General features: G+C 48.7%; 1 protein-coding gene across 1 annotated transcript; it reads right to left on the bottom strand.

The window, feature by feature from the left end:
• Positions 1–60773: 60773 nt before the first annotated feature.
• CTCFL (CCCTC-binding factor like) lies at positions 60774–128912 on the bottom strand. Its single transcript, XM_029613763.1, is given in 12 exon segments — positions 60774–61125; positions 69049–69154; positions 70040–70222; positions 75175–75252; positions 75254–75336; positions 89263–89412; positions 90170–90290; positions 100951–101084; positions 106569–106739; positions 116172–116388; positions 118886–119465; positions 128790–128912. Coding segments are annotated over 12 exon segments (2022 nt in total). The 5' UTR covers positions 128855–128912; the 3' UTR covers positions 60774–60991.
• Between the last annotated feature and the right edge of the window lie 15267 nt (positions 128913–144179).

Genomic DNA, 144179 nt, shown 5'->3' with positions numbered 1-144179 from the left:
ATAATCTAGGAACGGAAACCTATATAATAATTCATGCCCAGGAAAGGCCTCCTCAGAAGTAGCACCTTGACATATCTGCTGCCACTGTTTACCCGAGGGAGCTAATCCGGGACATGTAAGGAAGGAGGAAAAGCAAAGGGCTTTGGACGGGACACGAAGTGCGCTGCAAAAGAAGGAAAAATCAATCCTCCGTGGCAGTGAAACATCTGCTGCCTCGGAAGCCAGGCCTGCGATTAACCCCGGTGCCTAGTGACGGGCGAAGGAGAGGCGAAGATAAGAAGACAATGGGAAGGTTAAGGAGCCGACCACGCGGAAGGACATCTGAGTCAGGGGCAGACAAGGAAGAACGGGCCCGCAGGCCTGTCAGAAGCACGGAGAAACAATTACAAAGTATTCCACCCGTTCCCCGCAGACAGATACTGATACCAGAAGCAGATCAAAGCAAGAATAGGCCAGAAACCTACAAACGGGCAAGCCTTGTGACTTTGTGAATGAGGCAGCTCTGCCCATCCACAGATCCAAACGTTAGACTCGCCGGTCAGGTGCAGGCCAGCCGGAGCCTTCAAAGATAAGGAAGACATTTCCAGGCCTCAGACCAAGAGCAAGCGACATTAAGGAAGGAAAGGCAGGGCCAACACCAAAATACTTAAATTGCAAGGCGGTAAAGTGAAGGTCATCAAGTGTGTGTGTGTGTGTGTCTCTTCTTTTTCCAAATCAACAGTACTGCCGCAGCTCTCCAGGCACTGGGATCATTATACGGAGTTAACTTTACGTGGACTAACGTGGTTTTAGTGGGCTCGTGGTAGCCGTCTGCCGTGGACTGTTTTCAAAATTCATCTCCTAGAAAACAAATATTTATTTGTCCAAATAAAAGCAATAATTAAAAAAACAAACAAACCCCAAAGCTCATAGAAACCCAATGGCTAAATGCCGTTAGCTTTCTTTAATGTGTGGCAGGCCACTGTCCAGGATGCAATCACGCATGAATCATGCACTCCAGGGTGGTCTGTGAAAAGCTGGCTCAGTGTGAGGACACCTCAAGGGCTATGTGAGCGCCGCTGGTATGGTTTGGTGAACAAAACGCACAGTACACTGGATAGTCTTCACCCTTTTTGCTTTGCAGTAGTCTAAGAGCCCTGTTAAGGACCTCACGTGTAGGGCTGATAAGATCAGAAAATGAAAAAGAATCCGACAACCCTTATACTAAGATCAATTTATCGGAGGCGTGTACTTCCAGGAGACTCCCGATGAAGTGGACTCTTGTCCTTAAAAGTACAAATCTTAATAATTTGGCTAGTAAATAAGGTGAGAGGAGCCCCTGTCATTTTTGCTAGTAATGTGGCTAACCCCTTCTGAAGTTTTCATCTGAAAATCAAAGGGCACTCAGGTGGGGGTCAGGATGCATCACCCGAGTGACTTTTGATTTTCAGATGAAAACTTCCCGAGGTTGCAGAAAGCATCTGGCATCTCTGCGGACTGATGACACCTTTTAACGGAGCAACAAAAGCAGATTGTGGCGCATGAGCTTTCAACTGCATTTCGTTTCGTTTTGCTTCGTTTTGGTTTTTTTCCCCCTTTCGTTTCTACCTTTTAGTCTGTGTTAAACGCAAAAAAACAAAACAAATTTGAGGGTTTTTTAAAATTTCGTTTCTGAAATGCAACAAAACAAAATGTCATTGGTGTTGTCTGTGTCGTTTTAAAGGACAGCTCGTTGTTACCTTCAAGGCCATGGCGATCCCTTCTTTAGAACGCCACAGCAAACCCTGTCAGACAGCAAAATGCTTCCACGGCCCCTCGGGGGACCTTCAGCGTGCTCTGCCACCTCTCACAAGGCAGCTTTTCCTCTGGAGAGGAACGAACGAGGAAGAGCCCCATGGGGACTGTTAAAATAAATATAGTTAAAAGTATGTTCCTTCCCAGAGTCCGTGGAAGGAGCTGGTTCTCCTGGGTATAACCATCTTACCAAGAACACAGGCATTTGTAATTTTTTTTTTTTTTTTTTGCTATGATGCTTAAAAAAGAGCATAACAAGTGAGCAGAGTAAGTTTCGTGAAGGACATTTTTATAGACTGCTTTGGATCTGTGGTACCAGCTTGTTCCACTGCAGTTAGACTATGTTTGCTCAGTGCTTGAAAAAAAATGCGGAATTTAAATTTGGGATCACATTAAATTTAAATTAAACTGCACCTGGAACCCATCTTTAAAACTTTGCCCCCTGTTTGTTTTTCATTCTGCGTCCTGTCCGTCTTGAGCAGATTGTAAGCTCCAAAATTATTTATTTATTTACATAGGGACTTCTCCATTTTCTGTCTCTTTTCAGGACTGCGCTGTGCAATTCGCAGTAAGAATAATTAGTGATCATAATGCCTGAGCCCAGGATGATTTCACATGGTAAGTACGCCTCATTCTGGATTTGACCTAATTCTGATAAGGGGTCAGAAGTTTCTGTAGGACAAGAAATCCTCAAGATTTGCAAAACTCCCTTTCAGATCAAACTTTCCCACTGAGAAGGTATTCCTGAGATCAAGCGGAGTGAGAGAAGTCTGGACAGGGTGTATGACTGCACCGTCCTCCTGGGACCAGTCTGCTTGGGTTCACTTCTCAGATGAGGTCGTCTTCTTCCCAGGCTGGGGATGCCGCAGAGGCAGTACTGCCAGCCCTTGGGAGGAGGGGGACATAAGAATTGCCACCCTGGATCAGGCCGAGGGTGCATCAAGCCAGGCATCCTGTGGCCAATCCAGGCGGTCCCAGTCATTCTGCAACAGTGACACCTGGTGGCCGGGTTTAGGACCTGGGATTGCAGCCACTGAGGACTGTTATTGCAGTGACCAGGCTAAGTGATGAGCTGGGAGGGATGCTAATGACTGCCCCTGGTGCAGGATCCCTGCAGCCCAAAGAAGCAGCAGGAAGCTATTGCTCCCCCCCCCCCCCCCCCGACACACACATACTCCATAAAACCCCCAAACAATTACATTGTCCTCCTAAGGAAAGCCATGGACTGGGCATGATCTGCTTTTCTAGAATAGCAAGTCCCTTCCGGACCATCTAGAAGTATCTCATTAGAAAAGTGCAACAAGGCAAGACTACGGCAGGAAGAGGAAATGTTTTCCCTTGGAAGCAATCTTTTTTTTTTTTTTTTGTCATTTCATGAAGTGGATTTAGTTCAGCAAAAGCAAAATAAATCAGAGATCAGCCAAGTGGCTCACGTAGTAAGTGCTGCATACTGAGACGTAGAAGGTCCCTGGGGTTTGGTGCCACGATGGGGGGGGTCGGCTGGAGCTGCTGTGCATGCAGGGTTCACAGCCCCTGGCGGGGGGGGGGGGGGGGGGGGCGTGGTCATTGCTTCAGGGCCCATAATTCCAGCATTTTAGAAGGAGCCCTGCTGTACAGCCCCAGGAAGGGAAGACCCTCAGTTGTTGTAGAATGGAGATCCAGGTGAAAAAAAAAACCCAAATCACCGTCCGACTAAAGAAGGCAGGCATCCTGGATCACAGCCCGAGTGCCGCAGTCGGTGTCATAGGAGCAGAGCTACCCCAATCAAGGAGCCACTTTTCAGGTATCTCGGTTGGCACCCCCTGATTGACAATTAGCAGACAGCGAGTTTTGCTTGTTAAAGGAGGCTCTTCCTCGTGTGCTCAGCACGTCGCACTCACCTTTCACAACGGCCCTCGTGCGGTCTGCCTTTCCAAAGACCCTTTCATTGCATTCAAAATGTGCTTCCTGCTATTGAGTCAACAGGAACCAAAACATCAACAAACAGAAACCCAATATAAAGCACGCTTTTATTATTTGAATGTTGAATGTTGGGAGTTCATGCATAACACACAAAACTGTCTGTTTGATTTTGTATGACTCTGGGCTTTGTTTCCATAGGGATTATCTTTAACTCATGGCAAGGGTTTTGTTTAGGATACTGGATTCACTTTACTCGGCATCGTATGTATTGGTCCAGTGCCGTTCCTTGCAGCCATATCAGTCCTGGAAAATTTAGTGAGCTGTGTTATCTTTTAAGAGGGAGACTAACCTAAAAAAAAAAAGATGTGGCAGGTGCGTGACCCTTCTTCAGGTTCTGGAGCTCCACGAGCAGCAGGGACTTTACAGCCAGGGGCATTTAAAACGAACACCCCCGAATGAAACGAATTTGCCTTATTTGTCACATTTTCGCATTCATTTTAAACGAATGCACATCCCTAAATTGTGCTGCGCTGTGTCAGCATTGTTACTCAGAATAAACTAGGATGTTACTAAATTTCAAACCAGGAGACAGTGGTTCTTTTCCTCCCTGTAAATAGCACAATGTGCGTCCTCATCAAGCTTCTGTGGAAAATGGCATTTGTACCTCCTCCACGCGGAGAGCTTGGAAGGGGAGAGTGCATCTTGGCCTTGAGTCCTTTTCTGTTTAGCAAGAGAGAGAGGAAAGACATGTAAGTTTGAGGTTCTCGAGGCGTTTTCAACTTTTAAGTGGGAAGGGTGTGAATTTCCCTCAGAAATAATGAGGTCCATATTCAGACAGTCTGGATGGCAAAGTTAGGCAGATAAACGTATCCGGATAACGTTGGAGGTATATTCAGCCACACCATTGAATATAGCCGGCTATCTTAAAAGTCAGCCAGCTCTTTGACCCGATCAGGCTTAGCCGGATAATAAGTTATCCGGCTCACCCTGAATATCACAGTTAGCTGCTTAACCTAACTGGTTAACTCCTCCCAGTTATACCCCTGTAACGCCCCTAACAGCTGGCTAAATTCTAGCCGGCCATCTTATTAGGCAGCTAAGTGCCCAAACAGGCAGCTTATTAGGCAGCTAAGTGCCCAAATAGGCAGCTTATTAGGCAGATAAGTGCCCAAATATTAATTTAGCTGGTTAACTTCTGAGTTAATTGGTTAAATGCTCTTGAATATGGACCTCAATATTTTTCTTAGGCTTGAGACGGAAATGTTTTGGGACCACCTCAGTAAATGTGAGTTTCTGTCTTATAAGCTTCTTTTGCGTAATTCTGGTATGCCCTCTCCCCAACCAGTTTGCCGGATTTCCTTGTAAAATGTTCGTTTTGATGAGCCAGACAATATTCCCGCTCTCCTCACAAACATCAACGGGATCTGTATACTTGGCCGAAGGAGACGTGAGACTTTTGGCGCATCAGATGTACAGGAAACCTTCAGAAAAGAGGGCCCCGGTGGAGACCCAACCCCTTTAGGGAAGTAGGAGGAGGATGGGGGATGAAGGAGAAGGTTGCGAGACCTGTGTCCTACAGCCTTTTGAAGTCAAAATGATCAGACACTTTGGAACTGGCAAAAAAAAAAAAGGACCCAACAGAGACCTATCACATTATGTACCATAAAATTATACTACTTGTCACCTTCTGATCAGCCATCAAAACCCTCTTCCCCTTCACCCTAGCACTGGAATGCCTTTTATGACTCTCTTATGGCAGCCACACTACTCTATAATTCCTGGTAAAATGTCATCCTTTCCTCATTTGAATTATGACCTGAAGAAGAGAGCATTAGAAATGTACAGTAAGTCCAAAAAAAGGGATCACCATATATATATTTTATTTGTTAACCTTTTAATCCTGTACATTCAAGTGGACTAACACGGTAATTCAAACGACCCTAGCCTGACGCCATTCACTATATTCGGTTTGTAGGGAGAACGTAATTGAATAAAAGGGCCACTCGTTGCTTACGCAGATGAGACTTTTTTTTTTTACGTTCCCTTTGGTCTGAGTGGTGCTCTCCAGTTTCTTCCATCAGAGTCAAGATGGTGCATGGCACAGTGGTGAGCCGCCACAGCTCAGCTACCCGAAAGGGATTCGTTTTATTTGTGCTCAAATCATTTGTTTGTTCTCTCACCCTCCAATAACAGATGGGATAACCAGGCCCGAATTATGTAAACCCTACAAGGCAAGGTTTTAGAGAGAGAGCACACCTCCCAGAACGCCTACATTCATCAGATCAGCGTGTAAAATGAAAGACAGAGAGGGGTGTGATCACATACACGAGTGAGGCCTTTTTATTGTGACTTATATTCCCGGTGCACTGACGTTGCTGAAGAGAAGATAACTCTCTAAAGCTGGTTGCAGATGTAGTAAGTTATTCCATTGAAAGTCTCTGCCTGCATCTTCTCGGTGGGACCTTTACACATAGGTACCTGACTGGGGTCCCCAAAGCAGGGACTCCGCTTGTAATACTGCAAGTAGATCGTGGACTGGATTGCAGCAGCCGAGTTTCTGTTTTCAAAGCTGTGAAGTGTTAATAATGTGAGAGGATGGGTTGGGGAGAAGGGGGGTCTGGGTGTCCTTCCAGCCTTCGTTTCTGTTAAAGTTTGATTGTTTTAGATGTGTGAAGAATTTACAGAGGCTGGCCCGATGGAGGTGGCCAAGTCAAACAAACAGCACAGCTGGCACTGGCAGCTCTTGTGTACCTGCAATGCTGTGAGCCCAGCAGACCCACGCTTCCTCCTAAGGCTTTGATCGTTTTAAGTTTCAGTGTCTTAACTGATCAGACGGGATGGGGCAATCGGTGGTTATCAGCTGTCATCTCCTATGTTACTGTGCCACTTCCTGCTATCCTGATCACAGTCATGACCTGATCTGGAGAACGTTACTCCCCAAAAAAAGAACTAAACATTCTTTGGCAAAAAAAAACAAAACAGACAAACCCAAAACACCTTTTAATTAAATTCCTCCATGAGATGGATCCAGCAAAGTGCATTCCCCCCCTTCAGCTGGAGCCCCATTGACAGCAGGATGCCAACCACTGGGGTTTACTCGCTGAGATGGGGAAATCAAACCTTATAGAACATAGCAGAATAAAAACAAAGCAAGCGAATAAACAGCGCAGTGTCTCACTGTAACCAGATTTCCGAGTTGTGTACCCGGACACCCCATGTGTAGGGGCGAAGCGAGCAGTGAGGATGTGGTGAGGAACTGCTGGTGTCTAGGGCTGCAGGCCCTGGCAGGTGCAGAAGCCGCTGTAGTTTATCTGTCATTCCAGAAACTGAGCTGGTCACTCCGGGTGAAGGAGAGAGTTTTTCACGTGCTCCTATCGCAAACGAGCCACATAAATGCCCTGAGAAAGTTGACATGAAGTCGAGCAACTTTCTTGTCCTTGGTGTTTCAGATACTGATTTGTTTTTTTTAACCTCTGACCAAGGTGCATGCATTAGAGCAGCCGTCTGGTGGCCTGTGGTTGTGCCAAGCATGCAAAAAAAATAGCAGGCTTTGGAAAATGAGCTGGTTAGTGCATCTGGTATCAGGCATTGTAAAGGGGTTTTATCTTGAGAAAGCAAACAGATTTGCTTTCAGTTGTACTATAGCTCCAGGATTGAAAGGTGCGTAACATTAGCCGTGATGCAGTCTGAAGTACAGCTTGGAGTGACCAGGAAGCTGGCAGGTTTGGATTCCAGTTTGGGATGCCAGAATTTGACAGATACAAGAAGAGATCTGCCCTAGATCATCCCCCCAACTAATCTCCTTCTGGAAATAGCAGGGCTGTGCATTGCAAAGCATTAGAACTGCTCAAATGTTTGCAAGAATGTAGGGAAAGAATAATCACCCTTTTTTTTTTTTTAGACCAAAACAGGGTCATTGTTGAAAAAAAACAGCTGGAATCTAGGCCTGGCTTACGGGCAAGGGCGGTTTTATGCATGCACAGGGCCCAGGGCAGATGGGAATTCATCATACTGTAGCACACAGTGTCCCACAGACTTGGGGCTTGGTAATTACTCGTCAGGGTCTCCGCACAGATGCTAAGGTTCGGTCTGGGGCCTTGTGAGTTTCCAAGCCTGACCACCCAGAATAGCCGTTTTGATAATTGAAATAGGTCTTGGAATGGGTATGCTGGGTGCCTAGATGACTTTTGGGATCCCGGCATATTCATTCTGGCTTCCTGGATCTTCGTTCTTAAACCAGGATTCCAGTGTGCCCCTTCCATGGGCCAGAATTCTCCTTTCTATCCCAGAGTTAGTATTTAGGATGCCGAAATGCTATGACCAGCTACGGTACCTGAAGATTGGAGGGTGGCCAATGTAAAGCTGATTTTTAAAAAGGGTTCCAGGGGTGATCCAGGAAACTGTAGACTGGTGAGCTTGATGCCAGTGCCGGGCAAAATGTTAGAAAATATTACAGAGAACAAAATTTCAGAACATATACCCAGTCATAGTTTAATGGGAGAAAGCCAGCATGGATTTAGCCAAGGGAAGTCTTGCCTTGCTACATTTTTTTAAAGGCGTAAATAAACGTGTGGATAAAGGTGAGCCAGCTGATAAGGTGTATCTGGATTTCCAGAAAGCATTTGACAAAGTCCCTCATGAGAGACTTCTTAGGAAATTAAAAAGTAAAAAAAAATGTAGCAGATTGGTGAGGCAAGACTTCCCTTGGCTAAATCCATGCTGGCTTTAGCCAACAGGAGTTGTGGATTGGGATCTGGTTAAAAGGCAGAAAACAGAGAGAAGGGATAAATGGTACATTTTCCCAATGGAGAAAGGTGGAGGGTCCCAGGGATTTGTTCTGGGGCCGCTGCTTTTTAATATATTCATAAACGACCTGGAAATGGGAACAAGTGAGGTGATCAAATTTCCGATGACACAAACTTATTCAAAGTTGTTAAATCACAAGAGGATTGTGAGAAATTGCATGAGGACATTGCAAAGCTGGGAGACTGGGCTTGCAAATGGCAAATGAAATTTAATGTGGACAAGTGCAAAGTGATGCACTTAGGGAAGAGTAACCCAAATTATAGCTCCAAAATGCAAGGTTCCACATTAGTAGTGACCACTCAGGAAAAGGATCTAGATGTCATCGTTGATAATACATTGAAATCTTCTGCTCAGTGTGCAGCAGCAGCAGCCAAGAAAGCAAATAGAATGCTGGGGATTATTAGGAAAGGAAGGGAGAATAAAACAGAGAATATCATAATTCATCTGTATCACTCCATGGTGCAACGTCATCTTGAGTATTGTGTGCAGTTCTGGTCTCCACATCTCAAGAAAGATATAGCAGAACTAGAAAAAGTACAGAGAAGGGCGACCAAGATGATAAAGGGGATGGAACGATTCTCCTATGAAGAAAGGTTAAAGAGGTTAGGACTCTTCAGCTTGGAGAAGCGACGGCTGAGGGGAGATATGATAGAGGTCTATAAAATAATGAGTGGAGTGGAACAGGTAAACGCAAATCAGTTTACTTTTCCAAAATACAGAAAGAGTAGAAGGCAAATAGGAGAAAATATTTGTTTACTCGATGCATAATTAAGCTTTGGAATTCTTTGCCAGGGGATGTGATGAAGGCTGTTAGTGTAGCTGGGTTTAAAAAAGGTTTGGATGAGTTCTATGAGGAAAAGTCCATAAACCATTATTAGGGTGGAGTTGGGGAAATCCACTGCTTATCCCTGGGCATAAGCTACATGGAATTGATTAATCTATTGGGGTACTTGCCAGGTTCTTGTGATCTGGATTGGCCACTGTTGGAAACAGGATGCTGGGCTTGATGGACCCCTGGTCTGACCCAGTATGGCAAGTCTTATGTTTTTAACAGAATCTTGAATGCTTGGAGCAGATGCTCTGACTCGATTTGATTTCCTGTTTTGCGGGTCTGGCCCCCCTGCCCGTACCCCCCTCACCAGAAGGAGTCTGTCCCTCTGAAATAGAGAGATGTGACAACCAGTTTTGGGTGGGTTATAGCTTACAGTTTACACTTACATAGATTTGATACTTAGGGCAAAAGTGTTGATTGTTATTTAATATGATATTTTTAAACCATAAAAGGAGCTAACATTTCTTCATTCTTGAATCATGTTTAGGTGTGAGATCTCTCAAAGCTTGATGAGCAAGCAATTCTTTTGAGGTCCGTGTTTTTACACTGACAACAAATGCTAGAGCTTCCCAAAGCGGGTCCTTTCCCCGCATGGACACACACCGAGGTGACTTTCAGAGCTGTAGTGAAGGCTTTCAGCAGTTCTGTGGTAGTTCTGCTAGTTTGCTAGGTATGTAAGTATATCGGACGATCCCTTCACCTGATGATCAGGCAAGAGAGTGACAGGACAGAAGAACATAAGAAGTTGCCATACTGGGTCAGATCGAGGGTCCATCAAGCCCAGCGTCCTGTTCCCAACAGTGGCCAATCCATGTTACAAGTACCTGGCAGGATCCCAAATATTAGACAGAACACATGCTACTAATTCTGGTAACAAGCAGAGGCTATTTCTTATTGATTAATAGCAGTTTATGGACTTCTCCTCCAGGAACTTATCCAAAACTTTTTTACACCCAGCTACACTAACTTCCCTAATCACGTCCTCTGGTAACAAATTCCAGAGCTTAATTGTACGTTGAGTGAAAAAGAATGTTCTCCGATTTGTTTTAAATGTGCTACTTGCTAACTTCATGGAGTGCCCCCTAGTCCTTCTATTATCTGAAAGAGTAAATAACTGATTCAGGCTTACTCATTCTAGTCCCTCTCATGATTTATAGACCTTTATCATATCCCCGCTCAGCCATCTCTTCTCCAAGCTGAACAGTCAAATGGGATTCTAAAGCTTGGGCTGAATCCATAACACGGACATTGACAGAGCCCTTGTGAATTGTTTATTGACAACTATCTTTTAATATACTGATACACATTTTTTTTTTTTTTTAATATACCGACATTCGATCTCAATTGAGATATCACACCGGTTTACATTCAGGTACTGTAGGTATTTCTCTATCCCCAGAGGGCTTACAATCTAAGTTTTTGTACCTGAGGCAATGGAGGGTAAAGTGACTTGCCCAAGGTCACAAGGAATGACAGTGGGACTTGAACCCTGGTCTCCTGGTTCATAGTCCACTGCTCTAACCACTAGGCTATTCCTCCTCCCTAACCACATGTGCCTTTAGAGTATAGGATGCAAAGACTGAAGATAGAAGAGGTCCCTCCATCAGTTGCAGGAATACTCTGCTGCATAATTGAACCAGCCTCAGCACATTGATCACGCTAGATGGTATGTGTTCCACAGTCCAAGGCCTCCCTACCAATAGATGGGAGCGGCCGCATCGCATGGGAGTCACCCCTTCTGAAGCCTCAGACTCCACCCATCCAGTAAGCAGAGGGCGTGGCTTGTATTTTGGGGCTGAGAGTGGTGGCGGTGCTCCGGCGGTGTGCCTTGGCCACTCTTCCTCCAGCTGCACTGCCAGCAGATGGCGCACTAACAGCAGCCTGCTGATTCACAAGGGAGAGGCCATCAGGCCCATCACTGCAGCGGGAGATGTTGAGGGGGCTCACCCTCACTTTGGACTTCCTCTTCCCCCTAATAGGGCATCCAAAAGGGAAAGTAAGTGGCAGAACCGGGAACAACAGCAAGGCACAGCCTAGCAGGTATCACGGAGTGCGCCTGTCTTGGATGCATCAAGTAATTTAACCTCACGCTGCATGGACCATAGCTTTGTACATGGAAAAACTCGGTTCTTTTGTGGCGGCGTGGATGAACATCTGTATGCAAAGCTGCACAGGCTTGATTTGCATACAACAGGTATTTGAAAAACAACCCTCATAACAATCTTCCTTTCAGAGAAGGCTTGGTATTACAGTGTGTCCAGCACAGCTTCTTTCTTGCCCACTAATGGTCACTAAAAATGACCCTAGTTCCAGTTCCTTATGTATACAATGACACCACTTTTCAGATTTGCTTTGTTTGCAGGAGTCGAAACTGAAATCTAGAGTCACTCACCGAGTCTGAAAAATAAGATAAAGCGTCTACTGTTGCACACGATTTCTCATTTGCTTGCAAATAAGCAGAGTAATTTGCATTCTGACGTTGCTGAGTAAAATTTGTCCTTTCAGGAGCTCACCATTGCCAAATGAGGGAGGTTTTGCTGTTTTAAGTTTGGGCACCTGCCTATAAACCTCTTTATACAATCCTCAGCTCCCTCCAGTGATACAAACTTTAAAATCTGACACCACCCTCCCCTCCCCCCAGCTCATGGCTGGTGCAAGGGTATTGGGTGCCCCAGGCGAACCTTATGTCTTGCACAACGCCCCCTGCCCCATTCCACACACACAGTTAAGAGTTCTGCATTTATATTTTACATGAAAAAAATATCAAAGTACAGTATTCTGAGGTAAAAATATCCCTTACATGATATTCACATGCACTGCTGTGATGCCAACCAGAAATCCCTGCAAAAAAGACCCTTGGAACGTATCTGGTATTAGGCCTATTGTGATGTGTGTTGGGTGTGGGCTTCACCCTCCGAAAGCCCTAAAACACTAATACGCTTCCTATTAGGAGAATGCCTCACCTCAGTCACACACGCAGAACATAAAGAGACCCTCACCAAATACAGAATAGAGCAACCATAAAGTAGAAATACAAGTGTGCAGACAAAAACTGAACTGGAAACCGCAAGAAGCCAGACACAATGAAAAAACAGAACCATCACCATTCCTCAAACATCAAATAATAAAATCAAGAAATACAATAAATACATAATCTTAATACTAAAAATATACTAATAACATTATTTAAAATAAAGCCGATAAATAAAAGATCAAATAATTAAAAACTCATATACAAGTTTTTTTAAATGTCCCAAACACCAATAAAATATTTCAAAACTGCAGACATCAATTAACACCTGAGAAATAAAACTAAAAAGGATTTTAAAAATTCATGCTCTCCATACCTGGGAACTTTTGATTTCCAATGACCCTGAGATTGTCGTGGATTAGTGGGAGTGGGATGCCCAAACTTTCTCTTCTCTTTTTTATACACACACACACACACACAAGCTCATTCATGCATGTATGCTCCCTCTCAGACAAACCTGCAGGCGTCTCCAGCTCTTCTTTGGTTGGGATCTACCAGCAGCGTCAGGCCTTCACTTCATTTCAGCTGCTGGCAGATTGGAATCCACCTGCAGCCCCATTCTCTCTCTCTCTCATACACACCCACATACATAACCCAGGCAGGCGCCCATTCTATCTCTCACTCACACACACACACACATACACCAGACAAGCTCCCATTTATGCCCACACACCCCAGGTAGACTCCAATTCACATCCACCCAAATCCCAGTCAGGCTCCCATTCACATCCACCCAAATCCCAGTCAGGCTCTTATTCTCACACACACACTCACACCCATCCCAGGCAGGCTCCTAGTCACACACACACCCATCCCAGGCAGGCTCCCATTCACACACATACACACACACACACTCATCCCAGGCAGGCTGCCATTCACACACACACACACACTCATCACAGGCAGCCTCCCATTCACACACACACACACATGCACATATATACAACCCAGGCAGACTCTCATTCATACACACATATCCATCACAGGCAGCATCCCATTCACTCACACACACACACACACACACACACACATCACAGGCAGGCTCCCATTCACACACACACACACATACACTCATCACAGGCAGCCTCCCATTCACTCACACACACACATACACATATATACCACCCAGGCAGACTCTCATTCATGCACACACATTCATCACAGGCAGCCTCCCATTCACTCACACACACACACACACTCATCACAGGCAGGCTCCCATTCACACACACACACACACACACTCATCACAGGCAGCCTCCCATTCACTCACACACACACATATTTAGACCAGGCAGTCAGGGTCAAAGGGTCATTCCTCCTCCGCTGCTGCTGCCAGCCTGTACCTTCTTTGTGAAGGGCAGCCGTTCTGCAGCTCCTCTTCATGTGCTGGCCCCGAGGTAATTCCACACTCGCGGTGCTAGCACTTCCTGTATTCTCATCTCATGCATCGCCAGCACATGAGGAGGAGTTGCCGGACGGGCTTCGTCTTCTGCTGTGGCCTTCTGCTTCTTCTGCTGCCGGGGGGATCGGGTCCACTGGCAACACCACACGTCTCCTGCTTCTTCTGTCACCAGTGGGATTGAGTCCACCGATGGCACCACGGGCCACCTGCTTCTTCTGTCGGTGGGATGAAGTCCAATGGCGGCACCGTGGGCCTCCTGCTTCTTCCGCCACTGGTAGGATCAGGTCTACCGGCAGTAACACAAGCCTGTCCTGCTCCCGATGCCGCCCCACTGGGTGTGCCACCCTGTGCAATTGCACGGTTTGCACACTCAATGGTGCTGGGCCTGCCTGGCCATCGGAGAGAAAACATAGGCACTCAAAAACTGTTCCATAATAAAAAGATGGTGAATGCTATTACGCCATTATGTGAACGAAGTGGCTTCTGGGTATCTCCAGACTCGAAGAATAGAAGTAGCGGCAAGCAAGAAGACCTTGTTGATCCACAGTTTTTGCTTTGCATTGCCGGAGAAAGAAGCAGGAAATATTCCAAACAGTGCAAGTTGTGGCTGAAATGGAATTTGGAGATCCAACAGTCTGCCAGAATCAGGAAAATACTCGCTTCCAGAAGGAATTAATAAGAACATAGTGCCACAAAGCGTGTCCCAAATGCACCACCTCCTTGGTGCACTTAAGGCACAAGTCTGAGTTGGTATATTTCGCCAAATATCCTTGATACTGTGAAAAATAAAACCCGTGGAGAACTTTGTATCGCGTTTCCCACTTTTGGACATTACTTATAAGTTGAGGAATGAATGAGAAACTGGCAGTAAAAGAAGTAAGAGGGAAATGAATTTGCAATTCCTGTTGCCATTCAGACCAACAGTGAACCAAAGTCCAAACTTTATAGATCTTTTCTAAAAACTTGTAAAAAAAAAAAAAAGAAATGGAACGTCTGTCCACATCAAACCAGTCCAGGCTGTTAATATCTGGTATATGTAAAGTGTATATATAATGTCTTGCTTGTAGGTAACTAAAATAGTGTTTAGATTGTAGCCCAGATTTCTTGCCCAAGACAGGAACGGACTTAAGATATCCACATTCACCAACCAACTGAGAAATGAGAAACAACCCCTTGCTTTTCCAATAAAGAAAACAACCTCCTTCCAGATCAGGGAGAAATCCTCCAATCCCCCGAACTGGCAAAAAGGGAGAGAACTGGGGATTCCATAAGAACAAGCTATACTGGGTCAGACCAAGGGTCCATCAAGCTCAGCATCCTGTTTCCAACAGTGGCCAATCCAGGCCATAAGAACCTGGCAAGTACCCAAAAACTAAGTCTATCCCATGCTACTGATGCAATTAATAGCAGTGGCTATTCCCTAAGTAAACTTGTTTAATAGCAGTTAATGGACTTCTCCTCCAAGAACTTATCCAAACCTTTTTTGAACCCAGCTACACTAACTGCACTAACCACATCCTCTGGCAACAAATTCCAGAGTTTAATTGTGCGTTGAGTGAAAAAGAACTTTCTCCAATTAGTTTTAAATGTGCCACATGCTAACTTCATGGAGTGCCCCCTAGTCTATTATCTGAAAGAGTAAATAACTTTCACATCTACCTGTTCTAGACCTCTCATGATTTTAAACATCTCTATCATATCCCCCCTCAGCCGTCTCTTCTCCAAGCTGAAAAGTCCTAACCTCTTTAGTCTTTCCTCATAGGGGAGTTGTTCTGTCCCCTTTATCATTTTGGTTGCCCTTCTCTGTACCTTCTCCATCGCAACTATATCTTTTTTGAGATGCGGCGACCAGAATTGTACACAGTATTCAAGGTGGGGTCTCACCATGGAGCGATACAGAGGCATTATGACATTTTCCATTTTATTCACCATTCCCTTCCTAATAATTCCTAACATTCTGTTTGCTTTTTTGACTGCCGCAGCACACTGAGCCGATGATTTCAATGTGTTATCCACTATGACACCTAGATCTCTTTCTTGGGTGGTAGCACCTAATATGGAACCCAACATTGTGTAACTATAGCATGGGTTATTTTTCCCTATGTGCATCACCTTGCACTTATCCACATTAAATTTCATCTGCCATTTGTATGCCCAATTTTCCAGTCTCTGTTAGGGAGTTAGCAAACAGATAGGGATATTTGTGGGTGGATCCTTGGGCCGGTGGCAGATGACCACGCCCCCGGGGGAAGATCCCGAGAGGGACCACCGGTCAGTCTCAGAGTTTGGAGACAGACACACACTAGATCTTTTATTAAACCATATAAGGAACCACCAGAGGTGGCAGTAGTGAGCTGGAAGTGCCCGTCAGGGCCGTAGTCCCTCAGGTACTGGAACAACGATCCCTGGATGGCTGAGCTGTTGAGAAACTGAATATAGTGAGTAGGCAGGGTATGCAGAGTTCAGGTAAGGAACCCTGATAGAACACTCTCACAATGGTGTCAAGGAAGCCCAGGAGCTGGAATGTATAGGCCCTCGAGGAGCGAGTACCTGGTTCCAGGGAAAGCTCAGAGAGCGATGGTAACTCACAGATGTAGTAGGCAGTGCTGACTTCCAGGCAGAAGTGAATACAGAGCAAGTCTGGGAACGAGGGCCCTTGAGGAGCGAGTACCGGTTCCAGACTGTCACCTGAAAAACAAAGGAGAGAGCAAGGTCCCTGAGGAGCAGGTACCCCTGGTCAATCTGAGGAGGCAGAGTAGCTTGGAATCCGAAGCGAGTCCGTTCCATTCCTTGCTAACTTGATGTTTGCGTCATCGCCGGTACTAACATCGGGGCCACGCCGCGCCCCTAGGATTCCAAGAAACATGACGGGTTGCAGCGTCTAGCCGGTCCGGGGACACCGGAGGACTTCAGCAGAGGGACGCCGCGGCAGCCAATCCTCCCGCAGTTGAAGAGGGAGTCACCAAAGAGGTAAGGAGGGCGGAAAGAGAGCGTCGGGAACCGACGGACACAACAGTCTCGCAAGGTCTTCCCGCAATTTATCACAGTCTGCTTGTGATTTAACTACTCTGAACAATTTTGTGTCATCTGCAAATTTGATTATCTCACTCGTCGTATTTCTTTCCAGATCATTTATAAATATATTAAAAAGTAAGGGTCCCAATACAGATCCCTGAGGCACTCCACTGTCCACTCCCTTCCACTGAGAAAATTGTCCATTTAATCAGTTTGCAATCCACCTTACCTGCGCAGCCACAAGGTGAAAGAGCCGCGCCCAGCTCCGGGGAGTATTGTGGCTCGCGGGTCAGGACACTGAGAACGGGCCTCAGAAGGCTCATGGGAATAAACAAACCTCAGTTCATCACGCGAGTTTACCCCTCCACCCACCCAGCCCCTCACTCCACCTGGTTTATCTAGGGGGTGCTTCTTGTCATCACAGGCCCTAGCAGACCCCAGGGAGCTCATCATCGGGCAAAGAAGGGCCAAACTCATGTACTAGTGACACAAATATGCAAAAAAAGCACAATTCCCACAGAATAATCAGGCCCGTTAAGTTCGAGTACCTGAAATTATTAACAATAATAATTGCAGCAATCAACAGTCAGTTTAGAGCTAGAAGCTCGCCCCTTGGCTGTGCAGTATAAAACCTGTGGTTATGATTAAGAGGTATTGCTTGGGCGTTACAGAGCTGGGGCAGGTGGGGGCCTTTGGGCAAGGAACGATCTATTGAGAACCTGAAGGAGGTCCTCATTAAAGGACGCTTAACGCCGTCTCAAAAGGGACAATGAATGAGTCTCTCCTTTCCCTGGGAAGGGTTATTTTGATGAGCGCTTTGACCTGCAGGTGCCTTGTGGGAATTCTGGACAAGGAAATGAACATTAAGTAAAGTTCAATTCTAAAAAAAACTCCCCAAAAAAAAACAAACAAAACCCCCCCCCCCCCATTCAAAAAAAGACCCCCCAAATGCTTTACAATCGCAGCCACCTCGAGTGGATGCCCGGGCCACTCCTGAAGTCCGTGCCGGGCCGCCTGTAACCTAGCACAGCTGTCTGGCACCGGCGGCCTGTGCCTTATTGCCTCTCAGACACTGGGTAGTTTCTTTTTGAGCTGTAGCACGCTAAGCTGCAGGGAAACATCATGGCCTTTGCTTTTAGCCTTGGTAAGACCGCCATGCTGATTTGTATTTCCAAGTTCTCCAGACACAAGTGGAGCTGAAGGCCTGTAGTGTGGTGGCCATGGAGAGAGGGGCAGATCACATCAGCAGAAAGACAGGGGGGGGGGGGGGGGGTTTACAGAGCCGTGGTTTCACTCTCCGGATTGTCTGAGCCATTCCTGATGGCACACCGAGCTGAATTTCTTCACTACAAATTATAACCAGGCTGGTAGTGGACAACCCTCTCCCCTCATGATCCTCTCTCCATCCCCCACCCACCATCCTCTCTCCTCCTGTTCTCTCTCAACCCCATCCTTTCTCTCACCACCCTCTCTGTTAATATTTGGTTTTGTCACTTCCACCTGTGCAAAGCTCTCCCTTCCACTTCCAGCACATGATCATCTCTATCTTTCCTGCTCCTACTCCCTGCCTCCAGTGCAGTTCTCGCTCTTCCACGGCCCCCTCTGCTCCTCTTCTAGAAGATTTCCCAAGCTGAGTGAATTCAGCAGGAGCTGCATCCTACACACTGCATCCTTTTGTCACACAGCAATTCTAAACTGAGTGAATTCAGCAGGCACTGCATCCTACACTGCATCCTTTTGTCACACAGCAATTCTAAACTGAGTGAATTCAGCAGGAGCTGCATCCTACATACTGCATGCTTTTGTCACACAGCAATTCTAAACTAAGTGAATTCAGCAGGAGCTGCATCCTACACTGCATCCTTTTCTCACACAGCAATTCTAAACTGAGTGAATTCAGCAGGAGCTGCATCCTGCACAATGCATTCTTTTGTCACACAGCAATTTTAAGCCGAGTGATTTCAGCAGGCGTTGCATCCTACACACTGCATCCTTTTGTCACACAGCAATTCTAAATTGAGTGAATTCAGCAGGAGCTGCATCCTGCACAATGCATTCTTTTGTCACACAGCAATTCTAAGCCGAGTGATTTCAGCAGGAGTTGCATCCTACACACTGCATCCTTTTGTCACACAGCAATTCTAAACTGAGTGAATTCAGCAGGCTCTGCATCCTACACTGCATCCTTTTGTCACACAGCAATTCTAAACTGAGTGAATTCAGCAGGAACTGCATCCTACACTGCATCCTTTTGTCACACAGCAATTCTAAGCCGAGTGATTTCAGCAGGAGCTGCATCCTACACACTGCATCCTTTTGTCACACAGCAATTCTAAACTGAGTGATTTCAGCAGGAGCTGCATCCTGCACAATGCATTCTTTTGTCACACAGCAATTCTAAGCCGAGTGATTTCAGCAGGAGCTGCATCCTACGCACTGCATCTTTTTGTCACACAGCAATTCTAAGCTGAGTGATTTCAGCAGGAGCTGCATCCTGCACAATGCATTCTTTTGTCACCTAGCAATTCTAAGCCGAGTGATTTCAGCAGGAGCTGCATCCTGCACAATGCATTCTGTCACACAGCAATTCTAAGCCGAGTGATTTCAGCAGGAGCTGCATCCTACACACTGCATCCTTTTGTCACACAGCAATTCTAAGCCGAGTGATTTCAGCAGGAGCTGCATCCTGCACACTGCATTCTTTTGTCACACAACAATTCTATGCTCCCCCTTTTTATTTCCATACGGAGCATGTTTACACATTCTCTCTGATATTGTGCTCAACTGTTTGCATCCAAGAAAGATTATTTGTGGTTCTGCCTTCATCTGGTGGAAATGAAGAGCTGTCGTGGTCCTTCTGTTTCACCCTGCAGACTGCAGCAGGAGAACCCCCTCTCAGTCGCTCACTGTGACCACGAAAGCCTGAAGGGAAACAGCTTGCGTGGGTGCTGAGCTCTGCAAAGATAAAAGTGGAAGGGCTTGTTTCTAGCAGTAATGAGAAGAGAAAGTGAGAGGGAGCCTTGTTTCTATGCCACCCTCTTAGGGCATGTTAATAGCTTGGCTTTTTTAGTCTGCCTTTCCAAATGCCGCCTGTGGTGTCTTACAATATTTTGGAAATTCAAGTCCCTTCTCAAAAGAGCTTGCAATAAATCTAAGAAGGTATCTGAGGAGATAAAATGACTGTCCCAAGGTGCATTAATAGGGCAAGTGGGATTTGAAGGCTGGTTTCACTGGTTCTCGGTTAATTGCTCTATCCACTAGACAAATCCTATTAACTAATGAGCTTTCAAGACCTTGCAGCCCAGGCTTCTTCAGATGGATTCTGCACTAATCATTTCAATTGAATGCTTACTCCAATGGTAACTGAAAGAGGGATAAACACACTTTAGCCTCTCAGTCAGGATGACCTGGGCGGGAATAGGCAGCTCGAGCCTCCTATGAACTGTGAACAGGTCTGGTTTTCAGGGTAGCCAAGATATATAATATAATAAGCTGGCTCTTAGTCCAAAGGTGAACACATATATCTCATGTAGAGTCATTAAAAAATACTCTGAAAGCCAGGCCTGCATGTTTCCCTCAAGCTTTCTTTCCCCTCTGTTAGGGAACGCTAGGAGAGCGATCCCATCTTAAGGAGATTGTGTGCCCTTAGGCCTCGGCACGACCCCAGAAGACTCCAGAGTAGCACCGAGGTAGGCGATGCGTGTCCAAGCATGGGTGAAGACTGAAGGTCAAACCCTTTACCGGACCTGCATGCTTCTGGAAGGCCAACAACGCATTATTGGTTATTGAATGGTCCTCCGACCATTCCCAGCCCTTTCGGACCTGGCTCTGGGTAATGACAAGAAGCAGCAGGCCGGACAGAGGACGAGGGCAGATGAAGGCCTTGAAACGTAGAAGGCTCAAGACGTAGATGAGAAGACTCTGGATGTGGATGAGGAACTTGGAAGGTTCAGACACTGGCACTGTCTCTCAGGGCGCCCTACACAGCCCATGACAGGGCGGACCCAATGGGGTGGTCACAGACCACCCTGTCCCACCCACTGCGTGCCCCATACAACCCGTGAAGGCTGGTCACAGACCACGCGGAGAGCGGGACAAGCGCAGGAAGGGAACCCAGCCACAACGAGAAATGAAGAGAAAAGGAACCGACGAGACGGATTTACCCAACAGGATGTCATCTGGAGGAATCGAGGAGCTGGAAGGACAAGAGACTTGTAGGAATTCTGAGCACTTGAGAGACTCAGACGAGGACTCAAAACTCAGGACTCGGAACAAGCGAAGGAGGAGCGGAACCTCGGAACAATAGGAAGTAGAACATCAGGAAACCTGGACTAGGAACCTCAGAACATGAAGACATGGAACATCAGGAACCACGAAGCCTCAGGAAACAAGACAGGACATGGAGCTCCAAAAAAGAACGAAGACCTGACTGAGCGCTGGAAGACGAACCTCCAGGGATGAAGAACTCCGATGCAAGGCAAGGCAGGAATGCTGGAGAAGCCCTTTTATAGGGCTAGCAGGAAGACGCCCAGGAAGACGTCATCAGGTAGGGCCCAGGGCATATCTGGCCGCGGGCCCTTTAAATGCTGTGAAGAGGCGCGGCCATGTGCCTAGAGGCAGGCTGAAGCAGGAGGAGACTGTTTGCGGAGTCTGTGCCGCGAGGGATCATTCAGAGGTGGCCTCAGGCCGCAGGACAGGCCTCAGACAGGCGCTAGCGGCTTACTGCCACTGAAGACGGCCGCAGGAAGACTCTCGGCTGTCCTGCCGCTGAAGAGCAGCTGACTCACGGCTCCCTGCCGCAAGTGATGGCCCCCGAGGGCAATGGTCCGGGCCGCGATTGCGCGGCGGCAGTGACGGCCTCCTGGCCGCTTGGGAAGAATGTGGGCGGCACAAGCAGGGCCGCGAAGGGGACGTCAGCGGCACTCGGCCGCGCGGGCAAGGCCTCAAAGGACGGCTCTATGCCGCGGAAGTCGGCGGCCTCAGCCGCGTAGGAGAAGGCAGCGCAGAAAGGTAAGAGGCCTGCTCGCGGGGGAAACTCCGCGGGCAGGAATCACAACACCCTCTCTAGCTGGATGGTTCAAAGGTTCGAATGTTCCATCGTGAAACCATGCTCCCATCCCAACCTCAACTACTTTCACCTCATCTTCAAATGATGAGCAACCAGGAAACCTTTCAACAAAATGGTCCCTGAGCTTCAATGAGACAGGAAAGCAAGAGGACTCTAAAATACTACTCAAAATCAACAGAGAATGCAGGAATTTTTACAAAGTGGCACGTTCATCCTGCAAGCAATTGATGTAGATTTGGCTAGGTCAAACGTCTATTGTGAGTTCTCTCCACTAAATCTTCATATTCTCCAAAACAATGCTTGTGCATCTTTATAGCAGTGACGTACTTATTATTTAGTGTGATGTGGCTGCTGTGGACTATGAGTTGCAATGCTTTTCAGGCCCTGTGTGGGCAAGGCAAGGGAGCCTCTTGGATGTCTCTCTCGAGGTGGAACCAATAGAAGGTGTGCCGAACCAGTTTAACTCTAAATGTTCATGAGACTAGGGGTCCAATACAGAAGAAGGGGAGGGGTCTATTACTTGACAGTATCATTTTGAAGTCTGATCAGATTGCATTCACATTGCCCAATATTATAAAAGGGAGCCTTGTTCACGAGAACAAGAATTTTGCTCTACCTAAAACATGTTGATATGAAACAAGATTTAGTTAACATTCATTGATGGCATTCCCAAAGTCATCCTGTCCTACAGCCAGGTAGCAGGATCCTCCCACCACACACACACACAGATTATGCATGAATGGTTCCCGTTGCTTATTGACTGGAGGTGCTAGGTCGGTGTGCATCAGGACATGTCACAATGGCAGAACCAGAAGAGTAGGCTACTTGACTAGGTACTTGACTAATGCTTCAGGAGACAACGCTGAGTGCAGAATGCCTATGGTGCTCTGTGTGAACTTAGAGAAGTCATTTTGGGGGCTATTTAGTATTTACAAATGGATTTCCCCATTTTGTGCCTATAGAAAAATGCTTAGTTGATCACTGTAGCTTGTCCTGAATGCCTTGGCATTGGGCAAGGAAGAAATGTTAGGAAACATATTAAAAATAGGGCCCAGTTTGTTTCTCTGTGCTTCCAGGACCAAATTACAAAGAAGATGCTTGGCGTAATCTGTCTTTACTGGCTAACAAGACCAATCATTTATTATTCATGGTGCTAGTGTGGCCTGCACATCGACATGATTATGTATGTTATATTGTTCATCCCCTAGGCCTTCTGTGTTAGGCGATTCATACATTTTAATAAATGTAAATGTAACAGTATACTACATGAAATGTGCTCTGAATCCACTATTTGCACAGCCGTACTTGGGAACTTTTCATGTTGAATCGCCCTGAGATTTTCATTGATTGGTGGAGGGGGTGGGAGGGAAGGGCAGTCCAGGCAGTATGTACCCAAACTTTCTCCTCTTTCACACAATGTAACACACTCACATGTTCACTCACTCTCCCTCATACACATACATGCTCATTCTTTCACACACACACACACACACACACACGTCCAAGGCTGGATTTAAGATTATGGCATCCATAGGCAGTGAAATAAGGTTAGAGGCTTTTACTCCCTGAAATAAAAAAAATACAGCAGGGGGAATCCCAGTTTATGGTAGCCTTCAGAATTTGATGCCTTAAGCACATGCCTTTGTTACCTAGGCCTAAATACCGTCCTGCACCTTCCACTCATACTCTCTTTCTTTCTCTCTCTCTCTCTCTCTCTCTCACACACACATATTCACTCACACTCTTACACACACACATATGTTCACTTACACTCTCTCACACACACATATTCACTCACACATTCACTCACACTCTCTTACACACACACATGTTCACTCACACTCTATCTCACACACAAACACACAAATCCACTCACACTCTCTCACACCACACCCACACATGTTCACTCATGCTTTCCTTCTGCCCTGAACCCACCAGCTACAGCAGCTTTCTCTTCCTCCTCCTTTTTCAGCCACACGGGCCAATGCTGCCTCTTCACTTTCTTCCGGCAGTGCGGGCCGACAGGACTCTTCTTCCTTTTCTTCCTGCCCGCCCACATGGCTGATGCTCCTTCTCCTTTCTACCTGCATGGGCCCAGATGGTTTCCTTTTCTGGGGCCCACACAGGCCCTTCATTGCCATGCCCGGAGATTTGTGGGGTTGGCCCAGGCACTCGAGGTATTGTTCTGTTCTGCTTTATAGGCTTCAAATGAGAGAATGTCCTTAATATACACAGACAATGAGCAATTGCAAGACCATAAACTCTTACGAATCTTTAAACGTCCAGCCTGCGGCACAGAAATTCCTTTGCTGTACAGCACCAAAGTGTTCATTGAGTTTTGCTAGTAATTCAGAGTTTGCACTTTTATCCCAAAGGGCTGAAAAAAATCTGTTGGGGAGGAATGAGGCGGGATACTCACGTTTGCAAAATAATATTCATTTGCATAAATTTAGCAATGAATTCCAAATGCCATTCAAATAATATGAAAAATGCTGGGAGCCTCCCCCAGGTAAGAAATGCAAAGAATGGAGGGGCTTTCTTTCCTAAAGAAGTTGGCCTGATTGGTGCAGTTAACCTTTTTTGGAGGCCGATGGCCTGAGGAGAGCTCAGATATGTCCAACTAGCTGACCGAAACCAACTGCCTTTTTTAGACCTTGTAGGCCACCGTACTCAGCCTCTCTTTCATCTCGTTTCTGCTGCTGCTTCTATTTCGGGCTTGCAGTTAGGCCACAACTGGCCAATTATCCACATTATTCGATCTACCCCAAGCCCTATGGTAGTTGGACTCAAAGTCTCATTGTTGTGCATCTTTTCTGTGCACCTTGACTGGATTGTAAGCTCCAAAGAATACAGCGTCTCCATTATGTATCTCTGTACAGTGTTGCATGTGTCTGCTATGCACTATACAAATGATTAATAATAATAATAATAATCATTCGGTTTCTGTGTATAACACAGGGTTCATATTTTAATTACACCATTATATGCACTATGTTACAAACATGGTTCCTAGCCATTCCCGGGAACTTCTGATTTCCATTCTGTCTGAGATTGTGGTGACGAAACGAGGTTAAAGAGAATGCACACAAACATTCTCCTCCCTCGCACATGCTCACTGACACTGTCACTCCACTCAATCTCCTACACATACACTCTCTCTCTCTCTAGCACACTCACAAGCTCACTCGTCCACGCACACTCACTTCTCTCTCTCCGACGCACACATTCTAATATGCAGATATGCTCACTCATGCAAACTCACACACATGCTCTCACTCTTGTCTCCCACACATACTCTCACATGCTCGCTCTCACAAACTCACACTCTCACACACACACACACGCTCACTCTCACTCATTCGCATCCTCATTTTCTTGTCATCATCTCTCAGTCGTCAGCAGCTTCTTCCGCCGAGCAGAGCTCTTCCTTTTCGTTCTGGCCAACACTGCTGCAGCTTTTTGGGTCAGACCATGGGATGACTCCACCTGTTCCCTCTTCTGCCACCTTGCCAGACAGAGAGGGTCTGCGCCTTCTTCTTCCATGGCCCGAGTAGGCCTCTTTAACTGCAGCCCAGAGTTTTCCAGTGTTTGCAATTCGCTTAGAATTCTGGAGTCTTCGGGTCAAACCCAGAGAGTTCCCAGCTATATTTTTAGCACTAAAAAAAAGCGTTTTTTTTTTCTTTTGCTTGACACGGACAGTTTAAAACTCTATGGGTGAAAAATGACTGTACCTATATATATCTATCTATTTTCTTTTTTTACCTAGGCTAAATGTGGCTGTGCAGCAGCTCATTAATAAAAGCAGGAGCCGGTGGAAGTATCACACAGTTTCCATTTGAATTGCTTTCTGTTTTGGTGGAGGGTGGATGATTGAGGCAGGGATTCTGACTCCCCTTTCTCTGCACCTGAACTTCCAGTCCAGTAGAACTTAGCCCGGTGTCAACTCACTGCCATTTATGATGTGGGTGTGTGTGTGGGGGGGAGGAGCAGGGTCTGAACCTGAAAATCTATTCAAGAACAATCAACAAATGACTCCCTACCATAAGCATGCAGATCCCAACTCAGCCCTTTACATCCAAACTGGACCTTATTGCAGTGTAATATCGCAGTCAGGCTAAATGATCTTTAGTAACCATTTGGCAGTGGGGTAAACTGAGCCACAAAGAGAGAGATTGAGAGAGTGATTTAGTCAGGCGTCAGGGCAGGACAAACTTTCCTGCATGCCCCTTCCAGGCACTGCTAGACCCCTGACTGTGCTTACACCCATAAAAGGGTTCTTGCATCCCCCCCTGAAAAGTCTCCTCCGTTTTAGATTTCGCTGCATTTCTGGATATCGTGTCTGGTACTAAATCCGCTTTCCCTGCGGGTGGGCAATTCCTTGCAATTCTTCTGCTGCTGCTACTGCTGCTGCTGTGATCTTGCCTCTCTTTTCTGGAATGAAAGATGTGGACGTCCAGGGGTTAAAGAAGACAGTGATACTGCAAAAAAAAAAAAAAAAAAAAAAAAAAGCACACCCTGTGCTTCGCTCTTGCAAAGTCATAGTTTCAATTAACATTTTCTGTCGAGGATGCTGACACAGGCTGATGAATTGTAACTTAATTGCAAGAGAGATCGCACAGCATAACACGGGCACTCAGAGATTGATTTCTGCTGCAATTAAATAATACTTCATCATGGTGTCAGCGTTTAAGGGATATTGGTGGTGAGAACAAAAAATTACTTTAATGAAATAACTCTGAAAAAAAAAGAGTGTGTGGGGGGGGGGGGGGGAGGGGGGGCTAGGCTCTTCAGTTGGCTTCACTGATTCAGGGCAGATTGATCCTGTCCTGGTTTTATCCCACGGCATGCTGGGACTTGTAGTTCTGGAATTCCTATTGATGTCTGTAAAAAAAAAAAGGAAACACAAGAAGTGGCCACTCTCAGAGGGCCCACGGTGGCCTGTGCCTCTCAGGATTTTCCCGTGGTAACAGAAAGCCCCTGCGGGAGGAGGGGGCGGGGCCAGTACAGGGAGTCTGGAGCGCACGTGAGCGCTGGCAGGCCCCGCGCTGAATTTCCTTTCCGGAAGTTGGTGCAGTTTGGCGGCTGCAGGCAGGAGAATGGCGGCTGCAGGCCCAGAGCGGTGGCAGGGTGGTGACGGCAGCGCTCTGGCACCTGTGAAACTTTGGCCCCTTGACTAGGCCTAGATCTGAGCTTGCCCTGGCAGACCTCAAACACTAGAGCCAACTCCTTATTGACGACTTATCCCAGGGATAAGCCGTGGCTTCCCCCCCAGTCTAACTGGTTTACATAACAGTTTTTGTGCTTTTCTTCCAGGAACCTGTCCAAACCCTTTTTAAACCCAGCTACACTATCTGCCTTTAACTACATCCGCTGTCAGTGAATTACACAGCGCACTTGTGCTTTGAGGGAAAAACCTAAGAACATAAGAAGTTGCCATACTGGGTCAGACCGAGGGTCCATCAAGCCCAGCATCCTGTTTCCAACAGTGGCCAATCCAGGCCATAAGAACCTGGCAAGTACCCAAACACTAAGCAGATCCAAAGCTATTGATGCCGGCAACAAGCAGTAGCCATACCCTCAGAAACTTTGACTATTAGCAGTCTATGGACTTCTCCTCCAGGAATTTATCCAAACTTTTTTTAAACCCAGCTACGCTAACTGCCTTAACCACATCCTCTGGCAACAAATTCCAGAGCTTAATTGTGTGTTGAGTGAATTGTGTGTTGAGTGAATAGTATTCACTCAACACACAATTAAGCTCTGGAATTTGTTGCCAGAATACTTTCTTCAGTTTTAATTCTGCTAGCTGTTAGTTTTATGGAGTGTCCCTTAGTAACATTGAGAAGATAAATAAAAATTCTCTATTTATCTGTTCCATCCCACGCATGATTTTATAGACCTCTATAATCCAAGCTGAAGAGGACTATGTATTCTTTACAGGAACAGCGGTATATAAAAATTAAAAATAAATAAAATAAATAAATATGCGTTTGGCCTTTCCTCATAGGGGAGCTTTTCTATCCCCTTTATCATTTTTGTTGCCCTTCTCTTACTTTTTCTATGTCTGCTGTGTCTTTTTCAGAATATAAGACGTTGCCATACTGGGTCAGACCGAGGGTCCATCAAGCCCAGCATCCTGTCTCCAACAGGACCCGGCGAGTACCCAAACACTAAGCAGATCCCAGAACTGCACAGGACACTCAAGGTGCGGTCTCGCCTCGGATTGATACAGAGGCGCTCTGGGAGCACTTTTCAAACAGCTCTTGAGCAGGTCAGATAAGGCTAATTCCAGCTGGTTGTTTTTAGGGAAATATTCGCCTAACTCGATCCGGTCAACATTTGACTGGGTAGGTCTGCTGCGGCTAAACCTTTAGCTGGTTATTGCTAAAAATCAGGCACTTACCGGCTACATCATCTTAAAAAAAAAAAGCAGCTCCCCTTCTCTCCTTCCCAACCCCCACCCTCCCACCACCCTTAAATATATATGTTAAAAATGTCCCCTTGCTTCTCACCCTCCCTTCTGTAAAAGTGAAAAACCGCAGTGGTGACCCCCCCCCCCCTTTTCCTCCCGCCCTCCCTCTGTCCTGTTAAAAGTGGTGGCATCTCCCTCCAAATAAGAGCAATGACGTGGAGGGATTGCCCTCCCCCCCCACCCACCCACACATCCAGAAAAGGAGGAATCCCGTCTGCGGCCACTTTTGACAGGACAGAGGTGGGGGGGGGGGGAGCAGAAGGGGGCACCACCGCTGCCATTTTTCACTGTTAAATTAAGGGAGCTGCCGCCAGGCAAGGACATTTTAAAAACATATATTTAAGAGAGGAGGGAGGAACGGAGGATGGGAAATCCAGGGACTATTTTTAAAAAATATTATAAAGAAATGAAGGGAAGCAACAGCTCAGGCTGTGTGGGGCATATATATATATATAATAGGGGCATATATATAATATATATACAAAGCCAGAGGGAGAGTGACTGGATGCATTTAGGGCTGGTATTACAGTGACTAAATTTGTCCATCCAAGTTGGCGGCTAGTATTGAAAATCTGCACTAGCCATCAAACTTTCTGGCCCCAGGCCTAGGCAGAATTTCCCCAGATAAACTGAGCCATCTGGTGAAATCTAATAATTTTCATGGGCTTTGATGTAGATGGTTAAGTTCTCAGTCTTGTGCACCATGCCTTCCCGAATAACTTCTAATATTCAGGTTTGCTATTTTTCATCAGCACCATACACTGAGCCAAGGATTTCAGCATACTCTCCACAGTGACACCATGATCCTGTTCCTGAGTTGGGAACCCAGCATGGTGCATCTGTAGCTTAGGATTGTTTTCCCCCTATGTGCATCACTTTGTACTTGTCCACATTAAATTTCATCTGCCATTTATGTGCCCAGTCTGGCTAAGTCTTTCTGCGGCTCCTCACCGCCTGCTTGTGTTCTGAAATACTTTGAATACTGTTGAGTCTTCTGCAAATTGAATCACTCCACTCATTGCTCACTTTTCCACATACCTAATTTACGCTTCTATTTATCTCTTTCCATTGGGAATACTAACCACTCAGTCCTACTTTTAGTTTAGTTACCGATCCACAATAAGACCTTGCCTCTTATCTCATGACTTTTTGTTTCCTGAGGACTCTCTCATGAGAGACCTTTATCAAATGCCTTCTGAAAATCCAAATACACAGTGTCGATCAGCTCACCTTTGTCCATATGCTTATTCATACCTCCAAAGAATTCTAATAAATTAGTAAAAAACAACATTCCTTTGCTATATCTATGCTGGCTATTCCCCATAAACCATGTTTGTCCGTATATTTAGTAATTTTGTTCTTAGCAACACTTTCCACTATTTTACCTGGCATTGATATCAGGCTCACCAGTTACTTGGGTCACTCCTGGAGCACTTTTTGAAAATTGGTGCTACATTGGCTACCCTCCAGTCCTCAGGTACAGAAGCAGATTGGGCTGATGAATTACAGATTACCAGTGGCAGATCTGCAATTTTGTATATGTACCATCAGGTCCCAGTGATTTGTTGCTATTTAGTTTCTCAATTTCCTCTAGTATCTCTTCAAATTGATTGTTTTAGTTGGTCTTTATCTGCCATTAGTTTCAGGCATGTCCTGAAAGTGCAGATCCTGCAACTTCAGAGCATGCCTTAAGGGACGATACAGTAAGGACGCGTAAGAAACAGTGCCGGGCGCCCGCTCGTTTGCCTCGCGCATATTTTGGTTCACATACCGCTCGATTCAGTATTCAAATTAGACACAAATCCAAGCGGCGTCCAAAGCGCGTCAATGAAGCGGTAGGCGTTAGCAATCCATTTTACTGTATAGAGCGGTATGCAGCGCCTATACAGTATCCAGGGTGCGCTGGTATCTGTCATTTCAAATGTCATTCCATCAGGTAAGTGGATGGTTCTTTTCTACAGATCCCACTGCCTTGAGCGCCCGGCCGGATGTCCAAGCCGCGACCTTGGATGTCCGGCCGGGCGCTCAAGGCAGCGGTGCCTCCGATCATGGACGCCCGGATACAGGCGAGAAGGTCCATGAACGGACGCCGCGACCTCGGACGTCCAAGGTCGCGGCATCCGTTCATGGACCTTCCCACCTGTAGGCCCCGCTGCCTTGAGCGCCCGGCCAGACGTCGAAGTTTCCCAGTACATACATGGATATGCCACACTGTGGATTCTCTGGTGTACAGTTTGACTGGCAGCACATAAAAATTATTTAACAGTACATACACGGATCTGCAACACTGTATTCTCAAGTTTGTATTCTCAACTCAGCTATGCGTTCTTATTTCAGCGTCTACTACAGCCTTATTCTAGACGCAGGAGGAAGGCTCTGTATAGGCGTCTGTAGAGACGTCCGTATAGGCGTCCGTAGAGACGTCCATGTCTCCGCTGGACCCCGGAGCCTCAGGACGCCTAGCAGATGCCCATCTCTCCGGTGTCCGTAAAGGCGTCCATGTCCGGAGCCTCAGAGACGTACAGTTTAACCCTAGCCTGGCGCGGCTCCCATCTAACGCCAGGGACAGGGTAGGCGGTAAATATTCAGGTTAAAGACGCGGTAAATAAGCTGGTTAAAAGGGCGATAATTTGGGCGCACGTTATTGTATCGGAGGGAATAGCTAATCTGATTATTAACATATCATATACATGCGGTGGGCGGAAACGGATACGCATCCTTTTCGGCAAGCGGTAAGGACGCGTAAAAGCTGATACTGAATCGCGGGTACGCCTTACGCGTCCGAAACGTGCGTCCAAGGCGGGTTAAAAACCAGGTAACCGCGGCCACGCTTTACTGTATTGGCCCCTTAGTTTGCAGGAGGGCTGCTTTTCACAGGGATGTGAGCTGAAAATATCGCTGATCCAGTTATACAAATATGAGGTGCCTGAACAAAATTTACAAAAAATGTTTATTCAAAAAAAATGTTATTCAACGTTTTTTAAAATATATAGCAAAATTTTAATACATCTAATATACACCCTCAAACAAAATAAAATAAAAACGCACATGTGCCCATAATTGTGCTTGGCTAGTCCCTGTTGATTATAACTTCCAGTATTGTTTACCATGGCAATATCACCAATCCCACAACGTCCATGGTGCTGTCATCCTGATGGAGACCCAGCTGCATGTGGTTGCCACTGTCCCGAGGGCTCTCCCGCTCAGGGACAAGAGTGAAGAAATGACGAGGCATGTTGTGAACTGGAGATCTGAACTATTAAAATATTCCTCATGGTTCACGTACAGTGTATTAATATGGAATGGCAGGAGAAGGACGAGCTACATTCAGTGCACTTCCTGACTTGGGATGGAGTTAAAAACTAACAATGGAAGTATGTTACTGCCGTCAGGGCCCCTCCATCTCCAGCACAAATAGGACCCTGTTCCGGAAGTAGCCATTCAAACTTTTGTCTTGACTGCATATTTCTCAGGTAGATCCGATTGCTTGATTCGGTCGCTCCTGTTTCTTTGGGGGACCTATATGCCTATGGAAAAAGTCTGAATTTTGCCCTGAATATTTGTTATAAGCCCACAACGGAAGAAACTGACTGGTAGGTGTCTGTACTACCCAAAAAAAACCCAAAAACCTCCAACCAGGATTCCCTCCTGTCTTCCTTGGGGCAGAGAATGTGGCTGGCACAATGTTCCCAGCCCTGCATGGCCCTAGGACCTGGAGCACAGACTATAAACAAATGTGGATTTACTGCCTGGCGACATTGCCACTGGGCCATCAGGCCGACCATGGGGGTTTTTTTCTTTTTTTTTTTTTATAACTTTTAAAGTGGATGTTCCTGACTATGGCAAGGTCCAAAAAATGTGCCAAAAACTGCATTAATGTCGGGCAACCCACAGTATTATAACAATCAAAAGAAATGTTATCAAAATACTCAGTTATGCATCAGAACGACATTTTGATTTTCAAACCAAAATCGGGATGCCTTACAACAAATTTGGAGACGTTAAGACAGAGCAATACCATGCAGTTTTTTTGTATCCAAAACAGCTTTTCAGCAGGCCGGCTCTGTCTAGGCAGAGCTGTCTAGTCTGGCTTGCCCCGTGCTGTCCAGGCACATCCGTTCCATTTCCATCGGCATCCAGTCCGGGCCCTGCTTCAGGTCCCTCTCGTGTCGTCCTTCCTCTGGAGAGGCTAAACCTCCAGAAAGTACCAGAGCTGCACATTGCACTTCTGTCCTCTATCCAGGTGTCGCTGCTCCAGGGGGGTGCAGAGGACATCCCACGGCGCAGTTATACTAAAACACGGAGTTAGATTGGCCGAATAACGGAGATGTGTTTGCATTAGAACGAATCTACTTAAAAGTAGCCTGGCTGTCGTGCCAATCCCCCCGAAGAAGCGGAAATACAGATCAGTAAAACAAAAAGGTTATTTAAGGCAATCCTTTTTTTTTTTTTCGGAGTAACGTAATACATTTCTTGTTGAGCTTTCTTTTGGGAGATAAGTCTCCTTTCCTCAGGTCACATCAGAGCAAGAGACTCCAGCATGGCCACTGCAGTGTAATCGTGATCTTCTCGGTCACCTGAACCTTCAGGCAATCCTGGCTTCTGCTCCCACCTGCTCGTTTTGTCGCATGACCTCCCAAGAAATGTATGAATTTACCACAATAAAAAAAAAGGCATTACCTTATATAGCCTTATTCGTTTGTTGACCTTTGTTTCACCGATCTGCTCACAGTCCTATGTTCTTTCTCTTGCTGTGGGCCAGGCCAGTTAATTGATTTATGTGCATTATGGCTGATTGTATGACTCACTTAACTTCCTCTTTTTTTTTTTGCAATGTGTTATCCTCTGGCAAGGGAGTTGCCGTAAACCCCCCTGCTGAAAATCTGCCTTCACAAACACTTCTCTGATCCAGATTTGCTGTACGAAGGACATGATTGTTTACTTTCCAATTAAATGCAATTTTTAAATACAGGGATGGATTAAGGTTGCTTTGGGGCCTGAGCTTCCCCTTAGTCAGAACTTGTACCAGCCCCCCCCCCCCCCCCCCAGGAGTCATCGATCCATCTCTCTCTCCCCCCTCCCCCCTCCACACTCATTAACCCATCATTGGTTTTATATCAAGGCCCAAACATCCCAGGCCATTACCAGACACCAATTGCCGTGGATGCGCTGTATTCAATTCTGCTATAAAAGGACCCTGCAAAAGGAAAGAATATTGTACCAAGCACAGCAGCAAATGTTGGAGCAGAGGTGAGTAATCGCTGCAGAAAACCCCCAGGTTGTGTATCATCTCACAGAGTGAGCCCTGAGCACTTGGGTAGGATAAGTAAATCTTTGGAAGGAGTAATAAGCAGAACGCGTCAAGGACGCTCTCCCATTGATTTATTCCCTGGCTGGGACCTGCTTCTTGCTGGTGTTATGGTGCCACCACCAGGCTGCAGCTGGAACTGCTAAGGACTTAAGAAATCATTTCCGCCTGCTCCCTCTCTGGCTTTGTTTGATGTGAACGCTATTTTTGTTGCACGCCTTAAAAGGAGTATAAGATAAAACACGTCTTTCTTTAATAAGTAGTTTGGCTCTCTCCTCAGCCTTTTTTTTTTTTTTCATTCCCATGAATGTAAGCTTTAGGATTGTTTAATTTAAAAAAAAATATATAATGGCTTCCTAGTTCCCAAACTTTACAAGTTGACTTGTTGACGTCACCTCAGGTCTTAGCTTTCAGCTATAAATTCTTACAGACAGGTTTTATCATCTGTACCATGGCCATTTCAACATGCTGAGTCTGAGTCACCAAGCTTTCCCCCCCCCCATAGACACAGAATAGGAAAAAAATGCCTTAATAAATCAGGCCCTTCGTGTAACGGAGTGAACGATGGCAGATAAAAGACAAAAAGGCCCATCCAGTCTGCCCAGCAGCCATTTTATGTGCATCCAACCCATGTAGAACAAAGTCCCACCTGAAACCCAACCCTCAGTCCCGTTGTGTCCCTTTCAGAATTGCAAATGCTACTCTGTGCAGGTTACCCCGTGCCTTCAAAGAAGCACAATGCAGTCACATCTCTGCCGCCTTGGGTGGCAACTGCCGCTCAGTGATGGCTGCCCTGCGCTTCATTACCATTCCCTTGCCACTAGTGATCTTCTCTGCTTATCCCATGCTTTCTTGAAGTCTGACACTGTACTCGTTATCACCACCGCCTCTGGGAGGGCTATCCACCACCCTCTCTGTGAAAATAATACCTCCGGTAGAGCGCCAACTGCCATGAATGAACTGCTATGACACATTTAGAAACTCCGCAGAATCGATCTAGTCCAGCCCTTCCCCACAGAGGCGTGCTAAGGGGGGGAGGGGGGTGGTGGTCCGCCCCGGGTGGTCCTGCAGTGGCACAGAACAGTGACATGGCGGGGGAGACCCCGCCAACAAAAGCAAGGAGCTGCGGTGGCAGAGGCCAGCGGCTCCGCCAGCATTTCCTGGAGCCAGTCTGGCAGCGCTCCTAGAGCCGGAGGCAGAAGAACAGGCCCAGCGCCGCCTGTGGGTGAGAGAGGACACAGGAAGTGTGTGTGTGTGTGTGTGTGTGTGTGTATGTGTGTGTGCGCGTGCGTGTCTCTCTTACACACACATGCTCCTCTGTCTCTCTCCAAGCATGTATGTGTGTGTATGAGAGAGAGGGAGCATACTGTGTGTGTGTGTGCGTCTCTCTCTCACACACACATGCTCCTCTGTCTCTCACCAAGCATGTGTGTGTGTGTATGAGAGAGAGGGAGCATACTGTGTGTGTGTCTCTCTCACACACACATACTCCTCTTGTCTCTCACCAAGCATGTATGTGTGTGTATGAGAGAGAGGGAGCATACTGTGTGTGTGTGTCTCTCTCTCTCACACACACATGTTCCTCTGTCTCTCTCCAAGCATGTATGTGTGTGTATGAGAGAGAGGGAGCATACTGTGTGTGTGTGTGTGTCTCTCTCTCTCTCTCACACACACACATGCTCCTCTGTCTCTCACCAAGCAGGTATGTGTGTGTATGAGAGAGAGGGAGCATACTGTGTGTGTGTCTGTGCATGCGTGCAACAATCTTAAGATGACAGATATGGAGAGTGGGAGATTTTTTAAATATTTATTAGTTTTAATTATTGGGTGTTATTTGATGCGTCTGCTGTTTTGAAATATTTTATTGATGTTTAGGACATTTTAAAATTATATATTGGGAGGGGGGTGCCAAGAAAGTATCCGCCCCAGGTGCCGAATACTCTGGGTTCCCCTCTGCTTCTTCATTAATTATGTTGCTTGCTTTAATAAGCACATGACTCAATTAATTGGTGAAGATCTCAGTAATTTGACTCTTGCCGTGCGTTATAGGAAAGTGTCTGCTGGACACAAGTTGGGAAGAGACATTCATATTTCTGCTATGGAACTCAGTCAACTACTAAGCATGACGGGGCACCCGTAAAGGTGATGAGAGCTGGCACTGCTGCTTCTGGCACAAGGAATGTGGGCCAGCTGCCCTGGCACCAAATTCTGAAGGTGCCACACCGCCGTCCGGCTGCCATCTTCAGCCAGCACCCACAGCAGCAGCAAGAGAAGAATACAAAAAAAAAAAAAAAAAAAGGTCAGCGTGGGGGGGCCTGTGAGCTGATGCACGCCCTCCCCTCGGTGCCAAAATTCAAACGACCAAATAAGGTCAGCCTGCGACAGCGGAGCCGTCCCTGTCCCCAAGGACTGTGCACTTAACTTTGGGAAGGGCAGGGAGTAGGGAGCAACGGGGTGGCAGGGGGAATTCTTGACTTAGCTGCTGGGGGGGGGGGGGTGGGTAGGGGGGGGAGGTTGGTCTCAACTTTGGTGCATGGGGTAGGGGGTGTGGGTAGGGAGACGTCTCAGGCCGCATCATTAGCAGAATCTTAAGGAGTCCTTGGTGATGTTACTGATTACATCATTCGTTGCAGGAAGCTCGAGTGCGGGCAGACCCAGCCTTCCTTAAAAAGCAAAGGGGAGAAAACCTTGCCTATCTCTTCTGGAGCGCGGAGTCCTAATTTTACCCGCCAGCTGCACTGGCTAATGTTGACACCTGTTAACTGTCACTGGAACAATCTAAGTGTTATCCATTCTTTTTCTTTTAATAAGCACCAACTGACGACTATCAGTGCAATACATGTCCTCAGCAGGTCTTGAATTTCCAGTTCTTATCTGGGGGATGCCTTATCTGAATTTCTGATTGAGCAATCAGACACGCCTTTGATAAACCTCCTAGCACTCCAGCTACATTCCTCTGGGTTTTGTTTTTTTTTTAATCCTTGCCTCTCTGGTCCCTGAATCGTGTTGCTCAGATAAAGCAGGCTTTGAAGGAGGTCAGAAGTGCCCAGACAGGGTCGACCTACCATGCAAAGTACAATGCACACACAATACGAGAAAACGGGCCGGAGGGATCCCCTGCCTACCCAGTGCTCATTGTCTGCAAGGTCATCCAAGGTCACCGACCTGGAACCCTTATGGACCGCGGTGACCCGCCGCTATCCCCTGCTGCCGCTCACACTGAATCTGGACCTTTCATTTCTCCTGAAAATCACACTTCTGCCTACTATAGTGTTTAGCAAATTAAAAGACTAAGAATGCTCGGGGGGGGGGGGCGGAAACTCCCAAACTTTCTTTTGTTTTTCATTTTGTTTGAGGGTTTTTGTTTCGTCTGATGCACACGAAATAATTTTAGCACGCACGCACTAACACATGCAAAAATGGCGTAAGTGCGTAAAACAAATCCAAAAGCCTGCGAATTAAAGACAACCGCATTTTATATAACATTTGCGGTGTCCCTAAGCGTGCCTGATTCTGAATAACTTTTCAAGGCGGAATAAGGAAACCAGACTGACCCTGATCTTGGAGACAGTGCTGAAGGTTTCCCATCTCCCCTGACAACACATCTGACAAAGGCAACGAGACCATGATCAGCCTGGTTAGGGATGCGTTTTCCAATTCACTGAGGGAGTAGGGCTCAAGGTGAGACAATTCTACCTCTGGAAGGAACCTGGCCTGGATCTCTTGCAGGTGGGTCACACTCTCTGGCTGGCAGCTGGGATATATTTATTTATTTATTTATTTATTTAGAACTTTTCTATACCGACTTTCCAGTAACAGAATTACTAATCAATTCGGTTTACATTTTGAACAATAACAGTGACAAGTAAATGTCTTACAAAGAACAGGTATAAATAACTTGGAAATAAATATATGGGGTTAATAACAAGAGATATAATATACATTGCCTAAGTAGGCAGAGTTTTGGACTGCCAAGGAGTTGAAGTTAAATTGCATAATTCTTTAGAGAATTCTTTGTGGTATTCTTAGGTTATTCTTAGGGTATTCATAAATATATGGGGTTAATAACAAGAGATATAATATACATTGCCTGAGTAGGCAGAGTTTTGGACTGCCAAGGAGTTGAAGTTGAATTGCATAATTCTTTAGAGAATTCTTTGTGGTGTTCTTAGGGTATTCATAGAGGGTTCAAAGAATTTTTAGGGTTGTACTTGTCTGGTACTTGTCTGGTTCTTGAGTAGTTCTCTTGTAGGTTATTGAAAATAACTGAGGATCTTGTTCTTGTGTAATATATCCTTGCATGAGGGGCAGGGATAACTGGGGAGACGGGATAGGGATAGGGGATTTGGTCTTTGTTTCTGCCATCATTTATATATGTTTATTTATTCTGCACATTTGATTGATCGCATAGCTCACATATAGTAATCTACCATGTTACTACACGAAGCTGTCAATACTGCAAAAACGAGGCAGACATGGCACACGCCACTAAAAACACAACTGCAATCAGTTTTATGTACTCTTGACTGATGTTTTATTTTAAACGGTGCACCAACCTTGACTTGACATTGCGCAGGGCACCAGGTCGCTCTGTGAATGCCGAACTCACAATAACTCAGCCAAGGCGTGGAGCTGGGGGGTTCAGGCACACAGCGGGCCCACTGCGTGAGGCACCAGCAGAGCATGTTAATGGGGGAATCTTTTCTATCGGCGTGCCTCCTTTGCTGTCCGCCAGGCATCTTCTGTCATCTCCGATAATACCACGCTTGGCTGTACACCTGAACAGAATCAAAAGCTCATGTCAAACGCTGCTCATCAAATCTTAGCCCCCCGAGCTCCCAGCATGCAAGCAAAACCCCGCGGGCACATCTCATCCGCAAGAGGCGGACAATTGCGCAGGGCTGTCTCACGAACAGGATACGTGATGGCAGGAGAAGACCGACCAACCCTTCCTGTCTGCGCACGTCTGCCCGTCCACGTTGCAAGGATGTATTCCAGCTGCCGGCCCTGGAGCATCGCTTCTCATGCAGGTCGGTTTTTTTTGTTCTGTCTCTCTCTCCTCCGGTTCTCTACCGACCCGAATCCTTTTGGCATCAGTAAGAGAGGGAGAGAGACTGACCGGAATGGGGCAGATGTTTAAGACAAGCTCACACCACTGAAAGGAGGGAAGGACTGGTGGGGGAATGGAGAGAAGTTGTTTCGTGCAGCTCCTCACTCCCCTGTAACTTTTTATTTTTATTTTTTAAGAACATCAGCTCCTCCCCTATATTTTCTCAATAAAAACCCTTTTTAATCCTCCTCATTCTGTGCGGCTAAAACAAACCATCCTAGCTTGACTGCTCAAAGGCCTTGCCCCAGCTTGTGCCTATGTGGGGAACGAACATTGTCCAAATCATGCCCCCCCCCCCCCCCCCCCCCCCCCCGTGGAGAACAGGATGGTAAGTGCACGCCCGGTGATGTCACGAGCGAGGCGCACGCAGCCCAAGCCTGAGCAAGCCATGATATCCACGAAAGAGTCGCGCACGGGGGTCGACAGGGAGCTCTCTGCGTTTTTTTTTTTGTGAAACAGAATAAATGTTTTGTTTTTGGGGTTTAAAAAAAAAAAAGCGCATTAACAAAATACCTTGGCTTCATTTCCTGCTCCAGCTCTCACATGCAAAGCCCTTGGCGGGAGCATCAGAGGAACTTTTAAAGATTTGGCACCAGCAGGAGCTTGCATACAAGGCATGGACATTTCAGCAGCTCCTTTGAATGAGTGTGAAGCTCCCCGTGTGTTTCACCCCCGGGTGTTTTGTTCTCTGCCTGTTCCAGACAAAGGCACTTTGGTTTGGGGCAAATGCCGAGAGAAGGCACTCTGAATGCTACACAAAGTGCTATTATAACAGTCGCTGTTTGTTAATAGTCTCATAAAAAGATGCTGTTTGTCTCTTATGCTGTGCCCAAGGTTAGCTCACTTGGAACAACAGCAGGACTGGCAAATTTTGCCGACATCTTATATTTATTTCTTGGCTCCAGAAAGCCCGGCCTGTGTAGGGTGCATGGGCCACATAACAAGGGTTGCCATCTGAGCGCGAAGATAGGAGCAGAATTGAGCTGGGAGGAAGGGAGAGGGGAATCAGGGCTGGGCCAGCAAGGGTCCCTGGGGCAATCCCAATGGACCCATCCCCAGATCAGCAGGAGGGAATCCCAGGGGGCGCAGGAAAGGTGTAGACGGCATCATTAGGCGCTGGGTGAGCTCTCACGGGCGAGCTCTCACGGAGTCTTGACCGGCAACCCGTAGCCAAATAAAAGAGGAGACATCAGAGTAAGAGCAACCAGGAGCGGCTCAAGAGAATCTGCTGCCTGAGGCGAGGGATGAGACGGCGGTGCTCCCCCAGCCCCGCCAGGGAACGGCACAGGTCAGATCACAAGAGGGGAGTCTCTGTGCAGCCTGGCCCCTTCAGTGATTTGAAATGCTGCGGAAGGGGGAAAGCAGGGGGTCAGAGTTCCCAGAGAGTGGCAGGGATAATGTTTCTAGGAAGCTGGCAATCCCGCCATACTCCCAGGAGCCCTCAGACCTGTCCCCCACCTTTCCCCAGCATTTCCCCCTGCAGAAGTGGGAGATGGGTGAATGGTGGTGATCTGGGTGTGGCGCACTCTCTCCGGGCCGATGCAAGGGCATAAGGCAGGCTGGGCCCTGTACAGCCTTGTGCCCACACCCCCCCTGCCCTCACCACACACAATTACAAATTCTGCATTTATAATAATTAATTTTACATGAAAAAGGACATTCAAAATACAGGCTTCTGAGGTAAAGGTATCACAACAACATAGATATTATTTATACATGCATTGCTGTGTGCCAACCAGAAAAACCTTGCAAAAAACACACTTGGAATGCATATGGTATTAGGCTATTGCAATGCATGTTGGGTGTGGGCTTTACCTTCAGAAAGCCATGAGTGAACTGAATTACAGTTACATATAGTAAACCTTCCACATTAAAAATAGCATTAATTAAAAAAGTAAAAACCTTATCTATCAACAGGGAACACTGCAAATATTACAGCAGGCCCTAAATACCAATAGATTTCCTATTAGTAAAACAGGACAAGCCAGGCTACTATAGATCCCTACAGGAAATTCACACTAGCAGCATACCTCACCTCAGTCACACATTTATTTATTTGTCTGTTTATTTACTTAGAAACTTTGTAGTCCGCTAATCCAAAAATCTTAGTGGCTAACAATAAACATACATAATAAAATCAGCAAAATGCAAAACAATCAATAAAATATCTAAAAGTACAGAACACAAACAAATTAAATGTTACAAAAGTAGATTCCAAACAATAGGTAAAGCAGCATAGAAACCCGCAATAAATCTGCAATGAATTTATTACAAACATGCAGAACACAGACAGCCCCTCTCCCAATACAGAGTAAAGATATCATAAAGTATAAACAAACATGTAGACAAAAGCTGAACTGGGAAGCACAAGCCAGACTATATGCAGTGCAACAATGGAAAAACAGAAATACCATTCCTCGTAAAACATCAAACAAAATAATATAAAACACTCATAATAGTAAAACCATATTAATAAAAAGAATAAATGTTTCAAAACAGCTGATGACTAGAACATCCAGTAATTAAATCTCATATAATTATAGAAAAATTTCCCAAACACCAATAAAATATTTCAAACTAGCAATCACATTAAATAACACCCAATAATTAAAACTAGTAAGAATAAAAACAATTCCTGCTTTCTATACCTGGGAACTTTTGATTTCCGGTCGCCCTGAGATTTCTGTGGATTAGTGTGGAGAGCGAGGGAACTTTCTCCTTCCTCTCTCACACACAAGTTCTTTCATGCTCATACATGCGTTCACATACACATAGATGCTCTCTCACACAGTCACATGCTCTTAGCCACACACCCGCTCTCACACTTGCTCTTTCACACATACAACACATGCCCTCTCGCACATACAGTTGCTTTCAGGCACACGCATAGATGCTCTCTCACACACACGCAGATACTCTCACATACACAGATGCTTTCTCATATATATACATACACTTGCTTTCATCCATACACATTGATGCTCTCACACACATCCCCACAGATGCTGTCTCTCAGGCAACCCATCCTTTTATCACATACACCCCCACACATGCTGTCCATCAGGCTCAGTTTCCCCTTTCTATTGTGGTGGTGAGAGGGATGAGCTCAGCAGGCAGACGGTCTCTTCTTTCCTGTGCTCCACCGGGGGCCACAAAACCTTTCCTCTTCCTGCTGCCCAGGCTTGTTGCTCGCAGGTGGGGGAAGGATGGGGGCAGACCTCCATCTCACCGGCAGCCTTCTTATTTTTCAGTCTGCCCTGCCCCCCCTCCCCCCCCCCACCTGTGCCGGTCCCATTGTATTAAAAAATCGCAGCGCTAGCCTGTTTAGCTAAATGTGTAGCAGGAGGCAGGGGGAGGTGGCCCCTGAGCGTTTTGGAGGGCACTTTTTGCCACTCCAACATTTTGCCGCCTGAAGCGGCCGCCTCACCCTGCCTCATTATAAAATCGCCCCTGACAGCTACACAGCAAACAGGATGCCCATTAAAGAAAGAATGACACCCTCAAAAAGGGAGCCCATCAAATGAAGAAACAGTTTCCCTTTATCCATGGTGAAGTCTCTGGCTCCCTCTGCCACGCCTGCTCTTGATCTCTGATATCCATGGGACCTCTCCATTGTTACTGTGGAGACACTTTGATTCCTCCCCCCCCCCCCTCCTCCATCTAAAGTGTTTTTGAAACTTGCGCTTCTCTTCCTCATCCAGGAACCCCTCCATTGCAGCTGTGGCCTCCAGCCTTCTGCTACACCCTCCCCCTCCCTTCAGCTGTCAGAGACTTCTTTGCTGCTCCAGGCCCCTCTATAATCCTCCTCGTGCCGTTGGTTCGCCCCGTTTCTGTCTTCCGCAAGCCTGTACTCCTTCCCGGCTCCTGGCCCCGGCGTTTGCAGGTCCGTGTTTAGATCTCTGCCTCCTCCATTTCAGCCACCACTACCTAAGATGGCTGCCAATATCCCAGCCAAGGAATTCCCACCCTTACTTCAAGATGGCCGCCACCAAGCATGCCTGGGCCGGTTACAGCCATGGGCACTTTTAGCATCCCTGGTCCCCAGTAAAAGAAGGGGGGAAGGGAACCTGGGCAGTAATCAATAACAAGGTTTCTAGTGTTTACTCAAGCCGTGGTAAGGGTGGACTGGGGAAGGCCATAAAAAGTGAGGCAGAGGCAAACAGCACGGAGCTGCTGTCATCACATGCCCTTAGCTGCAGCATTCACGGAGCAGGGTGCTGCTGGGAAGCCACCTTCCTGGATGAGGGATTAGTTAGGACATTTCAAGTTGCATGGGATATGTTCCCTAAAGGTTAGAGCATATTGTCATGACTGTTATATTGTTGCTGTATTTACATTTGCATTTTATGTATGATAATTAAAGCTACCTTGGACCTTTGAACCATTTAGTAATGGGGGAAGAGGATGGAGGGGTAGGGGTGTTAGTCAGGCACACCGGGCAGAGTGTACATCAAGCCCAGCTTATCAGTAATCATATTAGTCCTGGGCTGGCAGTCAATCAGTTTTACGTTCTTGTAACGTTTCAACATTTCATACGCAGAATCAGTCAACTCAGTTGATCCAGAGAGGACTAATGGTTAGGGTGTTGGACTCTGATTCAGTAGAAGCCACGGGATATGTGTTTAAAACTGTCCTCTGTCACTGAGTTTGTGCGACCTTGGGCAGGTCACTTTATCTGTCTGCGCTTCTTGGAGACAATTAAAAACAAGATATGAGTCTTAACCTGATCTTCCTGGTCAAGAAAGGAAAAACCAGGAGTTGAGTGAACTGGTAAGACACAGGGAGAGTGGGATTAAGTATGGTTCTTGTATGTATAACCGAGATAGCAGAAAAACACTGGGGTAACAACCAGCAGTTTCAACCCTGAGCAGCAGCAGCAAGACTGCACCAAGCTTCCAAGAAGGGTAACCTGCATGGAGTGGTCATGGTTATAACCCACGCATGAGGAGGCCAGATATTTTTGGACAACAGCCTTACTAATTTTGGTGGCTGTATGGACTATTACAGAACTTGGTGAAGAGGACCTGAGTATTGGATGTGTGCTGGTCTTCTAAAAATCAATGAGGAAGATGGACAAGGCCTGAAGTGGCTGACCAGTGGAGATGGTGGAGGCCGTCACTGGGGCAATTTTGCACATATTTGAGACAGTGTGTGTGTGTTGGGGGGGTGAGCAATCAGGCAGGAGGCAGGAGTGCAGAAAGGGGGAGGAGGGAAGAATCTCAGCTGGGTAGACTGGGTGGGCCAACTGGTCATTACCTGCTGCCATTACCTGCTGCCACAGATTCAGGTTTTCCGGTATATCTCTGCCATTCACACCAGTGGTACATGCCGGCCTCACTGGTGTTAATTGGGCCCTGAGGGGTTAGTTAATATTATTATTCACGTTTCAGTTTTGGTGTCCTTCTCGTCATTTGTAATGAATTAATCTCATCCCACCCCCCTTCACGTTCCAATATTGGGCTGGTTCCTGCAGCATTTTTTTTGCCTCTCCTGCCAGAGCTGCCGCTATCGTTTGCAAGTGAGGATCCACCTAAGGTTCCTTTGCTAGCAACAAAATCAGCAAAAATCCTAACAAGTAATCTCCAACCGTGTGCCGAAAAGCTGTGGTGGGGCGTGAAAGCCGCAAGGTGCTTTTTACGGTATAAACGATGTGTTACCGTGAGTCCCGGGCAGAAAATAAGTGAAGCAAACTGGGCTCTGCTTTGCAGCCTTCTCATGCGCTCAACAACGCTAAATGTGGAGGAGAGAAATTTCAAAGCAACTTCTGCAGGGGGGAAAAAAGCAGTTTAACAACATGAAAATGGCCACCTCCTACGCTCTGCGCGCTTTTAACCACTCCGAGAGAAGGCATTCCCGGGGCCGGGCTTAGATTGGGGGCAGGAAACACGTGCAGGTCGACGACGTTTTCAGATTCACGCACGGACCTTTCAACCACGTGTCCACACCTTCTTCTCACACCGGTCTTGAAATCACTTTGAGGATTTTAAACTGATGAGGGCCAGACGTTATCCAAATCCCTGTGAAACGTGGCTGACAGAAGTGTGTCCCTTTCCTCTGTGCCTTCCGGCCTGGCTTACGTTTCAGCTTTTATTCTGAAAACATTCCTGGGACGTAAAAAGGCCAATATTCTGGAGATATTTCGCCCCCGGCATTTTTTGCTCCTCATGCTACAAAATATATGTTCCAACCAGCTCAGGAACAGTCAGCCATCCCGAGATTTACTCCTGAGTGCAATTTTCTGCACGCCTCCAAATTTCGCATACCAGAGGACCTCATGCATATGTATATAGCACCGCAACCTAGTATGGCATAAAGGATATTTTCACTGTGAGCAGTGGCTGGGGCCTTGGGGAGGGGAGGGGGGGCTGAAGGATGCCTGTTATTTTACGCAAAGGCATCCATCGTACTAAGAATGGACTTATTGTTGCGAGCTTCAAGGACATTGGGCATTATCGGCGGTAATTTCCATGCATGAAAGCCAAAGCTCCCTCAGAAGTCCCATTCACCCGCAGCTAGAGCCTCCCGCTGAAGCAACGTTAGTGGCCTGGCCCCATGGGACAGGGTCCGCCACCTCATCCAGGTCAACCGGAGAGGTTGCTCCAGTCCTCGCTTTGCCCCAGTGCATGCAGGGAGATGTATTCCTACTTTTGTTAGGACAAATCAAAACTACATCTCCCTGCATGCCCTGGGGCAATACCAGGACTGGAGCAGCCCCCCCCCCCCTGACCTGGATAAGGTTGAACGGTCAGCTAGGGCACGTGAATCACGCACATCTTGGGTTGATTAATACTGCTTCACAGATTCCTGAGCTGGTAAGTCATTAAAGGTTATGCCAGTTTTCTCTCTGCTTTCCAAATGCTAAAGAATAAAATGAATAATTGTGATAATAAACAGTTTTTTTGTGGCTAGGAGGGAACATTATGTTTTTGTTGTGTTTTTTTTTTTTTTGCTGCCCTTCTGCATTGTTACCCACCGCGGAGAGCACGTCCGGGCATGCCAACAATTCCAGAGAGCGTAGGAGAGGGAGAGCACTGGAGCACACAGTGCAGCCTGGTGCCAGGGCGAAGCCTTCTATCACCCCCTTTCTTTGCCTGCCGACCTCCAGCGAGCAGCACGCTCTGAAAACCCAGCGGAGTCCCTCTCTTTGAATGGAGGATGTTACGGTGGAGCTGCCAGCTGTGGGGGCTGCTGAAGGGCAAGGACCCTTCTTGCGATGAGCCAGGGACGATGACGAGGTCAAGCTTGTGGTGGTTGGGTGACGTCTGTAATTTCGGCTTCGCTTCGGATGCTTTAGGTCCCCCACCCCCCCACCCCATTCGCACTTTTTAAACATTTTTCCTCCTTTACAAATTTAACCCATTTACTTCTCAGTTTCTTCTTTTTTAATATCGCTAAAGCAGAGCCAGTCTGGTCAAAGTGGTTTACAACATAATTAAAAACAAATAAAAACATAAAAATAATATCATAATCTAGTACAGCAGTCAACGTCAAAACCATAATCATCTCCGCAACTCAGAAAAGGCTTTCTAAGCATCTCTCTCCCTCACAATGACCCCCTTTTCACCTGTAAAAGAGTATTCAGGGAGAAAATTGTCCAGCAAGCACCAAGAGAAGGGAATTGTTTAAAACTGTTATTTGAATTCAGAAGCCTGGTCCAGCTAGTAGTTTAATACTTTCATTTAATTTTGAATTACTGGTTCTGGGCACTTAATAGGCCCCCCTCTACCCTTTCCCTTTAAAGAGAAAAGGGAGTCAACTCACAATAGTCTAGGGCTGAGCAGGTTGAAGTTTTGGAATTCTTTCTAGTAGATCAATTCCATTACAGATATCACATGCAAAGCATGAATACAGCACGGATAGCTGAAGAGCCAATCTTCAGCAGAGCCTCATTCATGCCACATGCATCAAACTGTTGCATGTGGCATGAATACAGCACAGACAGCTGAAGAATGGATCTTCACTCAAGCCCTGTGTAGGCATCATGCTGAATCACATGAAGTATGAATACAGCACGGGCAGCTGAAGGGCAGATTTCCAGCAGAGCCCCATGCGGACCTCACACCGATATACACAAAGCGTGGACATCTGGAGCAGAAACAGGGAATGGGATTTCTTTTAAAACTAGGTGGATTGATAGAAACATAGAAACAGATATGATGGCAGAAAAAAACTATCCAGTCTGCCCAGCAAGCTTCCACACCTGTTTCCCATACTTATCTGTATCATCAACTACCAAGTTCAGGGCCCTTGTTAGTAACTGTTTGATTCAAATTTCCTGCCATCCCCTGTCATTAATGCAGAGAGTAATGTTGGCGTTGCATCAAAGGTGAGCATAAGGCTTAATGGATAGTGACCGCCACATCAAGCAAGTTATCCCGATGCTTGTTTACCCAGACTGCACAGATCAATGCCTTGTTGGATGTTGTCTGAATGTAAATCCTGTTTTCCACATTTCCCCCTGCCGTTGAAGCAGAGAGCAACGCTGTATATGCATTCAAAGTGATGTATCAGGTTTAATTGGTTTAAGGTAGTAACCACCAAAATAAGCAAGCTACCCCCACGCTAATTTGTTTACCCAGATTGTGAAGATAAGAACATAAGAACATGCCACACTGGGTCAGACCAAGGGTCCATCAAGGCCAGCATCCTGTTTCCAACAGTGGCCAATCCAGGCCATAAGAACCTGGCAAGTACCCAAAAACTAAGTCTATTTCATGTTACCATTGCTAATGGCAGTGGCTATTTTCTAAGTCAACTTAATTAATAGCAGGTAATGGACTTCTCCTCCAAGAACTTATCCAATCCTTTTTTAAACACAGCTATACTAACTGCACTAACCACATCCTCTGGCAACAAATTCCAGAGTTTAATTGTGCGTTGAGTGAAGAAGAACTTTCTCCGATTAGTTTTAAATGTGCCCCATGCTAACTTCATGGAGTGCCCCCTAGTCTTTCTATTATCTGAAAGACTAAATAACCGATTCACATCTACCCACTCTAGACCTCTCATGATTTTAAACACCTCTATCATATCCCCCCTCAGCCGTCTCTTCTCCAAGCTGAAAAGTCCTAACCTCTTTAATCTTTCCTCATAGGGGAGCTGTTCCATTCCCCTTTCCATTTTGGTCACCCTTCTCTGTACCTTCTCCATCGCAATTATATCTTTTTTTAGATGCAGCAACCAGAATTATACACAGTATTCAAGGTGGGGCCTAACATGCAGCAATACAGAGGCATTATGACATTTTCCGTTTTATTCACCATTCCCTTCCTAATAATTCCCAACATTCTGTTTGCTTTTTTGACTGCCACAGCACACTGAACCAACAATTTAAATGTGTTATCCACTATGACGCCTAGATCTCTTTCTTGGGTGGTAGCACCTAATATGGAACCCAATATTGTGTAACTATAGCATGGGTTATTTTTCCCTATATGCATCACCTTGCACTTATCCACATTAAATTTCATCTGCCATTTTGATGCCCAATTTTCCAGTCTCACAAGGTCTTCCTGCAATTTATCACAATCTGCTTTTGATTTAACTACTCTGAACAATTTTGTATCATCTGCAAATTTGATTATCTCACTCGTCGTATTTTTTTCCAGATCATTTATAAATATATTGAAAAGTAAGGGTCCCAATACAGATACCTGAGGCACTCCACTGCCCACTCCCTTCCACTGAGAAAATTGTCCATTTAATCCTACTCTCTGTTTCCTGTCTTTTAGCCAGTTTGCAATCCACAAAAGGACATCGCCACCTATACCATGACTTTTTACTTTTCCTGGAAGCCTCTCATGAAGAACTTTGTCAAATGCCTTCTGAAAATCCAAGTACACTACATCTACTGGTTCACCTTTATCTACATGTTTATTAACTCCTTCAAAAAAGTGAAGCAGATTTGTGAGGCAAGACTTGCCCTGGGTAAAGCCATGCTGACTTTGTTCCATTAAACCATGTCTTTCTATATGTTCTGTGATTTTGATGCTTAGAACACTTTCCACTATTTTTCCTGGCACTGAAGTCAGGCTAACCGGTCTGTAGTTTCCCGGATCGCCCCTGGAGCCCTTTTTAAATATTGGGGTTACAATAGCTATCCTCCAGTCTTCAGGTACAATGGACGATTTTAATGATAAGTTACAAATTTTTACTAATAGGTTTGAAATTTCAATTTTGAGTTCCTTCAGAACTCTGGGGTGTATACCATCCGGTCCAGGTGATTTACTATTCTTCAGTTTATCGATCAGGCCTACCACATCTTCTAGGTTCTCTGTGATTTGGTTCAGTCCATCTGAATCATTACCCATGAAAACCTTCTCTGGAACGGGTATCTCTCCAACATACTCTTTAGTAAACACCGAAGCAAAGAAATCATTTAATCTTTTCACGATGGCCTTATCTTCTCTAAATGCCCCTTTAACCCCTTTAACCCCTTGGTCCAACTGACTCCCTTACAGGCTTTCTGCTTCGGATATATTTAAAAAAGTTTTTACTGTGAGTTTTTGCCTCTACGGCCAACTTCTTTTCAAATTCTCTCTTAGCCTATCTTATCAATGTCTTACATTTAACTTGCCAACACTTATGCATTATCCTATTTTTTTCTGAGGGATCCTTCTTCCAATTTTTGAATGAAGATCTTTTGGCTAAAATAGCTTCTTTCACCTCCTCTTTTAACCATGCCGGTAATCGTTTTGCCTTGTTTCCACCTTTTTTAATGTGTGGAATACATCTGGACTGTGCTTCTAGGATGGTATTTTTTAACAATGACCATTTTGCACACTTTTTACCTTTGTAGCTGCTCCTTTCAGTTTTTTTCTAACAATTTTTCTTGATGGTTGTTGTCTGAATGCAAATCCTCTTTTCCACATTTCCCCCTGCCATTGAAGCAGAGAGCAACGCTGTATATGCATTCAAAGTGATGTATCAGGCTTAATTGGTTTAAGGTAGTAACCACCGTAATAAGCAAGCTAACCCCACGCTAATTTACCCAGATTGTGAAGTTCTGTCCTTGTTGGTTGTTGTCTGAATGCAAATCCTCTTTTCCACATTTCCCCCTGCCGTTGAAGCAGAGAGAAACACTGTATATGCATTCAAAGTGATGTATCAGGCTTAATTGGTTTAAGGTAGTAACTGCTGTAATAAGCAAGCTACCTCCACGCTTGTTTACCCTTAAAGAGTAAAGGGATCCTAAATAAAGATGCATATTTTTTGTTCTTAAAAAGTAAAATATAATAGGATTGAAATTAAAAAAGATCTAGGAGCATGGCCATAAGAGGAAGAAGTCTGATAAGAAAGGAAGAAACCGGCGTCCCGAAGAAACTCCGTAACTGTGGTAAGCCTCTGGGCACGGATCTGGCAGTCAAAGGTATAAGGGAACGTCATTTGTCTTTGCAAATATGAAACACAACACCTGGCGATGCCCAATCCATCTTAGGGAGCAAAGATGGGTCTGCTTTGTCCTCTGCCGCTCGTGTGGTGATGCTGCCACAGCGTGCCGGATTCTGACCGCTCACGTGGCATTGCTTGAGCTTCCTGGGGTTTCTGGGTTTTCAAGAAGTGCAAGGGACAGGGACCTTGGTTGCTCTTAGGATCAGCAGATATGATCTCAGCCTCCTGGAACTTTAAAAAAAAAAAAAAGCATTTGAAGGCCGTTAGGCTGAAACGAAGAGCTGCTGATGGATTTCAATAGTTGAAAGCGCTGCACACCTAGGAAAAAAACATAACTGGTGACATTTATTTTCATATAAAGTTGACATTCTCTCAGTGCTGAATGGCGTCTAGACCTTTTTACAGAAAGTAGTGTGCTGTTGTGCTTAAGTAAAACAAGACGTCATTTCTTCCTTTTTCACGATGATTTCAGGATTTGGCTCTCGAGCGCAAGACACTGAGTTTCCCTCCACTCCTTCGGCTTTCCAGCTCCCTCAGTGGGGCCACGGTGTCGTCAGCCTTTACCTGTAGCTATCCGGGGTATCGCCCCCCACCTCTAGCCCAGCCACTGCAGTGCCAAAGTCTTCTGGCTGAGACCAGAAGCACAGAACATGACAGCAGCTGCAGCCTGCGAGGACTGTCTCATCTGCCATGCTATCTCTACTGACCCCAGACCTTCCTGAATTAATGTATAAAGATCTGATATTCCAGCTTTGGCTAGGTTAGGCTCCGGCCACTGAATACATGGGTAATGCATGCATACAGATCTCACCTTAAGATATGGCATAGAATGAAAGTAAGAATCTTGGGTGTAGGTAGTACCTGCAAACAGAGAAGCAGGAGGTAGGGATGTGCATTCGTTTCATTCGTTTCCTATACAAGCATGTAATATTAAACGAATGACACGAATGCACATCCCTAGCAGGAGGTACATTTTATATATGGGTAGCAGTAAAGGCAACAGAATAGTAGAAAGCACATACATTTGAGTACAGGGTATAGAATGTATATAGTCAGAGAGTTAATCATCCGGTGCTGAGCTAGTAAGAACCAGTTAAGTAGAATGAGCCCAGTGGGAGACACGTCATGGGCTTGTGATCAGGAGCAAGTTCTGGCACTCAGAAGCTGGAAGGATGGGGAGTTGAGGGGCCAGCCTGGCTCTTTCTTGCCTCTGCCACCAACTCTAGGAATCCGTTGCATGCATCCACCAGCCTTTCTGTGATGAAATGTTTCCCGACGTTAAATTTCTCTTCACAGGGAGGGTGGGGAGGGCACGAGACCTGCCACGGGTGCTCCCTTGAGTGCATCACCGCTGGTGAGCGATGACCAGGCTCCCCTCACTGGGGTCGCGAATGCTGCCCCCTCGGCGTTCAGCTGACCAAAGGAGCAGGAGTGGTCAGGCCAACCAGAACCTCAGTACTGCCTTGAAAGGGAACCTTCCAGGCAAGCCAGAAATCCAGTAAATGGGCTGGTTCTGGACCAAGCACAGGGCATCAGGATGACAACATGAAGGGTGCCCGGTACAATCCGTTTTCTGGAAAAATGAAGCCTGGCCCACAGCAAATCTGTATGTTCTCTCCATCAGAGTGATGCAAACAGGCCTTGGCAGGAGGGTGCTTAAGTGCCTGAATACATGGAATTCAGCGGTGCAGATTTCCCTTAAACCTTCAGTCTCACCAATCTACCGTTTGCTGACAGGCAGGTCCCAAGAAGTGCCTGCACCTTGGTATCTCTTCAGTGCTGTCTGCTAAGTGAATTCAGAAGAAACCTATTTATTGCAAATAAAGGTATCAAGTAGTGAAGTTTCTCCTGTTCAGTTACTGTATCTCCGCCATTACTGCGTACCTGTGAGACAAGAAAATTATCTGCTTCTCGTTTCCAGCCAAAGCTGAATCTGTGCCTTCCAAGATGGGCAAACTGAGTGTTTCTCCTTCCGGCACATGAAGTAGAAGTCTCATGACCCCTCCTGAAGAACTCAGGCCCAGATTTCCCACTAAAGCACTGCAGGCAGCTGCCCTGGGCTACCCGTGGATTGAAAGGGCTACCTCCTCTGTCCCAGCAGCGCGTCTTGGAGTGGAGAAGCCTAGTGGTTAGAGCACTCCCTTGTGACGTTGGGCAAGTTCACTTTACCGTCCGTTGCTTCAGGTACAAACTTAACCCATCATTCATCAAAATGCGTTATGGCGTTAACGCACGTGATAATGCGTCAACATGTGCGTTAACGCCATAACGCATGCAAAAAGTATGGTAACGCATAGCACGAATGCAAATTTTTTGGGTGGGCGGGATTTAGTTAAATTAGGGGCAATATTGCACCGTGCGATAGCATAACGCATTCCATCGCACGGTTTTAACACCGGAAACAACTACACCTTTTTTCCTGGCGTTCTGCTGTGCGATATGCCCGAAATGGCCATAATGCAATTTGCAATACATTTTTGGAATTGCATTTTGGCCACTTCTGGGGGTGGAGGAGAGAGAGAGCGAGCCTCACTGTGTGCACCTATTTATATCTCTATAGGAGATCAAGCTAGGGTGAGATAACCTAGTAGAAAATGTAATCTTTTGAGACTTTTCTCACTCCAAATAATGTCAAATCTTCACCAAGGTGTACTGTTCTGTTCCTACGTCTCACTCTACATGTGAAACTGGCCCCTAAACCACCACCAACACCTCACCTCGAACTATTAGGTGGCCCTCCTAGAGATTATAAATACTTCCCTTATAGTCTCTCTATTTGTAATCAATGTGTTAGTAACAGTTTTTGATGCCCTCTGGGGACAGTGAAATACCTACGGTACCTGAATGTAATCCTCTCTGAAGTGCAGAAAGTAAATAAATGGAGCCTTCCTTCTCACTGCATCCTGTGAAGGTGACACCCCACCCAGGGATGCAGAGAAGGCAACTGTGGCCCTGCTTATAATCTGTGCTTTTACTGAGCACATTTTAATGGGGTACTGAATTGATGGGGTACATTTGTAGCTATTACCAGGGCTCATCTTTTCATCAGTAACCTCCGAGCTGTGCGAACCGTCAGCCCTCATCATCAGGCAGTGCCGGCAGTTTTACTGCGCCGACTCGTTCATCTGTCTCTGCCCGGGGAGAAAACCCAGCACTGGGACCATCTCTGCCCCTGTCCAGGCGGCCTCCTGCAATTAGCGCCCAGCTGCTAGGCGGGGAAGACGGGCGGCCGAATTAACGGCAGCTCACTGCTCCCAAGCTAGCGCTGCCGACGGGGGGGACCCCGTGGCAATCTCCTGGTAAAACAGCTGCACACGCACTGGCAGGACTCTTAAAGGCTCCACCTGCCTACATGGAAGGGTTGCAGCGGGCAAAGCTGGGGCTGATCAGCTGGCGTTGGCCGGGAAGACGTTCTTCAGTGGCGCGAGTATGAATCATTCCCCCCTCCCCCCCCCCTTTCATTGCCACCGCTACCGCTGGGGTGGGCTCCAGTCCACCATGGATGGAGGGTGGGAAGGTGTTGACAGAGTTGGCCAATTTAAACAGACGGTTAACAAAATATCCGATTTCCTTCTGTATTGTAAATTGTCAACTGGTCGGTGAAGACAGAAACAAATGAAGCTGAAATAAACTGTTTGCCTTTTCTTAAAAGCTCCCCCCGAAGCTTGACAGCGTCCAGCTGTTGCAGTGGATGACTTCAAACAATGCAAGACTTTTTGAGGAGGGAAAAAACACCTCGGCATGGAGGGAGGTTTCTTTCCAAACCGTTGAGTTATTAATCTAGATTTAAACGGCACTTTCAATCCTCTCAAAATAAAGCACGTTGTACTATGGGGAGTGGTACCAACTGGACCAACTGCCTAAATGTAAAACAAACTTCCAATCAGCCAACTAACAAAGCAGCTGAGGCTTTGCATTAACCTAGGGGGTAACTGACTTGTGTGCAAATATTCAAAACTTGGGTACGTTTGTCTTACTGCTTTCACTCACCACTGGAGCTCCCGTCCCATCCTGTTCAGCAGCACAGGATGGAGCTCATCAAGCAATGCTGCCATTCTGGGTGCAGATAAGAACATTGGTTCTTACCTGATAATTTGGGATGCAGGAGGCACACCAGGTTAAGTGAGGGTGCCTTTCAAGTTTTGTCTCCACCTGCTGGAAGGGAGGCATAACCCATGGTGAGGACTGATCCGGGTGCGCACAGGGAAAGGACAATCTTTGGGTTTCGAAGGAGGGGGGGAGTGGGGATGAAGCTTGAACTGCTTCTGGTTCGTAGTCTGCGTTTAGGGTCACAAAAAAAAAATAAAAAAATCCTTTCAGTAGACCAGCACTAAGGACCATCCTAAGGTGGTGCTGGGCATAAGCATTTGAGAGAGCCACGAAGGTCCCATCTGGAGGGTCACAAACCTTACAGCATTAGTTCACGGGCAGTCACCAGCACCCAAGGCGGGTCCAAACCACCAGTGGCAGGGGGGCAGAAACACCCGCTGAACTTTCTGATACGAAATATCAAGTCTCATTCCAGCGGAAGAGCCCATCTCATCAACAGAAAGTCTGTTCTCCTCCATGAACTGAATGTCTGGCTGCTCTACGTGCGCCAGGATCATAGGCCAAGGCTTTAATTAACCTCCATGCTGTACTTCCCTTGGCCAGTTAATCCTTTTCGTTATCCTATCAGCCACGACTAGATCTCCTTGAAAGTGCCGTTTCTGGATACTTTTGTCCCCTTCTTCTTTGACTTCATTCTCCTGTTTCCATGCTTTCTGATCTTGATATCTTTCATTTTTAGTATGGATATATTATTTTGTGGAATACCTAAATGTAATCCTCGCAGGCCAGAATCCAGATGGGCCTGCGGCAATTCCCTGGGGAAACAGCTGCATACTGAGGTCAGCGGGATCCCTGCACAGGGTAGGGCAGACCCATGACGAAGCAGGAGGTGTCCTCATATCCCCATCACCTTAGAAATTAATAAACGGGGGCAACAGAACAGCAGTGCAAATGGAACTGTGCCAGCTAAAATCACGCAAACTCCTCATGCTACTTTCCTCCAGCAGGACCCTCCCCTGGACCTCCTTTACTAAGCTTTATGCTGCACTCAGAAGCAGGGATAAAAATCAAGAGCTCGGGGTTTTTTTCCAAACCTTTTATTTTTTTTCAAAATTCATTAACAAATATCACAAAACAGCAGTTCCTCTGGTTTCCAGGTTTTACAACTAAAATAAAGGTTAACAAATACAAAAAATATACATGATGACCTTTTTATTAGACGAGCTTAATGTTTATTATTTCCCGTCTAGCTTTCGGGAGTTGATAATCCTTCATTAGGTGAATACTCCCAGCTGAAGGGAGCGTAACTCCCAAGAGGTAGCCGAGAAGTGTTATTAGATTACTTCAATGAAAAGGTCTCACCTACAATCATTTTTGTCCATTAACCTTTCTTGCTATGCATTCAACTGGATGAACATGGCAACCACAGTACTGTGCACAACTAGATCACAAGTTGGGACTTTCGCCTGATTGTTCACTCCTACTTAGCGAGCTGCTCTACTACAAACCTGGGCTCTAACATTTGTTATTTAACAGTAAACCATAAACCAATGGAAAGACACAAACGGTTCATAGAGGTCCTGACTTTTTGCTAAAAAGGGAACCCACATCCTTTATCAGCTGGTTCCTAAGGGAGAAGTAAAAATGAAGGCTTCCCTGTAAACAAGCGTCCAGCTCTGGCTCTGCAGCTTCTGGACACAGCTGGCACTTTCTTTTAGGCAGCATCAGCTCATTTCTTCCACGCTTTTGAGTGCTAGGCCGTGTACCGTGCGAAACATGCTGCTTCTCACATGGTAAACGACCTAAAACCGGGAACGATGGAAGGGATTTCAAATATCTTGCATTATTTCAGTCCTGACCCCCGTGCATGCTACCAACGAGGCAAATCAAATAACACGACTTACCGAAAAATTTGCAAGCAGCATTACTTAACCTGACGTTAGCTATAACTCAAGAAGATAATCCAGCTGTGCGATGGAGGCCCACATTTTTCTTGCACGGCCGTTAGCGGTGATGTGCCCGCCGTTTCAGAATTCAAGGGATATCCTTTTCATTTTCACCTGGCTTCCAACCGCGCGTGTCGTACTGATCTAAAGCGATCAGCTAGCCGGGAAAGCAACAGCCGAGTCTGGCCACTGCAGAGGCAGCGCCTGCCTCACGGCTCTTCTGCCAGCCTTGCCAAAGTTTCAAAGAGAATTCAATTTTACAGTTACCAAGTCACAGCCCAGGAAGGGAGGCCTGGAACAATGCTACTGCACCCCGGCCAGCCGTGCAAAATCTCTCTGAAACAAGAGCACGCAGGGTAAAGGAAAATTGGTTCTTAGCTGCTAATTTTCATTCCTGGAATACCACAGATCAGTCCAGACTCCAGCCTTTTGCCTCCCTGCCAGCAGATGGAGACAGAGAAGGAAAGCTTTATTGCCACTGCTACATAACCAAATGTGCCACATGCGGGAACAAACACCACCCGACAGGTCACTCCCTGACTTAAAAGGCGATCCACAATCATCCAGACAGATGATTGGAGCCTCTGTCTTCCTTCAGGGCCCCTCAATGTCGGTTTAATCGCTTTCTGCAGACTTTTTTTTTTTTTAACTTTAACGAGAACGAACAAAAGGGAACAAAAATATAGTTCCCCCCCCAAGTCCAATACTGCAGAGGTCTCTGCTGGAGAAGGGCTATCTGGGACAACGAGGGAGCTGGACCACCAGATATCAGAGCCCCCCACTGAGCCAAAGACTGAGCCAGTGAAAAGAGTAATCAACCCCCTTGCTCCGCTGCCTCAACCAGAGGGGATGGTCCAACCAGGCATCTCATGACCCTCTGGGAGGACTGTTCCTAAACTGAATCTCTTCTATTTGCTTGTTATTTCTTCTTTTATCTGCTGGAGACAGAGAAATACTGAGGGACTGCAGGTGGCACACTAAGTTAAGCAGCAGTGTGTGTAAAGCTTTTCTTCTCTGTCTCCATCTGCTGGTAGGGAGGCAAAACCCAAGAGTCTGGAGCACGAACAGGAACGGACTAGCAAGAGGCCAAGGGCCCTTCAAGGACCATTTGTGCAACTCTGAAGGCCCGCATTCCCTGCTGGTACCATGCTGCTAGCATCAAGGCATAAATCAGCCCCGATGAAACTGATTAGCAATCATTTTTAATCTTCTTTTTTTATTACCAGTTCAAAACATTTTGTGCTCAGCAAGTCAAATGGTTCCTAATGAACTGTTTAACATTTTGCATGGCAAATTGCTGCTTGGATCCACTTATCTTACACTCCGTAGAACTGATGCAAATTTCGGGACAGACGGATCCCCGTGATGAAAGTGGGAAATCGATTAATGCCATAATTGTTGCAGTCTGACACCAAACAACGTTGTCTGAAACATGAAATGGAAATATAGCCAGGGAAGAGCTAATTATCCAGAATAACAGAAAAAAATACAATTAACGCGCTCTACGAAGTGAAATAATTGAAGCCTTCCAACTCACTGCAAGATGAGCTAAAATTGATTTATCTTCCCCCTTCGTGCTAGTTTAAAAGCTCGGGTGATATCTGATGCCTTATCTCCGGCCCTGTTTCTCTCGTGACATAGGGTGCCCCCTACACCACCTGCTGGACACCCGGACTGGGGGAGAGAGGCTGGAAACACAGCAAAGCAGAGGCCACGGAAGAGCTGGAGAGGAGATCCAGGATCCTGGCTTGTGACGCTCGGTATCCCGCCCTACAGCCGGGCTGGGGGGATCAAGGGTCTGCATTGCAATTAGCAAGCTGGCAAAACCTGTAACCTGTAGGGGGGGTGTCCATTCAGAATGGTGTCCAGGATGGGAAGGCCATTAAACTCCAGAGTCTTGATCATATGTAAACACTGTTAGGTAGGAACATTTCTTAAAACGGAAATAATTAGAACTCTGCTACACCAAAATCCGGTCTTTGGTCCTCCTCTGGCAACACTATATATATATACATTTTTTTAATGAAAGGCTTTAAAATATCAGTTTACCAAATCGAAAAATGCAAACATAATGAATCCATTGAAACTCGTTCCTCGTCTTCAAGAGTAAATAATGCAATCCATGACCTTATAAGAAATTGTGCAATCATTCTGAAATATATGGAAGTAACGCGAATCGTGCAGTGTAATCTACTGTCGGTGAACCAAGGTCGTCAAACAGGCTGATCCAGTCCTGGTTCTGCCCTGGTGCTTGCATGGGTTTGTAATTCCTGTTTTTGCTACGGAAATCAATGGGGGGGAAAAACCCCAGAACTACAAATCCCTGTATGAAATGGGGGGGCGAAATCGCGACTGGATCAGCCTGTTCCAGTGACCTGGGAGCTGGATCTCTTTTCAAACCATTCCCCCTTATTTTACAGGTGCGGTGAGGAAACTGTGACGGCACACAGATTTGTTTGTGTCTATAAACGTTGTGTTTACCCTCCGTCTGCACACATGGTGATGACTCTTGGCACACCCACACGTGCCCTGCTCTGTCGGGAGACAGAGCCGTTGGCCCACAGTCCTCAAGGAAATCAGGGCGGGAACGAAAGGGGTGAAAGTTAAGAACCGCAGCAAGCCAGGCTCAGCCAGGAGCAGGCCACGCGCCTGCCTTCCCCCCCCCCGAGGGACTGCACCAGCAATGTTGTGCCACCTCTGCAGGAAACCCAGATGCCCACAGACGACTTTGCCCATCTGCTGAAGACCCCCGGGTTCTTCCTAAGGAACGGCGCTCTTTTTAGCTTATGCTATTGAGTTTGTAAAGCAATTTAAATAAACGTAACATTAAAACCACAAACCAGGTCCCTGAGGTTTTACATGGCGGCCAGCTACAGCATCCCATGTTGAGGCGAGCAAACCTTTTAAATGTGCCGAGGATCTGTGAGTCTCCCACAAGCCAGCACTGGGCACTTTGGAATCAATCCAAGGCTAACCGCCCGAATTAAGACAACAGAAAATGATATTGCTCTTGTGTTTTCCTTGATGTGCTCCGCTCCCAGCGACCTGCAGGCAGCTGGTAGAGGAGCTGGCTCTCCGATTAAGTGCGCGCAGGTTGCAGCTGCTTTCTTGCTTGACCTACCAGGCCACACTACCCAGCATGGGATGAGTGTTCCACCATCTGCTGGAGACGGAGAATACTGGCATGCTGGTGTCAGCACAGGAGTTTATATGAGGTGACATCAGCAGGCTTGTTCATCACTGTCTCCATCTGCTGGTTGGTGTGCACAACCCATGCGCAATGGACTGGCCTGAATGGATGAAGAGAAATCTGTATTTGGCCGGACCGCAGCGCAGGAAGTCGGCTCTCGGCAGGGAATGCGCTGCGCTCTCCAAAACGAACAAGTGGCAAGGCAAGCGCTTTCCAGAAGATAACAGGGCCTAGCTGCAAATGACACCCATCAGCTTTAGTTCATGCACCTGCTTATGGAGTCTGAGCAAACTCGATGGAGATCCGAGAACTGGCCCCGCCCTTCGGTCTCCTGCTGACCCGAGAGGACTAACGGACCACCAAAAAAGCACCGAAAAGAGTATCCCCAGAGCCACCGGGTGCTTTAGAGTCATCAAGAATGTTTGAAGATTGCTGGATGAGGAAGATTCATTCGCCACCTGCAATGCCAACTAAGGAACCAGAACATTTGTATCTTAAAACACTTAGCCTAGTGAAGGGGATCATCTCTATCCAACGACTCTGTGGGTTTGCTTTCGACACATTTCATCTGCCAAGAAAGCAAACACAAGGTCTGGTCTGAAGAAGGGTGCAGAACCTCAGAATGCACTAATCAGGAGCAGCAGCAGAACCGGACGCGAGGAGAGAGCAGGGCAGCTGCTCCGGGCACATTCTTAAAGGGGGGAGAGGCTGTTCGGGCCGGTACTGCGGCCCGAGGCAGCGGTGATGTCATTCAGGGAGCCCGGGGCCTGAGCCGCTTTACGCTCACAGGGGCCCCCCACGTTCCCCTCACGCACTGCGCTCCTTCCCGATCATGGAGCCCGCACGTGAAGGGAAGGCGGAGCCGACGAGCGGGTCACCAGCTCAGGACCCCACGCTCAGTGACTGCCACCGCTTCCGGGGGCCCAGAACTGACCACCCCCCCCCCCCCATCTCACCACTTCCGGCGAGTGGAGGCTACAAGGAGCAGCAGCAGGAAGGGAGGGGAGCAGGGAATGGGGAGAGGGATGTGGAATGAAAGAGGCAGGAACGAAGGCATGGAAAGCCCAAAGCGAGGGAGCCAAACTCTCTCGTTATGCCCACTCTTAGGGATCCTCGTCGGCAGATTATACGAGGTTTGCCAGGGGTTGATTGCAGCCCATGTGGTGCCTCTCAGGGAATGGAGACAAACAGTACACTGGAACCCTCCTGACCAATCACAAAAGGAGAATTTGCATAAGGAATGCCTCACTGCCTGAGTCTCTGTTTATGCAAATTCTCTGAAATGCCAACAGCAGATATGCAAATAAGTTGAGCGTTCTTTTTTTTTTTTACCAGGAAGTTTAATCCTCCTGGTTTGGTCAGTCCCCAAATGGTTTTAAGTCACCAGTAGGATCAGCTGGAGGGGCATTATTCCCCCGCCACCCTGACCTTCCCCCCCCCCCCCCCCCCCCGTGCTGTACAGCCAAAAAAAAAAAAAATCAGAGCAGGGAGCATCCTCAGCTCAGGGCCCAGACCCATTTGATCTCCAATCATGAAGAGGCCGACTGTTCACCAAAAGACAACATGAGAGTAACATTCAAACTGCAAGAAGACAACTGGGACAGTCCCGGGGGAGGTAACTTTCATGCGAGTCCATCGTGACGAGGATCGGACGGGGCCTCTCTCGGGGGGGGGGGGCGGGCAGGGATGGCCGTGTCACTTGTCCATCATATTGAGGATCATCTCGCAGGTCATCGGCTCGTTCGCAAAACCCATGGGCACCGCCTCCATCCTGCCGCTCGGCTCTTCGACCTCCATGATGGAGACGCCATCTCCGAGCTGACCGCTGGCTTCACGGAGAGAGAAAAGATCTTATTATGTAAAGGCTAACGATTTAATGAGCCTCCCTCCCCGCCTCACTCTGCCTTGATGGAATAACATCACAAAAACCGGTAGGACCCCACGCCAAAGCTGCGCTTAACAACATCCACATGTTCACTGATAAACTGAGTTTTACTTTACCAAGAAATAAATACATCCTTTTGTGAACCCTCCCCGCCAAACCCCCCCCACAAAAAAACCCAAAAACCCTGACTCTTTCCATGGACTCTGCTGGGAACTTCACGATGCCCAACTATAAAATGCACCAACATAGAATGTCAACAGCGACACCGTGTGGCCGAAAGCAGAACTCCGCCACATCTGTAAACCCTGGGAGGTAAAACAGCTCCCATAAACACAGAAGACCTGCCCTCCCCCCTTCTGGCCAAAGAGGATGCCCATCGGCATTTAGGTCTGGTACCAGGCGGATGTACAAGGCACAGCGGATGGTATTAAGACATTCTTTGCTGCATGTTTCCTGAAAAACATAACCAGATCGCCGAACTTTCATCATCGGCTGTCACTGTAATGAAACAGAGCCTTCCCGCATCTCTCTTGTTCTGCAGACGCTGCAAACCGCAAAATTATAGAATGCGAAGACACCGGCTCTTTCTGTGCATCTGCAGGCAGAAGTTTATATTCAGCTGATGTGCCCGGCCAGATTGACCAGTATGGTCTATTCTGGTGAACGGCTGCCTCCTTGCAACCCTCCCCCCCCCCCCCCACTCTCCCACCATCCCTGGACCCATGAATCACCTCTCAGATCCCTCTCTGTGGATGTGTACAAGATTATGCAGTTGGAGAGGATATAAAATTATCCAACTAAAAACTGGCGACCTGGGCCGGCCTGCTGCCCCAGATCTGGATTTCGTTCTCCGGCTCTGGCTTCCGCTCTCCGAGGCCGGACGGAGCTGGGGGTGCCGAGGCGGCAGCCCCAGGAAGGAGAGAGAGAGAGAGATGCGGACGCCTGACGACCGGTGCAGGCTTACTGGGTTTCAGTTGGGAGCTGCGGCCTGTGGCCCCTGACCAGTCAATACCACCGTGATGGCCGGGCTAGGGAGGGAAATAAAAGTAGGGGGAAAATAACCCAGGCACTTACGGGCCGATACAGTAAAAGTCGCGGGAGAGCGCACAGGCCACTCTCCTGTGCGCACGATTTAGTATGCAAATGAGGGCCCGCGGTAAAAAGAGGTGCTAAGGACACTAGCGCGTCCCTAGCGCCTCTTTTTTGACAGGAGCGGCGGCTGTCAGCGAGTTTGACAGCCAACGCTCAATTTTGCCGGCGTCGGTTCTCGAGCCCTCTGACAGCCACGGGCTCGGAAAACGGACGCCGGCATAATTGAGCGTCCGTCTTCTGACCCGTGGGCTGATTTTAAATGTATTTTTTTTAATTTTTGGGGCCTCCGACTTAATATCACTGTGATATTAAGTCGGAGGGTGCACAGAAAAGCAGTTTTTTCTGCTTTTCTGTGCACTTCCCCGGCGCCGGCAGAAATGAATGCCAGCCTTTGGGTAGGCGCTAATTTCTGAAAGTAAAATGTGCGGCATTTTACTTTCTGTATCGCGCGGGAATAACTAATAGGGCCATCAACATGCATTTGCATGTTGCGGGCGCTATTAGTTTCGGGGGGGGGTGTTGGATGCGTGTTTTCGACGCGCTATTACCCCTTACTGAATAAGGGGTAATGGCCTGTTTGAAAGCTCATGGGGCGAATGCAAGCTTTATGGAGCAGGGACCACCTTTTGGGGTCTGCACTACAGAAACTGAGTAGCAGAAGCAGCTGCAATGGCATCACAGTCCAACAGAAGCCAGTTTTAATTCTGCTGGGGATCCAGAGGAGCAGAAGGAAACTTATGGGCCAGAAATAAAAGCTGGTGATCGAAGGGCCGCCAGGTCATGGAACGAGACAATGAATTAGCTTCCTTTGTCCGGATGGAAGAAAAACTTCCTTACAGCCAAATACTGTAAGAAAACTGGTCGAAGGCCAGTGGTTATCTCTGGCTCTATTTTGGATTTTTTTTTTTAACTCTTTATTTAACAAGTTTTTAGGCAAATATAAATAAGACATAATCAGCTTACAAGTCCAGCAAAGGTACACAGCTTTTCTTACAGTATCAGACAATAACAACAAAAGGCCCAAGGCATGGAGTGACCATAATCTTGATGATATTCAATCCAAATATTGCCTTATTTAAAAGACAAGTGGGTTTATGCATCCCTACCAGCAGATGGAGGCAGAGAACCAAACTTTGAGGCACTGCTACTTAACCGAGCGGGCCACCTATAGTGCCTCAGTACTGACCTGTACCCAAACCAAAATTATAGGGAATTCTCCCTCCCCCACCCGGGCAAACTGCAAAAACCCCAGGGTTGGAATCCCCGAACTGGAAACCTACACAAACCGCAAGGCCCACAACATCCTGGCAACTATATAACTCTCTCTTTTTTCTCTATTATTTATTTATTTATTTATTTCAGATTTTTATATACCGGCATTCGAGACAGCAGTTCGTTTGTTTATTGTTTTTCTCAATATTCTGTTTTCTTCCCCTTCCCTTCTCCCCCTTGCCCCTTCCTCTTCTTTCCCTCCATCTCCTTCCCTCCTTTCTCTTCCCCTCCCTCCCTCTTCCCTTTCTTTCCCCTTCCCTTCCTTTTTCCCCCTCCCTCCCCTTCCGTTCCTTCCTTTGTCCCCACCTCTCTCCCCTCCCCCTTTACAATTCCTTTTATGAATATTCTTCTTGATCCATTTTTCATAATTGTTTCACTAATTTTTTCATTAATTTTTAAATTTATCTAGTTTCATTATTTTTAATTTTAATTTAATTTAATTTTTCCTTCTTCCAGATTTTTTCCTTTTCATCCATAAAATATTCCTTGTCTCTATCTGCTTTGTTGTTTCACAAATTGTCCAGCAAAAATTGATTCTTTTCTGTGTCCTGGCTCTCATTTTGATTCTTTCATTTATATAATTGTGTGTTCGCCAAACTGCACAATAAGGGGCGGATTTAAAGAGCCCTGCTCGCCTAAATCCGCCCAAAACCGGACGGATTTAGGCGAGCAGGGCCCTGCGCGCCGGGAAGCCTATTTTACATAGGCCTACCGGCGCGCGCAGAGCCCCGGGACTCGCGTAAGTCCCTACATAATTCCTATGGAGACACCAACTGACACTTGGCCCAAGGCGCCGCCTGTGCTCTAGCAGAATGTGCTTTAAGGCCACTTGGAACCACATGACCCTTAGCAATATAGGCCACCAAAATAACCTCTTTCAACCTTCAGGCCAAAGTCACTTTTGACTCCTTCTCTCCATTCTTCAATCCAAACAGAACAAAAAGAATTGGTGACTTTCAAGTACCGCAAGAGCGCATGTCGAACACCCAAGAGGTGAAGATCTCTACCCACTGCAGAGTCTCTAGACCATTCTGGAAACCCCAGCAACTCCACTGTTTGATTCACATGGTAAACCTTTGGCAAAAAGGAAGACACCGTACTCAGAGACACCTTATTGGTGGAAATATGTAAGAAAAGGACGCAACAGGAAAGAGCCTGAAGCTCTGAAATATGCCTGGCCAAGCAGATTGCGACCAGAAACATTGTCTTTAGCGTAAGATCCTTCAAGGAGGCAAAACCTAAAGGCTCAAAGGGAGGTTCACAAGAACCCGTAGGACAAGGTTAAGATTCCAATCTGGACAGACCTTGCAAACCGGAGGTTTCAAATGCTTCACTCCCTTGAGGAAACGAATGACATCCAGATAAGACGCCAAAGGCCTTCCCCAAACCTTGCCCCTGAAACAACCCAGAGCTGAAACCTGCACTCAGAGAGAACTATAAGCTAGGCCCTTGGACAGACCATGCTGCAGAAAGAACAAAATCTGCAGGATAGAAATAACCGGCTCCAAATAACCCTTCATGCCCAGTTGCTGCCTCTCAAAATCCAAGCCGCGAGACAAAAGCGATCCTCCTGATCCGAAAATACAGAGCCCTGATGTAGTAACCTCTGAAGATGAGCCAACCGAAGAAGACCATCTACTGCCAGATGACTAAGTCCGCAAACCTCGGGCGACGCAGCCACTCCGGCACGACCAGAACCATTGGTCCTGGAAGCATTTCTATGTGACACAGCACTCGCCCTATGAGAGGCCACAGAGGAAACACAAACAGAAGAAGCCCCGTTGGCCAAGGACACACGAGAGCATCTAGGCCTACCAAACTGACTTCTCTTCTATGACTGAAGAACCTTAATGTCTTCGAGTTGGCCCTTGTCACCATTCGATCCAGCTGCAGGTCTGCCCATCTGGCACAAATGTGGTTCCAGGCTTCCTGGGACAGCTCCCACTCCTTGGGATCCATTTGCTGTTGGCTTAAGAAAACCGCCTGCACATTGTCCAGTCCCACGACATGACAGGTTGCGATCCCTTCGAGGTGGCGCTCCTCCCAGGCAAACAGCAGGTGAGCTTCCCGAGCCATAGCATGGCTTCTTGTTTCTCCTTGGTGACTGATGTACGCCACTGTCGTTGCATTGTCCGACAACACTCGAACCCATTTGACCCTGGACCAGGGGCAGGAACACCTCCAAAGCCCTGTGCACCGCTCTTGTCTCCAAGCGATTGATAGACCAAGTCTTCTCTGCAATCAACCAAAGACCCTGGGCCGAACACCCCAAGCACACTGCTCCCCAGCCTTTGAGACTTGCATCCGTGGTCAGCACCACCCAATCCGGAACTTCGAGGGACATTCCCTTGTCCAACTTCGATGCCATAGACCCCAGCACCTGCAGCTAATCCCAGATCTTCAGGATTGGGAGATGCAGCAACCGGGAAACTTGCTCCTGCAATTTCGTCACTCTGTCAGATATACCTTGCCCTGCTGGGTATCGAAGCATGCCCCCAAGTATTCTAGAGATTGAGAGGGTACCAAATGGCTCTTCACCACATTGATTAGCCAACCCAGTGGGCTCAGGAGCTGCTTCACTTGCTGCACCGAATGAGTGCACTCCTCCTCTGTCTTCACCTGGATGAGCCAATTGTCCAGGTATGGGTGAACCAACACTCCTTCCCGCCGCAAGGCCGCTGCAACCACCACCATCACTTTCATGAAAGTGCGAGGAGCCGTGGCCAGTCCGAAGGGAAGGGCCTGAAACTGGAAATGCCATCCCAGCACCTTGAATCGCAGGAATTTCTGGTGCTCCTTTCAGATAGGAATATGAAGATAGGTCTCAGTGAGGTCCAATGACACCAGAAATTCCCCCTTACGGATGGCCGTAATCACCGTACGCAGAGTCTCCATCCGGAAGCATAGCACCCGCAAGCTCAAGTTCACCTTCTGCAAGTCGAAGAAAGGACGGAAAGTGCCCTCCTTCTTTGGCACCACAAAGTAGATGGAATACCTTCCCTGCCACCCGCTCATCCAGGAGGATGGCCTCCAAGCTTAGCAGCCTGCACAGAGTTTCTTCTACCTCGTCGTGCTTGCTTCGAGAAGAACAATGTGACTCCAGGAAGGCGTCGTTGAGCGGGCAAGAAAATTCTAAGGCGTAACCATCTCTTATCACCTCCAGAATCCACCGGTTAGAGGTAATCCTGACCCACTCCTCGTAAAACCGGCTTCATTAGGACGGCTTGCTACCTCAGTCCCCTGACCAGAGCCGCCTCTGGAGGAACGGTTAACCCCCTGAAAGGCCTGCTGACAATTCGATGATGGCTTTTGCCCCGCTGACGAAGAACCTCTACTGGGCCAAAATCTTCTCAACTCCCAAAACCGAGAGTGTGCGGGAAAGCTCCTCTCAATGCTTTTCTTATCCTCCGGTCACTTATTGCCCTTGGTTTCTCCCAGAGACTTCATGAGCTGGTCCAGGTCCTCCCCAAAAAGCAGTTTGCCCTTGAAGGGAAGGTTACACAACTGAGTCTTAGACCACATGTCCGCCGACCAACTGTACAGCCACAAGAGACACTGCGCTGCCACCACCGAGATCTTACTCCTAGCCATAGTGTGCACCAGATCATACAAAGCATCTGCCACACAGGCCACCCCAGCCTCCAGACGGGCTGCCTGTGTGGGGGAGACGCCTGCTCCTGCGGCTTCTGGATTCAACATAAGCAAGCACGCTGCATCAAGCTAGTGCACACCACTACCTGGAGACTCAGCACTGAAACCTCGAACATGCACTTCAACTGAACCTCCGGTTTACGATCCTGGATATCCTTGAGGGCTTCCCCCCCTGCCACTGAGATCGTAGTCTTCTTGGTCACAGCCGATACCACCGCATTGACCTTAGGCATTTTAAGTCAATCCAAGTGCTCCTCCAATGGGGGATAGAGCTTTGACATGGCCCTTCCCACCTTCAAGCCCACTTCCGGGGAGTCCCACTCTTGACTAATGAGCTTCTGGATCTTCTTTGGAATAAGAAAGGCACTGGGAGGACCTTGCAAACCATCAAGTACCAGGTTAACACCCTCGTTGTCAGACTCCTCCTGAGTCAATTTGATTCCTAATTCCTCCAACACCTGAGGAATAAGTGGCCAGAGGTTCTCTTTTTTAAATAAGCGCACCATCCGGAGATCATCACCCTCAGCTCCGGCCACTTCCGCGAGGTCCAAGTCATCCTTGCTGCCATCCTCAGGATGTTGGTCCCCATCGGGATCTCCCTCCAGATCAGAAGCTGGAGAGGCCACCCCCCTCATCTAATGGATCGTCAAGAGTCCTCCAGATCTGTAGGGTCCCGCTCTGTACGAGCGTTCCACTACCTGCAATGCCTGTTCAGGGGGGCCCCCCCCCCCGAGAACACCCTTGAGGACGGTCCTGAAGATGGCTCCTTGGGTCTCCGCTTAGCTGCTTTACAAGCCAAAAAGGCCTCATGCATAAGCAGCACAAATTCTGGGGAAAACCCCACCAGGCCCTCTGAAACCTGTTCAGGGCTGCTGGGTTCGGAGACCCCCCCCCCCCTCAACACCATCCTCACTAATCCGCGCTGCAGGAGAGAGAGGTGGAGGAGAGTCACCCGACTTGCAGTCCGTCGGGACTCCCCAGCAGCGATCCCCCCCCCCCCCCCGCGGACTGGGAGGCTCTCCGGGTCTTAGGACCCTTAGCGGAGGATCCCTCCCCCAGAAGCACAGCCAGTACACAGGGAAAGGGAGTTAAGGTGGGCTGACCAGGTCCCGCAGGCCCTACAGGCCTCAATACGTGGTTTCTCAGACATCCGCGCTACTCTACCGCCCCCCGCTCCGATAGAGGCTGCACCTCGTGGCCAAACCAGGCCGTTCTGCCGTGCGACCTGCAAAAGAGCGTGGAAAGGTCGGGAAGCGTGTGCGCGCGAAAGAAAAAAAAAACTCAAGATGAGCTGCAAGTCAGGGCTGACACACAGAAAATCCCGCCAGAAATCCTTTCAGCACCACGCAGTCAGAGCGGCGGCAGAAAGAAGACGGGAGAGCTAAAAATAAAAACAGCTGCCCGGAGCAAAATAAAAGCCGCCGCGCACCGGAATGATTAGGTTCCCCCCTTGTTCTCTGCCTCCATCTGCTGGTAGGGAAGCATAAACCCACTGGTCTGGACTGGTCTGGGTATGTTCAGGAATTCCAAATACCGGTGCTATGGGTGATAAGACCTCCCCATTCATCTTCCAAAACTTTTGAACCTGGATCCAGACCAGCAAGGTACGAGCAAGTACTGGACTAGTTCTACCGATTTTCCTCCTCAAAGGAGAGTCACACTTGAGAAAGGGAAGCATAGCTAGGTTAACTAACTCAGCCTGCTCTCTCTCTCTCCACCCAACCACGGAATATCCACCCCCCATCCCCCATTTAGCCAGTCATGCAGACAAACTAGTCTAGTAGTCCAATAATTTAAGCGTGTATTAGGGAGTGCCATTCGAATGTTTTTGTTTTTTTAAATAGAATGATACCTTCTCGTCCGGTCCCTCCCTTTCTTCTGCTTAGGCGTTCTGTCTCCAGCACGTTGGCTCTTCCCGCCATCAGACTGCATTTCTCAGCATGCTTGCAGAGGTTATTCTGTAGGCAAGAGAGATCCCAGTCAGTCCAGCATCCTCGGCGCAGACCGAAGATTTAAGCCAGCAAACGAAGGCCGCGCAGAAGATCAGGCCAGCTTCCTGTTACGGATCCCTGGCTCAGTGCGGCCGTCAGAGCACCCCGGGGCTCTGTAAAGGGCCGTGGCAGGGTTGTCGAGGCACCGGGCGTCACCCGGCACACGTTCTACGTTCCAGATGCAGAACAGCTGGCACGAGGCAGGGTGTCTCGCAGCCACGGGTCCCGGGACAGCAGGGCAGGGTCTCGAGGGGGGGGGGGGGGGATAAAGCTGCAGGGCAACCCTTCCGCCGACTCGAGGAAGTTCAGGCGATGGAGCAAAGTCAGGCTCGTAGCTATCGGTGCTGAAGGGCTCATCGTCTCCCTAGGTGTGAAATCAAACTCGAAATGTCCCTTTTTATGAATTTCCTCTCTGATTTTATTTTATTTCAGGAGTGCCTCCCACCCCCAACCCGGTTCCTTTCCTTCTAGAGCTTAAGTCGGAAGCCATCCCTACAAACACCGTCCTGCCTCAGGACAGAAGTACTGGCTAGGATTTTCAGCAGACATCTTGTCTGCCTCTTCACACTGCTGCTGCCGCTCCTTTCGATCATCTTTTCTGGTGTCTCTACATCTTTTTATGGAAAAAAAAAAGTCCCCTTAATTCTGACCTCTCCTCCCCGCTCTGATGTTCGATAGCCGTTCCCCCCCCTCAGCAGAGGGTCCGGAGAGCAGGAACACAGCCCTCTCTCCTCCGCCCGCAGGGGCCGTGACGGCTTAAGCATTGGGTTAGTCGTGCCGAAAAGGAGGGTTCGGGGGTGGGGTGGGGGAGGTGTGAACGGATCGATCCCCCGCAGGCGGGTGGACCCTTACCCAGCGAGTGAAGCTCTTTCCGCACACCACGCACTTGTGGAGGGAGGGCACGAAGTTGGGGTCGTGGTACCTCTTGGAGTGCAGGGTCAGCAGCTGCTTCTGCCTGAAGCATTTGCCGCAGCAGGAGCAGGAAAACGGCTTCTCCCCGGTGTGTGTGCGCCGGTGGGCGGTCATGTGAGACTCCTGCAGTCACGGGAAGAAAACACAGCGCCATTGGCTGAGGGGGGCGCTCTGATGCCAGGGCGCTCTGGCGGGTAGTTTCTCATCAGTTGTTGATGGTGGCAGGGGGAGGGAGTGGGATGGGGACTGGTAAGGAGTTTGGGGTGGGTTTGTTTTTTTTGGGGGGGTGGCGGTTTGCCAAGGACTTGGGCTGGCTGGTGCGGTTTAATTGCTATTTTCAAAACAGAAACATAGAAACCCGATGGAGGAAAAAGGTGAATACTCCCCCCTGGTCCCAAGGGATCACTATCTCCGGGAAATAGGCCTTAGGGCACTGCCCTGCCAAGAACCAGAACTTCGCCCAGCGCATGTGAAAAGAAAGGACAGAAACCAAACCTATCCGCTGATCTAACTACCTTAAGCAAAAGAAACTGATCTGGTCAAAGGTCAGCAAAAAGTCAAACCTGAATAACCAAACTCAAATTTAGAGATGATCGGGACCGCAGGTTATGCCTCTCAATCTGCTGGAGTCAGAGATATACTGAGGGATCGCAGGTGGCACACCAGTATATCTAGGGGGTGCTTTCAGCTTTTCTCTGACTCCATCTGCTGGAGGAGAGGCATAACCCAGCAGTCTGGACTGATCCTGGTACGTACAGGGAAAGACCATTTCCCTGCATGTACCGGGAGCAGTCCAGACTCCTGCATTTTGCCTCCCTTCCAGCAGGTGGAGACAGAGAAAGTTTCACAGGCACCGCCTCTTAACCCGGTGTGCCTCCTGCAGCTCCTCAGTATTTCTCTGTCTCCGGCAGATGGAGGTGGTGCAAAACCCGCAGTTCTGTACCCCAAAAAAAAAAAAAGAGAGAAGAAGAAATATTAAGCTAAGAAGAGCAGAAATTTCCCTCCCAGGAGGTTGTCAGGTCCTGGTGGGACCATCCCTCCTGGTTGTAGGGGCGGACGAGCAGGGGCTGGGGACCCTACATTGCTCTCTGGATTTCGCCTGAGGTGATAGCTGGTGGTCCAGTTCCTTAATCTCCAGGAGGATTGGGAGAAGCCTCTGCCACTTTCCAGATAAGATCGTTCTTTTTTTTTTTGTCCATTTCTTATAAAGTTACAAAAAAGAAAAAAAGAATTGGCTGCTAGAAGATTTTCAAGAGCAGCGTGTGCGTTTCCTGTGCTTCAGTTTCCCCGTCGCCAGTGGTGGTGAGGTCAGCTTTGATTTAATTTCTTAGCGGCTCTCCCACTGCCTTCCGCCCTCCGGGCATCTGCCACGCGGTCTAAGCCATGCCGAAGGGGTGCCAATGCGCCACGTGTGGGGACAGCTCCACACGCCTCTCTCGTTCCGGCTGCTGTACCCGCTGCCTCTCTGGCGGAGAGGGCTCATCGGGAAGTACTGCGGCGGCAGCTTTGAGGCAGCGTGACTCCGGGGAGCCGAAAGCTGCATCGCGAGGGGCTGAGCGTGGGGACGGCGGCCATTTTGAATACATTCGCTGCTAAGGAGAAGGCTGCAGCGAGGGGAGGGGATCAGCTGCCTGAACTTTCTTCGGCCAAGTTCAGCTCCGAGGAGGCCCGGGGGGCCCGCGGGGAGCAGTCAGAGGAGGACATTGATCCTCTGGAAGAGAATTCTGATGGTGCCTCCCCTTTTTCGCCCGAGTTTGTGCTCTTGCTATAGAAAGCCTTTTTAGCTTGCAAGGCCACGGAGCAGCCCCTTCCTAAGTAGGGAATGACAGATCCTCCTCCCAGGAAGAAGTCCAGGTTTTCTGGGGCCACCAGGATTCAAAGGGTCCTGGGACCTTCTGGGTCTGTGGCCACAGAGGAAGGTTCTTCAGAGGAGTTTGAACGGGGGTTGCAACCAAGGGATGGTTCTCGGGATCCTGATCTGTCTTGTGTGCCTCAAAATCCGGAAGGGGACGCAGGGAAGGTCCCGACGATCCTAAGGTGGTTCGCCTGTTTCAGAGGGAGGAACTCAGCCCCTCATCCAGCCAGTTCTGGCAGAATTAGGGATCTCCGTCCCACAGGAGCAGGGGGACCTGGAGGAATTGGATCCAGTCATGGCTGGCTTGAGTGGTCCAGCCACGATTTTCCCATTTCTCAAGTCGGTTAAGGAGCTGGTGGTCAGGGAGTGGGATACTCCAGAGACTGGCCTTAAGGTTAGTAGGCCCATGGATAGGCTTTATCCTTTGCCCGAAGACACTTTGGAGCTCCTGAGGATGCCGAAGGTGGATGCTTCAGTCTAAGCAGTTACAAAGAGGACCACCATTCCGGTAGTTGGCGCGGCAGCTCTTAAAGATTTCCAGGACAGAAAGCTTGAAGTGCACCTTAAGATTTTCGAGGTGTCTGCCTTGGGCATCTGTGCAGCAGCTTTATGCTCCGGGCTAGTTTGAGATGGGTGCAGCAGTTGCAGAGTACCAGAGACATGTCACCTCAGAAGTCCAAACAGGCGGAGCGACTGGAGGCTGTGGTGGCTTACGGGGCGGATGCTTTGTATGATCTCATTCGCACGTCTTCCAGGACCATGATGTCCGTAGTATCAGCCAGGAGGCTGCTTTGGTTAAGAAAATGGTCAGCAGACGATTCGTCAAAGACTCAGCTAGGAGCGTTACCCTTTTAAGGGCAAGCTTCTGTTTGGAGAAGACATGGAACAGTTGATAAAATAGCTGAGAGTTAACAAGGTGCACAAGCTACCGGAAGACAAGCCGAAGGGGGTCCAAAGGTTTCTCCCAATGTGCTCTCGGTTTCGAGGTCAAAGGCGTTTCCGTCAGAGTAGGGCTCCGGGAGCTGGTCAAATTCAGACCTCGTGGAGGTCATAGACCTGGGCCCAGCCATTTCAAGGGCGCAGAGCAGGCCGTGATGGCTCCGGCCAAGACAGAGGCAGTGCTAACCATGCGCAATGAGATGAGGCCGGCCCACTCTTCAGTCCCTGTCATAGGAGGTCGTTTGACTCATTTTTACAAGGAGTGGGTCAAAATCATGTCGGACCAGTGGGTTCTAAGCGTGATAGGTCAAGGCTATGCTTTAGAATTTGCTCGGCCGCTCAGAAGCCTGTTTAAGGCTTCTCCCTGCGTCTCAGAAGAGAAGAAGCTAATTGTCCTGCAGACTATAGAACGCCTGTGGAAGCTGGGGGCCATTGTTCTTGTCCCCCAGGATGAGCGGGGGACGGGGTGTTATTCCATTTATTTTGTGTTGCCAAAAAAGAAGGAACCTTTCGTCCCATTCTGGATTTAAAGAAGGTGAATGTGGATCTCAACGTTTCCCATTTCTGGATGGAAACTCTGAGGTCCATCATAGCAGCGGTGAGAGGTGGGGGAGTTTTTGGCTTCCTTGGATCTGACGGAGATTTATCTGCACATAGGGATTCACCTGGACCATCAGAAGTACCTTCGGTTTATGATCCTAGGGAGGCATTTTCAATTTTGCACACTCCTATTCAGGCTAGTGACAGCCCTGAGGACCTTCACCAAGATAATGGTGGTGGTAGCGGCAGCCCTCAGAAGGGAGGGCGTATTTGTCCACCCATATGTAGATGACTGGCTCATCCGGGAGAAGTCGGAAGTCCTTTGCAGACGAGCTGTGGAAGCAGTGGTGCAGCACCTGACTTCATCGGGATGGATAGTGAATCTGTCCAAGAGCCACATCTCTCCTTCGCAGGTTCTGGAGTTATTGGGCGCGCGTTTCGATACCCGAGTGGGGAAGGTCTTTCTCACGGAGAAGCGGATAGTCAAGCTTCAATATCAAGTTCGGAACCAGTTGGAGGCCTGAGTACCCAAGGTCTGGGATTACTTGCAGGTCCTTGGTTCCATGTTCTCGACATTGGAGTTGGTCCCGTGGGCATTTGCTCATATGAGACCTCTACAGAGAGCTTTACTATCCCGGTGGGATCCGATTTCGGAGCAGTTTCATCTTCCACTACCACTTCTACAGCCTGACAGGTCCAGCCTTTCATGATGGCTTGGCCGGGAACATTTGGGCCATGGGGTGGACCTTGAGGTGCCTCAGTGGATGGTAGTGACTACCGTCGCCAGTCTCTCCGGTTGGGGAGATGTGTGTCAATCCCAGTTGAAGCAAGGCCAATGGTCAGAGGAGGAAGCAGCCTGGTCCGTCAATCGCCTAGAGACGAGAGCGGTACAGTTAGCCCTGCAAGAGTTTCTTCCTCTTCTACGCAAATGTGCAGTCAGAGCCTTGTCCAACAACGCGACAGCTGTGGCCTAAACCATAGAAACATAGAAATGATGGCAGAAGAAGACCAACAGGCCCATTCAGTCTGCCCAGCAAGCTCTCACACTTATTTTCCCATACCTTTGTTACCCCGACCGCTGAGTTCAGGGCCCTATTTCCTTCCACCCCCGCCACTGATGCAGAGAACAGTGTTGGAGCTGCATCAAAGTGAAGTATAAGGCTTAATGTTTGAGGGTAGTAACCTTCGTAATGAGAAGTTACCCCGATGTTTGAATACTCATACTGCTCAGATCAATGCTTGTTAGATGCTGTCTGGATGTAAATCCTCTTTTCCTCATTCCCCTCCTGCTGCTGAAGTAGAGAGCCATGCTGGATATGCATTCAAGGTGAAATATCAGGCTTGATTGGTTTAGGGTAGTAACCGCCTCAACAAAATACACCTTTTAAAATGACAACAGTGGTTATTTAGGAATCCTGGGTTTGATTCCTAGACCTGGTTCCTCCTGCAGCTAGGGCCAGCATTACATTTATGGTCGGATCTATGTTTCTGTTCTGGGAAGAGTCATCCCCTGCACCTTTTTCCTCCTGCCTTGAGGAGGAGATTGGCCTGGGCCACGCGCCACCCTCTCTCCCTCACCTCTTCCATCAGGTGGCAGAAAGGCTTCTCTGGAACAGGCAAACCATCTCTCAGCTCGAGGCTTGGTAGGCGCTGATCTGAAAAGGCCCAGGTGCCCGCACCTTCACCCCTTCTCCCGCCCCGGCAGTGAGGAGGAGGAGGAGGAGAAGGAGGGAGGCCGTACCTGCTTGCAGACGTAGCTGCACTGCTCACACCTGATCTTCTTCTCGTTTCGGTGGCCGCGCTGATGCTGGATGAGGGGGGTAGCGCTCGTGAAAGACAGCGTCGCAGTAACGGCACTTCATCCCCGAGTCCACGTAGCTGTGCAGCTTTCGCAGGTGAACCCCTGAAGCAGCCACCCAAAAAAAAAAAAAAAAGGAAAGAACAGTTTGACAGAGGCTGAGCTTTCGTAAGGCCGTTCGGGGATAAGCATTTTTCACTTTAAAGTTTATTCTGTTTTTTCCCCAGGAATTTTTCAGCACTTACTATAGCAACTGCAATTTAAAAACAGGAGAAAATCAGTGCACAAACTGCCTCTTCATTTTTCTGGGTATGTTTTGGGGTTAATTTGGGTGGACAGAAGGCAAACTGTACTGTAAGCAGATTAATGCTCTGATAAATAGAATATACTGCAGCGTGCCTAAAAGTATGACAGAACTGAAATCATTGTACACCACCTCAGAGTTTAAGAAAACAATATATTTCTAATTCCCCAATCCTACCGCCCCCCAAGCCAGTCCCTCCTTCCTCTCTCTCCCTCCCCCCACTCTGATCCCAGGTTCTTCCTCTATCCCCGGGTCCACAGGACAAGAATACTGTAACACCTATAGGATACCGCACAGGGAAAGCACATGCTGGGGGGAGGGGGGACGGGACAGGAAACAAGGAGCAGGGTTTGAAAAAAATGGGGAAACCACTGGTTTAAGATGAAAAAGGAAAACTGTTTCTTACTTGCTAATTTTCGTTCCTGGAGCACCACAGATCAGTCCCGACTCCTGGGTTTTACATTCCTGCCAGCAGATGGAGACAGAGAAAGTTTTACTGACATTGCTACATAATCTAATGTGCCTCCTGCAGTTCCTCATTATTGACCTGTACCCAAGCCAAGATGATATCAACACTCAGAACCTTGAATGCAAACCCCCACAATGAGCAAGGGGAAGGTGACGTTGTTACCAAATGGAAACTCGATCCCAGAAAGTAAAGCTAGGTCTGTACCGACCGACAAACCATCAAGATGAGTGGTAGACTCTTCACCCTTCCCTCCCATAGACTGTTCTGTGGTATTCTCCAGAAACAAAAATTAGCAGTTAAGAACCAATTTTCCTTTCCTTTTCACACCCCAGATCAGTCCGGACTCCTGGGATGTCCTAAGCTCCCCTAACCCGAGTAGGACCTGGAGAGTCCCGCACGCAGAAAGTGCGCAGCGACTTCCAAGTAGCCTCCCTGCAAATTTCCTGCAGAGACACCTGTTGTGACCTGGCCCAAGAGGTCTCCTGAAAATGTGTCGAGTGAGCCCTTAATCCCACAGAGACAGGACAAACCTTAGATATGTAAGCCGAGCCAATTGCCTCCTTTAGCCAACGCGCAATTGTAGCCTTAGATGCCTTACATCCCTTCTTTGGACCGCTCCATAGTACAAAGAGGTGATCCGACCTCCAGAGATCATTAGCAACCTTCAGATACCTTGTTATTAGTATTTATTCAATTTTCTCCAAGTTCATTTTCTTGTTCCATGTAAGACACACTTGTTAAGTCACTCCAATGTTATATGTAAACCGAAGTGATTAGCAACATTGTTGCTAGAACTTCGGTATATAAAAAATGTTAAATAAATAAACAAAGCACGCCTACATCCAAGAGCCTAAGTTCTCTTGTATGAGGCGAGAAGGGATCAAAATCCAGAAGTTTCACTGTCTGACTAAGATGGAATGCTGAAATCACCTTAGGCACAAAAGAAGGCATCGTGCATAACAAGACCCCCGACTGAAATCTGCAGAAAGTCTATCTCATGTTACTAGCAACAGTAACAAGGGATAGACTTAGTTTTTGGGTACGTGCCAGGTTCTTATGGCCTGGATTGGCCACTGTTGGAGACAGGATGCTCGGCTCGATGGACCCTTGGTCTGACCCAGTATGGCATGTTCTTAACATGACAAAGCCTGGAGCTCCGAAATTCTCCTGGCTAAACAAATAGCCACCAGAAAAAACACCTTAAGAATCAAATCCTTTACAGTTGCCATCCTCAGTGGTTCAAACGGAACCTCACACATTCCTCTAAGCACAAGATTAAGATTCCAAGGTGGACAGATCTTTCACAACAGAGGACGCAAATTCTTAGCTCCTCAAAGAGAACGTATGACATCCAGATGTACAAATAGAAGATATTCCTGCACCTTACCCCAGAGACAGACCAAAGCCGCTACCTGTACCCACAGAGAATTAAAGGCCAGACCCATGACCAAACCCTCCTGCAGAACACTCAAAATATGTGATACAGTAGTCTGACAGGCTACACCCCATTAACAATACAACAGGACTCGAAGACCCTCCAAATCATCACATATGCCAAGGATGTGGAGGATTGCCTGGCCTGCAATAAGGTGGTAATAACTACTTTGAAATATCTCTTCCTTCTTAGCCGACTCCTTTCAAAAGCCAGGCGTGAGATAGAAGTGAGCTGCCTGATCTGAAAATATTAGGTCCTAATGTAGAAGATTCAACAGATTGCCGAACCTCAGTGCTCTATCTACGCCATGTTGATGAGATCTGTGAACCATGGATGACGTGACCACTCTGGAGCCACCAGAATCATGTTGCCTGGATGTTTCTCTATCCATCATATCACCTTGCCCACCAATGACCATGGAGGAATCACATAAAGAAAAATGTCTCGATGCCTTCTGTCTTGTGTTCTCTCCGACGGCTATAAAATCGAAATGCCTTTGTGTTCTGCCTAGTCGTCATTAAGTCCATATGAGGATATTTCCATCTCTGGTGAATGAGATGCATCACCAGCTCTGACAGTTCCCACTCCCTGGGGTTTAGCTTTCTCCGACTGATAAAATCTGCCTGAACATTATCTACCCTGGCGATGTGAGATGCTGCTATCCGCTCCAGGTGCTGTTCCACCCAGAGAATCATCTTCTGGGCCTCCTAAGCCATTGCCCGACTCTTGGCTCCTCCTTCAGTTGATGTAGGCCACTGTTGTCGCATTGTCCAATAGGACCCACACCAGATGGTCATATAATTGTGGCAGAAAGGCAAGCAAAGCATAACGCACCACTCACGTCTCTAACCAAATGATAGAATGTGAAGCCTTTTTCTTTAAGCACTGGCCCTGTGCCTACTGATCCTGACACACTGCTTCCCAGCTTGAAAGGCTGGCATTGGTAGTGAGTATCACCCAATCTGGAACCTCTAATTCCACGACTCAAAAAAGAACACAAATAATTTCCAACAAAAAACCAAATCAGTAATGGAAAAGGAAATATCAATCTACGTGCCGTTTCCCAATTAAGCTGGTTGTTAATTTTTAATTTTTAATTTTCTGTTTTTTTGTTTTTTATTTTTTATGTATATCTAGCCGCATCAGCAAGCCTGACGGCGTGCTTTCTTGTGGTATTTCAAACGAAAGCCGCCCGGACTTCTAATCATTTGCGGCAGTCCTTAATATTCTTTTGTTGTGTATTGTACTACTGTAACTTTTCATTAAATCCTCGATGATTTTACAAATATGCAGTATTCTAATGCAACAGAGCTCGATCTTCGCCGAGCGTGTTTTGACAAAGTCAGATGTTACTTCAATATTAGCTCAACAACCGGCCGAAGTTTCGCAGCTTGTGCTGCTTCATCAGGAGCTTGGAATATAACATTCTTTGTCAAAAAGCATTTGTCTCTGTTGAAAAAAGATATATATATATGGTAATTTAAATGTTTAAAATCCAATAATCCTCTAATTCCACACCATGCTCCAGATTGGCACAAATAAGCCACTACAAAAGACTATCTCTGCCTTCTCCCTCGAGTGGAAGAGGAAGATGAAACTCCACCGAGAGAGAAGAGTCCTCTGAAGAGGCTGTATATAAGTGAACGTCCAAGGCACCAGCTCCAATGTCAATGCCATAGAGCCCAGGACTTGCAAATAGTCCCAGAATTGAGACCCCAGATACTCCAAGGTCTGAGAGGAAACGAAATGACTCTTCACTAGATTCACCACCCAACCCAGAGACTTCAACCGTATCAGCACCTTCTGTACTGACTGCCTCCAGAGGCTCTCTGACTTTGCCTGAATAAGCCAGTCATCCAGATATGGGTGCATCAGCACACCTTCCTGTCATAAGGCCGCCACCACCACCACTACCATCACCTTGGTGAACGTACACGGAGCTGCTGCCAGACTAAACGGAAGGGCCCAAAAATTAAAATGTTTCCCTAGGATCATGACTCTCAGAAACTGCTGGTGCTCTGGTCTGATGGCTATATGCAGATAAGCCTCTGTCAAATCCAGAGACACCTCAAACTACTTACGCACCTCCGCTATGACCGACTTCAGGGTCTCCATATGGAAACAAGGAACCTTGAGGGCCATATTCACCTTCTTCAAATGCAAAAGTGAGCGAAACATTCCCTTTTTCAGCACCACGAAATAAATGGAGTACCTTCCTGTTCCATGTTCCTCTCAAGGAATCAACATAATAGCCCCCAGACGCTGCAAACATGAGGCGTGAGGCATGCAAGGGGAAACAATGTAAGCATCTCGTATTGGACGAGTAAATTCTAACAAGTAGCCATCTTTTATCACACTTAGGACCCACTGGTCTGTGGTACTTTTGGTCCACTCCTTGTAAAAGAGCACCAAGCACCCTCTGATGGCCAGAACTGAAGAGTGGACTGTCCTTGCTTCATTGCGAGGACTTCTCACCTTCTGCACCCATACTAGGGTTGTCTCAGGATGGATTACGATCACCCAAAAGGAATAACCCCAGGACTGAGCTCTGGCTGCAGTTTAACAAAATCTCTTGCTGTCTCGAAACTGTGTCCGAGCAGGAAAAAATTGTCTGCCCTTTGGCTTGTTTTCTGTTAACCTATGCACTTTAGACTCTCCTAGATGCTTCATTATCTGCTCCAAGTCCTCGCTGAACAAGAGCTTGCCCTTAAATGGAAGAGTACCCAGCTGAGATTGGGATCAAATATCCGCTGACCAGGTCCATAACCATAGTAACCTTCTGGCTGACATCACAGACATCATGATCTTGGAAGATGTCCTAGTCCGGTCATATAGGTTATCCGCTTCGTACGCCACAGCTACTTCGAGACGCTCAGCCTACTGCGCTGCAGCCCCAATGTAGCTTGCATCTCCTGTATCTGCTGGACCCAACACAGACAAGCCCTTTGCATAAAACTGCTGCAAATCACAGACCTTATGCCTAGGGCCGAGACCTCAAAGATCCTCTTGAAGTGAACCTCCAACTTTCGATCTGGCACATCTCATAAAGCGGCAGACCCTGCCACTGGAATAGTGGTCTTCTTGGTGACCGCCGACACCAAAGCGTCATCTTTAGGAAGAGCTAAAAGCTCCAATTTCTCCTCCGGCAGCAGACAAAGCTTTGCCATTGCTCTGCCAACCCTTAAGCCGGACTCCAGAGTGCCCCTCTCATGAACTACTAACTTCTTCACCGACTTATGAAAGGGAAAAGTTTTCGCTGGACCGTGCAAACCGACCAACACGGGATCTGCTCCCTCCAAGTCAGACTCTTCCTGCGAAACCTCGATTCCCAGCTCCTGAAGCACATGCAGAATCAAATGCTAGAGTTCCTCTCTGCGGAAAAGGTGCAGCACCTTGGGATCATCCCCTTTGGCCATCTGGGTTTGTTGGATCCAGCATCATGCCTGTTCCTGGGGAATCCCCGCCACAACATCAGAATCCTCAGAGTCATCAGTATCCCCAAAACACGCCACATGCTCACCAAACACTTTCTTTTGGCATATCCAGGTCCCTTCATTGACCGGGGATCAACCATGGACAGAGACTGGGATCTAGAGCGATCCCCTGCTGCTTTCCTTGCTAAATACGCCTTATGCATAAGCAAAATGAAATCAGCAGAAAAAGCCTTGGATTCCTCCCTATCCGGGGAAAATCCTCCAAGTCCAAGCCTGCCCAGTCCTCTCTGGTGCCAGCCACAGCAGGAGACAGCTGCGGTGGGACTCCTCCTGCCTCCCCTGCCATAGAAGTTAATATGGCTGCTGTTCCCGCGCTGACAGGGAAACTCTGTGTGGCAGGCCTGGACACCTGCAAAACACCAGCAGGCTTAGAACGAAGTGCCTTCCCCATCGGAAACAGTCGGAGCACAAGTCTGCCCAATTTAGCCATGACCGCGATCCACAAGTTCGGCATCGACATGTGGCCCAGAGCTGTGCGCCGACACAGAACTCTGCCGCCCGACCTCGGAAAGAAACGTCGGTCACCGGCCCTGCACTCCGAATACTATAGGCAACGGCTACTGTACAAAAACAAAAAACTAATGAGAGGCAAAAATATATTTTTTTATTTTTAACAAAGCTTTAGCGACCCAGCCCAGAACAAACTGCAAAAAAGGGCTACTTCACTTAAGAACATAAGAAATTGCCATGCTGGGTCAGACCAAGGGTCCATCAAGCCCAGCATCCTGTTTCCAACAAACCAGGCCACAAGAACCTGGCAAGTACCCAAACACTAAGAAGATCCCATGCTACTGATGCAATTAATAGCAGTGGCTATTCCCTAAGTAAAGATGATTAATAGCCATTAATGGACTTCTCCTCCAAGAACTTATCCAAACCTTTTTTGAACCCAGCTACACTAACTGCACTAACCACATCCTCTGGCAACAAATTCCAAAGCTTTATTGTGCGTTGAGTGAAAAATAATTTTCTCCGATTAGTCTTAAATGTGCTACTTGCTAACTTCATGGAATGCCCCCTAGTCCTTCTATTATTCGAAAGTGTAACTAACTGATTCACATCTACCCGTTCAAGACCTCTCATGATCTTAAAGACCTCTATCATATCCCCCCTCAGCCGTCTCTTCTCCAAGCTGAACAGCCCTAACTTAGTTTTTGGGTACTTGCCAGGTTCTTATGGCCTGGATTGGCCACTGTTGGAAACAGGATGCTGGGCCTGATGGACCCTTGGTCTGACCCAGTATGGCAATTTCTTATGTTCTTAACCTCTTTAGTCTTTCCTCATAGGGGAGCTGTTCCATCCCCTTTATCATTCTGGTTGCCCTTCTCTGTACCTTCTCCATCGCAGCTTGTAGTACAGAGCTGCCTGCAGGTACCAAAGCTGTCTCGTGGGAGATGGGGGATCTGGACCATCAGATGTCCCCCAGACCTCAGGATCAATCTACCAGAAGGGTCACCAACCCCTACTGCTCATCCACCTCAAACCAGGTGGGATGGCCCCACCAGGACCTCACAACCCTCTGGGAGGATCCAGAAATCTTGTCTTCCTTTATTAATTGCACTTTTTTTTCACTCCAGATTGCAGGTTTTACACCATCTACCATCTGCTGGAGAAATATTGAGGGATCGCAGGTGGCACACTGGGTTATGTACGATACCAGTAAAACTTTCTCTGTCTCCATCTGCCGGCAGGAAGGCAAAACCCAAGATTCTGGACTGATCTGGGGTATGAACAGGAACAGAGGAGGTCACTGTCTGTGTCTCTCATGACCTCCTTGTTCCAAGACGTCCTCTCCCCTGAAGGAGAGACACAGCCCTGTCAGAGCCAAGTCTAGGAACTGAAGCTGGGCCACTGCTCCCATTCATCCTCCGAGGCCTGGGTCTTTCCAGTATTCAGAAGTCAGCTCTGGAAACTGCAGGGTGCTTCTCCCCGTGTGCTCCCACCACATCTGGCATCCAGCTGCTTAGCACACAGCCGATGCAGCTTTCCCCAGCTCCAAGCTGTCGGTGAGCCCCTTAGAGCTATTGACGTGGGGGGGGGGGGGGGGGGCGCGAGATATTTCCAGCGTTCCTAAAATCAATGCCAATCTCGTTCGCAGTTCTTGTTTGCCGGTTGCACAATGGGATGTGAAGCTGAAGCTGGTAAAGCTCTCTGCACTCGGAGTGTGAAGACTCAGCAAACCTTCTCAGCGCAGGCTGTGATCCACCCCAGGGTGCAGAGGGTTTTTAGAAATTACATCATGGAGGGGGAAGAGGGGGACTATTTTGGCAGGTCCAGTCCCTGTAACATGCTCCGACTCCACCCACGTCAACCCAACAGTTGTATCACAACAAAGGGCTGGTTCCCACGTTGCCTCTAAAGGAAGACCACGAGCACCTTTCTCCCTGCCCGGCGCACTTCCAGCCATCCCGTGGGTTAAACCTGGCAGTTCCCACAGACTGTGGGAGCCCCCTGTGCAGTTTAAACTGTGGAATGGCTGGAGCACACCTGGAAGGGAGAAAGGAGCTGGCGGGTCCCGGGTCCCCCCCCCCCCCCCCGAGCACCTGAAAGGGAATCCCAGCCAGCGTGCGCCTCCCGCGCGGAAGGGATTTCCTCGCTTGAAGAGGCCCAACTGCTAGGCCGATCCTCTCCTCGCCAACGTTCCCCTCGAAGCCGCGTGGGAGTCCGCCGTCCGTGTTCTGGATGCGGGGCAGACGCCGTCACCGCAGGACTCCCGCGGCTCCACGGTTAGAACGCGGATGGTGCGCGCCCGAGCAGCTTGGAGAGAACGCTGCTCTTGATAGGGACCTAATCCTCTCTATGAGGGAGAATGAGGTAAATCGGTGGGCAGCAACCGTAAAAGGCGCTGGGAGCTCAGATCCGCTCTCGCCAGACCTTGCAAATTTAATTGACAGGATGCTCAACAGTGGCAGGTTTTTCACAGACAAACACGGCATCCTTCAGCGGGTACGAACCTCTTGGGCCCACCTGTTCTATACTGCTGCCCTCTGTGTCACCCGTGCACCCTACTCAGGTCATCTCCCTCCCTCTTACCAAAAGTACGTGAAATTCATTTTTTTCTGAAGCTGACGAGTTATCTCTGCTACGGCTCGGCAGAAACTCATATCCGGGGCTGTGAATACGACTCTCCGACCGCTCCCCCACCTCACAAGGCGATCGCTGTGAAATTCTAAGAGGCCGAAGCACAAATACGAAAGCAAGGGGCTCAGCGCCACCAGGAAAGCCGCATAAAGCAATTGCCGGCCAAGCTGCTCGCTGCTGCCCAGCCTATTCGCCTTTCAGGGTCGACACCTCCTACAATTAAAAAAGAAACCGTGGCTGTAAGAAAGAAGTGAGCACTGCCAAGCTTTGCAGTCAAGATGGTGCTTGCAGCGCCGCTGGGGACAGCATCCGCCGTCTTGAAATGGACTCCCCCTCACCAAGTGCTCAGGACGCATCTTTCGCCCGTCAAAAAAGATCGTAAAAATGACGCAGCAAAACTTAATTTTCAAGGGTTGTTTGTTTCCTCCTTCAAACGACTCAGGGCGCTAAAGTCGCTGCAAAATGCTTTCAAAATTATTTTTTTTAAAGCTAAGGAAATACATATAAAAAAAAATGTTTAATATTTCCAAAGGGGGGGTGCAGAGCACAACACGGTACGCGCCCCCACGCCTGAGAGGCACAAACCCGCCGATGCTGAAATGCTGCACAGAAATCTAACCAGAGGCTAAAACGTGTTTCCAACGAGACTGCTGCAACACTCAGGAGCTGCGGTGGCGGATCGTGAACCACAAGATGGCTCTGCAGCCCACGGACGTGGAAGCCTTTCAGCTCCTCTCTCCAGACCTGTCCATCCACAGATCCGAATCCCCTTGCCTCCTCTCTTTGCTTCTTAAAATAAAATCTGTAGGTTCAGTTTTACACAATTGCTCCCTTTTTCTGCTGTTCTGACTTTTCATTCATTCATTCATTCTTTCCTGTGGAGGTAACTATTACTTTTTGTAAAAGCTCTCCTCGTCTCTCCCCTCCTGTCCTATTCTCCCTTGTCTTTCCCCACTCCTGTCTGGCTCCTCTCCTGTCCTATTCTCCCTCATCTATCCCCCTCCCGTCCCTCTGTCCACTCCTGTCATCCCTCTTCCCCCTTGGCACACTTCCCTCCTTTGCCTCTTCATTCTGCCCCCTTTCCTATTGCTTGCTCCCTCTTTTCCCACCAGAGCTGCCCCGCAGACCCAGTTCCAAAAGGAGACCTTTGTCCAGTTCTGGTTTTCAAACACATCCCAGTGCATTGTGGGATCTGAGGTCCTCCTTCCATTTGAAATGAGAATCACAGGGGTGTGGGGGGAGGCTATGGGTAAAAGCTGGTGTCAGAAAGTCAGGACAGACCTGAAGTCTCCCTCCAGAAAGAGGATCCCTTGGAAGCTCTGACCCCCCTCTCCACCCCTCCCATTGTCTTCTTCCCTCCTCACTTCCCCACGTCCAAGGCTGCAGCCAAACAGAACCAGCCATGAGCGCAAGAGTCTGCTCCTCTGATCACAGGGTGGAGGAAGGAAGAGCACCGCCTGCTGGTGGGAGGAGTGTACTACGCTGAAACACAGCCTTGATAGATCCCAGCAGGAGAGGGAAAGAGTTGCCTAGCAAACACAGCAAAGCCAGTCATAAGGTTTTCCATTTGCACGCTTACTATTTTCACAAAAGGTTTAGTCAGACAAAAATCAAACAAAAAAAAAAAACCTGTCGTATTCTTGTGCTGTTCTGCAGGCAAAGCGATCCAGCAGCGTCACGACTTCTAAGGCCAGCGAGCACCTTTCTCACGTGAAGGACCCACGGCCATGCTCCCGGGGCAACCTTGGTGAGCTCAGCCATCTGTCGCCTCCCAGGCCACTGCTGAATGTCACTTCAGGATACTGACGGCTGGGGAGGGGCCCTCCTGCTTTGATAAAACATTTTGCTGTCTAATTAGACCTAGAAATTGCATCTCCAGAGCCTGTATTAATTTGATTAATCCTTTTAATTCTGACCCTTTTTAATTGCCGCAGCAATCACTCGCCTGGCACGCTCATAAAATTGCCTACTCCTCGGCTTCAAACAGTGAGGACAACCTGACGAGTTAATCTCACCTCCGACACTGATTAATCTCTTCTGCGTCTCATCATCCTTCTCTACCTTATGAGCCTTTCAATGCAACCATGTTAAGCTTGCCTTTGTTTTTTTTTCCCCCCCAACAAAAAGAGAACCATGTCCCCGCAGCACGGCTCTGGCAGTATCCCGTGCCGTCAAGGGGACCCGAGGAATCGAGGGCCGCAGTTCCTCTTCACGAAAAAGACAAGACCACCCTGGGGTCATCTCCCTCGGCGACAGGCATCTCCTCTGGAGCCGCCACTTGATCCTCGCCGCCCGTATCTGGATCGACCCTCTGGGGCGCCCCCCGGCGCTTCCTTAGTGGCATCCGAATCATCCGCTGCGTCTCCCGACGCCGAGGCAAGTCCCAATACATGCTGGGTGGGCAAAGGCCGCTTCCTTTTTGGCCTGCCCAGGTTCATGTCCCTTAAGCGGATTTTCTGAAGGCCGGGCCCGGGTCCCAGGTTGCGACTCCCCGGAGAGCTGCTTAGCTGAATAGGCCTCGTTCATCAGCAGAATAAAATCTGTGGAAAAAGGCTGCGTGTGGACCCGGGAATCAGATCCCACCGGCTGAGTGGGCTTAGTAATAGGGTCAACAGGAAAATCCTCCCCTTCAGAGCCCGAAAACGCTGGAGATGGCCTAGAAGGGGAATCTCCCTCCCCCCCCCCCCCCCCCGCCGATGCTGCCGAAGCCGCCCGAGATTGCAAAATGACCGCTGTTCCGACGGGGAGAGAAGCCCCGACCTGCTGCGAACCCCTGATGCAACCGAGGGAGCAGGAGCGAGCACGCGTTTTCCCTCTGACACGGTGGCAGGTCTCCCCGAAGACCCTTCACTGCCCGATAGGCAGCCCATGCACAATCTGGCCCGGGTGAGCTGCAACTGCGACGACAGCTGTGAAGAATCCCCCTCAGCTACAGCCGCTCACTGCACTTGCTTTGCCGCTGAGTGGAAGCGCGTAAATATACCCAGCCGCCACAAGCAGGGAATCTCGAACCTCCTATTCTTTTCTTTAAAACAACTTTACCACCAGCAACCAACGTAAGCATACTTCCCTGGTTTAGGCTGGAACACAGAGCTGCAGCAAGTGGGAACAGGCCGCTTCCAAGCTGCGTCAGAGTGCCGATCTGGACCACCAGATTTGCACCCTATGGAACTAAGGACCGAGCATACTAACGGGTCACCAACTCCCCAGCTTGACTGTCTCAGACCAGGGGGAGGTGATGATCCCATCAGGACCTAGAAACCCCCCCCCCCCCCCCCTCAGATTTTCATTCCGGCTCTCGCTCTCTTTTTTTTTTTTTTCAACTCCAGAACTGCAGGTTTTGCAACACGTACCATCCGCTGGAGACAGAGAAATACCGAGGGACTGCAGGCGGCACTCAGGATTATGTAGCAGTGTCAGTAAAACTTTGTCTCCATCTGCTGGCTGGGATGCAAAACGCAGGAGTCTGGACTGATCTGGGTACGTACAGGGAAAGTATAGTCTCTCTCCCATCTATGTACCCCCACCCCAGCTCCCTGATTATCTTCCACGCTGAAGGGGAGCGTGTACAGTTCAAGCAACCTCCTAGACAGGGTGGGTCCCCAAATTTTATATGAGAAGGGCCACACAGAACATTTCAAATCGCTGAGAATTTTTCTCACCCCCACCCCGCTCAGCTAAATCTTCAAAAGGGGATCCCGAGACTCTTTATTTTTCAACTGACAGCTTCGTCTCTCCCACAGCAGCTTGGAGATATCTGAATTGAGTGAACGCTGGATGGGAAGTCTCTCTGGGTAACTTCAGGGACCTTTGTCCCCTTAACTACCCCACCGGGCTGGGCACCGACGCTTGGCTCCGCCTCAGGGCAGCTGCCGAACCTTCTTAAGACAAGATGCCTCAGTTTTGACTCCAGAGACGTCAGATGCCCTCTGTCAGAAAAACAAAGTATTCAGAGCGAGTTCTATATCCTCCAACCTGCTAAATAAGGAAAGAAGGACTGCACGGAAGAGAGAGAAAGTTGTATCCATCCGGAACTAATCCAGCCTGCTTTTCTGCGTCCATGCACGTGTGTGTGGCCGGTCAGAAACTTCATATCCCCCCAAATTCTGTGTCAATAGGACACCAAGCAGAAAAGTTACTAGAAAACAGAAAGGTTAAAGGGTCGGGGACAGCTTGGTGAGTGTGTGTGTGTGTGGGGGGGGGCTAACAGCAACCCCCTCCCTCCTACCAGTGGTCTCAGATTTTCCTTCCGGCTCCCGATTCATCCCCGCGTCAGCTCCCCAAATCTCCGTGGCACCCGCGTCACCAGTTCCACTCGCCGGCCTCCCTTATCTCAGCGAGGGAAGCGGGTAAGAGGGCGCTTTTTAGAGAACCCCAGCCGCCTAGGCCGCAGGGCTCCCAGCGACCTTGTCCATCGCCGCCGGGGCCTGCGGATAAAGCGCCGTCAGGGCCCCCGCCTTGCCTGGAACACTGCTCGGCTCTTCCCCCCCCCCCCCCCGTGCAACGGCTCTCGCTCCCGACTTCCTGCCCCGCTGGGCCTCCTCCGGACGGGCGGAGCACACACGAGGGGGAAGGAGACAAAGTTAAGGGGCGGGGGCCATTAGAGGTGGTAGCTCACTAGCATCCCCTTCCGACACCCCCATATTTGATGCCTGAACTGGTGTCTGTTTTGGGGCGCTACTTATCCTAGATTTAAACATGTGGACGGTAATCTTCAATGGGAGTTCCTTAGCTAAAAAACGTTTTTCTCCACTGTGTGGCGCTTTCAGCTGCGCCCAGATGTGTTTAGCTGGGGGAGGAAAAGTCTGGGCATGAATTTTATTTCCAGATCTATGCGATGACTTTTTACCTCCCCCCCACACCCACAAAAAAAAAAGAGCTACACAAGAGCACACGGACTTTGCCATTTTTTTTTTTTTTTTTTATCGGTAAAGTTCACGCGCGAGCCTTCGCTTGAGAATTGCCTTGAAGCTGGTGGTTAAAACCCACGCCCGGTGTGCGTCCCAATGTGCAGTCTGGACATCGCCCCTCCCCCCTCCCAGCCGAAGAGCCGGATAAACAGCAGCCCAGGAACAGCCCAAAACGGATTTCAAAAGAAACAGAAGCAAAGGCAGCAGATGAGCAGCTCTCCCCACCCCCCCCCAGTAAAACGGCTCTCTCCTTCCAGGCTCAGAATAACTACCTCAACCCCCCGGCCCCCTTTCACCTCACAGGGAAATAAACCAGCCTGGCAGTCCCTGGCACTCACTCAAGTCGCTTTTCCTGGCGATGGTGGTACTGCAGTACGGGCACTGGAGTTTCGGCACGTTCTGGGTGTGCTTCTGCAGGATGTGCGTTTTCATGGTGCCGCTCTGGGTGAACCTGGCCAGGCACACGTAACACTCGTACGGCTTTTCACCTTCAGAAAGCAAAACACGCTGCTGAAGGAATTGTCATCGTGTCTGCTTCGGCCCTTTCTACGTTCCCCCCCCCCCCCCCCCCCTCCGGTGGATTCTGGATTAAAAGCGAAGCCTCCGTTCAGAACCAGGATACCAAGCACCCAGCAGGGCACGGGCTCTTTGGGTTGACTCGGATAAAAGCTGCAAAGCGCCTCTGCATTACTGCAAGACCATTCATTTTAAATATATAATTCTGGAATATAATCTCGCCCCACGGGGTTATCTCTAAGGGAAACAGAGATCGTGTGGCGTCGGTATCGGATTTCATCTTTTGCTGCCCTGCTCAGCGTCAATATGGTTGCCGGGTATTTCACCAGCACCCTTCCATGGATGTTCTAGGCCCAACCGACCTCTCTTTTCTTCCAGAACTACGATTTCATCTCCCACCCCCAGACCTCTGAATCAATTCAACACTCACCCCCCTCCATTACCTCTAGCCAATCTTATATAATCCTTTCCCCTCCCACCCACCTCAGGGCTCTCTCTCCGGCTTCAGTGATGCGGTTATCAAAGGGGGGGGGGGGGGTAAGGGGGAGGAGCAGGGTCCAGACTGGAAGTTGCAGAGATTGGAGATCCATGAGGTAGTAGGGGAGCAGAGACAGAACTGGGGGGGGGGGGGGGCCATGGACGGGGGAGTGGACGGGAACTCTGCAGCGCCCAGAACCTATTGCCCTAGTGGCTCGGCTCGTGTCTGGCTCGCGCCCCGCGCTTACGTACCTGAATGGGTCCTCATGTGTCTCTTCAGCTTGTAGGTGTCTCTGCTGGCATAGCTGCAGAAGCAGCAGAGGTAGGGCCGCTCTCCAGTGTGCGAGCGGATGTGGCGCTTCATTTTACTGGTCTGGTTCATGTTGGAAAAAAAAAAATCAAAACACCACAAATCACAAGTGTTACCTTCCAAACGACAACCCCAAAAACCTGTCTTTGCCCGGCCCCACACAGGATGGATGAGCCCAGAATGCTGAGAAACCAGAGCTGGCTCACCGCTCCCACAGGACCTGGAGCCCAGCAGCGCAAATTTAACACAACTCGAGATCAAGGCTTCCCAGATCTGTCCTGGTGATCCCCACTGTCTGTCGGGTTTTCAAGGTATCCACAATGAATACGCATGAGATCAACCTGCATCACGTTCAAGTCTTTTATATGCTGTTAAGTTCCAGGCCATTACGACGCTTATGTCCAGGGATACAAGAACACTTAGATTTTGTAGAAAGCATAATTTTTTTATTGATCAATGTAAGTATTCTTGGGAGATGCTGATGCCATTTCTCTGACAAACAGACCACCAGCATCTCATTGTATACACGAATTGACCCTTCTTTTATACAATATAGTACTAGGTTAGAAAATTCTAGAAGTGCGTGACTACCCAGAGAATAATTTACATAGGTTGTCATGTCAACGGCATGATAAGATTATCCCTAAACTACCCTGAGTATTTCTCCAAGGTGGGGCCCAGTTACCATCGCTCTTTAGATAGTCCTTTGTTCTGTTAGAATCTTGCTGGTCAGGGCAATTAACACATCTGAGGCTGTGTTTACAAATGCCCCTGAAAATAGTGCCTCTTATTGTAACAGTATAGTCTGAAGTTTCCAACCGTTGCCTCCTCCTTTTGTGACCCTATAATTAGGCATCACAAGTGGCGCCAGATTCAACTGCTGTCCAGGTGCCCCTGGAATTCCTGCAGGTCAGGCCCAGCAGGTCACTTGGAGTTCACATAGGCTAAGATAGCCGAGGATTCTGGGTCAGTTGCCTTCTCCATATTGGTTTCCAGCTCAGGCACACATATCAATGCAAATTGATCTCATGCATATTCATTATGGATACCTTGAAAACCTGATAGGCAGTGGGGTCCCCAGGACAGGTTTGGGAAGTCCCTTGTCTATTTGATGGATTTTCTCTGACCTCAAGATCCTTGACCCAGCCTGGTGTTCAAGATAACCAAAGTACGCAAATTGGCACAGAGCTACACCGAATGCATGGAAATACAGCTCATGAATATCAACCAGATGAAAACCCCCAAAGACTGAGTTTGGGAAAACCTGGTTCAAAATCCTCATCCTGGAATTCCAGAGCACGCTGGCCTATACAGCTGGTTTATCATGACGTCTCTCCTGTTACCTGTGCCCGAGACTCATTAACCCGAGTCATTCAAAGACACACAGACGTTCAGTTTGCAAACATTAAGGGCTCAATTTCCAAAAAAAATTAGGAACCTAAATTTAGGGGATTTTCATCTGCCTTTAGGAGCCCAAGATTTCAGCTGCAAATATTTTTGTAAATTTAGGCACAGTGGTGTTGTCGTGCGCCATGCACGAACACGTCACTCCTGTGTTATGGCAGCTTCACTGGCTTCCCTTTACAGCAGCAATGGATACAGTCCAGATCTTCACGTAAACACCTGCTTGATGTGCCATCTTTGAGAGATTATCGTCCACAAGTCACCAGGAAGAGACCATTTTCAATAACTGGCCCAGTTCTTTGGAAGGCGTTGCCCTTCGAATTGTGAGCAATGGTGGATTACAAAAGGCCTGTGCATTTTCATACGAGTTTTGTCTGCCCGTTCATGTCATGTTGCGTATTTTATTGCTCTTGTTGTTTTGAAGGAGGTTCTCTTTATAAGCGGTTATAAATGACTGAAGCTAAATAAACCGAGGCCTGCACTTCATTACTCAACGCTGAGCACTTCAAAAATCAACGCCGAGCACCTAAATCCGACAATTTAGTTTCCCCACTTTTTGGAAACCCAAGTTTCGGTGCTCAGTCAGGCACTTCAACTCTTTGAAAAGTAACCCCAAAGGGATAGGCCAGCTACAACCGTAAAGGCGCAGACATCCATTCAGCTGAGACCACGTTGGGGGAATATTATTCTGTGACAAGTCAGTCAGGTGTTTAGTTTTCTAGAGGAAAGCAGAAGCTAATAGTACAAAGTGATTTGAACAGTGTCAGGCACTGATATTTTTCATTAAGCAGCAGCAGGATTCTACTTGTTTTTGTCCTTTTGCCTTATAAAAGCAAGTTTGCTTACCGTAAATGGTGTTTTCTGTAGATAGCAGGATGAATTAGCCATGCTTTCTGGGTGACGTCCTCTGGCGGCACGGGACAGAGCCTTCTCTTAGTGTACAGAGCTCTACTCTGCGCTCATGCGCGGTGGTTTCCCGCACAAATCCATCTTCTCTTCAGATGATATTCAAGTTGTTAAGCGAAGCAATTTTTTGTAGAGGCAGTCCAGGGAGGAGGGTGGGCTCGCATGGCTAATTCATCCTATCTACAGAAAACACTGCTTACAGTAAGCAAATTTGCTTTTATCCCATCGATAAGCAGAGCTGAATCAGCCATGCTTTCTGGCGGTCCCTAGCCCTGGATTGCTAATGTATGCAGGAAACCACGGTTCACCTGGTTGCTCCAGAGATGCAAATGTGGTACGATGTCAGTTCGCATCTGATGTGCGTGCAACCCGCCCAGTGCATGGACTGCCTCGACCTCCAACTGTATTATGCAATACTGCTGCACCCAGAACCCTGTCTGAGGCTGCTTGCTGGTCAAGGTAGCAATGAAATGTAAAGATATGTATAGACGACCAGGTAGCTGATTTGCAGATATCCAGAAGTGGTACATTGAAGAGGTGCGTCACAGATATCGCTGCGGCTTTCACTTGATGTGTTTTGAATGAGTCCGTAAGTTATGGAGAAAGGGAAGAGTAGCAAAACTGAATACGTTGAGTTATCCAATTTGTTCTTTTTGCCACCAGGAGAATTGGTGCATTAGGGTTAAATGAGGCACATAGCTGAGAAGTTCATTTAGTTGCGTGCGTTTTTCTTTTGTAGTAAGCCAACACTCTTTTATAGTCCAATGTATGTAGTCATTTTTCCCTTTCGTTAGTATGAGGTTTGGGAAAGATGAAAAGGTGATACAACCTTTGGTAACAAGGATGGGTGCGTTCGTAAGGTGACTTTGTCATGGTAAAACTGCAAGTAAGGAGGGTAATGAACTAATGCTTGTAGTTCACTGACTTGTCTTGCTGAAGTCACTGCAACCAGGAACATCACTTTCCATGTAAGGCACTTCATAGCCACTGTGCCCATGGGTTCAAACGGGGGAAGCATGAGCCTTTCAAGAACGACATTTAAGTCCCACAGAATGGGGTGGATTGGTGACTGGAGGATGGACATGAATGAGCCTCCTCATGAATTTAGAGATCAACGGATGAGTTGCAATAGCGAGCCCCTCCTGCAGTGTGGTATGTTGCTATCATGCTCAAATGAACGCTGTTGGAAGAAGTTGCCAGTCCCAACATGAATAACATATGCGCCCCCACGCTTCAATAGCGACTCCAGACTCTGCAGAGGGTTCATTATCCAATGTTATATACAATTCGCTCTGCAACCTTCCGTCTTCCAGCACGAGTTGACAAGTCACTTTCATCCTATCCCACCTTGAAGGGAAGGCGCTGGCCTGGGCATCTCCCCTGTGGGAACGCTCGGACTCCTTGCTGAAAGAACTGGCTCAGTTTGTGGCTGTATTCAGATGGACCTTCAATGATCCCGGGCGACATGCCGTGGCAAGCACCAGCTTACTATACCTCCGTCAAGGACAAAGAAGTCTTTTTGATTATACCATTGAGTTTCGGACTTTGGCTACTGAGCTCGCTTGGCAGGAAGATTGCCTCTGAGCTATCTACCTGGATGGACTCTCCCCGCAGCTGAAAGATGAGCTGGCTACGCGGGACTCCCTTCCTCTTTGGAGGACCTTATAGACTTGGCAGGCCGAATCGATCATCGTCTTCAAGAGCGTCACCAGGAGAGTCAGATGCCCAAGAAGCCTTCGCAGGTTCGTTCCCGTTCACCACCTATTACCAACCCTGCTTTCGGCAGTGATACTAGAGTGGTCAAGACGGAAGAGCCTATGCAGTTGGGTCATAGGCAGCTGACACTGGAAGAGCGCCTCCGGCGGAGACAAACCGGTCTGTGTCTGTATTGCGGAGCACCTGGCCACCATCTACAGATTTGTCCTATTAGTCCGGGAAACTCCTTGGCCCGAGTTCAGGGTCCTGAACTCGGGTGCAACTTCTCCGGCCCCTCAGTTATCTGTACCAGTTACTGTGATCTGGGATTCCCAGTCCTTTCTGGTTCTTGCTCTGGTGGATTCCGGAGCAGGAGGTAATTTTATTCTCAAGGATCTTGTTCAGCTTTTGGGCATAAAGACCCGCTCGCTTGATACATCGCTATGCATTGTTTCTATCTACGAAGAGCCGCTACCCGGCCAAATTTCCTTGACTACAGAACCTGTCCAGTTATGCATTGGGGCCTTACATACTGAGGAACTCGATGCCCTATCACGATCCTTCGAGCCCGAAGACACTCCAGAAGAACCAACTCATATAATCGATCCAGCCTGTATTTTTTATCTGCCATTCATCCAGTTCCTGCTGGAAAGATGGTCGTGCCCCGACGACTTCGAGAAAGAGTTCTCCGCTGGGCGCATGATTCCAAATTTACTGGTCACCCAGGACGAGCACGAACCATGGCACTACTCCAGAGGTTCTTCTGGTGGCCTACCATGGTCTCCAACGCGAAAGTGTACGTCGAATCCTGTAACGTATGTGCACAGCAAAAACCCACGGTCGGGCGACCTTGGGGTCTTTTACAACCACTTCCAGCACCCGAAGAACTATGGACTCACTTGCCTACGGATTTCATCGTGGATCTGCCGTCTTCAAAGGGTCACACCGTAATATGGGTCACCATAGACCGATTTTCAAAAATGGCCTATTTCGTATCTCTACCGGGCCTACCATCTGCTCCAGAGCTAGCACGATTATTCTTCCACCATATCTTCAGACTGCACGGCTTACCCATGGACATTGTTTCAGATCGAGGTCCTCAATTTGTTGCCAGGTACTGGTGCTCCCTCTGCTGAAAATTTGGTATTAACATCAGCCTTACGACCGCCTATCATCCCCAAGCTAACGGGCAAGCTGAGCGGATGAATCGCTCCTTGAAGTCCTTCCTGTGTGTTTACATCAATGACCGACAAGATAATTGGTCAGACCTCTTATACTGGGCAGAGTTTTCTCACAACTCTCACATCACCACTGCTACTGGAACATCTCCATTTTCAGTTGTCTGTGGGAAACAACCATAACCACCACTACCCACCACCATACCTCTATCAGTGGCATCCCCTGCGGCACAGGCTACTGCGGATGCCCTTAAATCGTTATGGGAGCAGACAAATCTCTGCTTGCGTCAGGCCGCCTCCCAGGCCAAGAGAACTGCTGACAATCGACGTCACTCGGCTCCTGAATTCCTCCCTGGCGAGAAAGTCTGGTTAAGTACTCAATATATCCGACTTCGAATTCCGTCTCAGAGATTCGCTCCTAGATACATCGGTCCCTTTGCTGTTACCCGACGCATCGGACCAGTTACATACCAGCTTCAGCTGCCTCCTATGCTGGGAATACATAATACATTCTATGTATCGCTCTTAAAACCTGTGATCTTATCTTGGCCTGCCCAGAAAGCCCCTGAGCACCCTCCTTTGGTGGCAGAAACAGATACGACGTACAAGATCCACGAAGTCCTACACGTCCGCCATAGGGGCCGCCGGTGGGAATACCTCCTTTCCTGGGAGGGATACGGACCCGAAGAGAATTCGTGGGAACCAGCTCAAAACATCCTGGACAAGAATCTCCTTTTGAATTACCATCGTGCCCATCCGGGCAAACCCCGACCTCCAAGAGGGGGGCGTAAAGGGGGGTACTGTTACATGCACCACCCGCAGCACGGCCCTCTCACCTTCTTACACGGACTCCAGCTCCTGGTTCCTCTTCACTGGCGGTGGTGGGCCGCCAGCTCCGACCTCGGGTCGCCTCCGGTGCCTCCGGCTCTGCCATGGTCCCCAGTGTTGCCAACCAAGATGCCCTTGCTTACCGGGTCTTTCCGTGTGGCCCGTGGAGAGACATCGCCATCGGCGTCGTGCCCCTCCCTAGGCTTGCGCAGGCGCATCGCTAATCCTTTTAAAGGGCTCGCGGCAGGAACCTGGCCGCAGCTCCGGATGTTGACGTCAGACTCTTCAGGCCTCACTCCATAGCATTGCCTTTGCAACAGGTCTCCTCGTACTCATTGCTGATAGAGAATCCTCTCTACTTCGTGTTCCTGATTCCTGTCTTCCTCGTTCCTACCCTGTCTATGTGTTGGACTGACTCTCTGGATTTCGACTCTGCTTTGTTTGACTACTCTTCAGCCTATCTCCAGCCCCGGACCTCTGCTACACTTGACTACGCCTACCTTCTCCATGCCCTGACCATTGCCTTGATTGATTACACCTGCCTTCTCCGTGTCCTGGTCATTCCCTTGATTGACTACGCTACAGACTTCTCCTTCTCCAAAATTCTGCATTGCTTGCCATGACCTCCGCTTGCCGCCGGTCCTGATCCCAGCCTGTCAGTGATGCCTCCTCTTGCCTATCCCCTGGCTCCAGCCTTTCTTTGTTTGAGTGCCTCCAGTTACTTTCCGTTCCATTGGTGCCTGAGTTCCTGTACTGAATCCAGTCCAGGGAAGGACTACGCCACCTATCGACTGCTGTCTCTGGGCTGAACAACCTCTCTTCACAAACCAACTCGAGGCCCATCTAAGTCCTGCTGGCCCCGGCACCCAAAGGCTCAACCCGCGGGAAATGAGGGCTGGTATAGGTGAAGCTCCAGCAGCCTCTATCTTCAGCCAACTCTATCTGCCGACGGTGGGGACTTGTAGGTCCCTACCTATGGGTTGTGTCAACCCCACCTCAGCCCAAGGGTCAACTTCTGACGCAACATGAGTTGGGTGGAGGTTCGATGTTTCATAATTTATGATGAAGTCTAGATTTTCTAGACAGATAATTGTGTCTGTTAGATGCAGTTGCAGTGTTTCTGAATTCGGAGACACTATCAGCCAGTCGTCCAGATAGGGAAAAATCCTTATTCCCCTTTTTAGGAGATGGGCCACACAACAGGAAGGCATTTGGTGAAAACTTGCGGGGCAGATGAAAGGCCAAATGGGAGAACTTGTATTGGTAATGCTTGGAATTGTCCTGGAAGCATAGACAATACCAATAGGACTGGAGAATCGGGCTGTGGTAATATGCATCCTTGAGATTCAGTAGGCACATCCAATTGTTGGGTTGGAGGAATGGTAAAATTGATTTGAGGGAGGTCATTTTGAACTTCTCCCTCCAAAGAAACTTGTTGAGAGAACGAAGGTCCAGGATTGGACGCAGACTCCCTGATTTTTTCAGGATGAGGAAGGTTTGAGTGTAGAATCCCTTGTGGCGCTGTGAGTGGGGTAGATCATGTATAGCCTCCTGATGAAGCAACCACTCCACTTCCTACTGTAACAGCGTAGTTTATGATTGGTCTCGAAATGGAACTACAGTGCACGAGACATATGGAATTCATTTGAAATTCAACTTGAAGCCATCATGAACGATGCTCAAAATCCAACGATCGGATGTGATGGCCTCCCAGGAGTGGTAGAACTGAGATACCCTGCCCCCCTACTTTGAGTGGTACCTGTGGCGCAGGCCCCTTCAAAAATTCAGCTATGGTTTTTGAGGTGGGCCCTGTTTTGTTTCTGAGGTCACTGGCCTCAGAAATTGGACCCTGCTGTCTGGGTGGCTGGTAAATTTGGAAGGGATGTGACCTGAAGAAGGAATATTGTCGGTAGGGGTGTCTTGGATAACAGGGCTTGTTATATTGCCATAATAGCGCCTTGAGGAGCCCTGCTGCTCTGGTGTAGAAGTGAGGGATCCTTAATTTGTCCCCAAACAGGTTGTCCGCTTACATGGACATCTTCCTTAATGGCACTCGCACAAAGCCAGGCTATTCTTCTACCCATTATCGAAGCTGCGGATGTGCGAGCAGATGTTTTGAAGGCCACGTATATGGTTCATAATAAGTGCCGCAGACCTTCCTCCAAGTCTGCCAAGAGTTGGGGGGGCAGGGGGGTTTGATCACCTGTGCCTTCTGAGATAAATAGCTTTAAGGCTTGCATGCATTCTTATAAATAATGCGTGATATAAAATTGATACTGCTGAATTACTGCATTCAACATCGCCCCTTGGAAAACCTTTCTGCCGAACTCGTCAAGGATCTTATTATCCTTTTCAGGAGGTGTATTGGACTGGAGACTAGATTTCTTGGCCTTACACATTGCCGATTCCACCACTACTGAAGTATGGGGGAGTTGCACTATTCCAGTGTGATTAGATTTGCACGTCCATCTTTCGGGAAACAGTTTGCCCTGTGAACAGGGACTCCTAGATCTTATCCATGACCGCATCTAATACCAGATGGGATGGCAATGCCGTCGGCTCCACAGGGAAATCAAGGATTTTATGAATTCTCAATGTTTTTGAACACGGATCAGGAAGCTTCTTGGCTTCTATTTTCAAGGCCGACCCCACCTTGTCTATAAATTTGGAATAGGTCAAATCTTCAAGAGGTGATTACGGCTCCGGAGGACCCTCGGGGGCATCGGATGGAATATCAGAAGAGCTTCCTGAAGAAGTTGGTAGAGAAACATCATCGACATGTTTCTATGTTATCTGGCTCTGGGGAAGGACTTGGTTCTCAGCCTGTGTTCTCAAGCAGAGGGTTATTGGGTTCTTGCTCCGGGGATGAACAAGGATTCAGGGGTGAGAGTTCCTCCTCCGCTGGTGGACTAGGGTGCCGAGGATAGCTCTGCTGGGTGTTGCATGAGTAGAAGGATGCTTTGAGTATGTGCGATATTTGGGAAATGGCCTGTGAGGCTACCAGCATGTCTAGGTACTTCTCACTCTGCAAAGTGGAAGCTGGCTCAGCATGTGACTGTGTCTTGGAGGCAAATCTCATGTGCTTTACACGAGGCATAGGCCAGAGCCGCCTGCTGTATGCAGGAGTCAGATCCTCTTTGGTGCTCAACCGGTGGCAAGCTCCTGGGGGCTACACTGTGCCTCTTAGCAACTGGTTCCTGCACCAGAGGAGATTGTCTCTTCCTATGAGACAGTGCTGACAGATCAGAATAAATTCTGAGGGAAGATGCTAACAATTTCTCTCAGAGAATCTCTGATCAAGAAGAGGTGAACCCCCATGAACTTCTCGGGCATAAACACTATCTGAGGATCTGTGTAAGGTTTGGAAGACTGAGTTTCCCTCAGCAGTAATGGTGGAGACTTGTCTGTCATTTTCCTCATGCTATGAGTCATCTGTGTCAACCAACTGGAGGGTTGAGTTGGCTTCAACTGCTTTGGTCTTGACTCGAGCATCAACTTCAAATTGTGCAATTTCAACTCATGTGTCAGTCTCGGCTCATGCATTGGCAACAATGTTTTTTTGTTGCCTTCCATGCTTTCTTCATGGGTCATTCAGATGGAGGCATACCATGAGTCCTGTGTGACGCCACCAACTCTCCTTTATGTTCAGTGTGCGTCGAGGCCACGGGCCAGACTTAGATGGCGCTTCAGGCTGCCCCTCCCTTTGCACTGCCTCTGGCTGTCTGGAAGTTGTTCTCAATTGGCCGTGCCTGATCGAGGTGTCAATGGGTCCCACTGATGCGGCTCTTTTCCTGTGGGGGGCCCTGTGCATCTTGCGCCCAAGCGATGATTGGGCTGAACCCAGGACTCTGGGAATGGGGGCATAAGAGCCCAACGACGCCTCACCTTGCCGGAGTCTCTCAATTTTGGCTGCCCTCTGCCTCCTGCTCTTGGGGACATCTGTCTACAGTCCCAGCAAGACTCCTGCTGGTGATCCAGGCCAAGGCAGAAATAGCAGTAATGTCCATCTGTTAAGGACATGATCTTACTGCATTGGCAGTGCTTGAACCCTGGTGTTTTTTGATGCCATTTTAGCACTTAAAAGTGCTGTTTTGGGGGGTCACTGTAAGTGACAAGAAGTGAGAAAATAGACTGCGCTACCATGCGTGGAAAGAGAAAAACTGAAAAGAAGATGGATTCACGCAGGAAACCACCATGCATGAGCGCAGAGCAAAGCTCTGTACACTAAGAGAAAGCTCCACCCCATGCTGCCAGAAGACGTCACCCAGAAAGAATGGCTAATTCAGCCTGCTTATCGACAGGAAAATGTTTTAAAGTGATTTATTTGGTTTTATTATGCTGTTTTATTGTTTTAATGAGTTTTATTGTATATGATTTACGGTAGCTTATTTATTTATTGTTATACGGTTTCATTTTAATGAATGTAAAAGAGTAAAGCGCCTAGAAATAGTGATAGGCGGTCTATAAATTATAGAAATAAATCCCCAACTAATTTTCCCTCAAAAGCATTTAAATGGGGGTGACCCGATAGCCCTATGGCAGAGGACAGGCTGGGCTGGACCAGGTTTTATCCCACGCCGAGCGGGGTGGGGGGGGAATCCAGCTCTCCTTTTTTCTTAGATAAGGTAGAACTACAATTCCATGCATGCACAGGGAAATAAAACCGGGCGTGGCTTGGACCCCCTCCCAGCGGCCTGCGCTGTCACACTTACCTCCACGCAGGAGTAAGCACACATGGAGCATTTGAAAGGCTTCTCGTGCGTGTGCTTGTAGCGCTGGTGCCGCATCAGCTCCCCGCTGGTGACGAAGGCCATGTCGCAGTCCTTACATTTGTGAGGTCTGACCCCTGGGGGAGACAGGGGAAGTGAGGCCTGAGGTGAACGCGTCTCAAAAGAAGGGCTAGCGAGGTACACCTAAAGCAGCGGTGACAGAGGGGGGTCCCGTGGGTCACAGCACTATTACGCGGCTGCGCTGAAATCCCGCGGGATTCCCAAATAACGTCCTAAACCAGGGGTCAGCAACTTTCTTTTTACCTGGTACCAAAAATGTCAATAGTGCTGTTTACTCTGTGGCTGGTGGGATCTGCAAGGTCCTTGATTAAATCCTTAGGGGAGAGGAAAGGGCTCCAAAATTCTGTTGATTCTGGAGAATGGGGCTCCTGTTTATGAGATTCTACCGGGGGGGCTGTTGGGGGTGATAGCGGGGGTAGAAATGTGCCATTTCCACCGAGCTGCTTCAAAATGCCAGCGAACAATTGTAAAACTCCCAGGCTGACTCTGCTTGCCTCGTGCATCGTGGGATCGGCAGAGCTGGCCAGTATGGGAAATGCTCTAGGTGCCGCTGGCACTTTGCAGCAAGTGGTGTGCCAGCGGGGAGGGCTTTGCGTCCCCACCATACGGGCATGCGTGCCGGGAGCTGCCGACCTCCTGCTCTATAGAATTTCTTTCCCCTCTGAATGCGAGGGGCTCTTTCCGAGGGCTTTGCAGTTCAGCGTTGCTCACCCCTGGTATCTGGATAAACTTGTCAAATGCTGCCCTTATACTGAGCTCCCTTGCTAGCAGGCAGAAAGGAAAATTGGTTCTTACCTGCTAAATTTTCGTTCCTGTAGTACCACAGATCAGCCCCGACTCCTGGGTTTTGCCTCCCTGCCAGCAGATGGAGACAGAGAAAGTTTCACTGACACTGCTACATAACCCAGTGTGCCACCTGCAGTCCCTCAGTATTAACTTGCACCCAAGCCAAGATGACAGCAACAACCTTTCTAAACAAACTTCTAAGCAAACTCGTTCCCCTCCAATAAGCCGGAAGGTGAAGTTGCCAAAAAAGACAATGGAAAACGCATTTCTCAAATTTAATATAAGTGATCAGCAGTGAAAAACCTCCAACAACTAGCACTATATACAAAGCAACAGTACGAGCAGCGGACTCTCCCCCCCCTCCCCGCCAATAAATCAATGGGTCTCCGGACTGATCTGTGGTACCTCAGGAACGAAAATTAGCAGATAAAACCAATTTTCCTTTCCCTGTACGTACCCAGATCAGACCAGACTCCTGGGATGTATCTAAGTTCCCCTTAACTCGTCGGGTGGTACCTGGAGAGTTCCGCTTGTAGAACACTCTAACTAAAGCACATGGAAGCCGGATCCCCCACATCCAAGTAATAATTGTTGCACTGCGATGGGAGGAAGCGCTAGGGGGCGCTCCCCAGCGTGGGACGGAGAGTGTGTGCCCCTCGTCTGGGAAAGGAGTTCTGAAGAGGAGACTTGGCACTTGGAACTGAAGACAAAGACTTGGACACTGAAGAGACGAAGGCAAGAGCAAGGAGCTCCAAGGACCTGGACACAGTTCAAAGGAGTGCTCGGAGGCAGGACTCGGAGCCAGGTATCCAGAGACGGAACTCTGAGCCAGAACACTGAGGCGGGACTCAGTGCAGGAAGGTTAAAAGCCAGGAATCTCAGGAGAACTGCACAGCCATGGAGACATCAGGAGATGAAGGACGTGAAGATAAGGCAGACGGAAGACATCACAGGAACTTGGAACTGAAGATGGAAGTCCAATGGAGCAGAACACGGTGTCCAAGTGAGGACTGCTCCAAGGAGGCTAGCTCCTTGCTAAGGCAACGTTCAATGAGCTCCTGAGCCCTTAAGTAGGGCTAGACCAGGAAAGCCCAGGGAGGAGCTTACAGGCGGGATCTGGAGCGGATCTGGCCACGGGCCCTTTAAAGGAGCTAGAGAGGTGTGTGCCGGCGCCTAGGAAGCAGGAAGAGGAAGAGCAGGACCCTGGACAGCGGCGTCCCTGCCGCTAACGCTGGAGCAGGCCAGACATGGGAGGCGGAGCAAGGCGGTGTCCCTTCCGCTGCAGAGCAGGCCTCCAGGCCTGTCGGGAGACGGCATGGGCGGCGGCTCCGGGCCACGAAGAGGATGCCGAAGTCTGCGGCTCCTGCCACGGTGAAGAAGAGCAACAAATGTGGTCAGAGGGTGGCTCCAGGCCGCGGGAAAGGTCCCGGCTTCTGCGGCCTCTGGGCCGCAAAGGTAAGAGGCGGCTCTTGGCTCCAGCCATTGGCTGCATCGCAACAATAATGCCTAACGAAAGTGTGCAATGACTTCCCAGTAGCCACCCAGCAAATTTCATGCGGAGATGTCTGTTGTGACTTAGCCCAGGAAATCACCTCAGATCGCGTCATGTGCGCCACTAAACCCACCCCTGGCAGCGGGCACCCTTTAGAAATGTAAGTCAACTCGATTGCTTCCTTCAGCCACCACACAACTGTAGCCTTAGACGACTTATTTCCGTTCTTTGGACAACTCCACAATACAAAGAGGTGATGTGATCTACGGAAATTATAAGTGACCTTTAGATACCTCAATAATGCATACCACCAATCTAAGAGCCTAAGCTCCCCCGCGTAAGGCGAATAGGAATCCAAATCCATAAAAGATGGAAGCTCTAGACTGTCTAGACTGTCTAACTAAGATGGAACTTCAAGACTATCTCAGGCAGAAAAGAAGGCACCATACATAAAGATACCGCCAAATCAGGCATCTGTAGGAAGGGATCTCGCCACGACAACACCTGGAGCTCCGAAATTCTCCTGGCTGAACAAATAGCCACCAAGGAAACCACTTTAAGAGTCAAGTCTTTAACCGTAGCTCTCTTTAGTGGTTCAAACTGAGCCTCACACAATCCTCTATGGACTAGATTCAGGAGACCAGGGTTCGAGTCCCACTGTCGCTCCTTGTGACCTTGGGCAAGTCACTTTACTCTCCATTGCCTCAGGTACAAAAACTTAGATTGTAAGCCCTCTGGGGATAGAGAAATACCTACAGTACCTGAATGTAAACCGGTGTGATATCTCAATTGAGATCGAATGTCGGTATATAAAAATAATAAATAAATAAAATAAATAAATAGATTCAGATTCCAAGATGGATAAATGTTCCGCAGCTGAGGATGCAAGTTCTTAGCTCCCTGAAGGAACTGTATAACATCTGGATGTGCCCCGGAGACAACCCAATGTCACTACTTGGACTCTCAGAGAGTTAAAGGCCAGTCCTTTGACTAGAACCTTTCTGTAGAAAAGCCAAAATATGCGACAACATAGCCTGAACAGGTTAAGGCTGCACTCGGTCAACAGCAGACCAGGACTCAACGATCCTCCAATTCGTACATACATTTAGCCTGCAATAAAGTGGAAATAACTGCTTCAGAATATCCCCTCTCTCTCAGAAGCGAAGTCACGAGACAGAAGTGAGCTGCCTGACCCAAAAATATTGGGCCCTGTTGGAAAACAGTCGACCAGTGTCCGAACATAAGGGGCCCATCTATGGCCATGTTGATCAGATCTGGGAAGCATGGCTGATGTGGCCATTCTGGAGCTAACAGGATCATGTTGCCCAGATGTTTTTCTATCTGCCGTAATCTCTTGTGCACCAGAGGCCACGGGAGGGAAGACAAAAGAAGAATCCCTCTAGTCCATGGCAACACCAGAGCTCTGATTCCTTTGTACTGTTCAGCGCTTGTAAAACCGCAACACCTTGGTGTTCTTTGGTCAGGATACCCCCATTTTCCGTGAATGAGACACATCGCTGCCTCCAACAGCTCCCACTCCCTGGTGTCTAACTTTATCCGACTGATAAAATCTGCCTGAATATCGTTCACTCCGGCGATGTGAGACATGGCCAGCCACTCCAAGTGCTGCTCTTCCCAGAGTATCAACTCCGGGGCCTCTCGAGCCACTGCCTGATTCTTGATTCTGCCTTGATGGTTGATGTAGTCCACCATTGCCACATTCTTTGATAGAATCCATACTGGATGGCCACGTAACCTTGGCAAACAGGCAAACAATGCAAAATGCACCGCTCTCGTCTCAAACCGACTGACAGGCCATGAGGCCTCCTGTTTCAACCATTGGCCTTGTGCTAACTGATCTTGCCACTCTGCTCTCCATCCGAAGAGGCTTGCATCAGTTGTGACTATTATCTAATTTTGAATCTCCAATTCCACACCACACTCGAGACTGGTGCGAATAAGCCACCATGAAAGACTGTCCCTGGCTTCCCTCTCTAATGGAAGAGAAAGATGAAATTCTTCCAATAATGGATTCCAGCAGGAAAGAAGGGCCCCCTGAAGAAGCCGCATATGTGTGAACGCCCAGTAAATTAATTCCAATGTCGATGCCATAGAACCCAGGACCTGTAAATAGTCCCAGATCCTGGGCACCGAAAGCTCTAGCAGAAGCCTAATCTGACTCTGCAATTTCAACATTATCTCTCGGTGAGAAAAACTCTCTCTGCCAGTGTGTCAAACTGAGCTCCCAGATACTCCAGAGTTTGTAAGAGAACTAAATGGCTCGTTGCTAGGTTCACCAACCATCCTAGAGACTTCAAGCGCATCGGTACCTTTTGTACCAATTGTCGACAGAGGTCATCTGATTTTGCACGAAACGCCAGTCATCCAGATACAGATACACCAACACACCCTCCTTTTGTAATGCGGCTGGCCCCACCACCAACACCTTGATGAAGTTACATGGAGCCATTGCCAGTCAAAGGGAAGGGCTCAAAACCGACAATGTTCCCTTAGGACCATGAACCTCCAGAATATCTGGTGCTCCGGCCTGATGGCTAAGTGCAGATACGCCTCTATCAAGGCAAGAAATGCCAAGAAGTCTCCCTTGCATTCTGCTGCTATGACGGACCTCAGAGTTAGACCTCAGAGTTTACCTTCTTTAAATCCAATATCTCTTGAATTGGATACAGAGGGGAAAAGAAACAGGACATTTAACCTAAAATTGACCTCAACCACACTGTTCAGGGTCTGAGCCAACAAACTCAGCAAGACATCTCTGAAAAAAGAAAAGATCTGGGGGCGATGGCCCCAGCAGTACCTCACAACCCCCTGAGAGGATCCAGAAATTTGGGGTTTTAATCTTTTTTTTCTTTCTTTCTCTCCAGACCACAGGTTTTGCACCATCTACCATCTGCTGGAGACAGAGAAATACTGAGGGACTGCAGGTGGCACACTGGGTTATGTAGCAGTGTCAGTGAAACTTTCTCTGTCTCCATCTGCTGGCAGGGAGGAAAAACCCAGGAGTCTGGGTACAGAGAACATCGTTTTTTAATGAAAAAATAATCACATTAAGCGCCTTCCTTCCTTAAAAATGCATTCAGCCTGCAATGCCCAACAGCATGGCAAGCTAGAAGCGATGCCAGAAAACCTGCATGGACTGCATTTGATTTACATTCGCACGGGTCAGATAGAGCTGTCCCTCGCTGCAGGGAGCGGCAGAGCCGGCGCCGGCTCTCAGAAGGCTGCGCGCGATTTCCCCTACCTGTGTGCGCGTTGATATGGTTGCGCAGGAGGGTGACAGTACGGAAGCCCTTACTGCACAGGTGACACTTGTGAGGCCTCTCCTCCGTGTGACTCTTCACGTGCCGGTCGAAGTTGGAGAGCCTGGCGGAGCTGAACTCGCACAGCTGGCACTGGTGGGCGGCGCCGGCTCCTGCAAGATGTGAACAGGACGATCTGGGATCTTTCCATGGGGGAAAACAGGAGGGAAGTGCCCGTCAGTCCATTCCCCCCTTCTTATCACTAAGGCAGACACTCCCCCCCCTCGTTTACTCACACCCTGAGGGCTAAAGGAAAATTGGTTCTTACCTGCTAATTTTCATTCCTGTAGTACCACGGATCAGTCCAGACTACTGGGTTTGGCCTTCCTTCCAGCAGATGGAGACAGAGAAAGTTTTATAGACACCGCCTCTTAACCCAGTGTGCCACCTGCATCTCCTCCGTATTAATCTGTACCCAAGCATAACAAAAACATTGAAGCCTAAGCCTACCCATAACGAGCAGAAGAATAATTAAAATAAAGGAAAAAAACCTGTGCCATTCTGCAGAGTTACACAAAGAAGCAACTAAATAGATCGCGTGTACTCTCTCCACACTTTACCACTCCCCCGGGCGGGCATCTGGAAAGAACCAATTTTCCTTTCCCTGTACGTACCCAGATCAGTCCAGACTCCTGGGATGTACCAAAGCTTCCCTAATCGGGGTGGGACTATGAGGGTCCCGCTCGAAGCACATTTGCCCCAAAATTGTTGACGTCCGGGGTCTGGACGTCCAATCGGTGGTGTCTAGCAAAGGTATGTAAAGACTTCCAGGTAGCCACCCTGCAAATCTCTTGGGGCGAAACCAGCTGAAATTCCGCCCCGTAGGTCACCTGTGAGCGGATCGAACGAGCTTTTAACCCCTTCGGGACCGGATGACCACAGGATATGTAAGCGGATCCAACTGCTTCCTTCAACCACCTAGCAATAGTGACCTTAGAGGCCCGCTGCCCTCTTCTGGAACCATGCCAGAGGACAAAATAGTGATTTGACCAGGTATCGTAGCAGAGCTCGAACATCCAGATGTCCCAACAATGTGGCGTTAGGTGAACCTGTCCCAAAGTCCGTAAAAGCCGGAAGGCCCACTGATTGGTTCAAATGGAATGTGGAAACCACCAATGGTAAGAAGAAAAGGACCATCCGCAAGGAAACCCCCTAACCTGAAATCCAAAGAAAGGGATCCCTACACGACAGAGCTTGTGGAACAAATAGCCACCAAAATGACTGTCTTCAGGGTGAGATCCTAACTTGACGGATCGGAGTCCTTAAGTGATTCGCCCCTCAAAGAAAGCGCACAACGTCCGGATGAGCTGCTAAACTGCCCCCATGAAGCTTGCCTTGTAAGCAGCCCAGAGCAGAGACTTGGAGCCGGAGGGAACTGTAAGAAAGGCCCTTCGTCAAACCATTCTGTAAGAAGGCCAGCATCTGCACCACCGACGCTACACGAAGATCCACCTTGCTCTGCATACCAAGACTCAAAGACCATCCAGACTCTGACATAGGCTAAGGAAATAGATGTCTTTTGAGCTCTCAATAGCGTGGAAATCACATCTTCCGGGTAACCCCTTTTCCTCAGTGTCCACCTCTGAAAAACCAAACCACTAGACAAAAGCTGGATCCGCTGGATCAAAAAATATAGGACTTTGTCGTAGCAGGTTCTGTAGATGGCCCAGCCTCAGGAACCCTTCTATGGCCAAGTTGATTAGATCTGCGAACCAAGGACATCTGGGCCACTCGGGAGCAATGAGAATCATCCTTCCCGAATAAAGTTCTATTCTTCTTAGAATCTTGCCCACCAGTGGCCACGGAGGAAACACGTATACCAGAACCTCGGTCGGCCAAGGTAGAACTAGGGCATCGATGCCTTCCGCTCCATGTTCCCTTCTGCGACTGAAGAAGTGTGGGGTCTTGGCGTTCTCCCTTTTTGCCATGAGGACGATGTAAGGAGTTCCCCACCTGCGCTACATTATCATCACTGCTTCCTCAGAGAGCTCCCACTCTCCTGGTTCCAGCTGTTGACTGCTGAGGAAGACTGCCTGTATGTTGTCGGCTCCCGCAATGTGTGACGCCGCCAACATTGCCAAGTTCTGCTCCGTCCATGTCATGAGTAGGTCTGCTTCCAGAGCCACTGCTCTGCTCATTGTAGGTCCTTGGTGATTGATGAAGGCCACTGTGATCGCATTGTCTGATAGGACTCGGACCACTCAATTCTGTAACAGAGGGAGGAACTCCAGAAGCGCCAACTGCACAACCCTCATTTCCAGGCGATTGATGGCCCAAGAGGCTTTCTCCTTTGACCATCATCCCTACACCGAGCAGGATTGGCACACTGCCCCCAAAATGGAGAGGCTGGCGTTGGTCATCACCAGTATCCAGTGTGGTAGCTCGCCACATTCCAAATAAGCCTGGCACAGCCAACACGAGAGACTGAATCTGGCAGACTCTGTAAGCGGTAGAGGAAGATGGAACTGTGCCGACCTGGGGTCCCACATAGAGAGGAGAGCCCGCTGAAAGGGCCGCCTATGAGTCAACACCCATGGAACCAATTCCAAGGTGGAGGCCATGGGGCCGAGAACCTGTAAGTAGTGCCATACCATGGGAGTCCTCATGTTCAGAAACTTCCGAACCTGCGATAGCAGCTTGGTCGTTTGCTTTTCTGAGAGAAAGATCTTTCCAACACGGTATCAAACTTCACCCCCAAGAACTCCAGGACCTACGAGGGCGAAAGATGGTTCTTGGCAAGATTGATTGCCTAGCCCAAGAACCGTAGGAGATTCAGTATGGCCTCTACGGCTTGGCGACAAAGGTCTTGAGACTTCGCTCAGATGAGCCAGTCGTCCAAGTAAAGGTGGATCAGAATTCCCTGCTTCTGAAGCGCTGCCGCCACCACCACTATGACTTTGGTGAAAGTCCTCTGAGTCAGAGTGATTCCGAAAGGAAGAGCACAAAACTGAAAATATTCTGAGTATCTTCAACTGGAGATATCTCTGGTGATCTCAGCGTATACCAATGTGCAGGCACACTTCCGTGAGGACTAGAGAGTCCATGAATTCTCTGCTGCGGACCGCTGCTGTAACGGACCGCAGTGTTTCCATCCGGAAATGGGGGACCTTCAGTGCCATAGTCACCTTCTGTAGGTCCAGGTTGGGCCAAAAAATCCCCCCTTTCTTTGAGACGACAAAATAAATAGTCCCTTCTCTCTCTCCTCCAGAGGGAACGATGGCCATGTTTTATTATGCTGAGGACTCATTGGTCTGAAGTGACAGTGACCCACTTGGCGTAAAAGGAGGTCAGCCAACCCCCGATGGAGAAGTCAATGAGTGGGCCAGTCCATTCCCAATGTGGGGACTTTGGTCCATTTGGCTCTTGGCCTGATCCATCCTGGCTGGTCCTGTGGTCATGAAAGGACTGGGGCCAGGGCTGAGACCTCCACAAAGTCTGCCTCTGGCCTGTACTTGGAACTCTGCTCTGACGGAACCATCTTGGATTCTGAAAACGCAAAGCGGACCAGTTAGAATCCCTTAGATGTTTTGTGTCCTCCGGTAATTTATGCACCATGATATCCCTCAACTGATCAACAGCTTCAGGTCTTCACCAAAGAGGAACTTGCCCTTAAGGGGGAGGGCACCCAATTGCACCTTGGAAGAGACAGTCGCCGACCAATTGCGTCACCACAAGAGCCTCCGAGCCGAAAACGCCGACATCACAGTTCCGGAAGAGGTGCGGACAAGGTCATACAAGGCATCTGCCCCATAGGCTACCGCTGCTTCCAAGCATTCTGCCTGTGACGACTCCCCAGGTGACAGGGTTCGCCCTCTGTAATTGTTGGACCCACCTGGTGGACACCTCAAAAATCCACTTGAGGTGGACCTCAAGTTTCCGTTCTTGAAGTCCTCCAAGGCCGCCACGCTGGTGACTGGCATCATGGTTCTTTTCGTAACCGTGGACACAGAGGCATCGACCTTTGGTACCCTGAGCAGCTCCAATGTCCCTCCGGGCAAAGGATACAACTTGTCCACAGCCCTGCTGACCTTTAAGCCCGTCCCCGGAGTGCCCCACTCCCCGGTTACCAGCTGCAGCACCATCCAGTGAAAAAGGGAACATGGTAGCCTGCCCTCGCCGCCCAGCCATGACCGGGTCCACTGAGTCCAAAACTGGTTCCTCCCGTGGGACTTCGATTCCCAACTCCTTGAGGACATGCGGAATGAGGGGGCTAGGTCTCTGCCTTTGGAACAAACAGACTAACCTGGGATCGTCGCCCTCCAGGGAAGGCGGGGTCTCTGGGAAGTGCTTCTCAGGGTCCTGGACTGCCAAGGGCAAGAAATCATTTGCAGGGCTCGGGGGGGGGGGGGGGGGGCCCCCGAAACCGAATCCCCCGACAAATGGGGCCCCGTGGTCCTGTCGCCCTCAGGGGTCCAGTCCGGCTGGACCCTTTGGGCCCCGGGTGCCTCTGACACTTGGCCCTTTTTTCGGGGGGGGGGGGGGGGGGGGGGGCTCCCCAGCCATGCTTCTTGCAGAAGGGCCCATATGCTTAGCCCCCCAGGTTAAAAAGGGCCTGGAGCTTAACACAAACTTGGGGGAGGAGAGAATTCTGATTCATCCCCCTCCCCCCAAGGGATCGACCTCTTCCTCCTCCAGCCCCCTATGCCCCCCCAGGGCTCATCGGGGCTAACCTCCGCCAGCGACAGTATCGGTGGGAGATCCCCTCCCCCTGCTACTCTCTGTGCCGAGCACCCGAAAGAACTTAAGATGGCCGCCGTTCCCCCTGCTACCCGAGAACACCGAGAGACCGCAGCTTGCGAGAGAAAGAGTTCCCGAAACTACCCGACTCGTCTTGAATCTTTTTTAACACAATTTTACCCCAGAACAAAGAAGGAAGGCAGAATACTTTCCTGTAATCCGAACGGCAGAGGCTCTCTTGGTCACCAGGCTGGAGGGGGAGGAAGCCAGTCCTCTGGCTATCACTCCGGAGCAAATTTGGAGTCCCCAACTCCTGCTCATTAATGCTTACGACTGGGAGGGTTGATCACCCCCAAGACCTCACAACCACCGAGGAGACCAAGTGCTCTCAATCTTTTTTTTTTTTTTGCTTTCGGTCCACATACAGAACTGCGGGTTTTGCACCACCTCCATCTGCTGGAGACAGAGAAATACAGAGGCGATGCAGGTGGCACACCAGGTTAAGAGGCGGTGTCTACAAAACGTTCTCTGTCTCCATCTGTTGGAAGAGCGGTAAAGCCCAGGAGTGTGGACTGCTCCGGGTATGTGCAGGGAATACTGTTCTCATCGCCCCAGGGGGGGTTTGCTCCTGTAACTGCTAAGAAAAGAGGCAGTGACAGTCCAGCCCGACAACGCTTCTGATGCTTTGCGTGAGCGGACATTAATGCGCAGCCGTGCCAGGGGTAAAAAAGATATTCTGCCTTTCTGATGGGCATGAAACGCAGCCAGGAAGGATAGAGGTGTGTGTCCCTCTTCACTAAACTCCGGCACTGCACAGAGGGAGAGGGGGGCCTCTGAAAAGATCGTGCCGGCTGACGACAGAACGTTTCCAGTTCATGCAGAAGGGAAGGACGTCCGCGTGCCCAGCGCTGGCAGAAAGGGCAAGGCGGAAACATGGAGGCTGCAGCGCTCCAGCTTAGTGAGCCTTCTCTGCTTTTACTGCACGCTGCTCCGGTCAGACTAATTAAGCAGTGCACAGCTTCCGATGGGCCACCATCACCAGGAAAGCGGATGGCTCTCTTCTGTCTGCCCTGGAAACCTTCTTCCAGGCTCTGAGGGTCAGGGGTGAGTTTCTTAGGTAACACCACTTCGGCTGGAGAATCGCTTTCTCTTACCCCGCAAACATCAGGCAAGCTATGAAAAGGCAACGCAATACACAAACAGAGCAACGGAAATAAAAAGACTTATAAGGGAAAATGTACCCCAATAAAGAGGAAGAGAGGAGAAGGTGCATGAGCTTTAGGTTAAGCATTTACTGCCTGGGAATGTAACATGACTGCAGTCTCCTCCGACTTATTCAGAGCTGCAGGATCCTCTGCTATCTGTCAAAGCAAGGAACTGCAGTAAAATTACACCAAGTCCCTGTGTGTGCAAACTCCTCCGTCTGAGCGGCTCTAAACACACCACACACAGAGACAGTGCACAGACACACACAGCACTGAGACACGGACACACACAGAGCACAAGCAAACACACACACACACACACAGACAGTACAGACACACACAGCACTGAGACACGCACACACACAGAGCACAAGCAAACACACACAGACAGTACAGACACGAGACACGCACACTGAGACAATCACACACACACACACACACATAGCCAAGCAAATACACACACACACACACAGACAGTACAGACACACACAGCACTGAGACACACACACTGAGACAAGCACACACACACACACACACACAGACAGTACAGACACGAGACACACAGCACTGAGACAGGCACACACACAAAGCACAAGCAAATACAGATACGAGACACACAGCACTGAGACACGCACACTGAGACAATCACACACACACACACACACACAGCCAAGCAAATACACACACACACACAGACAGTACAGACACACACAGCACTAAGACACACACACTGAGACAAGCACACACACACAGACAGTACAGACACGAGACACACAGCACTGAGACACGTACACTGAGACAATCACACACACACACAGCACAGCAAATACACACACACACGCAGACAGTACAGACACACACAGCACTGAGACATGCACACGCACACACACACATAGCACAAGCAAATACACACAGTACAGACACACACAGCACTGAGACAAGTACACACATCACAGACACATAGCATAAGCAAATACACACATACACACACAAACACAGCACAGACACGCACACACATCACACAGCACAAGCAAATACACACACACAGTACAGACACACACAGCACTGAGACATGCACACACACAGACACATAGCACAAGCAAATACACACACACAGTACAGACACACACAGCACTGAGACAAACACACACACAGCACAAGCAAATACACAGACAGTACAGACACACACAGCACTGAGACAAACACACACACACACATAGCACAAGCAAATACACACACACAGTACAGACACACACAGCACTGAGACAAACACACACACAGCACAAGCAAATACACAGACAGTACAGACACACACAGCACTGAGACAAACACACACACACACATAGCACAAGCAAATACACAGTAAAGACACACACAGCACTGAGACACGCACACGCACATAGCACAATACACACACACAGTACAGACACACACAGCACTGAGACAAGTACACACATCACAGACACATAGCATAAGCAAATACACACATACACACACAAACACAGCACAGACACGCACACACATCACACAGCACAAGCAAATACACACACACACACAGTACAGACACACACAGCACTGAGACATGCACACACACAGACACATAGCACAAGCAAATACACACACACAGTACAGACACACACAGCACTGAGACAAACACACACACACAGCACAAGCAAATACACAGACAGTACAGACACACACAGCACTGAGACAAACACACACACACACATAGCACAAGCAAATACACACACACAGTAAAGACACACACAGCACTGAGACGCACACACACACATCACAGAGACACATAGCACAAGCAAAAACACATACACACACAGAGACAGTACACACACACATAGCACAAGCAAATACACACACACACAGACAATACACAGACACACACAGCACTGATACACACACCCATACATCACACAGACACATAGCACTGATACACACACCCATACATCACACAGACACATAGCACTGAGGCAAGCACACACACTGTACAGACAAGAAACACCCAGCACCGAGTCACACACATACACATCACAGACACACAGCACAAGCAAATACACACACACACAATACAGACATGAAACACAGCACTGAGACACACACACATACACACCATTCAGACATGAAACACAGCACTGAGACACACACACAAACACATCACACACAGCACAAGCAAATACACACACAAACAGTACAGAGACACACACAGCACTGAGACACACACATACAGAATAGACATGAAACACACAGCACTGAGACACACAGTACAGACATGTGACACACAGCACTGAGACACATACACAAAGAACAGACATGAAACACATAGCACTGAGACACACACAGTACAAACATGAGACACACAGCTCTGAGACAACACACACACACACAAGTACAGACACAGGACACACAGCCCTGAGACACACACACACAAGTACAGACACAGGACACATAGCCCTGAGACACACACACACAAGTACAGACACGAGACACACAGCATTGAGACACACAAAACAGTGCAGACACAAGACTCACAGCAATGAGACACACACACACACAGCACATGCAAATACAAACAGACAACCAAACCACAAACCATACAGACACACACAGCATGCAAACACACACATACACAGTACGGACACATAGCTCAAGCAAACACCCTGCAAGGACCAAAGGAGAACCCATCAAAGCCTCTTCTGATCCCATCATGGTTTCCCTGGTAAGCACTGAATTAAAACACAGTGTACCATAACGATGCGCTCTAGTCTAATCTACCCAAACCCAGATGTTATCTGACTGCAGCTGGGGGCCACGTCAGCGCAGCCCACTGCAACCTCCACTGGTAACCAATCCCCTACCAGGCTCAATTCAAAGACCTCTGTGTTAAATCCAAGCAGCTAAAATGACCAGGGCCCAATGTATGTGAAGGTTCACCTGTTTCCATATAAAACCCTCCTGCCGTCTACGACCCAAAAGAGAGAGGCACACCTACAACTCACTGCCCCTACAGACTCTGGCCCGGCCCGGACCTGTAAGCGCACCTTCTGCTCCTGCATCCCCGGGCTCTGAAATGCTTTCTCAATGGAGGCCAGACCGGGGCCTGGCTCTTCCACCAACTTTATCCTTCCTGAGCCAGAAACATCCCCCCTGGCTGCCAAATCCAAAAACACGACCTCATGCCTCTGACCCTTTCACCCCAACACTCGGGCATTCGTCTCTGTTTCTCTACCATTCGTCTCAGTGTGTTACTATGCATGTCACTTCTGTTTCCTCTGCACTCACGCTCTCTCTGTATACACACATATAGATGATGTATTAAGGCAAGCTATCTGTTTTATTATGTATGTAATGCATTCTGCAGTCCTGTACCTGGCTCTTAGTACCCCTGTGGGGAGCAAGTTACAAATCCTTGTGATAAATACAATTTCACCTGCCTTTCCTCCTCTCTGCACGGCTTTCCTGCTGAATCATTTCACCCCACTGAAGAGACACCCACGTCCCCTCCTGCGTGGAGAGCACAGCCGCCTGCACGATGCCGGTCCCTTCTGCGGTCTCGGGGGAGGAAAATCTGTTAACGCAGGGACAGGAGCGAGGGCCGGGCTCATTCATTAAAACACTCCCCCATCCCTCTCCACTAGACGCCCCTGTTACCTGGCGGTCCCTGGTCTCCTCTCGCTCTGGAAGCCTTCACCTGCCTTGCCGGATCCCCTGGAGATGCCTCCTCATAGCCGCAGATGGCGAGGTTCCCCTCTGCCTGAGCTTCTGCACTCCGGTAGGTCCGGCCCGCCGCTGGCGACTGCTGGTTTCCTGGCAGGTCGGGAAAAGGTGACGCTCGGTCCGGCCCCTGGGCGGCAGGTGTGTTTCCAATCTGCAGTGGCCATTTAAGCAAGTTACCCGAGGTTCACCTGGAGCAGCAGCTTCCCTAAATAACCGCTGCCTTATCTGCACCTCTCCGCCACGCGGCCTGCACTTCAGAGGGAGGGGGGGCGAGTTTTATAATCGACCTTAACTGCACATGAAATCTGACTGTAATGCAAGCATAACTAAGTTATCTGAAAAGCAGACTTGTTTGCGGCCTTCTAGGACTGGAGTTTGAGATCTCCCTCATGCTAGTTGTCCAAAAACATTTGTTGGTTCAAAATATACAATATAATTACCTGCAACGTACCAAGCCACTAATGCATTTACTGGTTTTTTTTTTTTGCTAACTTAGCTGCACAGATGTGTTGCATTCATGGTTTTCTGCTAACTTCCATGCAGACCTGTTTGCTTCTCTCTTGGCAAAATTTTAGTAAACCCTAACCTGAACAAAGGGTCAAATCGCACCTCCCCGAAATAGACCCATGTCAGCATCAACACAAGCAACCGTTACATGGGAAGGACACGGTCGCACGACTTATAAACTACGTATTGTTGATTGGCAAACCGGTCCCCGAGGCCCACTCAGTCAGTCTGGTTTTCAGCGCAGACCCCAGGAATAGGCGTGAGCTCTGTCTGCACACCGTAGGCAGATGTGACTCAGGCCTATTCGCTGCACGATTCAGCGATGCTGCAGAAGAAAAGAGAAGGAGTGAGAGGGCATCAAAGACGAGCCTCCAAGGTTAAGGGCTAAGGGAAACGGGAGGATGAGAAAGAGACGAGGGGAAGCGGGGTTAAGGGGGGAACGACAAGAACTTCCTGCTTGGCCAGGTTAGGTTTAAGGAGCTGGGCTAAAATTCGGGACTGGATTTGCAATGAAGGTTCTGGTGTACAGATGTAGATCTGGGGGGGAGGGGGTTAATCTGCATAAAAGGGGTGCTGATAGCCATGGGGGGAGATGAGAGTGCCCAGGGAAGACCTGTAGAGAGAAAGGAGGAGAGGGCCCAGGACCAAAAGCGCCATGGGCGAGGCAAGAAGAAAACCAAGACAGGGCAGAGTCCCGAAATCCAACCCAGCAAAAAAACGTGTCAAGGAGCAGAGAGTGACCAGCGGCGTCGAGGACGATGGGGACCGAGTAAAAGGCCCTCGGACATGGCCACAAAGAGGTCACTGGAGAAGCTGTGGCGAGAGCGGTTGTCTGTGCGATGCAGCGGGTGAAAGCCAGAGCGGGGCGGATCCTCGACAGATTCAGATGATAGAGGGAAGAGGGCAGGGTCCGGCGAAGGTGTTCTGAGGAGCGGCGCGACCCCAGCGTGTCTGAAGGAGGAGGGGACTGTCAACGCAAGAGACGGAGGCGGGGTTGCTGACCTTAGGATGCCGACCCGCACGGTTCCACCCCCCCCCGAGCGGAGAGCAGGTGATAATGCCGGAGACGGGGGCCCTAGCACCGTGGCACGGCCCCTCTAAAGTGCAGGGTCCAGGGCAGTCACCCGTCACCCCCTATCTGCCTCCGCCCCCCCACACCACCCCTCCGAAGGCCAGGCCTGCAGGGAGGGGGAAGACTGCAGGGGAGACAGAACTGAGGAGCCGGCTGGGAATGGGGGTCACAGAAGCGAGCAGTGAGCTTGCAGGAGGAGGAGAAGATGGAACAATTTCCTCCCCAGTGATGCCAGAAAAGGAAGAAAACGTGGCAGGGGGAAGTGAATGAAGCGGGGGACCAGAGCAGGCGGTCTGATGGAGAATTCACCATTAACCTGCTCAATCTTTTCATGGAAAACTCGGCCATAGTCTGGGCAGAGAGTGAAAGGGGGGGTGGGAGGCAGCAGGGAGGAGGGAGGAGGGAGGTGCCTGTGGCTAGGAGATGGCGGGGCTTGCAGGACAGGGGGTCTGTCAGATGGAGATGATAATCTTGTTCGGTTGTAACGGACGGGAAGGAGGCGAGCACGATTTTCAAACAAGTGGGGAAGAGGGCTTCAGTCAGGAACGCCCTGCACCGTGGTCACAGGAACGTGGGGGGAAGCGAACCACGGAGGTCAGGCAAGGCTGGGGGGGAGGGTTTGGCTTTATGGGATGGGGAGGGGGTGGAGCAAGGCGGAAACGCAGAGGAGGAGAGAGGACGCGCGGGTCAACGGCCTCCCATGTTCCTGAAGGCGTTGGCGGTGACCGGGTGAGGCTGTAGGGGAGGGTGGCCGAGTGTGAAGGTTATCAGGTGATGGGTCAGAGAGGGGAAGATGAGAGGCGGAGAAGCCTGAGCGAGAGCAGGAATGTACCAGGGCAAGGCAGTGGCCATGCTGACGAGCGGGAGAGCGAATGGTCAGCACAGGAGGAGGCGTGGGGACGGCAGACGACCAGCTGCTTGAGCGAAGATGGGGTGAAAAGACGGGTGGAGGAAGTGGGAGACCCTGACACTACTGCCATGACCTACTGAGCACAGGAGAAAAGATAACCTCAAAGCAAGAAGATGGCGGGAAGGGCAAAGAACGAGCTCGTGAATGAAATTCATTAACCTGCACCGGCTCCATTTCCACCTCCTGCAGCTCGTAGGCCCCTCCTCCGAGGGGCAGCCCCGCCTCTCCCTGAAAATGCTCCGGAAGAAGGCTTGCCAGCTCTGGCTGGCCCTCTCCATCCCGCTGCACCTCGACAGCCTGGGGTAGCAGGTCCAGTATCCTCAGCTGGCTGTGGTGGATGTCAGGCTCCAGGGTCACACCCAAGCGCTGCAGCTCCATCTCCACTGGCTGGATGTCCATCTGGTCCCGCTGTACAGTCACATGGCAGTGCCCACTCAGGGGGTCCTCCTCCTCATCCTCAAATCTGACGACCTGCAGGGTTAGGATGCGCTTGCTCCCCGAGGTCTCCTCCCCTGCAGAGAACAGGAAGGGCTCCTGCCTTTTAAACAGCAGGGAGGGCAGGGCTGCCGTTACATCATAGGGGAATGCCTCTCTTCTTCCTACCATAGAAGCCATGCACATGACATCTCTGTCACTCTCTTCTCTCCAAATGCTCTCCCCTTTGTCCTTGCTGATTGTTTCTGGGTCTTTGATCTTAGTGAACTGTTCCAGCTTCTGGTTCCTGGCCTCCATATTTGCACTGTCAGAAAATAAATTTAAAAGAAAAATAGAGATTTTAGCAGACATGGCTGTATACCTGCTCAACTAACTAGGGGTGAGCAGAGAAGTTCCCAGGGCAGGCTGCTTTGCCAGCCACCACCCCCCCAGATCGCCATCGGCCTCTCTTAAATCAGAAAAGCGAGTATTCTTGCCTTGGCTGGAGAGAGAGGCATTTGTCCTCGTCTCCAAATAAAAAAAACAAACAAACCCAGCGCCTGAGTTTCCGGATCGTGATCTCTATGAGGGGGGATTGTGACTCAAAAGACAAATTCCCACCCGTCTCCAAAAAAAAAAAACCACACACCCTGATAAACCCTAGAAGAGTGACTGGAGGACCCCTCTACCCATCGCTGCATAATTATCCGTGGGTGTCCTACGCAGGATGAAAGTTGTACCGCGCAGGGCTTTCCCAGAGCAGAAATGGCAATCTCCTCTTTACAAGTTCCTTCTGCCCGCTGGACGCTCTGCAAATCAAGGCTGAATGTGAGTGCGTGAGCCACCCGACAGGCAAGCCTGATCATATGAGCCAATTTTTCAAATCGCCTGGGGGAGCTAAACTCAACATACACTGCCTCTGTCGGGACAGCGAAGGAATTTGCTCAGTACTGGGGGTACTCGAGCACCTCAAAGCTGGCACACCATGTGCCTGGCATGGCGCTCTACTCGCTCCAACCCCTGCCTCCCAGTGCAGCTTTACAGGGGTACTGGGGCAAAGGTGGAAAGCAGAAGACGGAGGGCTTCAACCTGCCAGGATTGCAAAGGGGCTGGAGAGGGAGGAAACCCCTTCAAGTAGGGACCTGACTGACGGCGTGTTTACAAGCCCTGGAGCACCATGGCATCGCTGCAAGCCTGGGCGCGGCGCGCGCCGAGGCCGCTGCCACGTGCTTGCACGCGGGCCAGATCCCGGGTTTTCCCTGCAGCACGTGCGCCGACGAGGAGCAGCACTGCAGCTCCTCGCGCGCCGCCCGCACCTGGGAGCCGCGTCCTCGTGCTGCCTCTCCTACGTTTCCCTCCTTCCGGCGACTTCAAGGAGCCTCGGGACCCAGCAAAAAGGCACAGGAAGTGGTGGGAAAGGCAGGGCCTGGCTGGGCCCGGACAGGCTCGTCCCCTGATTGGCCGAGAGCTCGTGTCAATCCTCCCACTCTAAGGAAGGTGAGGGAGGGGCATCACCTAGGGTGCGAAGGCCTCTTGGACGCCAGGGGATTTTATTTGAAGCTGGAGCCAGTGCAATAATAATTACTGAAGCAAATATTGTCCCACCTGCAGCTATCTCTCCAGGTGTCTCTTACAAAGGAGAGTGACGGTTATTTAACTTGCACTTTGGGATTCTGTTAATGCGACCTTAGCATTCCGTTTAACCTTCTCTGCTGGTTCTGCTTTTCTGACCGCCCAACATTAAGCGCCAACCAGAACAGCTGAGGAAAGGGGAAAGAAGGTTTTTGTTTTCCTAATATAGTACCATAATAAATGTCGTCAGAAAATGTTGATCCATACAGTCTGCCGAGAAAGTCTTTTTTTAGGGTAGTAACTGCTGCTCTGTGCAGGCTTCCCCCATGCTTTCTGTTAAGGGTAGTAACTGCTGCTCTGTGCAAGCTTCCCCCATGCTTTCTGTTAAGGGTAGTAACTGCCACTCCATGCAGGTTACCCCCATGTGTTTTGTTAAGGGAAGTAACTGTTGCTCCATGCAGGTTACCCCCATGTGTTTTGTTAAGGGAAGTAACTGTTGCTCCATGCAGGTTAACTCCATGCCTTCTGTTAAGGGTAGTAACTGCCACTCCATGCAGGTTACCCCCATGTGTTTTGTTAAGGGAAGTAACTGTTGCTCCATGCAGGTTACCCCCATGTGTTTTGTTAAGGGAAGTAACTGTTGCTCCATGCAGGTTAACTCCATGCCTTCTGTTAAGGGTAGTAACTGCCACTCCATGCAGGTTACCCCCATGTGTTTTGTTAAGGGAAGTAACTGTTGCTCCATGCAGGTTACCCCCATGTGTTTTGTTAAGGGAAGTAACTGTTGCTCCATGCAGGTTAACTCCATGCCTTCTGTTAAGGGTAGTAACTGCCACTCCATGCAGGTTACCCCCATGTGTTTTGTTAAGGGAAGTAACTGTTGCTCCATGCAGGTTACCCCCATGTGTTTTGTTAAGGGAAGTAACTGTTGCTCCATGCAGGTTAACTCCATGCCTTCTGTTAAGGGTAGTAACTGCCACTCCATGCAGGTTACCCCCATGTGTTTTGTTAAGGGAAGTAACTGTTGCTCCATGCAGGTTACCCCCATGTGTTTTGTTAAGGGAAGTAACTGTTGCTCCATGCAGGTTAACTCCATGCCTTCTGTTAAGGGTAGTAACTGCCACTCCATGCAGGTTACCCCCATGTGTTTTGTTAAGGGTAGTAACTGCCACTCCATGCAGGTTACCCCCATGTGTTTTGTTAAGGGAAGTAACTGTTGCTCCATGCAGGTTAACTCCATGCCTTCTGTTAAGGGTAGTAACTGCCACTCCATGCAGGTTACCCCCATGTGTTTTGTTAAGGGAAGTAACTGTTGCTCCATGCAGGTTACTTCCATGCCTTTCCTTAAGGGTAGTAACTGCTGCTCCGTGCAGGTTTATTTATTTATTTGTTTATTTATTTACTTAAAGGCTTTTATATACCTATAGCCGTTTGCACATCGTATCGGTTTACAGATAACGTATAACATGCTAGAGAAAATACATGGAACGATTTGGTTACATGGTATGGTTAACGGGGGGGGGGGTACAAAAACATGGTGTGCAGAGAGTATAAGGTGTTGAAGGAAAAATACAAATGAAAATAAACATAAACAGGACTATGTACACATTACACGGTATGTTCTGAGAGGGTGCCAGAAGTTTATATAGTGGACTTGAAGATAACATATATAAATTATATAGTTGGAACTGTAGACAAAGTCATGTAACATGATAGTACCAGGGAGAGAACTGTTAGAAGAGTTGAAGAGGAATGCGTTGTTTAGCCAGGTGATGTTTTGGTTGTGTAATGTTTTATGTATAAGGGAGAGGGTTTTGTAGAGGATTCTAGAGGAGATGGGGAGCCAGTGGAGGTCTCTGAGGATGGATGTGATGTGCTCTTTTCTATGAGTGTTGGTTAGCATTCTGGCAGTGGCATTCTGTAATAATTGGAGGGGCTTTGATGGCGGAGGAGGGAGTTACAGAAGTCAATTTTAGTGAAGATTAGAGTTTGTAGGACAGTGCGGAAGTCGTGTGTGTAGGAAGGGGGTCTAATTTTCTTTAATACATGCAGTTTAAAGTAGCATTCTTTTAAGGTGGATTTTATGTAGGTTTTTAGGTTTAATTGGTTGTCAATGTTGACACCTAGGTTGCGTAGGTGTTGTGGGAAGGGGGGCTGAGAGGGGTGTGGTGCTCGATAGTATGTGGTTAAGTGAGGGCTGATTGTGAGAGATTATGAGGAGTTCAGTTTTGGTGGTGTTGAGTGCCAGGTTGAGATTAGCAAGGAGTTGGGTTGATAGAGTTGATGCAATTGTTCCAGGTTCTTAGGGCCCTGGATAGTGAGTCGGTGATGGGAATGATAATTTGAACATCGTCCACGTAGATGAAATGGACGATGCCTAGGTTAGTTAAGAGGTGGCAGAGGGGCAGCAGGTAGATATTGAAGAGGGTGGAGGAGAGGGCAGAGTCTTGGGCTACACCCCGGGTAAGTTTGATGGGGTCAGATTCGTCGTTGCTAAGTTTGACTTTGAAGTGTCAGTTTTCCAGGTAAGATTGAAACCAGCAGTGGGCACTACCAGTTATGCCTATGTTCGTGAGTTGGTTTAGTAGACAGTGTCGAAGGCAGAGGAGATGTCAAGCATAGCTAGGATGTATGCTTGCCCTTTATCCATGTCTGTGAGAGATATTAGGAGTGTTTCAGTACCGAAAAGTTTTGGGAATCCTAACTGGGATGGGGATAGAATGTTGTGTGAGTCTAAGTATTCAGTGAGGCGGACGTTGAATACCTTTTCAGTGATTTTGGCTAGTAGCGGTAAATTTGAGATTGGGCGATAGTTAGATGGTTCTGACGGGTCGAGGTTAGGTTTTTTTTTTTTAGGATTGGTTTCACAAGCGCTAGCTTGAGGGCGGTTGGGACGTCACCATGGGTGATGGAGCAGTTGATGATTTCGGATAAGGTTGTGGCTATAGTTTCGGGGATGGTCCGTAGCATTTTGGATGGGATGTGGTCTAAGGGGTGTGAGGAGGGGTTGATTTTCCTTAATAGTGATTTAATTTCACATGATGATGCGGTTTCAAGATGATCGAGGCAGGCTGTGTTGTTGGAGGGGGGGAGGCAAGGTGAAGGACAAGTCCGGGGGAAATTTGGCTGTCAGTTTGGATACTTTGCTGTGGAAGAAGGAGGCTAGGTTGTCACATTTTGTTTTTGATGTCTGGGGCGGGACTGTGTGTGGGGGGGTTGGCTCACTTAGGTTGGATATCAGAGAGAAAAGGGCCTTGGCATTGTACTGTGCATTTTGAGGGCGTGGAAGTCGCGCTTCGTTTTTAGGATGTTGATCCTGTATTCATGCATGTAAAGAGGGGGAGGGCTGCTTTCCCCATTTTCTTTCCTTTATTCTCAGGTTGTTTTTGAGTTTCTTAAGTTCAGGTGTGAACCATGCTTTTTTGTTGCTGCGGGCGGGGTTCACATTTATTGCTTTGAGTGGGCAGATTTTATCTGCAATGTTTTTGGTGGTGTCGTTCCACGAGGTTATAGCTGATTCGGGGTCAGTGAGATCAATCTTGTTTAAGATGTCAGTGCAGGATTTGATTAAGTCTTCTCTCGAGAGCAGGGTTTACGGAATTGGAAGGAGTGATTGTGGGGGAGGGGGGGGGAGTTTGTTTCTTTATGGAGAGGGTGGTGTTTATGAGGGAGTGGTCGGACCAGGGTACTGGGGTGCAGGTGGGGGGTTTGGGTGGTGGCTAGGTTGGTATTAGTGAAGATAAGATCGAGTGTGTGGCCTGCTTTATGGGTAGGGAGGTTTATGATCTGTTTGTATCCCATGGCTTCGAGAGGGGAGAGAAATGCTTCACAGGAGGGGGGGAAGGTGGGCAAGTGTCGACATGGAGGTTGAGATCGCCGAGTAAGACGGCGGGTGTGTTGCGATCTAACTTGTCTACAAGGAATTCGATGAGGGGAGATGGGTCATGTTCTAGGAGACCAGGGGGAGTGTATATTAACCATATTTGTAGCAGTGGGGATTTGAAGAAGCCAAGCTCATATTTGGGGGGTATATTGACTGTTTGCGGGGTGAGGTTAAGTTCTTTTTTGGTTACGAGGAGAAAGCCGCCTCCTCTTTTTTTTGGGTCTGGGTATGGAGTGTATGTCATAGAGATGTGAAGGTAATTGGTTTAGTAGTGCAATGCCTGTGTTTTTGAGCCATGTTTCTGTGATGGCACAGATGTCTGGCTTTGAGTCTGTTAGGAGGTCATTAAATATGTGGGGTTTTTTAGCTAGGGATTGTGCATTGAGTAGCGCCAGCGTGAACAGAATGAGTCCTATACGTTGTGTGAGGGGGGATGTCATGATGGGTATGAGGGATCTTGGTAGGTGTCTTTGGGTTGGGATGGTGGATTTTATGTGGTTGCGGTGTATATATTTGATGATAGGTATGGGGAGTGGATGCATCTTGGCGTGGGTGAGGTGGGTGTCCTGTAGAGATGAGGGTGTCGTACGTTGTGATGGTAAGAGAAGCTGTGTTAGGTGGTAGAGAGGGTGGCGTGGTTTGAAGAGAGATGTGAGGGACACAGGGGAGACACAAAGGGGCACACTAAGGGGCAGGCCCCTTTGTTGCGCTCCTTATGTGCGAGATGCCCGGCGCAAGACACCTGGGAGGAAGTCCTGTTATTATAGGGACTTCTCGGCCGGATGTGAGGTGCGCCGGTGGAGGCGGTCTGCTGTCGGCGTCACAGCTGGATTCGGGGCCGGGTAGGCCGCGTGTTCAGGCTCGGACCCCGATGGGTCGTCCGCACCAATAGTGCGGAGCCAGTTGTGGCGGTCAGCGAGGGTTGGGTCATCGGCTGCGGAGGCGGTGCGCAAAAGAGGAGGTGGAGGCCTTTACTCCCACCATGCCTTCTGTTAGGGGTAGTAACTGCTGCTCCATGCAGGTTACTTCATGTTTCTGTTAAGGGTAGTAACTGTCGCTCCGTGCAGGTTACCCCCATGCCTTCTGTTAGGGGTAGTAACTGCCACTCCGTGCAGGTTACCCCCATTCCTTATTTATTTATTTATTATTTTTATATACTGACATTTGATCTGAGATATCACACCGGTTTACATTCAGGTACTGTAGGTATTTCTCTATCCCCAGAGGGCTTACAATCTAAGTTTTGTACCTGAGGCAATGGAGGGTAAAGTGACTTGCCCAAGGTCACAAGGAGCGACAGCAGGACTTGAACCCTGGTCTCCTGGTTCATAGTCCACTGCTCTAACCACTAGGCTATTTCTCCTCCCTAATTCCTTCTGTTAAGGGCAGTAATTGCTGCTCCATGCAGGTTATCCCCATGTCTTCTGTTAGGGGTAGTAACTGCTGCTCCATGCAGGTTACTTCATGTTTCTGTTAAGGGTAGTAACTGTCGCTCCGTGCAGGTTACCCCCTTGCCTTCTGTTAAGGGCAGTAACTGCTGCTCTGTGCAGGTCACCCCCATGTTTCTGTTAAGGGCAGTAACTGCTGCTCTGTGCAGGTTACCCCCTTGCCTTCTGTTAAGGGCAGTAACTGCTGCCCTGGGCAGGTTATTCCCATGCCTTCTGTTAAGGGCAGTAACTGCTGCTCTGTGCAGGTCACCCCCATGTTTCTGTTAAGGGCAGTAACTGCTGCTCTGTGCAGGTTACCCCCTTGCCTTCTGTTAAGGGCAGTAACTGCTGCCCTGGGCAGGTTATTCCCATGCCTTCTGTTAAGGGCAGTAACTGCTGCTCTGTGCAGGTCACCCCCATGTTTCTGTTAAGGACAGTAACTGCCGCTCCGTGCAGGTTCCCCCCTTGCCTTCTGTTAAGGGCAGTAACTGCCGCTCCGTGCAGGTTCCCCCCTTGCCTTCTGTTAAGGGCAGTAACTGCCGCTCCGTGCAGGTTTCCCCATGCCTTCTGTTAAGGGCAGTAACTGCCGCTCTGTGCAGGTTTTCCCCTTGCCTTCTGTTAAGGGCAGTAACTGCCGCTCCGTGCAGGTTCCCCCCTTGCCTTCTGTTAAGGGCAGTAACTGCCGCTCCGTGCAGGTTCCCCCCTTGCCTTCTGTTAAGGGCAGTAACTGCCGCTCCGTGCAGGTTTCCCCATGCCTTCTGTTAAGGGCAGTAACTGCCGCTCCGTGCAGGTTCCCCCCTTGCCTTCTGTTAAGGGCAGTAACTGCCGCTCCGTGCAGGTTCCCCCCTTGCCTTCTGTTAAGGGCAGTAACTGCCGCTCCGTGCAGGTTACCCCCTTGCGTTCTGTTAAGGGCAGTAACTGCTGCTCTGTGCAGGTTTCCCCATGCCTTCTGTTAAGGGCAGTAACTGCCGCTCCGTGCAGGTTTCCCCATGCCTTCTGTTAAGGGTAGTAACTGCCGCTCCGTGCAGGTTTCCCCATGCCTTCTGTTAAGGGCAGTAACTGCCGCTCCGTGCAGGTTCCCCCCTTGCCTTCTGTTAAGGGCAGTAACTGCCGCTCCGTGCAGGTTCCCCCCTTGCCTTCTGTTAAGGGCAGTAACTGCCGCTCCGTGCAGGTTACCCCCTTGCGTTCTGTTAAGGGCAGTAACTGCTGCTCTGTGCAGGTTTCCCCATGCCTTCTGTTAAGGGCAGTAACTGCTGCTCCGTGCAGGTTCCCCCCTTGCCTTCTGTTAAGGGCAGTAACTGCCGCTCCGTGCAGGTTACCCCCTTGCGTTCTGTTAAGGACAGTAACTGCTGCTCCCCGTTTCTTCATTTCCATCCTTTAGCATGTTTTCCTAGCGGGATGCACAGACATTCCAGGTTTCTGGGGTGTGCTGGCACGCACCTTTCCAGCGTGATTCGACTCCCAGAATAACCGAAGTCAGAACAAGCCTCATGATGGGCAAGGAAAGGGTCCGCAACTCGCTGAAATCTCATCTGTGCGGAAGAGTTAATGAAGCAGAGATGTCTCATATGTCAGGTGGGAGTTTGGAGATAACACAACAGCTCTTCTCCCCAGACAGAAATGTCCTCTGCTGGTATAAAGCTCTCTCTCTTAAAGCACGTGTTTTTTTGGTGGTTGCATTTTATTCTGCAATCATCTGGCATGGCCTTGTGATGCCAACTAGCTACAGCTTTAGTTGAAGAAGGCTTCTGAACACCTTCCTGTATCCTGAGGAGGTTCCTGACTGAGGAGACAGATTAAGGATTTATATAAGCAAAGGCTAAGTAAGCTGTCTGCAGCTGATGTTCCTGCATCCAGGCTAGTGGTTCTCAAGAACCCCCAGTGGATCTGGTTTTCAGGGGATGCACAATAAATATTCTCGCGTTATATTTGCAGCTGGTCTAAGAACCAGGTTAATTTGCTTGCTGAGGTTACCCTAATATCTGATCCTGTTTAGAGGTGCGGGGTGGTCTTGCACTGCAAAATTTGAAAACCACTAATGAAGTGGGTTTGCCCATGGCATGACTCTTTTACTTTTTTTATATTTATGCAAAAATTTTAGTGTTGAAGCAGGGCTGCACTGGAAGGTGGTCCCCAGGAGCCCCCTGGCTGCATTATGTTATTGAAACAGAAAGGGTATTGAGGGATTAGGGGAGCAGAGCTGGTGAGCGCCCCCGGGTAAGAGAGCGGCAGTGCGTCTGTGACTAGCTGCTGGAGCATGCAGTTGGTCAAACAGAGAATTACTGCTGCACAGGCCAGCAGTAACCGTGCAACCTTCCCCCAACCCCAGTGCAAAAAAGATATTAAGTTATAGTCTGTCCGGGATCATTCGGCCTTCTCGACTGAGACTCTCATCTCATCTAGGGGGAATTACAGAGCTATAGGAGATTAGGCTGAAAGAGAAGACCAGAGACTCCATACTGATATCTCTCTGTACATGGAAATCCCAAGGCAAAATGCAATACATCGGAAACTTAAGTCTGTTAAGTAATGTGAACAAACACTTCCTTTTTAGCCCCTCTAGGAAACAGATGCCTTGGACAGAGCTTTACTCTCCTTTTCTCAGCCTCACATCCATATCAGCTTTCTCCTTGATTGACTCAGAGCTCTTATGTCAACCATTTTAGGCACCTGCAGCTCTGCAGTGAGCCCAGGGAAGGGGGACCTTGTGAGCACACACACACACACACACCTTGCACACAAGAGGTGTGCACCATGCAGCTGTTACCTGAGACGCATCCCCTTCGATGGTTGTGGCCACTTAGTGCGGCAGGTGTCCTGCAGCCTCTGCATCTTGCTGTCCTTGGGGACGGAGGCCAGAAGGATAGGAGGGTAAGCAGAAAGCTGTGCCAATAAAGATATATAATTTAATGAGGGGAATTGCAGCTTGCTCACCTCTCACTCCCATTGCCGCGTTGGCAAAACAAATAAACCCTTCCCTGCGAGGAGCAGTCATTGGTGTCCCCGGTGCCGTAAGATGAAAGGGAAACGCTCACGGTCAAGATCTGTAGCTGCCATGGGAAGGTTATGCCATGACTCGCACTGGCACGCCTGTGCCTCGGATGAATGCGATAAGCATGCACAATTTTTTTTTTGTCATCTGAGCCCATAGGCTATGTAGTGGTGCCCGGCTTAAGAGCTGGTTTGGCCGCTGGGTTCTTAAGAACACTTCCTACTAATCCATTCGTAAAAATAGAAGAGTCTTTAATTGCTAAAAACCTGGGTTCAGATGCCCCTTTCTAATTTCCCACTTCAAACCCCCCCATATGCTTAGGCCTTTCCAGCCTTCTGCCACAAGGGGCTTCAAAAACAACCCCATACCCTCTGTTGACCATAAAATACTTGAAGAAGGGGCTTCCAAGAGCCCAGTCGAGCACATCACTGCCACGTACGCAGGAAATCACGTCACCGGTTGTTCTTTCAGCGTGGGTGAATGTCCAGTTCCTGACAAGGAGCAATGTTGTTTCTGCATTCTGTTAATAATTCTAGCTGTAGTGATGCCTCTTTCAGAGATGAACAGTTGGCATCTTATTATTGTTGGGTTTTTTTTAATTATTATGTGCGTGCGTGTGTGTGTGTGTGTGTGTGTGTGTTACATTCATGAAGTGATTTGAATCCTGCATCTTCACTCTGTGCACCTTTCTGTTTTCCTAGAGCAGGTTGTTCTGGTTTTGGACTCTGTTCTCTAGCTTGCCCATGTGGCGGTATAGGTGAGCAAACTGGGTACGGGAGCCGAGCACAATGACCACCGGGTTAAGAGAACAAGCTGAGGGCTGGATTCCGTAGCCACTTGTTTTTTTTTTTTGCTAAAAGTGGGGAAAGGTCCTGCTGCTCTGCAGACCTGTAAATTATATTAGCAGGGACAGATAGCAAAAGTTTAATTTGTAACTCAACAAAAGTGCCAGATTTCAAGGATGCGGATGTTCCTTTGCCTTAATCGCGGTGTTAATCTTTAAACCCCGGGAACAAGTTCGGAGAAGAAACTTTAGCTTTAAAAAAAAAAAAAAATTCTGAATTAATTTCAGGAACTGGAAGGTGATAGCAAATCTCTAAAATAATTAGATTGTATTATGAATTATTTTGATTATTTAGGACTGCGTGTACTGCTCTTCAGGTACAAAACTAAATCCATTACTTTTACTGCACATTCTTTCACCACAATTAATTAGTATAATATTTCTTTTTAACAATCTGCACTGCCTTTTCCAGTTGATGGAGAAAAGAAACGCTTATTAAAAAGCACAAAGCCTTTACTTCGGCTCCACAGGAAATGTTTGTCTATATATTACTATGTTCACTATGAGGCCGATGGGCAGACGGCTTCGCAGGAACCAGAGGTTCTTCATCACGGTCCCGGGCCACTTACCTAATGTGCAGACCACTTTGTGGGGATTATTTTTCTAGTAAAGTCCATGCAAAACCTTGGACTTTAGCACAAGAAAACCTAACTGCATCTCCTTGCAGAAAATTGGTACTTTGTGGGATTTCCTGCACACGGTTTCACTATGCCAAAATCACTAACAGAGTGATCTGCACGATTCTTTAGCTCATGAGTGATGTTGCCTGGTTTTTGCAAATGGCAGTGCAGTTTGGAGAAGAGAAGGCTGAGGGGAGATATGATGGGAGGTCTATAAAACGAGTGGAGTGGAAGAGTAAACGTGAATCGGTTGTTTACTCTTTCAAAAAGTACAAAGACCAGGGGGGGACACACAGTGAAGTCACAGGGTAATACATTTAAAACCAATAAGAGAAAATATTTTTTTACTCCATGCATAATAAAGCGCTGGAGTTCGTCGCCAGAGGGTGCGGGGAAAAGCTGTCAGTGTAGCTGCGTTGAAAAAAAGTTTGTACAAGTTTTCTGGAGGAAAAGTCCATCAGCAATTTTTAATGTGAAATAATTGCTGGGATAAGCAGCCTGGAATCTATCTACCCCTTAGGATCGTTCCAGGTACTGGTGACCTGGATCGGCCACTGTTGGAAACAGAATACGGGGCTTGATGGATCTTTGGTCTGACCCAGTATAGTAAGTTTTATGTTCTCATGTTCTTGAAGAGCTGATGTGCTTGCACTCCCTACACCCATGATCTTTGGTGAAAGTTGTCCATGTGGTTAAAATCAGCTTGGATTCAGACTCCCATCCTTGAAGCCACGGTGAAAATCAGCAGGACTTGGACTTGCAGTTATGCAGCAGGGCCACAAGAGGTCACTGCTTTAGTCAAACCGAAAGAGCTTCTGCCAAACAAGCACAAGAAGATTTCAGGACTCCTTCAACTAAAGTGAAAAGCGGGCAGTTCTCCCTTCAGTATAAGGCTGCAGGAGAGCAGAGGTGCAGCTCACTTTAGTACAAGGCTATATGAGGGCAGTAGCACGGCATCACTTTAGTATAAAGCTACAGGAGGGTGACGGTGCTGCATCATTTCAACATAAGGCTACAGGAGGGCGGCAGTGCTGCATTAATTCAGAATAAGGCTGCTGGAGGACGGCAGCGCAGCATCACTTCTGAATCAGGATGCAGGAGGGCAGCAGCGCAGCATCATTTCAGTAAAAGGATGTAGGAGGGCAGTAGCGCAGCATCATTTCAGTATAAGGCCATAGGAGGGCGGCAGCACAGCATCACTTCTGAATCAGGATGCAGGAGGGCAGCAGCGCAGCATCACTTCAGTATAAGGCCGTAGGAGGGCGGCAGTGCAGCATCACTTCAGTATAAGGCTGTAGGAGGGCGGCAGCGCAGCATCATTTCAGTAAAAGGCCGTAGGAGGGCGGCAGTGCAGCATCATTTCAGTATAAGGCTGTAGGAATGCGGCAGCGCCGTATCATTTCAGTATAAGGCTTTAGGAGGGTGGCAGCGCTGCATCATTTCAATAGAAGACTAGGAGGGCAGCAGCGCAGCATCATTTCAATATAAGGCCTTAGGAGGGCGGCAGCGCTGCATAATTTCAGCAATGGATGGCCGGCGCCATCTTGTGCTCCTACCGTGTGACAGGGGCTGACCAATGGCACCGGTAGCCCCTGTGACATAGTAAGGGCAAAGGCTATCGGTGCCATTTTGAATACCGGCAGCCGACGGCCCGAGTGCAAGAGATCGCTCCAGGACCCTCGCTGGACCACCAGGGACTTTTGGCAAGTCTTGGGGGGGTCAGGAGGGTAGGGGTTTTATTCATTAATGATACGTTGCATTCGTGGGGATTCACCATACATTTCGGGAATCCACGAATGCAACGAATAGGGGCTTATACGTTGCAGATAGCCCATTTGTTCAAAACGAATGCACATCCCTATCATTTCAGTATAAGACTAGGAGGGCGGCAGCGCAGCATTATTTCAGTATAAGGCTGTAGGAGGGTGGCAGCGCAGCATCGCTTCAGTTTGAGGCTGTAGGAGGGCAACAGCGCAGCATCAAGTCAACATAAGTGTTACAATCGGGTATTTTAGTGTGTCCTTGGGCCTCAGCCCGACCCCAGACGGATCCAGGACCGAACCGAGGGTTGGTGACGTGTCCCAGGATGGCAGAGACCGGGCCTGCAAGCTCCCAGCGCCAACATGATGATGGTAGTAGGAGAACGGTCCTCCGACGGATTCAAGCCCTTTCGGACCTGCCGCTTGGATCGGCATGGAGCAGCAGCCCGGCCTGAGAATGAGGGCAGATGGAGGCCTTGACACAAAGACATGACACAAAGGTTGATGCAACAGCATCACAGACGAGGGTTGAAGTGAAGACATGACACCAAGGCTATTGAAGACATGACACCAGTGCTGTTGAAGACATGACACCAGGGCTTTTGAAGACAAGACACCAGGGCTGATGCAACAGCATCACAGACGAGGGTTGAAGCGAAGACATGACACCAAGGCTATTGAAGACATGACACCAGTGCTGTTGAAGACATGACACCAGGGCTTTTGAAGACATGACACCAGGGCTTTTGAAGACAAGACACCAGGGCTGATGCAACGGCATCAGAGGCAAGACGAGGAACTTGACGAAGGCCAGATGAGACGAGAAGCTGGGCAGGTAGACACTGGCACTGTCTCTCAGGGCGCCCTACTCAGCCCACCTTCATGGGCGGACCCAATGGGCTGGTCGCGGACCACGCTGTCCCACTACGCGCCCTACACGGACCACAAGGAGAGCGGGACAAGCGCAGGGAAGAATCTAGCCGAGGCAGAACTTCGACGACAAAGCCAGATGTCATCTGAAGCACCACAAAGGCTGGCAGGACAAGACGGCTCAGGAGCACAGGACACCAGTCCACTGCCGGCATCTCCCATGACGAAGCTGCGTCACCCGGAGATCCACGGCCGGCAGGACAGAAGGCTCCGGAGCAAGAACAAATACCAAGGAAGGCTAGAACACCAGGAAGCGAGACATCAGGAGATGGGACACCAGGACACTTGGACAGGGACCTCAGGCAATCAAGACATGGCATGATGAGACGGCAAGACAAGACAAGACGAGGAGCTCCACGAAGAAGACAGAAGACCTGATGGAGCGCTGGACAGCAGGAGCTTCCAGAGACGAAGTAACTCCGATGCAAGGCAAGGCACAATGGCAAGACCAGCCCTTTTATAGGGCTGAACAGGAAACAGTCACAAAGGTGGGGCCCAGGGCATATCCGGTCATGGGCCCTTTAAATGCAGAAGAGAGGGGCGGCCGCACGCCTAGGAGGAAGGAAGTAGGGCTGTGCAGGACCGTGGACAGCGGTCATGCACCCACGTTGACGACACAGACGCAGGGCTGGGCCTGGAGGCATGCCCCAAAGATGGCAGCGGCTCCAGCCGCTGCAGGAGGCCCTGAGGGCGGCTCCAGCTGCCAATTGAGCTCGGGGATGCAGCCTCCTGCCGCGAAGACGACGGCGGCAGCGGTTCCTTGCTGCGAAGAAGGCAGGTAGTATGGAAAAGTCCGCGGCTCCAGCCGCGGTGAAGACCCAACTTCAGTGGCACCGTGCCACAACAAGGCAGGACACCAGAGGCGGCCTCCGGGCCGCAAGGAGAAGCACAGTCCACGGCTCTGGCCGCGTTAGGGAGAGGCAGCATGGGGGAAAAGGTGAGTGCCTGCTCGCAGGGGAACCCGCGGGCAGCGTTCCTAATATATAAGGCTGTAGGAGGGCGGCAGCACAGGATCATTTCAGTATAAGGCTGTAGGAGGGCGGCCCGCAGCATCATTTCAGTATAAGGCTGTAGGAGTGCGGCACGCAGCATCACTTCAATATAAGGCTGTAGGAGGGCGGCAGTACAGCATCATTTCAGTATAAGCCTGTAGGAGGGCGGCAGTGCAGCATCATTTCAATATAAGGCTGTAGGAGGGCGGCAGTACAGCATCATTTCAGTATAAGCCTGTAGGAGGGCGGCCCGCAGCATCATTTCAGTATAAGGCTGTAGGAGGGCGGCACGCAGCATCACTTCAATATAAGGCTGTAGGAGGGCGGCAGTACAGCATCATTTCAGTATAAGCCTGTAGGAGGGCGGCAGTGCAGCATTATTTCAATATAAGTCTAAGGGTGGCAGCACTGCATCATTTCAGTATAAGGCTGTAGGAGGGTGGCAGTGCAGCATCACTTCAGTATAAGGCTGTAGAAGGGCGGCAACATAGCATCATTTCAGTATAAGGCTGAAGGAGGGCGGCAGCGCAGCAACATTTCAGTATAAGTCTGTAGGAGGGCGGCAGCGCAGCATCATTTCAGTATAAGTGTAGGAGGGTGGCAGCACAGCATCACTTCAGTATAAGGCTGTAGAAGGGCGGCAGCGCAGCAACATTTCAGTATAAGGCTGTAGGAGGGCGGCAGCGCAGCATCATTTCAGTATAAGTGTAGGAGGGTGGCAGCACAGCATCACTTCAGTATAAGGCTGTAGGAGGGCGGCAGCACAGCATCATTTCAGTATAAGGCTGTAGGAGGGCGGCAGCGCAGCATCATTTCAGTATAAGTGTAGGAGGGTGGCAGCACAGCATCACTTCAGTATAAGGCTGTAGAAGGGCGGCAGCGCAGCAACATTTCAGTATAAGGCTGTAGGAGGGCGGCAGCGCAGCATCATTTCAGTATAAGTGTAGGAGGGTGGCAGCACAGCATCACTTCAGTATAAGGCTGTAGGAGGGCGGCAGCACAGCATCATTTCAGTATAAGACTCGAGGAGAAGGGCAGTCTTTATCCTCAGTTCAGTAGAAGGTTATTGCAGGCGTACAGCACAGCCTTTTATCAGTGTAATGCTAGTGCAGGCAGGCAGTACAGCTTCAGTTCAGTATAAGGCTATTGGAGGCAGGCAATGCAGTTTCACTTTAGTATCAAGCAACCGAGACAATAATCTCACTTCAGTGTAAGGTTAGCGGTGGCGGTCAGTATCATGGGACGAGGGACTGAGAATGGGTCAGAGGGGTTTACGTGCACATACGCTCACATGCCATTCAGGAATTCTTTATTCTCAGGATCAGAAAGCAGAGAAGCGTAGGGAACGCTCAGGTTTTCAGTTCCCATGGCTTGCAGAAAATGCTTTAGGATCTGAATCTGTCGGGACAGGGGCAGTAACCCCAGAACCAGCCTAATCTGCTCATGTTTACTGTGTTTCCAGCCCCTCGTCGGGGCTGGGCAGGGTGCAGTGCGCTGACACATGGATTTGCCTCCCAGAACTTTCTCTCTTGCTTTGTTTTCAGTGCATTCACTTTCTGTCCTTGGCAGCAGGCAGAGGGGACTGACGGACTTCATATAATATCATTTTCTGAGGGTTCAGGGGCTGACTTTGGTTTTGTGCTTCTTATTCTAGGTATTGATATCAGGTTATATTGCTTTTAATGTTATCAGAAATTGTTGTCCCCCTTTGTAATTGTAGAAGAAGTGAATAATCAGTGCCAGTATGTGCCTGCAGATATTATTACTTTGGGGTACAGAGCTGGCTTGAAGAATGCCCCTTCTTTATTGCTAGCCCTCAGGGACATAGAATAAAATAAACAACCTAATTAGAAATTGATAGGCATGGGCAGGTTATCTGCGGAGAACATGCAAGGCCCTGGTTATGTTAATGGAGAGGTAAAGCTGCTCTCAAGATAGCAGGGTCTGCAAACTTTTAATCGCACTTCAGACTGAGAAGAGCTCAAAGCAAGCAGAAAAGAACTTAGGGTGATGTGAAATCCTCCTTTGTCCGCTTCAGGGCTTGGAGGTCTGGCTCACGCAGCTGAAATGGCACAATGTCGCTGCCGGGCTGCTCCCCAGGTCCTGCGGGAAGCAGGAGAAGGACAAAAGCGTAGGAGGCAGCTTGTCCAAAGCTTAAATTTCTGCGGGAAAGGGTAAAGCTGCCCGGGCTCATCAGCCTGGGTTGCAATTAGAAACCAGTTGTTGTACACTATGCTTAATTTATATGCTCCAAACTCGGAACAGGGGACATTTTGGGACACTATCTCAACTATTCTGATGACATGGGCAGAAGGCCATCTTATTGTTGGGGGGGGGGGGGTGGATTTTAATATCACAAGATACCCTTATCTCGACAGCACTGGCTCGGGGGTTGGGGGATCCAATAAAGATGATTTCTAAAAAAAAAAATCTCATTATGGATCGCAGGTTGGTAGACATTTGGAGGCTATAGAACCCCACGGCTAGGAATTATACTTATTATTCTAAGCCACATAATTCTTACGGTTTTCTAATAGTTAAAGCACTGCCAGGCCAAATTGTTGATGTGGATGTGAGCAAAATTACTTGGTCGGATCATGTGCCAGTACGGGTGTCCTTACAGGCATCTTATAGGTTCTGGAGAGTGAACGACAGACTTCTAGATGACAAGAAATTCCAGGACTCTCTCTTGCGTGAGATATAAGAATATTTAGAACTTAATAGCACTGATGAGGTCTCATGCGAATCTGGGATTGTCTGAAAGGAATGATTAGGGGCAAACTGATTTTGCACGCATCCTACCTCCAGAAAGAGAGAGAGGAAGGAGAAGAGTATTGCTGTTGCAAAAGGTTGCTGAACTGGAATTAAGTCATAAAATATCACCAGAGGGCCATAAGCTACGTCAGTTGGAGGAGGCTCGCAAGGAATTGCAGGATCTTGATCTAGATAAAATTGCCTTTCAGCTGGATTTACTCAAGCAGAGACATTTTGAACTAGGCAGTAAGGCGGGGCGAGCACTGGCGAGGCATCTGAAGGAAAGAATCACCCAAAATCATATTACCAAAATAAAAGATAGTAAGGGTAATTGTCTTTACAATACGGGTGAGATCAGGGCTAGGTTTATACAAATTTATGAAGAGTTATATGCTCTTGACCCACATATTGCCATGCAAGATATTGTGGAGTATTTAGAGGTGATAGCTCTTCCAACTTTGTCTACTGCGTCTATAGAGACACTGAATAAAGAAATTTCGGAATTGGAGGTGGCCCCAAGTAATTAAGGATTTGAAAGTGGGTAAATCGCCGGGGTTAGATGGCTTACCGCCAAATTCTATAAAACTTCAATCCATTTTAATTACGCCATTGACCAATATGTTTAACGCTTTGCGAACTGGTGGGGATATTTCCAAAGATGCAAATCTGGCAGGGATTACTATTCTAGCGAAGGGAGGTCGGGACCCCATGCTTTGTGGTTCTTACCGGCCTATATCTCTGATTAATATTGATTTAAAAATTCTGGCTAAAGTGCTAGTAGAGATGGACTGAAAAAACAGCAAGGGAGGCTGTCTAACAAAGCCGTGGAGGCAACAGTACAGAATTAGAAGCCAAATGTCCGATCTGGATTCCTTTATTGGATAGAGACACAAATTTTCAAACAAGCCCGACTCAGGCCGAGTTTCGCCCTCTTTCAATGGGGCTGCATCAGGGGCTACAACATACAATAAATGACACATACTGATAAATAAATAAAAATCATAAAAAAATAAATACACCACATATATATTTGTTACCATTTTATATGTTTGTTTTAATTATGTTTTTATGATTTTTATTTATTTATCAGTATGTGTCATTTATTGTATGTTGTAGCCCCTGATGCAGCCCCATTGAAAGAGGGCGAAACTTGGCCTGAGTCGGGCTTGCTTGAAAATTTGTGTCTTTGTCCAATAAAGGAATCCAGATCGGACATTTGGCTTCTAATTCTGTACCGTTGCCTCTAAAGTGCTAGTAGTTCAGTTGAGCTCAGTGGCTCCCTTACTGATCCACCCAGAACAACCGGGATTTATCCCGGGTTGGATGGCATCGGACAATGTCAGGAAGGTACTAGAATTAATTTGGAAGGCGCAGCAGGGGCTAGTGCCGGCAGTTCTGCTCACAGTCGATGCAGAGAAAGCCTTTGATAAGAGTTCATTCGCCTTTTTTATTCAGTGTTTTGGAAAAAAATGCAGCTGGGTGTGGATTTCATTGGGTGGATCAAGAGCCTCTATAATTCACCGCGAGCGTGCATTAAAGTCAATGGCGGTTACTCACCTCTTTTGAGGTAATGAGGGGAACGAGGCAAGGATGTCCCTTGTCCCATTTATTGTTTGCCTTGTTGCTGGAACCTTTTGCGGAGTGGTTTAATGGTAGGGGAAACGGATTACAAAGTATCTCTGTTTGCGAACGACCTGCTGTTTACAATCATGAGGCCGGAGACCTCGATCGAGGAATTGCTAAGGGAAATGAGAAAGTTTGGGAGGGTTTCGGGATTCAAGGTCAATGAAGACAAGTCAAGAGATTTTGAATGTAACTATCCTGGACTGGCAATTTCTGGAACTTTGTGATACACTTCCCTTTACATTTGCTAAGCTTTGGGTGAAATATTTGGGGGTAAAAATTGGCCCAAAGAGTTATTTGGAATGAATCATGTACCTCTGTTGACTGAGATTCAGAAAGACTTAAGACAGATAGATGGGGTAGGATGGGTTTCTCCTGGCTGGGAAGGGTGGCTATCTGCAAGACACTACCAGTGAAAGTCCCAGACGGTCTCTGGAAAGTTTGGCAGTGTAAGCTGCTGCACTTCATTTGGAATCAAAGGCCACCAAGGGTATCAAGTACAGTTCTATATCGGGGGAAGGCATGGGGTGGGCATCGGAGTCCCAAATGTGTCCTGGTAATAAGTAGCAGCCCAACTGAGCGCCTTGTTGCAATGACATGTTGAGTCGGGGTCGGATTCTTGGGTACATGTAGCTCAGACTGAGGCAGGGTCCCCTCCATTAGAGAGTAGGTTATGGGGGAGATGTCCTCTAAGATACTCATGGATATCTGGGGGAAATGACGGGGGCAGCTAGCTGGGGGCAAACGGGGTCATCGCCACACATTACTTCTATATAATAAGGATTCTAGTCCGGGCTCGGAAGCAAAAGAAACAGCGCGTTGGTCAGAGAAGGGTCTCACCAGGGCGGAGCAGTTATGGGATGGGCAGGGGACACGAACGCTTGAAAAGACGCAGCAGGATTTCCAGCTTTCCATGGACGACTGCTTGTATTATAACCAGCTAGCTGACTGCTTCTGGGCTGAGAAGATAGGTTTGGAATTAAAGAAAGGCAGAACGCTTTTTATTAGGCATTGTGATCAAATGGGAGGACTTACAAAATCAATCTCCGAGACACATGCTTTGTTAAATGAAGAGTAACTTAAAAATGGGAGAGATTTGGGGAGAAAGTGCTTGGGAGCAGTGTTTCATGATTGCCGGCAGTGCACCGGGCTCAGCCCTCATAAAAGAAAAACGGATATAGATTGTTACACAGATGGCGTTTCCTTCTAGGGGTAATCATTGCTGGAAGGGTTGCGGTTCGGTGGGGACATTTTTCCGTCTGTGGTGGGTATGTGCTGAGGTGAGCAAACCGTGGGATGGGGCAGTGAGTATCTCACAGGACATGCTTGGGTTACCAATCCCCAAGGATCCCAAAATGTGCTTCTAAGAATGCCGTTTGAAATTGGCGAGGAGAACCAGCAACGTTTGCTGACCCAGATTTTCGTAGCTGCAAGATGCGAGCTTTGCTCTTTGGCGGCGTAAACCATCCGTGCCTTCTTTAGTGGGTGTGTCTTCCAGATTAGGCAGGATTTATTATATGAGGACGTTAACAGCTATGCGCAATGAGAGAGACTGGCCAGCTTTGAGAAGATATGGAGGCCATACATGAGATGGAAGGATAATTAAAGAGGAGGGGAGGGGGGAGTAACCGGAGTAGGGGACTAGGGGAATTGGATAAGGGTCAAATTTTAAATGCAGGAGCTTGGATGTTTATTTTTATATCTCTTTCCAGTATTGTTCTTGTTCTTGTACATTTGTCTTTATCTGGAAGTGATATGGCTGGCAGATATTGAAATGCTGAGTTGTATTATGCTTTATTTTACTATGCATTCTCTGGTAACTTTATTGACTCGTTGTAAGCTGTTACCTGCTAATAAAGAGTTAATGACAACAACAACAACAAAAAAAGAATTAGAAACCAGCTTTAGCGGAAGGTGCACACAAAGGAAACGGTGATAATATCACGCTCCCCTTGCGCCCACCGATTCCCATGAGACCCTGGAGGCAGCCATGTTTCCAGCTGTGTCACTTGGACTAGGGTCTGATTTGGTTCCTGCATCACCACATCCAAATCAGCCAACACAGACTTATCAGGGCCATTGCTTCTCGTTGCTATGGCGCCACGAGGCGTACTCAGCACTGTATAGACGTTTATAACTTAAGAGTCAGTCCCTGCTCCGTGGAGCTTACAATCCACTTTTCTTGCTAATGTGCCTGCTCCCCGGGGTCCACTGGAACCAAAGGACAGCAGCTTAGAGAAAATAAAAATCATAAACGTGATAACTTGGCAACTGGAAATAAGGCACAGGTTGTTTCATCTGGCGTTTAAAATAATTTGGGGTAGATTTTCAAACCCCAGCGCGCGTAAAAGCCCGGGGTTTACGCGCGTGGCCGGACCTTACGTGCGCCGGGCTAATTTTCCAAACGGCCCGGCCACGCGTGTAAGCCCCGGGGCGGGCCGGGAGGCGGGGCGGGCCGCGGGGGGTCCGGGAGGCAGGGGGTCCGGGAGGCGGGGTGGGCCGGGGCTAGAGGCGCCCGGCACAGCCGCTGTTTGCCGAGGCAGGAGTAAAAGGTGAGTTAAAAAAATCGGGCTAGTTAGGATAGGGATAGGGGAAGGGAGGTTAGGGTAGGGGTTGGGACGTTCCCTCCCAGTCCGCTGCTTAATTGGAGTGGACTGGGAGGTAACTGGGGAAGGTCCCGATGCATCGCCGCACGTAATTGCATAACTCTACCCCCCTTTGCGCACGCTGACCCGGCATTTTATAACGTGCGTGTGCCAGTGCACGCACGTTATAAAATTGCGCGTCCATGTGTGCGCGCCGGGTAGCGCGCGCGCGTAAGTTTTGAAAATCAACCCTTTATGTTTACAATAAACAGCACCCGTGGATGCCAGAGATTGGTAAAGTCTGGGAGAAGGACGTGAATGGGCCCTGGGGACACTGGTGAGGGAAAGGGGACCAGGAGAGTCTTTAGCATCGCTGATGTCTGAGAAGGCCCGGGACGAGGTCACAGGCACATCTTCTGCTTTTCCTGTGATGTACACGTCAGGGGATCTTAACCCTTTCTCCCCCTATCCCGAGATGTCTGGCTGGTTTGGACCCTGTTCGTACGTGTATTTTGCAACCTCATTTCAGCTGTTAAGGGGATCTCTTGTCCGCCCCTCATCCACCCCACCTCCACATGACGTTTAGTTTTATGCCGGTGCTGTCTGCACTCTGCACCCATCTGTACCAGCTCTGATGATGGGAGGCGAAAGCGGTAACAGGCAGGTGAGATCCAGGTGGACAGAGGGAGGGGCATGAAGCTAGAGGATAGAGAAAGTAAGAGGGGTGAGGGCAGGGAGGTGACAGTCACTGCCTACGGGTAAAGGGATCCATGGGAGAAGCCCTCAGCGTGCTCCCATTTTTAATTCAACCTTGTACAGCAAAAACCTTTGAGTGGAATTGCTGTTTTTAAACCTGGTAGCTATGATGTCCTGAAACGTGAAGACCCGAGGTTTTTATCGCTTGTGTGCCTTTCCTTATCTCAGAATAAAACACATTTATACCCTTACCAGATTTGTGGAGTCCCTCTTAAGTCAGCCGGGGCATTTTGGAATACATGAAACCTCTTATTTATGGTGTCTTTCTCCGTGGTTTCCGCAACGTAGTTTGGGAAATTTTCCGCAAGGAGCAAGCCAACGTTGCCTATGCTCCTTCACCTTCCCCCGGTGGCGCACTTGGACAGGAAGCCCTTGGAGACGAGGCGGGCTTGAAGTCAGAAGGAGGGGGGCTCAGAGGAAATACTTATAGAGAGGATATGGATGCCTGGAGCCCCCTAGCAGCGGAGGTGGCAGTAACCGGAACAGGGAGAGAACCTGAACGCATTTAGAACAAGGGTAAGGAAGGTCGTCTGGAGGAGACTGAGAAGGGTCACTGGTGTCACAGGAGACAGGGTGAGGGGGTTAACCGCTCCGTATCCATGTTCCTAGGTTTCTGTGGTGGAGATGTGGACTCGTGTTTGTTTGACAGAGATGATTAATCTCTCAATAATTAGACAACTTCCATTAATAAAAGGGCCTTCTCTAGAGCAACCTCATCTCCAGTTGACTAAGCGAGTCAGCAGGGTTTATCTCCAGGAGAAAAAAGGATCACACCCAAAGGACCCCCCCAGCTAAGCCAATGTCCATGGATAAAAATCAGTGTCATGGACAAATCCATTCAGGGGGATTCACCAGTACTTTTCAAAGAGATAGATTTAATATCATCAACCCCACTTTCTCAGAATACCAAATGTAATAAAAAATGTATATTAAATTTATCATTTTTCTATACTTGGTGGATATGATTTAGTAAATGCAGATATTTCCAAATTTGAATATCCTGTTACCTCATAAATAATTGCAAAACATTAAAAAAATGGGAAAAAATGAGGTCTTTTAGAAAACAAGTAATTCAAAAGCTTATCCAAGAGCATTTTTCTTTAAAAAAAAAACTACACTGTTGCATCCCAGTCTTAGTTACCTGGCAAAAAAAAGCTTTCCAACATTGTTATCATTTACAACCATTATTTCTTTCTTCATTTTCTCACAGTCCTGTTCTGCGAGCTCAAAAAATACTTGCTACTGGCGGGTAACACATTAAATACAGAAAATGCAAATCGAAAACTTCAAACATTTACACTACGAGCGGCTTCCATCATAAAAACAAGGCAGCACCAAGACGATTCTCCACACGCGAAAACATAATGGGGGCCATCGTTCAGCGCACCAGGTAAAGGCCTGGTGAAAAATGGTTCCAGCTTCTTCTGAGAGACCGTATAATCAGCTTCCTTAACGGAGCGGCAAGGGAAGGAGGTCCTGCAAGAGAGATCCGATTATTGAAGAAAAGAACAAAACGTTAATGCAAAATTCTGTTGTGATGTAGAATACCTGAAGCAGTTAAACTGGCAAATGAAGAACCCAGGCTGGCAAAATGCGTCTGAACGAGGTCCAAAGAGAAAAGATTACCAGGGAAAAAAAAACAAAAAAAATCTCTGCTATCAAAACTCTCTCCCTCGCCACCCCCCTCGCTCTCTGCTAACATTTTGTTTGAGTAACTCCATACCTGACAACATTTTATCCAGATAAAAACAGAAAACAGTGATGGAGGCATTCCAGGGACGGGGCCTCAACTTTCAGGGCTGCGAGCCAACGCTATCCGGATTTAGTTATCCAGGTAAGTCTGGTTGTGCCAGAGGGCTGTCCTAAAGTTATCTGGATAACTGTGGCGTTAGCCAGGAATAGCTGAATATCCGATTAAAATTACCCGCCCTCCAGCTTACTCAATATGGACCTCGTGATAGTCACCAAAAGTGTCTTACAAACGTTGAGTGCCGTGGTAGGGAAGCAAGCTCTCCGTTGGTGCTATTGAAATGCAAACCATTTTGGACGTTTTCCTAAGAAGACAGAGCTGAAAATAAAATGTAAAATAAATTTTAAAATGCCATTCCCCCCCCCTCCCCCCACCGCCATCTATCAGAGCAGACAGGCTGGAAATGCTGTCGTGCCGCAGGTATTCTGCCAAGCACTGTCACTGGAGAACACGTCAGAGGTTCATCTTTTGTTATGCTTGTCTGATGACTCTTGCCTGATCAGCAAGAAATGCAATTTAAGCATCAAAAACAGAACAAAAGAGCAGTGGGG

Source organism: Rhinatrema bivittatum, chromosome 8 (genome assembly GCF_901001135.1).
Source record: "Rhinatrema bivittatum chromosome 8, aRhiBiv1.1, whole genome shotgun sequence".
Classification (NCBI taxonomy): domain Eukaryota; kingdom Metazoa; phylum Chordata; class Amphibia; order Gymnophiona; family Rhinatrematidae; genus Rhinatrema; species Rhinatrema bivittatum.
The sequence above is the reverse complement of the archived record's forward strand: the minus strand, read 5'-3'. Positions and strand labels throughout refer to the sequence as shown.